Raw genomic sequence first — 122576 nt, forward strand, 5'->3', positions numbered from 1 at the left:
GAAGATCAAGTTGTCGACCAATTGGTTTTGACACTTGTGTAGCATATTTATTGGTAGCGTGTTATGGACATGTTTTAACACTACAGCTTTGGGAATTTTGAACTGACGCGATGCTGCATAGGTGAGATGACTGGTCCAAATTACACATTGTCATGCACTGTTAAAAATTACCAACTATGACTTCCACACTTGGTTACAAGTCTTGTAATTGAGCACAACATCTCCTTATAGGTTAAAGATAATACCAACATCATATCAGACTCAAACGTCATGCCAATAACGTCTCAGCACTTAGCAACCAACTCCCCAAAATAACATCAGCATACCCAAAACCACAAATTCCAATCTCCCGTCCACGTTTCTAAACCTAATGAGCTGAGTTTTTCACATCCGGGCTATTATTATTTTTTCTTTCAAGCTGTTTAAAAATACTGACAAAACGATTTTTATTTTTTGAGTTAGGGGACTGGTCCAAATTACACACTGGTCCACGTTACACCACTTTCCCCTACAAACTTTTACCAAAATATGTAAATGAGACAGAAATCTCGTGGAAAAAAAATTTTGCGACCGGGCCTACGTCAGTGATTCAAAGCCAGTGCTGGATTAACCATTAGGCAAAGTAGGCACGGGCCTACCACAGGCCAGTCAAAAATCCAGGCCACTTTAAAATCAGTTGAAATTTAGTCATGTTTTCAAAATAATTATTGTAGCGGCTGTGTCTCGGTCAGCCCCGATAGCTCAATTGGTTAGCGCGTCACTTCTAGAACGAAGAAACTTCAAGATCAAGCGGCGCTGGTTCGACTCTCGGGTGTGCGCTTGAGCAACGCACGTTAAGGACTGCTCTCCATTCAGCGGCATCTAATGGATGGAATAGTTCCCGGGCAACAAGACTTCAACAATCGGAAACTTCACTCTGTCAATCTCGGTGACCGGGCCTGCGTCAGTGATCCGAAACCTCTACAAGTATGCGAAACTGCCAGGATTAAGCTCTGCAAGAAGCTTTCTCAGTCCGAGGATAAAGATTCAATCAATCAACCAAAGACATTTAATGGCAAGCCAAAATAAAGGAAGCAGCTGACTGGAAGACTATAATATGTCACTTTGCTGCTTCCGGTTGTCTGTTGTATCGCATCTGTGACCGCAGTATATCTTATCGCAATAGGCGCAAATAAAAACACGATTATTATAACAGATGAGTTAACTTATTCGCTAATACCTAGCTGTAATACTAAGTTTACAGCGACATTTCGGGCGCAACAATGCGGCGGAAATGATCCGAGAACGAGGTCTGGGCTTCTTTATTACATATTAACTTATATTATACGAATTTATTGTCACCACGTAACTTAAAAGATTGCAATCGTCTTTCCACAACAGAACATAATTCAAATCATAAGTTCAACCCAGGAAACTGAACGTTGACTGACGGAGCCACAACCCACAAGTAATATCACTACTGTACCAAAATCAAATAGGAGCTGCACCAAAATCATACCGTACTCTGACATACTCTCTACACCAAAAATAATACTCTGTGTGTCAAATTGAAGGCCAGAACGCGATATACTGTACATAGTCCCTGAGTCATCAAGCATCTGTACGCTATAACGTTGAAGAGACGAAAAACTACGTATATGTGATTGAAACTGCTGGTTGCAAGAATGCGTTTAGCTTATTGGCATGCGAATTCTTGAGGCATGCAAATTCATGATCACGCTTCAGAATCCTGAAGCACAACTGTACAACAGGGCCGGTTTTAGGCCGATTAGATCAAATTGGGCCCCGCACCTTGAAGGGGCCCCGCGCTAGCGGGGGTCTTTCTGTATTACGAGGTTTAAAATACTACTGAAACGTAAAATAAAAATTGAAATAATATTCTTTTCTCATAACTTAATATTGATACGTAAGTTATGAAGGTGAAAAAGCACTGCTGTGCTTGCAACACCATTATTATTATTATTATTATAACATCAATTTGTTATGCATCGTAACTAAATCAAAGTTACATTTCTGTGTCTGCCTGTTACGTCATAATGAATATGGTTGCTTGCTTGCAATCATTCGCAAAGTTGCCAGATTGGGCTACTTATCAAGCCATTTTGCTACTTTTTGTGTCAAAAATCTGGCAGCTCTGATCATTCGTTCTTTTAAAGTGTGTCGTATTGAGACTTGAAGCAAGCTTAATCTTGAATGTAGTTCTTTTGTATGCTTAATCGTTTAACTAAGTTATAGTAGCAGGTCTAGTTGTATGTATGTATTTTATGATATATAAACACCCATAAATTTTGCTATGAAGAGTAGGGGCCCCGTCATCACATTTCTAATTGGGCCCCGCGGTTCCTAGCACCGGGCCTGCTGTACAATTACTGGGTAGCGTTACATATATGCAAAAGAACGACAATTTCACGACGGTAACAATCGTTGAAAAGACCTAAGATGAAGCGCAGGGCGCTACATGCTGGTACAAAGAGCAAAGACGCGATGAAATAATTGCAAAAGGAAGTGCCCAGAAGATGTTGAAAATGCTGCACACTACTGGTGTTTACAATGCATTTCCAAACACTGAAGTAGCACTTAGTCTTAGAATGTAGGCTACAATGTCTCTAATAGCTACGAATTGCTCGGGGGAACGCTCGTTTTCACAACTGAAACGAATTAAAGACGTTAAACGATCAACAATGTGTCAACAACGTCTTGGTACACTGGCACTTTTGTGTATTGAAAGCGATCTACTCCGTAAGATTGAAGTCCAAAAACTAGTTAACGCGATTTCAATCGCAAAAACGCGCAAAGTTGTTATTTAGTTAAGCATATGACCAAGTTTTTGCACGGTACCCTGTGTTATAGTTGCAACAACGATCTTTGTGACAATGATTTGGCAACACTGATGATTCTATTTTTCTAGTTGGCAACCCTGATTTTCGGGCCACTTATAAAATGTGCCTACAGGCCAGCATCCCCTTAATCCTGCACTGTTCAAAGCCTCTACAAGTATGCGAAACTGCCAGGATTAAGCTCTTCAAGAAGCTTTCCCAGTCCGAGAATAAACATTCAATCAAAAAAAATACGAAGTTTACTTTAATTAATGAAATGGACACTGTCTCTGTTCTGGTCCCTCGATGTTATTGAGGATGAGAAAGTTATGCAAGAATCCTTCATTTAGGATACAGCCGAACAATTAAACATAAGTAAACAAAACCAGTCAGGTTTGAGAACTTGTATAATTTGTTGATAAAGCCTTCGCCACCGCAAAGGCGGCTTCAATATTTGAAAAATCACAAGCAAAGGAAAACACAAATTAAGGAATGAAACTAAATTTACTGGGAAAACCATTTAAAACAATAACTTCTTAACAAAGATAATCAACAAATAGGCTAGTTATTTTGCTTTATAGGAAGTCCGTATTTTTTGTGTCTTATTTGGCCGAGTATTTTTTTTCAGCTTTTATTATAAGGTTAAGGATTAGAATGTGCAGTTCTCTTGCCTCACTGACGAAGTTCTCACTAGGATAAGTTACCATGACACTTTGTAGTTTCACTGTCAATGGCAATTTGGACTATCTTCCACGAGAACTTGATTAACTAACCAGACGTTTATCTCAACAGGCCGTTTAAAGGATCCGCTTTTGCGTTTTGGTGCGTCTAACCCAAACTCCTATCGCTTAAGTTTTATTCAAATAATTAAGGGCACCTTGACTTTGATGACTACATGGGGTTTTTGGTGCTACCTTGGTGTAACTTTCAACCAGACAAAAATCATTTTCGATACCGTACCGTATATTACTTTTTGTCAAATTTACCTTGTGTGAAGCTACACTGAGATAAACTTTATTGGTTAACTGCATTTCGACGTGTTCACTTTCACTTCGATGTAATAATTGCTTTCACCTGGTGGCGCTAATTAGAGAGCTCAGCTGATGCAAGCCTATCAGCAGCTGACTGTGAATTTAAACTTAAGCGTTATGCATTGTTTTCATTTTTTATTGGCTTTTCTCTTTCAGGCCAACTGAAAAAAGTAATTGTTATGCTATTGAAAGAGGAAGTTAATTAAGCCAGTGCATTGCAGTGTGCACCTGCTACAGTAGCATATTCGACCAGGAGACTTTCTTGACAAAAGTGATTCATCCAAATTGTAAATGATTTTGATGGGAAAATAAATCAGCTGACGTTGCATTTTTGGAAAAACATTTGGCTGCCGCTTTCAAGAAAAAAAAAACAATTAGACCTATGAGCCTTTAGACCCGGCTTTAGACAGGCAGTTTTCTATTTCAAAGGTAGGCTAGTAATGTTGTAGCTTGTCACAAATGTATCTATTGACCATTCAAGCAAAAACACAGAATACCTTCTATTGGTAGAAAGTTTTGAGCTTTGAACCGAAGCAGCCTATAGATCAGGGGTTCTTAAACTGAGGTCCGTGGACCCCCAAGCGGTACGCGAACTAGTTTTAGGGGGTCCATGAAGGCCCAATAGAAATCTTAGTGTATAATTTCAAAAACGAAATAAATTTTTTCAAAAAAAAAGAGATTTAACTTCAAACAACGCTGATGATTTCTAGTTTGGCGTTTCCAGATAATTGTTGTCGCATTGTACTATTTGTTACGTACAGTTTTTTGTTGCGTACATTGATTACGTACTTTCCACATTGTTGTTTTTGCAGCTATTTGAACATTGCAAAATTTTATCAGTTGCAGCTAAGCTAGACGTTAGCTAGGCTAGGTTAAGATTGTGAAAGGTTTATGCATAGACCTACCATACGTCCCGGTTTGGCCGGGACAGTTCCGGTTCAAACGTCTGTCCCGGTGTCCCGTCCCGGTTAGCAAAATGTCCCGGAATTTTACTTTAGTGAAATTTTCAAAATTAACTCCAACCTGATGCAAAATTATGAAATAATTCCGTCCCAAAAGGCATAACTTTGCTTTAACTCGAGGCTTATTTTAATATCTTAATTTTTTAGCTTATTAGGTTGAGTAAAATATCGCGCATAGCTAGAGAAAGCCTTTAGTTAGGGAATAAGGAGTGACGTTTATTGCGTCATTATTCTATTGACTTCAATGAAACGATGAAGCCAATGGTTTCTGAATGCATCCCCCTATAAATGTTTAATTTGTGAGTTAGTGTTATTTCTTTGTTCTCAGTGTTTGTTCTTTCTTTTTTTCTTATAAATGTCTGATTTGTGACTTAGTGTTGCTTAAATTAACATGTATTTTCCTTTAAATAAAGTAATAAAATGTTTTATTCAATCTAAGTAGAATACTTTATTATGCAATATTAAAGCTTATAAATATGAATATGGAATAAAAATTTGCCAAGCTCAGGCCTTCGGCCTTTCGTCCAGTTATTTCATTCATAGTTTTGAGTTTGTCCCGGATTATGCCCAAGAAATTATGGTGTCTATTTATGCATATCCCTTTTTGGTAAAGAGAGCCATGGCTGCTATAATCCCTTTTGCGACTATACACATTTATGAGTCAGGATTTTCATCCTTGGTAACTATCAAAACAAAGAGTCGAAACCGGCTGGACACAAAGGATGGCATGCGTGTTGCCCTATCAAAGATGAAGCCACAATTTCATGTTTTTGTAGAAGACAAACATCAGCATCCTTCACATTAATGAAATTAAATCAAAGATAATGAAAAACAATCTGCATTCGCTATTTCTTAAATTTAATAAAACATAAATTTTGTTACCTCAAATCAAATATAGTTACTACTCTCTAAACCAGTGGTTCTTAACCGGGGGGGCGCGCCCCCCCAGGGGGGCGTGAGGCATCTCTCAGGGGGGGGGCGAGAGCTGTACAACAATTTTAATTCTTTTTAATTACTTTAATGTCCTAGGACCTATGCTGTTCGTCATATTTTGTATTTTATCTTATTTTATATTGTAACTTATTCAGTAATTCTTGCTTTATTAGTTAGACCAGAACTTTACAAAACTATTTTGCGCTGAACTCCTTCAGATTTATCACGAATGTTTGATGGTTGTCCAAAGGTAACATGCTGAAAAGGCTTCATGAATTACAAGAAGAAGTCGCAATATTTTTGGAATCACGACAGAAGGCGGAACTTTTGGCCAAGTTTCAGTCCGAAGGCTTTCAAGTAGCACTAGCGTACCTCGTGGACATCTTCGAATCATTGAATACTCTCAACCTTAAGCTTCAAGGGAAAAAACATCAACATCATTAAGCATCATGACATAATTCGAACTTTTATAGCCAAACTCGACCTCTGGAAGAGTCGAATTGAACAAAGAAATCCAGCGAGCTTCAGTAACTTGGATTCTGCTCTCAAAGATGGTAACTTTGGGTCTGAGTTGAAGAAACAAATAGAAACCCACCTTAATGATTTGAAAGCGGAGTTCATCAAATACTTTCCAGATCTGGATGAGAAGCGTGAAACCTGAAAGTTCATCAGAAACCCGTTTCAATGCAAAGTAGTTGATATTTTTGAAGAAGGACAAGAGGAGTTTCATGAGATGAAGTTCAACTCCACAGCTGAAGAAGACTTCAAAGAACTGGAATTTGAGACATTCTGGGCCAATTATCTTCCTGTTTACCCTCTTATCGCAACTCGGGCTCTTCCAATTCTAACAATGTTTGGATCCACGTATCTTTGTGAAGCTGCATTTTCTGCTCTCGTTGCTATCAAGACCAAGTACAGAAACAGGCTGAGAGTTGAAGGAGACTTACATTGTTCACTCTCTGGAGTTAAACCTCGCATTAAAAATCTAGTCGCTAAGAAGCAGTGTCAAGTATCTCACTGATGTGTACAATAAACAGACAAAAATGCAATTTTTTTGGTATGATACTTATTTAAAATCTAGGGGGGCGCGAGGCACATGACCATTATTGAAGGGGGGCTTGATAGAAAAAAGGTTAAGAACCACTGCTCTAAACCCTTGACAGCCTGTTTCACCTTAAAAGGCGGATTATCAAAAGGTCCTTATTCAAATGGAAATAAATTTTGTTGCCAATTTATTTTAATTTTATTGCATCATGTCCAATTCATGCTGATCAAAAAAGTTTCTCGGACTAAGGCATAAAGGGGGTCCACGCAAACCAAAATTTGTTTTAAGGGGTGCCCGTTAAAAAAAAGTTTAAGAACCCCTGCTATAGATGATGGTGCGTTTCCAATATACAAGCGTGCGTGTTTTGCCCCAAACTAGCCTTCAAATGAAGCTTTCTGGCTTAAATATGAGTCATATGTGAATAGATCGTAGCTCTATCTTCAACATGCATAGAAGAATGTAGGCTAAGCACAACCATAGCCTAGGCCTACTTAGTAGCCTACTCATTACGATTTCTTATGATTGCACAGATTAAATTTCCGTACATGAGCAGTGCTGGATGAATCCGACCTGACTTTCCTCTACATTCCCTAAAATTTTAACGTAATATAAGGCAGAAGTTTTACATTAGGCCTACATGCATTTGGACTAAACTAAGTCATTAATCTAATAGGCCTATTGCCTAAAACTGCATCTGATCTATGTTTAAGTAAACTGCATGTAGTTTGACTTTACTTAGTCATCACAAAGAAAATGGCCAGACAAAATCAAATTGAATCACTTGTCAAGAAGTATGCATATGAAGATTTTTTTATTGAAAAAGAATTGAGAGGATCATACAACTCAGTGTATTTAGCTGCTCACAAGGATTTACGTCGGTGTGTATTAAAGCTTGTCGCGCAAAACTTTTATGCAAAGCCCAGGTAAGTTTCATTTTGCTCTGAAAGTTTATTTAGGTAAAGTTAGATTAAATCTTATTGTCCAACCTAAAAATATTGTAGCTTGACGTTACACAGTAGGCTACAGTGCCGTATGTATTTTTGTCAAAACGGAACATTTAAAACAACAAAGGTTATTTTCCTGCATAGAGTTCTACTGCATGACACTTTCGGTAATTCATTACTTAATGTAAAAAACACCGTAGTGACACCAGGCTACATTTTCTTCTGAAAAAGTTAGGTCACGGTCGAAATCACTCGTTCAACTAGTAGCAATAACTTTTTTAACTTCAATGCCATAAACTATATCGAAATCAAAATTTCTTTATTTAAAAACCACTTTCTTTTTATGTATTACGTACATAGCCTAATGATAATAACTGTAGGCAGCTGTTTTTGGTTTTAACTTAATTCACATTTTGCACACATGGCATAGTTCTTTGATATTTCAGGTATTTAAATGATCAAAAACTGAGCATTGACGATCAAACATCATTTTTTAGATTGCAACAAAAATTGGAAAAAGAAGCCATTGCTATGCTTTCTTTGAGACATGAACACATTATTACTGGTTATGGTTTTGTTATAGAGCCCAAACATGTGTGCCTTGTCTATGAATTTGCCGAGCATGGTAGTTTAAGAGATGCTTTGCGCAATATATCCATAGCAATGGCACTGAAGACTAAAATTGCCTATCAGGTAATCTTGGCTTGTTAAAGAATGAAGTGTTGCGAAAATATTCAGAACTGTCAAAACTGAATTTATGTCCTACTATAAAACATACAGCGAAGTTAGCGAACTACTGAATGTCAATTTTTTTCAATGTACACTAGGTAGGCTATTAATAAATCAAATTGATAAACCGTATTCCTTGTAGTCTTTTTTGACACCTATTATTTCTACAAATCATTTTTTACATTTCTTTTATAGCCTAACGGTTATAAAACCTCGTCTTTAGGCCAAATATTTATTGGTTCGATTTGAATTATATTTTCTAAAGTTGATAGCGTTTTACGGTATTTGATTTATAAGCAATTGAGAAATTTTGTAAGCAATTGACAAAAACTAAAAGTTATCAATGTCAGCTTTTCATAAATGAACATTCTTGCTTGTATTATGGATGAACATGTTGTCGATGTTTAGATAAGTTTGGCGATGAACTTTCTTCACAACTCAGCGGAACATCCAGTGTTGCACTGCAATTTGAAAGCGTCCAACGTGTTTCTCACAAGAGATTTTACTATTAAAGTATGTTGGAAGTTGTTGCACTTGACCGTGCTATTTCTGACTAGGATTGACGGCATAATTACAGTGTCATTCATCATGGAAAAGAATGAGTTTGCAAGTGCTTTAACTGAAAGATGTAAAAACAAAATATAGTTGGATCATATAGCATAGCCTACTATTTCTATAGTTTTTTTTACATGAGATTAAACTTTCAAACTGTTATTTTTCTAAAACGCTTTGCCGCTTTGTTATCATAATGTTATCGTATTTGCCGTTGTATTATTCCAATGTTAATGTATTATGTAAAGTGCTGGTATTGTGCTATATGTGTTAATGTCTTAATTTTGGGTCTTTTGTTTAAATGCTTGGGTGGCAGCTGACTTTGGTGACCTTTTGATCTTTCGCTGCTATCCTTGTTGTGCGAATTATTTGTGTTTTTGTATATTTTTGCTTTTTGTTTCTTTCTTTTTTGCCAACAAAACAAAAAATAAACTGAACTGAACTCATATCACAAGTAGAGTAAAAAACAACTTTGGCTTTAAAGTAAATAAAATAGAACCGTTTGAAAAAGTATCCAAAACCATTGCATACGGCAGGGCTCCCAAACTGGGGTCGCGACCTCCCAAAGGGTCGCGTAACGAACTTCAAGGGTTGCAGAAAGTATACCAATTTGCACAAGGCTCTGCATATTAACACTTCTAGTATTACTTTTATTAAGAGTCGCGCACTCAATATAGGCTGTAGCCTACCCATATTTTTGAAAATTTAAGAGGTGAAATGGAATCGGAGTTAAACACTCTTTTACTGCATCGTGAAGTGAGGGGGCTTTTAAAAGTCAAAGCTTTAAAATGGCTAGCCAATTAACGCTGAAAACCGAAATCGTGATTTTCCAACAGAATAAAATTCAGTCTTGCAATGACATCTAGCTTTTGAAATTGTGTTAAATGTCAGGTTTGCTTGGAAAACTGAACGAATTTAATTTGTCCCTCCAAAGAGAAGACATCAATATTTTGCATTGAAATCAAAAATTGATGCGTTCATCAACAATTTGAACATCTGGAAACAAAAATTTCAAAATGATTTATCTGAAATGTTCTCACTTCACCTACCGTTCCAACCTAAGCAACATTGAAATCGCCTTGAGACCTGCATTAACAAACACTGAAGCACGGCTGGACTTGCTTTGTTGCAGAAATCAGTCATACCCATGCCACTGAATAAATGTGTTTGCTTTTTTGTTTTGTTTTCAGTAGGCTACCGATAGGCTTCGTTGTAGCCTATAATGGTCAGAAATAAATAAAAACAAACTGAACTGAGAAAGGTAAATTGTTTTTGGTTTTCGTTAGATTTAAGCTTTTCAATAAATATCACAAATGTATACTTCGCACTGTTCGTCGTTTTAATCGTAAAGGGCCGCGAAACATTTTAAAAGGTAAAAGGGGTCGCGAGCAAAAATGTTTGGGAAGCCCTGGCATACGGTATTCAATCATGCGCCATTTCCACTAAGGTTTTTATATCGTTTTTAGTTACTTGTTTGTGCAATGTAACTTTTCCCTCAACTACGTTTTGCAGATCGGTGACTTTCTTTCTACGAAGACTGCGTGGATGTCCACAATAACCCAAGAAAAACGCCAAAATGATAAAAATAAAAAGGAAACTCCAAACGAAGACAATGGTACTCGGTTGGCTCACATTCCTCCAGAATCCTTGCAAAACATAAACAGAAAGGCATCTCGGTCTACTGATGTATATGCGTATGTAGGCTTGTTTGTGGAGCTTTATTTATAAAATGATACTTTTTTTTTGAATGACTTTTTGGATAATCACTTAAAGCAAACAATTCAACTTTTATGTTTATAGTTTCGGTTTTCAAAATGATAAGTCGCTTACTAACTGATGCTCTGCTGATAAAAAAAAAGTTTATTTTAATTTATTACATTTCATTAATCCTATAGGCTTTCACACTTATTTTTAGCTTTAGGATAAAATGCTAATTCTTTATTACTTTTTTCACATAACGTTTTTCATGCTAGCTTAAATAGCATCATACACAAAATATAACATTAATAGTTTACATATGTTTTATGTAATAATTCATAGTCCCTATTCAGCTTCTATAGTCTACAGCTACTCGGTTGCAGACTTGGACAACTAGATAATTCCAGTTGTGTAATTCGATAAATTATGTCGGTAATTCTAATTCTAATCTAATTCGGTAAAAACTTGTTTGCTTTAATTGTAGTTCTTATTCAATCTCCAGTTTTGCTAAAAATGTTAGTTTGTCTAACAGTATTTTTTTGGCAAATGGAAGGATACCGCGCTCTTATCAACGTCCTACAAAGAAAATGCAATAAAACGATCAAGCTCAAAGTGTCATTCCATCCCTTTAGCAGCAAAATCATTAAAAATTTGATTAATTCGTCAATTCACTGACGTTACAATGTAGCCTATATAATGACGTAAGTGGTTTTGGCGCTGTGATGATGGAATGACACTTTGATCCCGAGTTGCCACATTGGCGTTTTTTTCCAACTAAAAAATATATATGTGACAACTGCGTCCAACTAATTCTAATCCAATTTAAATTCTACTCTATTTTATGAAAACTTGGGTAGCTCTAATTCCAATCCTTGTCTAATTTGTAAAAGCTTAAATTACTCTAATTATAATTATAATCTAATTTCGAAAGACTACAAAAATTCTAGTTGTCCAAGTCTGCTCGGTTGATCAAATAAATTATATTATTAATTTATTATCTATTTTTCAGATATGGTGTAATTCTGTGGGAGCTTTTAACCAACAAAGTCCCATTTGAAGGTCAGAGAAATTTCATACGAAAATATCTAGAATAGGCTAAACAAAATTTTTAGGCTTTTCGTGAAGCTGTGATCGCTACACTGCGCGTAGAACTTGCACTCAGATTTATTGGAGCATAGCAGTTGGTATGGTAGGCCTCTGTATTTTGTGGCCTCTTCACGATCGATTCCACAGCGTCACTGTGAATTTCAAAACGAAACCAAGCGAACTGAAATTTAAATTGAAACAAGATTTCGATTTAAAACATTTTTGTTTCGAAGAGCCTTGATGCACATGGTGGTGATATCAAGACTATTGTAGTAGACGGCAAATAATCGTGTGACGAAATTAGTGAGCTGCCACGTCATTGCTCAACAGAAGGGTTCTCAACAGGGGATGGAGTTACACCTTGATGATAAATCTCATCTATCAAAAAATCAAATTTACCAAAGACGAAAAGGCAGACTACATGATAAATGGCCAAAAGTTGATCTAAAAATGCTTTATGAGTAAATGTGTCTTTAGACAGTCGGCAAGGGGTAAAAAAGAATCAGACGTTTGAAAGCCTCTGCTTTGCACTTGGCAAGTTAACCAGAACTGGTTTGTTTCAGATCTCTCAGCTTCTCAAGTGACTGGGAACATGCGCATTGGATACACGTTTCCGTATTGTCACATCCAGCGTGACAGGCCATTGTCTATGTTCGAGGTCATGGACAAATCATTGAAGACGGAACCAGAAGCCCGACCTGGCTTTCGGGGTAAAAAGTATTTTTTTCTCGAAAGCAAAAGTTGCTGCAGCTAATTATTATTTTTGCTGTATAGACTTGTTTTAAAACCTTTTACTTTTAATTTGCTCTGCTATGAAACGCAGATTAGAGTTGGGTTGCAGTGTGAATAAATGTCCTATCTTGACTTCACTATCGTCTGTCGACGTTTTTCGGCGCAAAGTCCATAGCCGAGTTGTGAGAGCCCTAGCACAACGCCCGAAAGGTCGCAGGTTCGACACCGTCCATTAGCATGCGGCTGTGTCTTCTGCAGGCCTTTTTTACATTTCTCAGACGTCGGTCGCATGTTTGAAGTGATACTTCTATCAGATATTTGTATCTTGTCTTACAGAAATTTCTTTGCAACTCAAGCCAGTTTATGAAGCAAGCAGTGCAGAAGCAAAATCTGCTGTCTCGACTTGTCAAAAAGATTATGTAAGCTTATTCCCAACAGAAAAATCCATCATTTTTACATTGATTCAACGTTTGTAGACGTTGAATCAATATAAAAATGGTAGATTTTGTTGTCTGGGAATTTTTTGTGTTTTTGTTGATTGTAAAATGAGGGAAATTCTCAAGGGAGACGTAGCGGTGTAAAACAAGTGGTTTCAATTAAAAAAAAGCCTTCAGCCTTCATTGTATTCTTATGTTTGTTTACTTGCAAATTTATAAATACATTATTCTTTGAAAATGCAACGTAGCATTTTGCGCTGACAATGTAGCCAGCCTTGGTGTGTGAATTCATTCATGTTAAAATTTCTATTTCTGCAGGAGCGTTTCAGAGTTAAGATTCGAGATGAAAAGAGGATAAAAGAAATAAAAACTGACCAGGTTTGGAGAAAATATGTCGTCCATTGTTTCTTTTATTATATAATGTAAAACAACAGAACTGAACGCAAGATGATAAAGACTGGATGGTAGGCTACTATATTCAATTCATACTTTGCCAAAAAGGTGTGAGTGGTGTGTTGTGAACTGATTGGCTGAAAATCTTTTGACAAATCATGAGCTAAACGGTTTCTTCAACAAGCAACTTTCTTCAACAAAGTACAAGCAATACAACTATTGTTGTATTGCTTGTACTTTATTACTTTACCATTTTAGCGCATTGAATTGCGACAGGTATGCTATTGATTTTTGGCCACATAGACAATGGTCTCTTTCATGCACAAAATATTCTTCAAAATTTTAATTGTGCTTGGTTTGCTACGTTAACATATTGGAAAGTCCACATAATACTGTAAGGTGCACCGTTTGCGCTACCTATTAACAATAGATCCTAACTCTTTTAGTCGCAAGGTTACCTTCACTTTTAAAAATAGCATTTTTTTTTCTTGTAAGAGTCCACAATGTGATAATTGAATAAAGTATTAAGTCGCAATTTTTTCAGCTTCTTTAACAGATGGATCATTCCTGATCAGCTGTGACTTTCCTAGTGAACTTTCTCTATTTTTTTCTATCTTTGTTTTTTATGACTTAATATAAATTTCAGTCCTATAATAATTTGCTTGATGCTATCAAAATATTGCAAATTTTTCTTGTCTTTTTGTTTGTTTGTTCTTCAGTTAGCGATAAGAAGTATTTTAGAAATTGACTTAAAATGAGAGGTAGATACGAAAATATAAATTTGACTTAGCTTTGTTCATGCTTATCAACTGTTTATGCAGAAGTTGGACGCTGAACTTGTCATTGGTCAGAGTGTGGTCAATACTCTTTCTCAAGTCTTCCAGGAAAAATCAGCAGAGTCACTACCCAACAAATCGATTCCGTTTACCATCCAGGATGCTTCTTTGAGGTGTCCTTCACCTGCACTAAAACAGAAGACGGATAGTGATTCCGTTACCACACAGGAAGCGGTTCATCACTTCTCGCAATTCTCTCTGGAAAAAAGGCGATCTTATTTCGAAAATGGAGAAGCGTTTAGTAACAAAGCAACCCCGTATTGCAATCTAAGTTCGCCTGTAAAGTGCTCTTCGTCAACATCGGCATACTTACCACCTTCCTATCAGGATTCAGTGCCGCGTATCCCCGTCTTGGGTAAGAACTGTTTATTGCCTTACTTCTAACCAGGAACATAGCCACGGGAGCTTGGGAAGTAATCACCTCGTAAAAATTACATCTTCTTCTACCCCACCCTAAAAAAACAAGTGTTTTATACCAGTGGCGGCTCGTGGTCTCAAAACATGGGGGGGCTGCATCAACCAGTATCCTAATATAAATAATTATAAACCTGTACCGGACTGAGTTATAAATGCACTGAGTTAGGGTTAGTAACACAGTAACATGTTCTTTTAATTGGCTATCGTTTAATGTTTTTATCATTTAAAGTAAACTTTTGATAATGGCTTGAATTTGGTCAAGTTTAGGTGGCCACCAGATGGAGCTAGTACTATTATGGGACTTGGTATTAACTTAATTGATTAGATCTCTGCTTGTGCTTTCCAACGATAGCAAATTTGTTAAAATTGAACAACAAATGAATAAATGGGAGACAATTTCCTTCAGGTGTTTTTCAGTACATTTCCACTCCGTACTTCCTCCTTTATAACAGTCCATTCCAACCTGTGTGACGTACAATGACGTCTTCATCCAGTTGAGTTGACCAACAGGGCGAATTGTGAAAGAGCACCAATAATTACAGTAATTGGCTTTACTTCTCATCAAAACTAGTCTGTCTCAGTGACTTCTCAAAACACAAATCAAGTAAAGTAACCTACGATCCCTTCACCTAATCACCGATGGCTTCCACACGCTTACCCTAAAGATTTACGAGAACCAAAGTTGGAATCCCTGACCAGGGTCTGTTCTATTTGCAGTCCCGACAGCGCTTGTTCAGTGATGCTAGAAAACTTTTTTCTGAAAAACCTACGTCATAAAAAAAGAACAAGCAACACCGGACCTGCAAAATTTGCAGACCCAGAGTTGCCAATTAATTTTTGTAATACAAATTTGGTTTTTTTGTTACAAAAAAAAATTAATTTTAAGAGTTTTTTAATTCTTCAAGCGAAATAAATTTTAAAAAGCATGGCAAAACTATCTATATGTAATATAATTCACACATGCACAAAAATGTTGGGGGGGGCTGCAGTCCCGCAGTCCCTTATGACGAGCCGCCACTGTTTTATACTACTACAACGTTTCAATGACATTGTATTACATGTTAACCGACTTTTCATAAATGTTTGGCTGCATTCAATTGCTAGACTGTATTTCTAATCAAACTCTTTTACTTCAACTATTACTGTAAAGTATTTGCCCTCCAATACCGTATTTACTTGATTGTAAGCCGCGCTTGATTGTACGCCGCCCTTGATTGTACGCCGCCCTTGATTGTAAGCCGCATGTGATAGTGTTAAAAATTTAAGGTAAGCCGCCCTTGAATGTAAGCCGCAAATACTGTTTACACGCAAAGCTGAAACTGTTTACTGTTAAGTACCATAAATAAAACTGACAACTCCTTTTTTTTCGAATGCACGTCATAAATGCATGTGACAATTTAAAAGGCACGTCACAACTTCACAATTGTCGGCATCAGACAACGCAGTACGGCAAAACATCTATGGCAAAGTCGACAAGGAAAAAGGCAAAAAGAAAAAATGTAAGCCGCCTTTGATTGTAAGCCGCCCTTGAATTTAAGCCGCAAACATGATGGAAAAAAACTTTATAAGCCGCGGCTTTCAATCAAGTAAATACGGTAGTTGTTTCCTCCTTAAAGGGGTATTAAAGGAAAAACCTGACTTGGCGATTTTCCACGTTCTTTGTGTTTAACATGCTACCATAAAACGATTTTCAATAAAATTTTGCCCCATTGCGGTCTGACCACCATTGTGCGCGTGCTTTTGTCAGAGCTTTCAAAACGAGATTGGCCTGAGCAACGAAGCGTGCGACTGTAAAGAACGTCATAAAGTCTAGCAATCAACCGATCACGCAATAATTGTTACTGCGGGCGATTTGACTGTAGGCTATGTATGTATTTACATCAAAACAGCACATTTTAACATCAAAACAGCAGACAGTTTGCTCAAAACATCAGATTGGTAACGTGGCTTTTGTTATTGCTGGACTTTATGACGTATTCTTGAGCTGTGTTTGCACGTTTTGGTCATTTTGAAAAAAATGAAAATAAATGAAACACTGGACTTTGGGCCTTGCCAGCGCCATTGAAAACAAATTTTTTTGGGTAATTGTTTTTGAAATGTATTCTTGAATGTTCAGTTTACTCATTTTAATGCTTAATTCCGGTTTGAAATTTTCCTTTAGTATGCCTTTAAAATCGTCTTTCTAGCTTCGTAATTGCTTCTAACTCGTATTATTAAAAAACATACTGCCTTTGACGTTTAATTTTACAATTTAACAATAACTAGGCTGCTATTATATTAATACTACAAAAAGTGCTCAATGCCAAGCAAAAAAGCCAAGCAGAGCAAATTACATCAAATATAGTTATTACTTTCTAAAACCTCTACAACCTGTTTCACCCTAAAAGGGAGATCAATAGAAGGTCTTTATTCAAATAGAATCTAATTGAATTCTCTTTAAATTAGATTCTATTTGAATAAGAACCTTCTGATCATCCCCCTGTTTGGGTGAAACAGGTTGTAGAGGTTTCAGAAAGTAATAACCATATTTGATGTAATTTTAAAATTCTATGTTTTGTATTCTTCTGCATGTCGAACAGCATTGAGCCATCACACTTCAAAACACAGATTTCGTTCGGCTATCTTATCCACTGTCTTTTTTAGGTTTGATTTGCAGAGGACTGTTTGCATATGGTAACACAAAAGTTTAGTTGACAATGTTTTTTTTTTTAATAGCAAAAAACTGAATGCAATTACGCGAAAAATTCTGTATGGATCTGTCATTGTTCCCTGATAATATGTGTGAAAAAAATGCGAGCAACAATCGCAACTACAAAGCAAGACGTTTTTTTCAAATTATGCGAAGCAAGGTTTATTTTAGCTTGACTCTATACGCTCTTGTAAACTTTTCTTCAGTAGTTTGTTAACAATTTATGAAAGCTCATTCTCTGCAGAGAGTTAGCACAAGTTGACTGAAACCTGGCGAGCCACTGACTGGAAATTGCGATCAATTGAATATTGTTTTTTTTTTTATGGTTCGTCAGAAATGAGGAGAGCTAAGCTCTTAATTTGATTGTCTTTCTTTTTCTTAAGCATCAACCAGAGATATTAATTTGATCGATCACAATATCTTGTACCTTCACGTGGGAAAAGAATGGAAGCAACTGGCAAGAGTACTGGGCTTGTTCGAAGGCGAAATAGACGGTATTGACCATGATAATCATGTGTTAAATGAAAAGGTATGATGCGTCGTCTCTTCGCTGTTTTAATTTGTAAAGAATATGCTACTAGCTATCTTTTACATTTTATCTTGGTCACTGGCGTACGCCTATGAAAACAAACCAACTGTTATGTGACTCATTGCTTTCAAAATAAAAATGTTAAAGGTACTAGTGAGTAGTACCCAACCCTCTAAATCTGCAATAGATTGGGTTTCGCTTTTAGCAGCATGATCGTTGTTCACTTCACAACTGTAGATGCAAACGACTTGTTTTAGCCTGATGCTGCGGGTTCGCTACGGCAGTGGCGGTTTGCACTAGCTTTCGAAACACAATTCCCTAGTCATGTGCAGTGACGAATGGTGTTGGAGTCAGTGTGTCTTTGTTTTATAAGGTTCAAACCTGAGCTCACAATTCAGAAACAAAAGTGTCATCGTCTTCAAGCTACTGTAAAACTAAATTCTTTTCATTTTTGTCAGTTATTGAATTTTAGCAGCGCATATGAAAACAGTTTAAATTTCAAAACTGAAACACGAGAATCAGAACTGAAGTCGGTGACCACTGACCAGTTAGTTCCTGCATTTTGAGCTCTTCACAGCACAGAGACTGCTCACACACGCTGAGATTCGAACACCCGATCTGCGCGTGCGCTGCGGTACTAGCAGCTCTCACGCTTTAGTCCAAGTGACCCAGTCAAAAAGTCATTTAAACATTTTATTACTTTTTGCATTGATAACTTTTATTGCAGATCGCTCAAGCGATTCGCAAGTGGAAGAACCGACAAATTGGAGCAAACGTTGGCCACCTTGCTCAGGCGCTGATAGACAGTGGCTTGGGCTTTATTGCTGGCCACTTAACACCTTAAATCAGGGGTGTGCAAACTAGCAACACTGCTGGGCCAAATACAAACAACCAGCTTGGTCCGCGGGCCACAAATGTGACAAAAAATGACAGCAAAATACATAAGTAGGTATAACCTCAACGCAGGCAAACTGTGGTAACATACTATCAACACTGCTACAACTACAGTAGGTTATATCCTTGAAAGAAACAATACTACGGTACTGTACTGTCAAGTGCCCTTATACTGTAGATAGTGGCTTTCGTTCTATTGCTGCCCACTTAACACCTTAAATCACCAAGCAAAGTTGCAAAATCATGTTGTTGTTGAAGATTAACGGTAGTGAATATTTCTTTGTCAGTTTTGTAAAGCGTTGAATGGCTTTTCCATCTCTGGTTGGTCTACAATCAAAAGTATTTTAGCTGTTTGCATTGTCCCGAAGATTTACAATTTGGTCTATAGCTGAACACTTTGTCAAAATTAAATCAGTGTGCAACGTTTTTTTTTCGTATGACAATGGCCAAATATACAGTTATTTTCATCAACTCTGACCTTCATAATAAAATTCTTCCACAAACTGTAGCTTTTAGTTGTTTAAAATACTAACCGAAATGACATTTTTAATTAGCCTCCATCCGTCTATTGTGCGCTATGTTATTGATGAATTATTATTTCACAATGATCTTGTCTTCATAAAAGGCCGCTTCTAATCTATTTTGTGAGTTGATACTGTACAATACAATTTGGGTGAAAAGGTAACTTTTTCGACCATAAACAGACGTAACTCAGCAACAACACTACATTTAACATTATAAAAACAAAAAACAATAAGCTAACATTTTCGGCTAGTCATCAGCCCTTTTCAAGCCTGTAAAAGTAATTCTTTTAAAAAATATTTTTCTTATAGGCTTGAAAAGGGCTGTATGACTAGCCGAAAACGTTAGCTTATTGTTTTTTTTTGTTTTTATAATGTTAAATGTAGTGTTGTTGCTGAATTATGTCTGTTTATGATACTGCACATATTGAGAAAAGAAGTGCTTTATATCTTTTGTTGATTCACTATATGTGCCATCATTGAGTTTTTGTATTTTGTTGATTAAAAGTATTCTTTATTGTTTTGAGTGCAAGAAACTTAATTTTTGTACATATGAACATTCCGTGTCGACTTCGTGCAGTGCAATAATTTAGCTGTGCCACATTGGACGATTTTTGAAAATATCATGTGCCTTCATTTCGTAGCGATTTGCAGACTTACGTCACTGTCGGCTACTGTATCCCAGTCACTGGTCGTCTTGGTGATATACAGTATTTAGGCCAGGGGTGGGGAACCTTTTTAGTATTGCGGGCCACATAAAATGAGAAATAACACAGGCGGCCACTAAAAATTTCAAAATTTTATTTACAGATAAAAAAAAATGCAGCGAAGTAGACAATGATTTATTTTACTTTCACAGCTAGTGGGATGGCTAAAAGTTTTTATTTTTGGTGAGGCGTGTGATGTCTGCTCCACGTTTTTATCGGTCAGTCTGGAGCGAAGCCGACTTTTTGTTAGATTCAATTTGGAAACAAAACTGCTCGCAACGGTAGGTGCTTCCAAACAGAGACACATATTTCAAAGCATGTTTCCGCATGACTGGAAAATCATCAGCATTTATGTAGCGTTGATAAAAGTTGAGCAGTGGAATGTTTAGGTACATCGCTTTCAACGTACCGTCACTCTGGAGCTCTACTATTTCATGTTGGAAGTTACTAGGAACATCAGTTGCAACCACATTGAAAGGAGAGGCAAAAATATCTAACTGCATTTCTTTACTCTTTATGTCCAAAAATCTTGCATTAAATGTCTCCATAAGATTGACACATAGGCTACATAGGCGTATTTGGCTGTTGTAGAAGGCTTTTGCTCTTGCAAGGTAGGGAAATGTGCGGTGTTATTGTTTTCAAGTTGTACTTTTCACAGATGTAGTTTAGCTTCGAATGCTTTCACTTTTGCAAACAAGGAGTTCAAAAGCTGATTCGGACCGAAATTTTGACGCGGGCCACATGGAACAGTCACACGAGCCGCATTCGGACCGCGGGCCGCAGGTTCCCTACCCCTGATTTAGGCTATACATAGGCTATTGTGTTCTTCTTGAATGATTTGGGAAATATTATAACGAATATTTTGTAGTTTCTGCTTAAATGTTCTATTGCTTATGTTGTAAGATCATTAAACCCCTATGGTTCAAATTCAACTGGTAGGTTTCAACCTAGGTTTCTTAATTCAAGACAACTCTTGCTCATCTGGTTGACTGTTTGCCCCGTTAGCTCAGTGCTCACGCGTCCGGCTCAAGAGGCACTGGTTAAAGTCTCGGAGAGTGCGTTTGAGCAATGCATTTCAGGATTGCCCTTCATTCAGTGGCACCTAGTGAATGGAATAATTCCCCGGCAACAACACTTCAACAATCTGAAAACTTCACTCTTCTGCCAATCTCCGTAACTTGCCCTGCATCAAGAGCCTCTACAAGTAGGTTATGCGAAACTACCAAGGAATAACTTATTAAAGCTTAATCAGTCCGAGGATAAAGATTCAAAACCAAACTTACTTTCTATTTCTACGGACGAAAAGGGTAGGCCTAGTTCGGACAAGAGCTGGTTGAAATATCCTATGTCATTTTCTTGTTTTTTCACTCCCTGACGCTGTTTTTCAACTTGTGTGTGTATAATGACTTCTGGCGCTATCTTCATGTGTGCATTTCCCAGCTGAGCATCGTGGTTGACTGTTTTTCGTCTACAAGTAAACACTCTGCAACTTCCCACTGCATCGTACCTTCTAGTCGGCTTTGGGTATAAGGATCGCCATTCTTCGTCTGAAATTTTGTCAGCTTTAGTTTCAACACCATCGACTGCACTGACACTGTCTGCTTTGTACAGCGCTGAGAGCAACACATATCTTGCATGAATAATGGATAAAAACATGTTAAGTTTATTACCTTACAGAGCAAAAATTTAGGTTTCTAAAGGTGTCTTATACTTGGCCAACAATTCTCTCCAGTAAATGTTGGGTCGTATGAAGCGAACTGGTAGCCTAAAGTATGATGAAAGAAATGCGAAAAGCTTTAACTGTTGTTGATATCAACGTTGTACTAAATTTTGTATTAAAGTCGCGTAATTTTTAGTGATGAAACAACTTCCGGGTCAAGCCATTTTTCTTTTTTCAACTCCGATTTCGGGCCGTAGGTGATAGTGGTTTCGGCCAGGAGCTGGATGTGTGAGTACCAGTGACGTTCCGTGGCTTAAACCGTTGGGAAAGCAACTTGGAAATATGCTGCAGCAAGGTAGTAGGCACGAAGGGCGTAACCGAAGGCGTGTTGCCGAAGGCAACACTTCCAGCGGGGGGGTCTGGGGGCCTCCCCCAGAAATTTTTGAAAAACACTTCCAATTTGGTGCGCTCTGAGAGCATTTCCAAAACAAATCAAAAATGAAAATCTGTCAAATTGTGCTTCGCCTATGTCGTGATCATACATCCATTTAATGTTTAGAAGTCATGAACAATCTTAATTTTAACGTTGCAGGACCAAAATCCTGTGTTAGACATGGAATAATAGTTGTCTAAATATTTAATTCGTCATGAATGTTCATTCTCAGATATTCAGTTAGGCCTACATTACAAAAACTAACACTTAGGCCTAAACATTACAACCGCAAGCAATTTGTACAAAAAGCTGGATAAGTTTGCCTCCTGCGTATAGAAGCTTAACGAACTAAATATTGCATCCGCACCTGAACGTTCATTGGCGAAGTAACGTTATATCAACGCTGTAAAAAGGGCAAAGGCATGACTATGAAAGCTACATTAGGCTAAAGTACATGGCGAGGAGACGTCAAAAAACAGCATGGGCTCTATCCAAGGGGAGGTGAGGGGGTGATTACCTCCCCACTAATTGGAGTGGGGGGTGATCAATGCAAAATCACCCCCCCCCCCACTTATTTGGCTTTGAAAAGGTTTTGTGATATTTTATTGATCAAATTTTGAAAAATATATTTTCGCTGTTAGCACATTTTGAATTTTTTATCAATATGAATATATATTTCATTTCAATATGATTTTTTGGTTTGGCAACACTGAACTACGAGCCAGGCGTTTACACTGTGTTTTAACTTAGTTAGCTTGGTAGCCACTTTAACAAGACAAAATTCTGCCACTGCAAATGACTAGAATGACACCGCCAACCAATCAGAACATGTTATAAGAGGCTACCGTCCAATTGTGACCTTTCTCGCACTTAGCCAGAGAGCTAATCTTTGTTTTGAATTTTATTTGGTAATTACAGAAGAAAAAAGAGCAACAGCAGTTGTGAGAATCGAACCCACGTCAATGAAATGACTACTTTCTAACCCGAACCCCTAAAAAGCCAACCAGCTGCCAACTTATTCGGCAGCAGTGGCCGAGTGGTTAGCGCGTTTGGCTCGCAGTCGAGAGCCTGCATGTTCGACTCCACCCCCCAGCACTTGCTGTTGTTTCTCTGGGGAAGAAACTTCACTATAAGTATAATTGCCTCTACCCAGTGATCGATTTCGAGTAATGGGTAGTACCAAATGTCATAAGTAGAGTAGACAACCGGAAACAGACATTGTCGTCGGCTGCAGCGTGGGTCAGGTGTACGTCAGAAGGCGTACACCGATGCATAGCGCTCAAGGCCGCTTTCTCGCAATGCAGGGTAAAAATATGAAAAACAAATAAACAAACAAACAGACAGCTGACAGAAAATCCAGCACTTGATTTGCTTTGTACCATCTTCTTTTCGTCCTTTTCACGTCACGGAAAACGTAGTTCATGATTGGTTCGAGTTTTCATTTGCAGTGCCAGAATTATTCCTTGTTAAGTGACTACCAGTTTGCTTACCCAAAAATGCCCTTTCCGAAACATATTTTGTGAAACGACTTGGAAACCCTATGCTTCAATCAGAAAGAAGCTGATGCTGCAATGGAGGGTCTGGGGGGCGCAGCCCCCCAGAAGTTGTAATGACTATGACGATTTTAGCCCACTGTCCAAAAATCACCCCCCCCCAAATTCTAAAAGTGGATAGAGCCCCTGAAAAACAGCAACAATCTTTTCGCATTATGATGCTGTGCTGTGTACCGTGACGAGAGACCATTCTGACGAGTTAGTCTAGCCGCTCTAGCGAATGTACGCATTGACGTCACTGGGAAAGCAACTCTAACACATCTGATTGGCTAAGCAGCTGGTGACGTTTTGCAAAACAAGTGAGGATTGGATAAAACGAAGGCGTTTTTTGACATTTTTAAACCTGGGAAAAGCAATTTTGATAGTTGCTTCCCTGGAGCCTCAGTGGTTGTTTCTGACAGAAGCGTTTGCGTTAATTGGCATTTATAGGCAAGACATGCGGTTTGGTGAGGACTTAGACTACTCACAAGCGTTACGAGTAATTCTAGTCACGAATACAGTAATTTTCAAGTTAAAATAGACCTGATAAAAATAATAAGTTAAACCTAGAATTCAGTCATTATATTTTGCATAGTTTTCGCTCGGGTAAGCACGGCTTTCCTTGCTTTCCCTCACCGATCGTCACTGGTGAGTACACTGTACAAGCTGTGCGTTTGGCTGCAGTCAAATTGACCTAGGGTACATCTAATCTTTTGTATCATTGTAATATTGTAGGCTAGTAATGCGAGAATCCACACGTTGCCTGTAACATTGGTCATGATTATCAACGGGATCAAGAAAGCCAATCAAAAATCTTCAATATTTAAAACAATGCTACATACCAGACGAACAGAACACATTGCCAAGTTTGAAATCTACCCAAAAGTTTATTTGAGAATGGATCCTTTTAAGGATCCTAAGCATTGCCATGAAGCACCTTCTTCAAGAGTGCTTGGTGTAGGGTTATACTACCAACAACCGTTCGGTTGGAACATTGATTACATGAAGTTGATATCGCCAAGACCGGAAGCACCGGCCCTAACTCTCTAGCCGAAACATCCGGCTTCCGGCCAAAATCTTGCTTGTAATTTTGATAGCGCGGCAGATTTGTTTTATGAAATTATTATAACTCAAGCCAAAGTAGTTTAAACTTGTCCATTAACATAGGTCAACTCGTCACGCATCCAGTAACGATTTAAAAAAAGTTGGGGGGAGGGCTAGAGTTTCAAAAAAGCACAACTTCCAAGCAGAATAAGGAATAAAAAATTGATAATAAAATGATTTGTGTTTTGATAAAATAGTCGAAATAGTCTCTTTCTTTATTTCCAAACATTGATGTTTATCCTAAACAGAAGGATTTTAATATTTATATTTTGACAAGTTTGCATAGTTGAGAAATTTCGAAAATCTGTCCGAGGTGCCCTCAGTTCTCGCCTATCCCTATAACGCACAAAGCAAACTTGACCTTATAACTCTATTAACACTGGGTATAGGTTTGTTCAGTTTAGTCGTTAACTTATAACTAGTTGAGTTAGCAGTGTGTTTACTTCGGAATGTTTAATTACTTTTTCAGTTTTTGACCTGCTCAAACATTTCTATTCCGTAGGGCGTAGGCAATGTGCACTGTTAAAAACACTTGTACTCTATGTCACCGGGTAGGATAATGAAATGTAATTGAGCGAGCGAAAAAAAAATGATTGTTTTTTCTCAACTTTGGGGGAATGGGGGAGCATCCTCCCAAGTGCACATCCTCCCTTGGATCTGTCACCGACTCACTGCATGCATCTCACTATCGGCTACTATCCTATTCTCAGTCAGCCATTCAATGCTTTTTCATACTGTTTCAATGGTTGTAGACGTCGAACCAATGAAAACCGACTATTATCAACATTATCCAGGCATCTTGTACATACACGGCCTCAAACCTCGGACACATATAGGTGCATACTTTTCTCATACAAAGGCATTGTTTGGCGTATCAAACGCATTTTTTGCTTAGAAATGCACTTAATAATGGCAAAAGCATAATAAAACTATCAAAATCCGCCAAAATTACATTGGTTCACATAATGGATAGGTACTTGCATCGATGTAAATGCGGTGGATTTTAACATTGTACAAGCACAAACAAATGGCAAGCTGAACACCTGGGAAATGTCATCGGTAGCTTGCTGATGGAAGATAAAGAAATGCTCTTACCATTCACAGCACATCAATGTCTGAACGTTGCAATACACGTTACAGTGTAGCCGGAATAATTGTCATTTTTACATTGATTAAACGTCTGAAGACAAAAAAATGACTGATTTGCTGGTTGGTTACATGGGTAGTGACAATTAGAGCAGGTGGCACAATATCAAAAACAGTAGCAGGAGTTAATTGTAAATTGTATCCAATTCTTGCGTTTTGTCATCAATTATCACCAATAACTCTTCTATCGTCAGTGCAGCACCCCGGTATAAAAACGTGAAATGTCTAGTTCTATTTTTCAACAATCTAATTTCATGAAAAACTTTCCAATTTATTCCCTTCTTTGAAGCTTGCAAATACAAAGCCAACAACCAACGCATATACTGTATCAATACTGAAAGTGGGAAAATTTCCGTTTGATGCTGCGCAAGTAATACGATAGACAATATGATTATGGAGCACTGGTTTTGTGGCTACCGGTGCCGTTACCCTTGTATTCGACATTGCAATCATACACACGATTAGCACCAGTGTAAACTGAAACATCGATAATAATGAAATCACTTCTTTCACCGTTTTATTAGGTTGAACACTGAGAGCACACCAGCAAGCTAAAACGCACAGCGGATGAATTTTAGATTCCAGGTTGACTCTACAAACAAATATTGATCATAGGCTACATAAGGGGGTCATTCAGACGAACATCGCTATGACAGCTATCATTGTATGTTCACTAATGCTAAACTGACGACAATTAGTTGAAAACGTCAGATTTTTATGGACAAGTGGCTTGACCCAGCACTAGAGGCTAAGATTGAGCAGTCAGTGACCGACTTATGTCATCCATCATCCTTTCGTCAATTATACCATCGTTAACGTTAGATTGATTGAAAAACAACTGGGAAGCAAGGGAAATTTCGTGGCAATTTAGCAGGCGGCAAAATAACTGTGTTGTTGCGTATAATAGCGATTTGTTTGATAATACAGCGTTTCAAAACGACAAGCAAAAACCACGGCGTATAGCAAGTAGTGTGTAAAAACCATAAATATTTGCAAAAGAAGTAAAACTGTAGCACAAGTTATTCTAAACGCGTCTTCAACATTTTCAAACATTCCAATCATGAGAAGATGGAGTCAATGGGACTCAGTTTTGTGCAAAACTATTACCTCCATCTCGTACAATAGATATTCTCTAACCATGTGTAGCAGCAGGTGTTTGGTACAATAGCTTGTCAGATCTTCTACGCTGGTAACCGCGCGTTTTTGTGGTTGCTACAAACAGGTTTATCGTTGACTGCAAAGAAGCCAGAGTTTTTCAAATCGCAATGGCAAACCTGCAAAAAAAGAGTAGGCTATTTTTATTTCTCTTTTACACATGGTTGCCAGTTTGGATTTTTTAAAGCCAAATTTGAAAATTTAGGCTTTTTTTAAACCTCTTTGGATTTTTTTTGTGTAAAAAAAAATCCACATAAAATTTGGCTTTTTTAGGCTTTTTTTTGTTTCATTCAAAAAATTCGTGAGTGTTATGTTAAGAAGAGATCCAACTATCACAAAAAGAGAAAAATTGCCTCGAAAACCTTAAAGTGTTAACTCAATAAACAGTGTAACATGTTGTGATGCAATGAGGATGATTTTTCAAGGCTTAAATGCTTTGCACCCATCTAAAGTCCTTTCCCAAACTGCTCGAGTTTTTGATCAGTTGCCAATGAGATTTCTCCAAGGTATTTGCTGGAAAAATCCCAAAAGATACAGCTGATTTTTAGATTGGTGTCAAAACATATATATACAAATTCTGCAGAAACACATGGGTTTACAAAATTGGCCACATATGCTTTGTCTTGTTTAACACTTCAGTTTGTTTTTATTTCTGACCATTAGAACGAAAAAAACAATTATAGGCCTATGCTAAACATAGCAGAGGTCTAGAAAAAGGTTAACCATGCCAATTTTCAATGCAGTTGTAGAACAGATTATTTCCACCGTCACTTTGACCAAAACAAAGAGGAGAAATAGAAAGCGGTTGCAAATGTTGGATTCATTGCTGAGAATAAAAACGCATTTGCATTCCTCAAAGCAATGCTGTAAACACTTCAAAGTAACACCAAGGATGCTATTTTTGTTTACATCAAAGAACATGTATCAAACTGACAAAGTTGACAAAGTTTCAGTAAAACGTAAACGAAGGTCTTTTGTGGCTGCTGCAAAAAGACGATGATCCCATTTAAATTCTTTGACTCGATGACTGCTATGTCTGTCTATTCGCTACAGACCCAGTCGCTTTTGGATATTGTTAAACTGTTATTTTTGTCTAAGTTTAGTTTCTTGTCGCGACTGAGTTTGTTTCATTTAAACTAGTTTATAGATAACTTTGTGATGTATTTTAGGAAATGATTACGCCTCAATGTACCACTACCAGCATAACACTTTTATTGCATTGTTTGCTCTTTTAAGGAAAAACATAGGCTTGTTAGAGTTTGTAGTATATTTGGCTTTTTTTGGCTTTTTTTTAGGTAAGTTTGGCTTTTTCTATTTTGGCTATCTGGCAACCCTGCTTTTACACACAAAATTGAGAGCCTGCTTGACTAAACGCTGTAGAAACTCGCTTTAAATTTAAACCTACTGAAAACCTCTTTTTTCAACTTAAAGAAACTGCTTTGGTCAAAGACATACTGTGGAAAGCTGCCGGCTGCTGGGTAAAAATAATGGAGGCTGATACGATAGTCGAACCCAAGTTTTCGACATTACACCTGGCACGTTAATCTCCATACCTTTCTCCAAACGTAGGTTACCGTCAATGGGCTACAGCCTAGGTCACGGCTACAGCATATACAAAGTCAAGCAAAATGCGTTGATGACTTGAAGCAAACAGTTTTACATGTAGACCATTCACCAGGCGCCAAACCATCCCTTTTTACATGATTACAGCGTCCGCAAACGTTGAATGAATGCATAAAGGGGTGAATTGCCGACTGGGTCACACGTCTTCATAAAATTGTAAAATTCTTACTGCGCAGGTGAAACAGGTTTCATGCCACTGTGCTTTAATAGCTTCGACGTAGTGGTCACCGGCTTCAATCGGATAACCGCAGCCTTTGCACATTGTACTGAACATCCGATTGTAGTCTGCAAGAATACATCGAGTTTAACACATACAGAAAATAAGCCTTTTTTACATTGATTCAACGTCTGAAATGTAAAAAACGGTTGATTTGCTGTTTGGGAAGCTTCACCAAGAATATTCATCATCGTCGGCTGCATATCCGATTGGTGAGCGCACTGGTACGGCACTCGAAAGGGTGCCGGTTCGATACCGCTGAAAAGCATGCAGCTGTGTCTTTGGCAGGACACTTGGGATGCCTGAAGGTGGTGCCTGAAGGTGGACACGAAGATTGGCTTTCTTGCCTTTCCATCCACTTACTTTAAAGGTTCCACCACCGGGTGTAAGCCTTGATACGACTGACCAAAAATAGTCTGGCCTTTTTTAAACTGACAAATCACCATTTAAAATTAAATGCGGTTTCAGTAGCCATATAGACTATGTTAGATGCAGTTAGGTCAAAGACAAATCAAATCGTTTCATGGAGCAGTAAGTTAAATTCAGACGCTATTATACATTATTTTACATGATACTTGAAACTTTGAGACAGGGTCACTAAACAAAACGCTTTAGCTTTCATAATACAAAACGTTGAAAATACTTAAACGGGGCAATGGTTTTAAATTACACATTTCAATTACATGATTGTAAAAATATTCTATGGAGTCTTGTGTTGGAGTAACTGGTGGGCTATGGTCTTCCAAAAGTATGCTAAAATATACCACATTTCAATAACCTTTATACTATCTTTGCAAGATAACAAAGTGGCCCAGACAGCAAATCAGTCGTTTTTTACATTGATACAACGTCTGCAGACGCTAAAAATGTAAAAAACGGCTATTTTGCTGTTTGAGAGTTCACAACAACAGATTCACACAACTACAATATTGCCAAAAAGGACAACGTGTGCTGTTAAGTCGCCGGTCATTGACATGTGAGTTATATCAAACAAGCGAGATTGAGTTTTGCTTTGTGATCGTTGTTTACTTCACAAAATGTAGATACAAACGACCTGTTCTAGCCTGATGCTACTACAACAGCAAACTCGCAGCGTCAGGCTAATACACAGGTCGTTTGTATCTACATTTGTAAAGTAAACTAGAGCTTCGTTGGTACAACGTGCTCCAACAACAAGAAAACCCGTAGATAAGCTATAACGAACTACTGTAACATCCATAAAAATGTTAATTTTCGTGCAATTTGAGCTGTTTATCAAATTGACTCAAACAAGCTACTATTTGTCATTGTGATAAATATAATCTGTTTGAAATCTTTGTTTCCAGTTCATAATAAGTCATTGCCAATACTGTATAAAAACGTGGCCAACCATCACAAAAACGTGCGTCAAAGGTGTTTTTTCCTTTTATTCTTTAAAAATGTTCTTTTCATGTTATTATAAACATACCTGCAACACAATAAGGCTTGTCATGTTCCAAGTGGAAGACGCCGTCTCTGAATGGCTTACTGCATTCCGTGCAAACAAAGCAGTCTACATGCCAGGTCTGATTTAAAGCATGCATAACTTCCTAAAAAATATCAGTAGTTCTTGAGTACTAGTTTAAATTTTGAGCTATTTCTTAATTGTTTGCTGTTGAAACACGTATTAGGCGATCAAAGTGCATTCCAATTTGTTTTTTAGATGTATTCAGCATGGATCAAAAATGTGTTTTTTCCACAACAATGTAACATAAATCGCAAATTAAGCTTCATTGGCAAGCAAAAAACGTTATGGATGCCATTTTGTTCCACACAGGGCGAATATAAGTTGATGAAGGACGGTATCTAAAAAAATCGCTTCAAATGCTACGACGTAAAGTACTAGGCTTGCAAACGTGACTTCCTCAGATTTTCTATTTTTAAACGCTTTGTCGATGTAAATATTATAAAACAACAATTTTTTACGATAGAAAACCTTTGTAATCATTCTATTGCGAGCAATGATCAAACTTAATGCACTAATAAAATTATACTTTGTATAATATGACTAACTTTAGGCCTCTAAATAAAACATCAATAGCTGGTACTAAATTCAGACAAAAGATCCTACTGTTATCAAAAAGTTATAGCCAGTGTGACTTTCGCATTAACCATTGTTTTTCATCAAGCAAATGTCATAAAACTTACTCCTATGATCTTTTTGTGACATTTCCCACATGCGTGAGCAAAATATTTTTCGTAGCAGTCCGAACAATAGCGTTGACCCCTCTCCTCGATAAACCCGCAGTTTTGAAGGGGGCGTCTGCAATTCGCAGAGGAGCACACAAATTCTTCAGGATGCCAGTTCTTGCCTTGCGCCGTTAAATAGGGACCTCTAAAGTAGTTGGTAAAATTTAACATTGATTCTATTTCCTCACACATTACAATGCAAATGCAGTTTAATTTATGTTCACATCCACTTTATATGTTTTGAACTGCAAATAGTGACGTAACTTATCAAAAGCGCTTCATATTCTCGTCTATAAAAGCGATAAATAAACAAAGCGTAAGTTTAAAAACTTTGATATAAAAATGGGCTCTTCTTTGTATTTGCCATTAAAACATTTGTATCGTCATCACCAGCACCTGATTTGCTGCTTGCAGCCTTCGCACATGAGTTCCTGAGTGGACGTGATTTGCTGGGTCGTTACTGGAACAGTGACTGACGGTGGTGCAGGAAAATCCTCTTGCGTGTTCATGGTCATATTCTAAGATTTATAAAAATGTATGTTTATAACTAAAAACGATTCTTCTAATTTCTAAGATATGTTGGTCTGCTTACGTTTGAGAGCTTGCAGTTTCGTTTTTATGCGCACTCCACCTGTCATTATTACATGTTCAAGTTCTGCATTCAGCCTGATTCTTGCACGTTGTTTTATCGACATTTTTGTGGTTCTGATGATATTTTGCCAAGTCTTGTTCAGACCGACTATGCCTGTCAACCATAAGATGTTATTTTTTTCCTCAAAGTCAAAACAGTTTTTGTGGTCGACGACCTGAATGTGGCCTAACTTCAGCTCTATTTCGATGCAAAACGTTTCTTTATCCCATCTGAAACTTCCACGTTTAACTGCAAAAGTGTTGGTCCGTTCCTTACGACACGTAGAAATGCCTGCACTGAAAAGTGCATTTTCTCATGATCAGGATATTGAGTTCCTTTCGTTGGACACCAGGCCGAGGGTTTATCTTTTTATCGCCCCAGGTGCCCTGTGGGTTGCGGTCTCTGGTTGTTGCCATTCGCTTCACAAACAAGAATTACTGGGGCTCACCACGAGAAGGTTGGCAACATCAAACTTAAGTTATAGAATAGGATTCGTTTCCGAATTCGATTTAGTCTACCGTCTCACTGAACAGCAAACAAATTCGTTTTTTCAAACTTTGTCAAAATAGTACAGCCAGTGCGCATTACACTTATCGTTTCATTGCATTGGGGCAAAATAAAGTTGATAACATCCAAAGCGTACAGAACTGGCATAATTCGCACCTGCTGTCGCAATGCATCGTTAGAAGGGGGTGGCGGCAAAAAATCGTTATGATTTACTTGGGGCTTAGGCGCTGGAGCAGGAGCCGGTTTTGGTCGAATAGGCTGCCAAGTCTTTTGCTGTAAACAAGAAAATAACAATTAGTTAAGTTTCACAGAACTGCACATGCAATGAACTTAGAGAGTTTTTACTGAGTCTATTTTCACATGGAGACTTGGTCACCAATCTGGGATTTCTTCTGTTGTTTCCAAATGAATGGGCAGAGCTTAGTGCTCGCTTGTTTTTTCATTACAATAGGCTCTTTACTAAGAGTGATCAGTAAAAACCTATTCACAGCGCTCACCGAGGGTACAGTGGCTGTGGTTGTAAATGTTGATGGTTTAGACGGATAAGAAGTGTTGTTTTGAGGAGCTGGCTTAGGAGCACCCTGATTATTTAACGCCCTTTGTCCACTTCCACCACTAAAACAAAACAAAAACAACTTCAATTCAATTACACAGAAAATAGAAATAATAGATGTTAGATAAGAAGGCAACTCAAACAGCTTTCAAAGCAACTGATTAGAGTTTTTAAATGTCTTGCGTCCACTAAATCTTGACAATTTCAAAAGACTTCTAAATACAATTAGATCAGATATATACTGATTCCCCAAACAATTTAGAACCATGGATTCTTGTAAATGTTTTAATTTGACTTTACTTTCCGTTACTTTTGATGACAGTAAATCAAGCTTTTTTAACATTGAGTCTTTTAACTTTTAACATTCAGTTTAAGATTTAGGTTTGCAGCTTTTGATTTTAATACTGTATTATGTAACCAATAACCATCTATTAGAATAGAATTTTTATGCGTGTTGATCACATAGGTGTTTGGTTTATTTGTTCGTTTTACGCATTTTTCAAGTTTTCTCTTTTACATGTGCTAGCTGAAGATGTTATTACTATAGCGAAATCGAGTCTTAATAAATTACACTAAGAGGTTAGAGATTGTTGCGCAAACGCCAGCATTTGATGAATGCAAAATAGCAGTACCAACATTGAGGTCGATTCAGCTTTTAGATGTTGGATCAATGTAAAGAAGCACCACATGACTAATACAAGACTACGTCTACAGATGTTGATTCAATGTAAAAAGGGTTTGATTTGGCTGGGTATTATTGCTGAAAGTTCGGTCTTAATATAGCACATAAGCGACAAAAATATATTGATTGTTTTAGCAGTTCAGCATTAACAATCCAGCAACTGTGTGCTAAAATACTAATGATAATGACCTCGTATAAACGTCATTGCACATACAAAGAACAATTTTTGACTAATATTCTAGATTGACGCGATTAAGAATACAAAAACTACGAAACAAACACACAAAACGCATTTATTGACGTAAAAACAACCAAAATTACTTCATTTAAGGCGTATGTTTTCTGCTGCATTTTCCGTTCTTTGAAACAACACAAAATCATGTATTGCCAGTATTACCTTTCTACTTTTAACAAAAGGCTGCTTGTCGATAACTTAACGTGGTTTTGTGCGTCCAAATGTGTCAATTGAGCTGTGTCATTGTTGTTTATCTCCAATATGACGTCACCAGGCTTTAAACCAGCAAGATCAGCTTTTCCACCAGGAGTGACCTGTAAGAGAAATCAGACTATTGCACACGTAGACTAAAAGAACTTCCTTCCATGTCACTTGAGTTATGACAATCTATGTTGGTGCATAGTCTACAGATGTAACCATTAGCAAATTTGGGGGTCTTGCATACGTGCCCCCTCCCAAACTAAGACATACAGTACACGATTTTGTGAAAAAAAATTAATCTTTTCAACATTTTGGCAATTGGAGGCGGGCCCCTCATAAATCAAAATCACGAGTTCAAGCTTAACACTTTCCCCCTTTCAGGCAGATTTGCCTCCTTTATCCTTCCATGGAATACCGTACATACGTGACTGAAAATCAGGCTGGGGCCCTTTCCCAAGCCTGTAATCAAGAGGGTCTCGGGAACCAATATCTCCCTGTTCAACATTAGTAAGTTCAACTTTACTGTGAGTTCGGACTCATGGAAAGTATAAGGCAAGACTACACAATGCAATTAATAGGCTGCCATCGAAGCCGTTGAATGCAGGCAATGTAATTATTCTTGGGTCCCTTATCTTGAATTCACCCGAGTAACCGCAACAAAATTAAATAGGTAAACCTGTAAAGCTACGTATAAGTCGAACTTGACTGCTATTGCCCGCAGCATGTCAAAAACTTCTTACGTTGCTATTGAATGTTCAAGACAATTGCGAAAGCAACTCCATTCACACACAATTTGCTGTTCCAGGTCTTTAATAAATGTAGAAATCATAATGAACCAGTGGAAATGAACCCAATTACTGATAGACTCAAACAAAAATATACATCAGTTGAAAGTGCATTTTGTTCTGCATGGTCCATTTTATGTCGTTAAATGGTATGACAAATCAACCTATGGAGCACAGACCATCAAGTTTTTTTCTGAAACGAAATCTGCTGACTTCGATAGCCTCTGACGTAACTTGGTTTTAGAGCAAAGCAATTCGATTCACGGCCATATAAGGCCTTGAAGTCATTCAAGCGAAGCGGACGTAAACGACAATTTTATGATGTCAATAAAACAAGTCAAAGCTTAGAGAATCTCACAGTGCACCATCTACTACCACAGCATTGAAGACTTAAATTTCGCATTTATAAACGTTACTTTTTGTTGAAATAAAACATTGAATAGATTAAAAACAGGTCAAGATTTAACTTTTTAACTAAATATCACATCTCGAGCCATGCGTTTCTAATTTTTACCATATTAGTTCATTGAGAAAACCACACTACCGCGCGAACTGGCAAGGTGAGTATTTAACAATGAATTAACTCAAACAACTTGCCAGCAGTTCTGATAAACTGCCTTTCAGATGGCATATGGGTATGAAACCAATACCCGGCAATTCACATAACTTTTGAGTTGATCAATGTACTTCATGTTTGATCAATGGGATAACAATAACATTGTATCTCTAGTGCTTTTCATTTAGTTCAGCAAAATATCAACACACAGGTCAGATTACTACATAGGAATATTTTATTCCGATGACTGACGATACTGCAGTCAAAATTATTCGTCAAAAAAAGCTACATTTCAAATCTTTTTAATCTATTCAAACCACAACAAGGCAGCTTTGGGTAGACAGAAGCAACAATAACAATATGAGTTTTTTTTTTTTAAACATGCATCATTGTTAAAAAATTGACACAAAAGCTTAAATAACGCTAACAATCTTTTCCCAAATACTTGTACCACCAACTGGGCTAAAAAGAAAGCAAAAATTGTTGCACATTTACATACCTTTGATATTGCCAAACTTGCTCGAAAATCACTACCTCCCACCAGCCTAAATCCCCATGGACTTCCTCCATTTAGCGTTACAATACGTTGCATGGTATTAAATTAGATCAATAAAGTTTTATAATACGTTTGGCAAATAACACAGTAAACGCCTTTTTCTAAATTTCAGCTTGTCTCCACCCTTTTCCAACGGTTCTGTTGCTGTCTGCAATGGAAAGCGTTATTCCACGTTGTTTAGGAATATAACTACAAAATTAAAACCTAACATGGATCAACTCTTCTAATATCCGAATCTCATCAAACATCTCCGAAAATGGTCGTTCAAATGACGTAACCAACAATGACATGTCATACAGCAATCTCTACGACACAACGCTAGCTAAAACCTTGCGAGGTGCGGATACGCCTAGCTTCTCTCAGTTCATACAAACATGAGTGAAAAAAGAAACGCAGGGCTCGAAATGAAATCAGCTTTGCGCTGTCTCCTAAGTTGACAACACTATGTTTTGGATTTGTGTTGCACCTGAAGAACACTGTTGCAGCATTTTTAAAATCAACAAATATACGTTGATTTTATGTCAAACTGGGTTGTTTGTGTTTGCCTTGAATGAAATGATGTTACCATATTAATACAGTATTAGTTATTGTAATTTTGAGGCGAATCAGTTAGGCCAGGGGTGTGCAACGTGCGGCCCGCGGGCCAAATGTGGCCCGCGAAGAAAAATTGTGCGGCCCGCGAAGATGTACCAATTTTGAATTGTGTGCGGCCCGCGAAACGTGTTTATAATTTAGTTTAGTCTGGTACATGTGAACAATTCATTGTGGAGTGGATTATTGTAATTTCGCACCTTCTGTTAACCATTTTAGAAATTTCCCACCGGCCACCGCTAATTCGTTGTATTTAATTATTTGGAACGTCAGAAGATCAGAGGTGGAGCCCTGCTATTGTCTCTGGCTTTGTCGCCTTTTTATTTGATCTCTTGCTTTAGACCATTTGTAGAGCCGGCTTGCGTCAAATTTAGCAGTTGCCTAATGTAGGCCTCGCCTATAGGCCTACAAGCAGTTGGATCAGAACAACTTCAGCCTAGCGGCCCATTCCTTGCCAAATTTGTTGAACCAGTCAAAATAGAAAATTTGTTAAAATTAGAAGTAAAAAAGTAGAGGCATTGGAAGAAAAAAAAATTGAAAAAAAGTGGCAATTGAAAAGGGCAAAACAAAACAATTGAATGAACTCAATGCAAGACTGCAGCAAAAAAACAGTATGCGAATGAGATGTATGGTCACATAAAAGGCTTTATGAACAAATTACGACTTTGGAAAGCCACATACAGACAGGAAATCTTTTCCACTTTCCAACTTTGAGACACCATGGAATGCATCCTGAGAAGAAAACTGAATTTGCAGACCAACTTGAAAAATTGTTGTAGGCCTATGAATTTTTGGCTCGTTTCAAGGACTTTAAATCTCATGAACATTTGTTTGGTATATTCTCTTCGGCATTCAACACAGACATTGACAAAGCACCAGGTGATATCCAACTTGAACTGATTGATCTTCAAGAAAAAACGGATTTGAAAGCAAAGTATTTAGAAATGAATCTTGGCGATTTTTACCGAAAACATCTCAACCAAGATGACTTTCCACATTTGAAAAAGTTCATGGCTTCAAAAATGGCTCTTTTTAGCTCAACGTATTTGTGCGAACAATTTTTTCTAAAATGGGCGTCATAAAATCTCCCTATCGATCGGTTCTGACAGACGAACACTTGGAAAATGGACTTCGAATAATTCGCTTTATTGCTAGCACTTCCATTGAAGTAAATTTGGAAAAATCCGTGGGGAAAAGAAGCCAGCTGCAAACTTCTCACTGAACTCGTTTAAAGACTGTGTGACAATAGATTTAAATAGCAGTTTTCTTCAGAAATTTATACGTCTTAACTTATTATTTCTGCAAGGAGATCCCCTAATAATACCATATGAATAACAAAAAACTACTTTTTTGTGCCTGCAACTACTAGAAATCATATGTCAAATAAACATGCGGCCCGCGGTTTCACCCAGTTGTTTATATCTGACCCTCCTGTAAAAAAGGTTGCACACCCCTGAGTTAGGCTACACTGTTTGTCAACTCAAGACGACATAACCCAATGTCTTCAGGAGTCACCAATCTTTTTTGCAATGCAGATCTGTTTGAGATCGATGCTATGTTCGTGAGTCTGCCATCAAACTGTGGAACATTAATAAAGCAAAAAATGAAATAACAGATGTTAATTGCATGTGAATTTAATGCAACCTTTTGCTAAGTGTTCATAAAAAAATGATTTTTTTCCTGCGAACCGTGGTTGCTGACCTCTGTGTTGTAGAATCAATATGCAGCCAACTTAGCAATGAATCTAGGCTAGATTCTAGAACAAAGTTTTGGAAAGAACATCATTTGTCACGCAAATGCAAGTAGGCCTGCCTTTTAAAAGAACGACCGCCATCAGTGGCGTAGCCAGGGGGGTGGGGTGTTACAACCCCCCCCCCCCCTTTGGCACGCGTGTGACGTCACGATATTGAGAATGATGCTTTCAGTCTCTTTATGCTTGAGAATGATGCTTTCAGTCCAGGGTTGTCAGACAGCCTTTGAGAAAAGAGCCAAGCAATGTCGAAAAAAGGGCCAAACTGGGTAAAAAACAGCCAAATTGTTCAATAACGTTAATAACGTTGTTAATAATACATAATAACGTTAACAACGTCAATAACGTTACAACATTACAACAACACAATCTACATTCTACAAGAACAATTTCAAATCTTCATCTTCTACAGTGTTTCCACTCGAATCTTTGGCATTGGCATAAACATTGTCAGCTAAACACTGTCTAAAAAATCGTAATAACACTTTTCAGTCTCAATTTTCGAAAGACATTTATTTAAATAGTTAGTTTGATAGTATGTGCCAACTGCTTCCAAAAAAAGTCAAATATTGAAAACAAAGGGCCAAGGGGCCAAACAATTTTTTTTTGCGCCAACTACCTCTAAAAAGGGCCAATCTGGCAAACCTGTTTCAGTCTAAAACAAAGTTGCCTAATTTTAAACAAAACTGCATTAAAAGAGCGAGTTTTGCCAATACCAAACATTCAAATATCTCAGCCAAGAATTAGCAACAAGAAAACATAGAGACTTAGCTTTATTTCCAAAAAATGCCGAAGAAAACATGATCTTATCCTTTTGCTATGCCACCTGACAGCACCATTTTACAGGAATATTCATACCCACATTTTTGTTAAAAATGCTCTCAGAATGCACCAAAATCAAAGTAATTTTTCAACATTTTCTGGGAGAGGCCCCCCAGACCCCCCGCCGCTGGGTGTCTTAGGCGAACACGCCATCGGTCTTAGTCCGCTGGTCGTCAAAAACCCCCCTTTCAAAATTCCTGGCTACGCTACTGACCGCCATTGCAGGCCAGATTCGGGCCGTCGGTCGTAATTTGGTGACCCCTGAATTACGCTCTGGGGCTCAACTTTGATTGTGACAAAAATTTATTGAATGCCAGACAGTAAGTAGGCCTACATAACTAAGTATAACTATTACTACAACATCTAACCCACTCTTATATCTACGGTTGATTTTTGCGTACTTCTGTGTGCGAAAGAACCAATGCACACAAAAAGGTTTACTAAATGCTGTCACTACATCAACATATATTACGTTTATACAATGTTTCTGCATATGCAGCAAATATTCAAACATGATAGCACAGGCAGGGCCGGATTTAGCTGATGGGGGGCCGGGGCACTTTTAGATCGGGGGCCCCCCGTGCAAAAATTTTTTGCGCCTACGGCGCGAAAAACCATCTCTGCGTCCAGGGCCGGATTTAGCTGATGGGGGACCTGGGGCACTTTTAGATTGGGGGGGCCCCGTGCAAAAAAAATTTTTGCGCCTACGGCGCGAAAACCCATCTCTACGTCTACAGTAGCATCAGTCCAGTACTGCACACCATTTTGCAGAAACTTTAAAGGCCAAAAGGGAAAAAATAACACAAAATCACATTTTTTTCCGCATAGGGGGACCCTTCAAAAGTCGAGGGGCCCGGGGCAACTGCCCCCTCTGCCCCCCCCCCCCCCTAAATCCGGGCCTGAGCACAGGTGAGGGAGGAAAGGCCATATAAGCTATCACAGGAGCGAACGCTTGAAAACAAAAATCTTACAACTGACATCATCTTTTCTACATCATTTATCTGCAGTAAAATGTCATCAGTTGGTACCTGTCAAGTCAATTGATTTGTTCCAATATATTAACAAACAAGCAGAGTAAATGTAGGGGAAGGTGGGGTAAAGCGGACCAACGGGGTAAAGTGGAACCCCGCCTTTTTTTGCTATTAAAGTTTCACTATTGTGCGGATACCATTAAGTTTAGTAAAGCATGACGAAAAGTAGCTGCACACGCCATTATTCAAGGTTTCATGGTTTATAAGACACAAAAAGCACGGAAATTACTTTTTGCACCCTCTGATCTACTGAAAGGTATGTATGGCAACTTAAATTGTATCTTATGTACATAAGGTAGAAGTTTTTTTGAATGATAAAAATGAGCCTCACTATATCACGTACGCATTACGTAGATTCACTCTTGTTGCTGGCTAGCCTAAATTTGGCCAATAGTTAAATTAGTAGTAATGTAGAGGTGGGGTAAAGTGGACCAGTGGTGGTCCACTTTACCCTGTCATAAATATTTTTCTTGTTTATGATTTTTTGACCGAATTAGGTGCTGTGTTACTTATAATCTTGTAGCTTATTTTACACAACAGCTGTGCAGGCCTAATTAGCACTCAAGTGGATAGGCTATTCCTGGTAGTTTCCCATACTTGTAGAGGCTCTTCACGCAGGGCCGGTTACCGAGATTGGCTGAGTGAAGTTTCCGATTGCTGAGGTGTTGTTGCCTGAAATTATTGCATCCATTAAGTGCCGCAAAATGGAGAGCACTCCTGAAATGCGTTGCTCAAGCGCATACTCCGAGAGTCGAACCAGCGCCGCGTAATCTTGAGCCGGGCTCGTAACCACTGAGCTAACGGGGCGGAATATCCCACCAATCATGATCGAGTAGACGAGCTGGTTCTTAACTTAGTTATATTCTTGTTTTTCAGAATACCTCGTTTTCACCAAAGGACATCCTGTGGGCGCATGAAGCCTGCGCTGGTTGCAATGAAGAGGATGACAACTTTATCTGTGAACTCCGTTTTTAAAAAAATTCTTCAAAGTTTGATTCGTAATGGACTTATGAACTGCAGTTGTGAAGTTTCATAACGTCTTCCCTAATGATGCTAGTTGTAAATAATTTGATTGCGTGGAAAAAAATTACGGAATTTTCTTAAAACTTACAACGGTCCAGTTTACCCCACATATGCGGGGTAAAGTGGACTATTGGAGGTAATTTTAAAATTAAAAAAATTTATACAAAAATGCTGGCAGTCATCAAAAGTGCACTTTAAAGATTGTCGAAATATGTTAGAATTAACGCTCAAATAAAAAAAGTTAAATTTTTTGACAAAATCAGTGAACTGTACTGAATTGACCCATGGCCACCTAAAGATATGGCCTGATTTGTCACATTTTGCAGAAATTTCCAGGTTTTTCTAACTTTGGGCGAACGTTTAAATAAATTTTTCTAAAAATTAGGTTTTTACGTCTTCTTTTCTCTTTTCCCCAGATGACACAATAAGTTTTAAGATTCTCACATGTTGAAAAACAAAGAAAATTTGATTTCGAAGATTTTAGTCAGACTGTTAATTTTCAATAACAGTCTGATTTTGCGTTTTTCAACTTACTTTTTCTCATTTGCTACTGCTTCCCCAAGGCAACAAAAAAGTTTTATGTCATTAGGAAACCGCAAAAAGTAATAATATCTCAAAAAATGTCAGTCAAGCACTAGCAGTAGCTGTAATCAAAATCTGCAAAATGTGACAAATCAGGCCGCATCTCCAGGTGGCCATGATTGACCCTTAGGTATTCCACTTTACCCCACCTTCCCCTAATTGTCAAAACAATGCATTGTAGCCTACATATAGGGTGGGTCGTTTTTGACTTTTTTTCGAAATTCAAAAACGGCTAGTCATAAAAAGTGGCACATGCATGAAAAAATTACGTGTGCAAAATTTCATCTGTTTAGGGGTGCATCTTCTGTATGTGCACTAACGCTGTACGCTCATTTACGCTCATAGTTAACGCTGTACGCTCATTTATGTTCTATCCACTAACTTTGTAGGATGATACGAATTGACAAACTATAAGACGTAGTCTTGCTTAAATTAAAAGCAATAGTACCCTACGTTTGATCAGTTGCAGCTATAAAACGCAACCTATAATTTACTTCAGAATAAAAGCAATATGATCTGCAGGTTCCGTAAATGGAATGTACTGTACAGTTCCACGTGAATTGTTATCGTGATTTTGTTACACAAATTTGTCATTTACAAACATTTACAAATGTTTTCAGGATGGGCATAAAACGCTTTCCTCTATATTACTTTGTTGAGGATATTGGGGGTTTATTCGATAGCTTCTGAGGAGAGTGTGGAATTTTAAAGAATTTTTTTGGCCATTAGTGAAATTGCTTTCCTTTATAATGGCAAACCATACTGGAATATAAACATTCATAATATAGTCCACACGTTCCACCAATACAGCTGACGGTTCGTTAGATGCAACATATAAACGTAGGATTATATTGGCTGTGGTCAACCATCTTGAGTGGTTCATCATACCTGGACTCCTATATGCGAAATGAATTGATATATCTCCAATTTTCACTGCTCTGTGCATGTGTAGAAGATATTTTTGGTCAGTGCTGAGGTCATTTTCATCAATTTCAATCTCTGGTGCAGGAACTGCTTTATATTTTACAACATCTAGTTGTGTAGCCTAACAGTGGCTAGCTGCTTTATAATGGGCCCAGTGAAGCTATCAGGTCTGCTAGTATTGCCATATCTTTTATAAGATGCCTAAAAGGCAATTCATTACTATGGAGTAGGCATATTAACCATTGAAGTGGCTTTTGGAAATGATCTTCCAGGAGCTTTATCACGACGCCTTTTTGACCTGTGTTTATTGCGGTTCCATCGCATCCAATTGGCATTACATTATCGTAGCTAATTTTATTGGATCCAAGATATTCAAGAATCCCGGTAGCTATTGACACATTAGATCAGTTGGCTGCAGTAAAATGACCAATGAAATGATAACTTGGCTCCTCAAGTAAAGTAATGTGTTCTTCAACTGCGAAATGTTTTCGAAGTCGCCCAGCAATTTTATTTTGTTTGATGGTTTAATCTTTTCGGCCAACAAAATATATGCTTTGCAAATTTATGCACAGCATGATAGGCCTACTTTCCATTTGAGTTGTAAACCTCTTTTTTTTTCTCGCTCTTCTCACTTTGCTTTTATCTATGACTGATTGAGATTCGCTATCCGTTACAACTCCGCGCATCTTGTAGAAATGATGAAGCAATAAGTGCTGCAGACCTTTCTGAAATACCTGTACGATCGCATGATTCAGCAAAGACTACTAAACTGGAAGTAACCTTGCTTTTTCTGGGGTTTTCCGAGGCAAAACTGGGTTGATAATCAAAATCTTCGCAGCGTTCTTCATTGGATGACAAAGTTTCTGAGCTTGAATAAGTTAAAAGTGTTTTAACCAAAGCGCTACTTGTGCCTGCTCCTGGGTCTTCACGTAAAGAACGGAATTGTTCTGATCTTGCGACTCTCCTCAGAAAACGTTTAAAATTAGATTTTGTGGCCGATTTATCATGTTTATTAATCACCATTATGCGAGTTATTCTTTGATCAAGAAAGAACTGTTGTTCTGTAACAGGGACACGATTTTCCTGCGGGCAAGTAACCTACATTGCAGAAAATTGGAACACTTAGGCTACAACAACCGATTTCAAATATTTTTGCTTTGCAGATTCTTTCATTTGGTCCAAATTTTACTGAAATTTAGGCCCACCTCTAGAACTTGACTTCAAAAGGTTATTCATTTTTTTGTAACTCTTTATCATAAATATGTACTGATGTTCGTACCTCATTCGTATCATCCTGCAAAGTTAATGGACAGAACATAAATGAGCGTATAGCGTTCACACCATCTCGCCCTTTTGCGACAAGTTTGTTTATTGAGCAATGACAAAATAGCATCTCAAATTGGTGAAAGCTCAGCATTTTGGTCTTGGATGCGGGAGCAATAAGCCGTAAGCTTCGAACATGCCTTTACATAGGAAAGTTCTGGGTACATCCCACTTACAATTTATAACTAGCCAGTAGAAAAATTATAAAAAAAATATGTTAAAACGGAAAGTGAAATTTCCCCATTTTTTTCAAAAAATTGAAAGTTTGACCCCCCCTGCGGGGGCAGAAGATGCACCCCCAAACTGATGAAATTTTGCACAAGTAATTTTTTCATGCATGTGCCACTTTTTATGACTAGCCGCTTTTGAATTTCGAAAAAAAGTCAAAAACGGCTAGTCGTAAAATTGTACAACTGTTGGTCAAAAGCAACTGTGTCCGTTGCTTTTGACACTATCTTTTCATTACACACTCATCTTCTACAATCTACAATTCTACATGAACCTTCAAGTGAAACTTTCCTAGCTACACGTTGTTTCTTACAAAAACCTCCAGACACCAGAAATATGTCTTCGAAACTTTTCTTTGATTGATTAGTTCACTTTTGAGAGTTCAGGTTTGTATCCTGCGTCTCGACAGATTCGACGCTCGACAGTCTACTCTTCTCTCTCTCTTACGCCTTCTGTCTTGCACGTTCTTTATTTCACCTTAACTTATTCTATTTCACTTTAACTCTATTCATTTTATGTATATTGCAGATTTAATTCCTGATGAGGACACACGTACGTTTCGAAAACGTTTGAGTTTATTTTAATTATGTTATATTTTTGTGTGTCAAAAAGTATGTTAAACCCACTAAGGTTACTCTGTTTTATTTCTCTATGGTTTAACTTATTCCTTTGATAAAAAAATATAAAATTTATATCCTTTTCCTTCTTTTACCTTTGTTTTGGGATCAAGTTCCTTCAACAACTGCAAGAGTTTTTCGAACGGAAAAATAACTTTTGTTTTAGTTTTGGACAAACTACAGTATACCCAGAACAAATTAACATATTAATTTTATATGTATCGAACTGCCAACGTAAAGCCATACATAATAATAATTCTAAAGGTGATAATTTCAAAAATACTGTAGGCTAATTGATTTTTTCTCACAAAAGAAAAGCTGGCGTTTTTTGCAAGTTTATTGCACAGTATTTTCTACCGAACTATGACGCTCTTGAGCCTCAAGCCTCAACAGATCACAATCAGGGGCGCCGGAAGCGGGAGGGCAGGGGGGCAGATGCCCCCCTGCCCTCAACTTTTCTACAGATGGAGGGGCAGGGGGGCAATGGTGCCCTTTTAAAGTCATGTAAGCAACTGCACATTTTGCAATATAACAATTTCTGCTATTCGCTTTTAGCCTAATAATAATCTTTCATTTTTGCCTCAAAATAATATTTACGGCAGAAAATTTTGCAACACAGTACAGGCCTTAAAAATCGTTTTTTTTTCGGGAGCTCCTTCTCGGCGGCCAAATCTGTGGGCTTGGAGGCCAAAATATAAAATAAAAATAATGATAGCACAAGTACCGGTAAATAGAATTAAACTTGCAACAATGCCAAAATGATCACTTAGTGTTATTGAAGTCTAGGCCTGGGCGACGTCCTACAATAGAATCGTTGCACCACGCAATAACTGCTTTATCGGGATTGTAATCCAGTACTGCGGGACCATCTAACGACACTCGCACGAGTGTCTCCAATGTGGCTGATTTTAAAGAAGTTCGTCACTCCCCTAGAATTCTTTTTAGCAACGAAAAACAACGCTCGACATGATTGTGTTGACGATGACGGCAAGGTAATAAAATAAGTATTTCAATGATGTGAAGGACATTACTAAAAGAAGCATAATTTTTGCAAAATATGATCAAAAAATGTTTTCCCCTTGGATGTCAACTAACCTAGTTCTCCTTTTTAACAACGATTCAATGTCCGACAACATCGAATTGACATAAAAACGACAATATTGCCAGCCGATGTAAATTAGCACTTCGGATTAAGACTTTGTTAAAATAAACGTCGAGAATTACAAACAAGACTTACAGCGCTGGTGATCGCAGATGGATATATTCCATCAATAACAAATATCCCCGCACAATGCAACAGTGGCGATTGTGACTCGCTGACCTAATTTTGCGTCACTCTTTGATACTACATATTTTCGACAGTTAATCCACGACCATTCTATTGCGAAATTAAATAATTGGTTAGAAGAGACCGGCGGCCAAACTTGGCCGATTGAGGAGGTAGCACCGGCGGTCATTCAAGCACTACTTAGCAGCCATGGCCGCAGGCTGCTTTAAGGCTTGACAGTAGGTTGCATCATTATAACATAGCATGGTGCCCTTCTTTGTATACTGGACACTTGTAGGCTATCATTACTCAATACTGTAGTGAGCTGATAGATTAGCATTATCGCTATATCTTATCTTAAAACTTGACAAAAAATTTACCCTTTTTTCGTAATCTTGCCCCCCCAGTCAAAAATCGTTCCGGCGCCCCTGATCACAATCACTCTTCATAACTTTTCAATGAATCAAACTCGCCTTTTCTCAATTCAGTTTTGTGTTCGGTTTTATTGTATTTTAACGTATTTTATACCATTTTTATACCAGGTTGTACCATTTTTATGTACCGAACTAATCATCGGCATGGAGGCTAGCATTTTGCAGAGATCTACTCTAGTTGGAGAGTAAACTTTGCACGGGCAACCTTTGTGCTGTTTGTTCATTAATAAGGGATATAACAGGGGTGGTATGCCGTACCAAACAATGATTATTAGGTAGGCTTATTTAATGGAAAGACATGTCCCCCTTCCCCGCCTGAAAATATATCCTTGATGTTTTAGATATCCCTTTACTGAAACGTGATTTAAATGCAATTTTTCAACTCAAATATTCAATAAAAAACTGAAAATACTTCCTTTAAAAATCGTCACAAAAACATCTTTGTATACCGACTGAAAAATACTTTAACCAACACTTCGCGAGACCCGAATACCAACTTGGCAGAAAGTACAAAATGTTTGTACAAAGTAGAAAGACTTTGAAGATTTGAATGCCCAGCAACAAAAATGTAAAAAAAAGGTCAGTACAGTTAATCATAAAGTTTTTATTTTTTGCGTTTTTGAATCTTGTGAAAGCTTGCATAAATTTAGACCTGACTGTGCACTGTGCAGTCCATTGTAGTTTATTCATCTTCTCAGCATGCACTGTCTGGTGTTTTCTATTTTGCAATGACAAGTTAAAAACTCTTTTTTGTAAAGTTAGGCTTGTTTTGATAGCACTCGCTTTTATAAAGAAAATACTTCATAACTGTGCCTCATTTGTGGTTTTGTTGGTTTGGATAATGGAAAGTATTGCAAACAAGAATTAACCTTTTTACAGTTCGTCTGATAAAGTCTGTGAAGTTTTTAAAAATAGGAATTACATTAATCAAGAATTTATATAAACAATTGAGCGTTTCTTGGTGAAGCAAAATAAGTCTTTTCACAATACTTAGAGTACCATTAATAACGGGTTAATGTGCACAAAAACGTACTGTATGCTGTCATAACAAACTGCGCTATTGTTTTGGTACTTTCTAGTTCTAGCAAGTTACTGTAGTATTCTTTAGCTGTCATATAACGCCTAGTCATGCTGGAGATTTATTTTAAATAGTTTGCGTTTTTCATGTTAAAACATGAAAAATATCTTGAATTCAAAACTATTTCCAATGCGATCACAACGGTATTCCAATTGCAGCTAACAGGCCACTGACTTCCTGAGAAAGCCTTTATTTGACTCACGTAAAACCTACATTGTATATTTTGTGAGTTTGTTTATAAACTATGCATCCGAAATACAAATTTTCATTTTAAACACTTATTTTTTAAGTATTTAATATAAAATTATCCCCAGACTTATATGTAGGCCTAGGCACGCTTTAGTTCAAACCTAGATCCATCAATAAAGGTTTGTTTTTTGCCTGTATGCTTTAATGCTTATATCATGCTAAACGTGTTCCTCAGATATGTTGTAACTTGTATCACAGAGCATAAACTATTCCAGTGCTTCCCAACCTTTTTCAGTTCACGATCCACTTTCAATGCAAGTTTTATTGTGCGACCCACAATGAGATTTAACATCTTTACTACTGGCGTACGTACTGAAATAGTTAAGCGACACAACGCATCTAATTGTTACATATTTGTAACATTGTTGCATAATTGTTACGTAATCATATGCAATAATTTCCCAATCTAATAGAAAACAGGGTGCACAATTTATGAAAATTGAAAGTCAACAAATGAAGTGAAGATAAAAGTAGCGATGACGAAGGCGCAGTACTGTTCAAGACCAAACTGTGGCTTGTGAGATCCATAGTAATGTCGGTATTTTAAAAAAAAATTAGCATTCAGTAACATTTAGAAATGCTTTGCGACCCACTTGAAATAGCTTCACGACCAACCAATGTGTCGCGACCCACTGGTTGAGAAATACTGCACTATTCGTTCAGCAGTAAATCTTGCACAAATAAAAAGAAGGGGGCCCCCTGACGTGGAAAAAATGTGATTTTGTGTTATTTTTTTTTTAGCCTTTGAAGTTTCTACAAAATGCTGTGCAGTGCAGGATTAATGCTACTGTAGACGTAGAAGTAATTTTTCGCGCCGGAGGCGCGAAAAAAAATTTTGCACCGGGGCCCCCCGATGTAAAAGTGCTCCGGGCCCCCATCAGCTAAATTCGGCCCTGATAAAGAGTGTGGTATTTTGTACCCCTCAAGAACTGAGAAAATAATGCAATTTTCCTGAAATAAAACACATTGCGCAGCCAACTAGTCAGAAATTACATTAACCTATTCCAGCGCTGTTAGACGTAAAAAGTGAAATTTATCTCATGCAGCCTACTTACTAAATCGTAAGGCGGGGACAGTGAAGACCGATATTTGAAAGTTTCCTGTAAGAACATGCGGTACTGTTCAAGACTTAGTAAACATTAAAAAAAAATAAGTTACTGAAATTCTTTTGCAATCATGACAAAAAGAAATACTTGAACTCTTACTTTAGTTTTAAACTAAATCTTGTGGCTCCAACTTCTACAGAGATTTCGTTTTTAATTGCATAAATTTAGTCAAATACAAAGTTGTTTGTTTCAATTCAAAGAAAATGAAGGGATGTACCACCAAACATCTATAGGATTGACCCATGATACAAGAAGAGGATCCACAAAGAAATAATAAATAGTCAAAAGTCATGCAAATTTCACTTTATGTGGAGCTACATGTCCTTGAGAGGTTAATTCACTTGTTCATTTCGTTTAGAATCTTGCGTCATTTTGAGCTAGTTTCGTTCAGCCTAATAGGTCACACTGAGGGTCACTCAGCCATTTCTTTTATGAAAGAACAATAGGCCTATTCCTTTTTTAAATTGTGATTACTTTTGTAATCCTGTACAAAAAATGTTTTTGCTTGTACTACTTATTGGCTTGAACTCTTATTGGTTGCACAAAAGTTTGAACGCCTTTGCTACAAGAGTTTCTTGATTTCAAAAGTTTTATTTTTTCTCTATTATTTTCAAACACCCGCAATAAAATTTATATTTGAATAAAACCATGGGACTTCACTTGAGGATCGCAGCAGCACCTGACTTCTTTTTTTTCTTTCATTTTTACTGAACATCAACCTATCGTGTTTCAACGTAATTTGCCGATGCTTGACATTTGTCGCATTAAGAACAAGAAAGCAGCTGACTCGATGACCTATATAGTCTTTCGCTGCTTCCTGTCTGTTGTGGTCGAACTCATAGATGGCTGTGGTGCTATTTTATTCGTATTGTGTATAATTGTACCGTACCATTCTCGCAACAGACGAAATAAAAGTTCTCTCTCTCAATGAAATTGTGGTGGTCCCGATCTTTTTTTAGATTTGCTGCTGATCCGCTTTGTGGATTTTTAGGTATAAGCCTGCCTCGGAGTCGGCAGATGTTCGGTCAACACTTTGTTGATGCCCACACACCAAAGACCTGATAACAGTGGAGCTAGATTTTGTTCCGTTTAACATTGAATTAATCAATTTAATGTTTCGTAATGACGTACTCGACTGCGCGTCCATACAACTGTGCTATCACTGCCTTGTAAAGTATTGAAATCAACCCACATTTACGATGGATACAGCACAATGCAAAAATTCACATTATAATGTTATGATATTTGTTAATATTAGTGTTATTCGAAGTTTCTTAAATTGCACTAATGCAAAATAAACTTCATCAAAAATTCTTTTGAAAAGTGCTCTCTGCAATCTAGTTTTATAATAGAAATTGCATCAATTTAGAGATGCTGTTTCTTCATGTTAACACAATAAAAAGATGAAATGCTTTACAACTACAATACAGTGCGTTCCTAAACACAATCACCTGAAAACGTAAAACGTTTTTGGATCTTTGTTCAAACGTTATTTTAATCTTAATTTGTCTTCGTCGCCATTCTTGGCATTCTCATGCCCTGTATTGCATGCAGGCCCACTGTTTTGAGCGGGAGGGCACTTGAAAACTTAGAAAGTTTAAATTGCACAATGAGATCAAAGTGTAGGATGGCTAGGGTCACAGATTTTATCATTCTTCAAGTGCTTTAAAGAAAACTTCACAGAAGCATTGTTTTATTAGCCATTGTAAACAACAAAGTAAAGGGGCCACGTCATAATAAGAAAAACTACTCTTGCAAACTTCTGGGAAAGCTGAGTTACGAGCAGATCGCTTGCCAAATCTGCTTTGTCGAGTATTATGCTCAAAGTTGTACGGCTTATGTTCAACAGGCTATTGATGTTTTAGCAAATCAATACAAAGGAAGGTAGGGAATTTGACTGCAACTGAATAGCATTAGCAAGCTATTCAAGTATTTGTGTGTGGTTTAATGTGATACTTTTAACTTGAAAATAGGCTTACTCTTAAGATTAACTGGAGTATTGGCAGCTTGCAAAATTAGCTCGCGAGTGAAGTAATAGTATTGTTGCTGCAGATACTTACTGTAACAAAGGTGTGATAAATGTCAAAAACTTTAAAAATGTAAAGTTGCACTTGAGCACAGTTGAATCTTAGTATCATTATTTTGCAGACAAACCCCAGACAGAATTCCTTGTAAAAAATGAAATGTCAAGGCTACCCTCGCTGTATGTACAAACTGAATGCACTTGTGAAAATATATCTTGGACTATTTTTGCATTTTTTATGTTGCATTACAATAAGCATGCAACAGCTACAACTAAACCTGTTCGAAAATTACCAACAATAAGCTTTGTGACAATTTAGGAGTCGAGTAACTAATAAATATTGCACCAATGCTTGAAGATCTGCAAGGGTGTCGGCTTTTTCACATTGAACCGTCCACCTGTGGAGCCTGACACTTTCCTCTTGTGAATGTGGCGCTGAGCTAAGTGTTGAAGCTGGGGGTGGAGGAGGTTTAACTGCACCCTCAAATTTTGTAGTTTGTCGAGGTTTTTGGCAGGTTTGATGAAAATTTGTGCACAAAATTGTGGACTTTTATTTAGTTTCTAAATTGATAAAACATGTGCTTTTTATTCATAAAAAAAAATCGTGTTTTTATTTGCGCTTGTTGCGACAACACGCAGGGCGATACAGCAGACGACAGGAAGCAGCGAAGTGACATATAATTTTCGAGTCAGCTGCTCCTCTCAAATTGGCTTGCCATTAAAAGTGTCTTTGCGGAGACACAGCTGCGTGCTCTGGAGCGGTGTCGAACCAACGTAATAATAAAAGTAGTCCATTAAATATTTGTGCAAATATGTCAAAGTAAATTTATATGGTACAGTGGAACGGTAGCAGTGGAAAAGTTTTAAGTAGTGAATGGTTAATTGCAAGCATTCCTTGGATACAATTAATTATAGTTAGGTACGAATTTCTTTGAAATCCTGAAAACTAACCTTCTCTTACACCTATGGAGATTTCGAAATCAAAAAAGATAAAAGAATTTTTGGTGAAAATGAAACAAAACATTGTTTTAAAAACGTTTCAACGTAAGATTAAAGTTGCTCATGCTACAACCTAGCAGATGTCCAATCAAACGGTGAAAACTGTTGCTTACTAAAAAATAAGCTAGCCATCAGCAAAAAACAGACCAGTTATTCAAGCTGGTGGTGAGCCTGAGTCGACAAAAACCTATAGTTTAAACTTCAAGCAGCTGTACTAAACTTATAAACAACAAAAGCAAGCGACAAAATTAGAAATTTTGATGCCAGCTACTCAATTTTTCACTTTTTTTTGTTTCGTCGCAGATGGTTTCTTGGCTTTACAATTGCTGTATCACAACACAAACACGTGTTTGCAAAACTTGATTTGCATAACAACTAAGAAAAGTAGAGGATGACTCATTTAAATAAAGCCATGAAACAATACAAAAGTTTGAAATACCCTTGCGTACGCCAATGGTTTCGAACACCCTTAGTTTTAATTAAACGAGGCGAATTGTTCAGTAAGCTAGCCAACAGTTTTCTGGATCGTTTTCTCACGTTTTTACGCAGCAACCACTGATCATAAATCAAAGGAGCGCTCAAAACGAGAAAAAAAAGTTTTCTGAATTGAAAGCCAGACAAACGGCAGCTCAAGACGCTGAAGCCAGTCGTGAATGAGAGTAGCTGAGCTCAGAGCGTAGTAGACTTTGTATCTGAATCATAGCAAACTTGGATTAGTCTGTGGGTGAAGTGCGATGACTTCATCAGCCATTCAAGTTGCATTTGTTAGCCTTGTTGTTTTCCTCTTATTTACTCAGGTAACAAAAGTAATATTACACTTGTTTTAATTCATTTTTTGTCTTGTTACAATGGAACTATTCCATTTTTTTGATGAAACAATGCAGTGGTTGTATGCCGACCAACCACTTTTCGAATGTTGTTATAGTCTTCGCCGTAATCAGAGTAACTTTGATTTGTGAGTTGTTTGTTTGCATTTGTCTGGTTTCTATTGTCAGTTGGTTGAAAATATACTTTGAGAAACTGCCGTTCAAAACAACTGGTTTCGCTCTCAGAAATCACAATCATGGAAGTGGTTTTCGGAGAAATGAAAGACTATCGAGCCGACAACAGCACATGCATGTTATCTCTATTTAACCAGGGGGTGTGTCTACATCCGACTGACAAGCCTTGTTATAAAGGAAAAATAAAATCTATTTGAAAGTCCGGTTTGAAGTTATTATTAATGTTCAAACTAATGAGTCATTTCTTGTGAAATAAAGCTGAAGTTAGCTAAGCTACAAACGGAAACCTACCTTTGACTTCATGACCCAACAACTACTATCTTGTGAACTAGGTACTTTAAATAAAATTGACCTCCGGGTTTTTATGTCTGGACAGCTGGCACAAGTTTATAATTAATTTGGTCTTGCTCCTCTGTAAAAAGCCTTTATTTTGACTTTCTTGCTCGCAAAATTGACCGCTGTAGTAATTAGTGACTTGTTGGATTTTGGAGGCAGTTCAGATGCCTTCAATGTACAGCATACGTTTTCATTGCTGTTCAATGCTGTTTTTTCAATGCATTTTTTAATGATTCTTGAGTAAAATATGCATCACCACTTTAACCAAAATATGCTCTTACTTGAGAAATGTTCGTACAGTATTAGCTAAATTTCTCAACGTTTTATCAACGTAAAACTACTAGTCTTTTTTTCTTGAGGTTACAATTTTGCATGTCGGACCACAACAAAAGTTATCTGCCTTTTCACCATACAACTTGTTAGTAAGAAATTCAGTATGTTTTGCATTGATTCATTCACGCAAGGCAAGATGAGCAAGTAGTGTTTTGAACTGTGAGTTTGTTAGCTACATTATAACAAAACAGACACAAAGCAAATATTATTTTCGCATTTGCATTACTTCAACTCAACAAAATTAAACGTTGCTTTCGCATAAAAAATGCTTTGGTTTTGGAAGCTGGACAATGTCTTTAACATTGACACGACTGGTGCTGTATTTTATTGGTGGTTAATGGCCGTTGAGTGTCCTTCGTCTGCAAACCCTGCTGTTTTTTATGTTCAGTATCTTACGTCGTTTGATGTCTGTTTACTGTGCTGTTGAGTAAACTTACACTTGGGTCACTGCTATTTAATCTTCGTGTCTAGTCAAGCCAAATAGATTGTGAATAGGACAGATGTTCTCTGGGAAATCGGCAATATCAAAAACATAAAGTTTTATGTATGTAATCTTATGCGGCATGGTTCAATTGGTTTATGAAATATCGGTAGGTTTGGCTCGAATCGATTACAATTGAGTCGTTTATCAGTTTCTACTCAATGTGTACTATTATGACACTTAGCTATTATTTGAGTAATAAAGAATAATTTGAAGATGAAGGCTTAGGGCTGTTAAGACAATTATGTTTTATTTTTTAAACTCCAATAAAGGTATGGTGGGCTACGTTTCAATGTTTACAAATTATAAAAAAGTTTCTAGCCGCTTAGATTCGTGATTGTAATTTGGTCAATCTTAAAGAAAAAAGTCTTTAAATACCTGTGTTATTCTTAATCAGTCATTTTGGTCATAGCCGGGTTGAAGAGTCACACACTAAATACTAAACTTCGACTTCTTAATTTTTAAGAACTGACTCCAACTTTGGACAGGTCAAAATCCTCCCCACTCAACTGTCCTTGCTTGCATCAAATTTAATTCGGAGGGGGAAAATTACATCGCACTACTTAGTCTTAGACTATTTGGAAAGTGAATGTTTTCCCACGCTTTATGGACATATTTTGCAACGAAGATGTAAAGCCGTTTTCGAAGTTAAAAACCTGCTGACTTTACGTTCGTAAAACTGCAGTTTATAGTTTGGACAACTTTGCAAAGTTTCAAACTTCCATTGCAAAGATTTTTTTAATATTCGTATGGTTGATTTTATGTGTAATCAGCCCATGTTTGTTGCTCAGTTCGTTTTTAATAAAACTGTTTATAAAAAATTATTATGTGTGTTTGAAACACTGACCCAAAAAGCTAAGGTAACATTCAACAAAAAGGAAATCAATTTAAATTTTCCTAATTTTCGACAATCATGGAGTCTGAGCACCATGCCGAAAAATGAGTTAATAAGAAGCACAAAGAAGCACGTATTGAAGTAATACCACACAAGTCTTGTGCCAATCTTCCAGGAAATATATCACATGAGACGTAAAAAGATAAACAAAATACGCGCCAAATCAAACTAATCAGAAAACACGTAGCTAAAACGATGAGCCGCATGCGTATAATTGCTTATTCAGCGAGAGGTTATTGCTTATGATTTGTGGAACTTGAAAGACTTGCCATGGATGAAATTCTAAACTTTAGTTTACATTTTAAATGCATTGTCGATTATGTCTGCTGTTTACACACACAAAAAATGTTACCTTTTTTAGTGAAATTACGCTTGGACTCACGTTAGCAAAAATTTTTATTGTGAAAATACGTAAAGTTGTATTAATTTGAAATGTTTCATGTGTCACACTTATGACATATCAAGACCCCTTCATTTTGCTTTCAAACGAGATTTTATGCAGTTTACAACTTATAACGTTTACAGTTTTCTTACCTACAACATTTTGAATGAACAAAGCTAGGCTGGGATACTTGTCGCTGTCAAGAAAACTATGCTGCCATTTAATTGAAAAACGCTGCACCGCTGTTTTTATAGAATGACTGGTTCTGTTCATAAGCTGTTTAATCAGCACTGTTAGAAGTTATGTATAGACGTATAAAAGAACTGCTGTGCTGATATATTTTGTACAAACGAGAAACGGATGCGAATACCTCATAATTATAAATTGTCGGGAATGGCAAACCCACTTTTGTTTCTTTTATCCGGAAGAATAAGTCCTCTTTGCCGATTACTGCCACTTATTTTGCAAAAATCCTTGACTCAGATTAGTATTTCTACTTTTCAGGTTCATGGTGTACTGTATGGGACTTCCAACGGTAAGATAATAAGGCAGATTATGGTCGAGATCTGATTGTCCATTGTTGTAGTTTGAAACAGAATGACATCTATTATTGTATTCTGACTCTATTAAAGTATCAAGTTTGTATCAAAAATATCAAGCAGCGTTATTTTTGGGACAGGTTTTTTAAAATTATGTCATTTCAACTTGTTGCTCTCATATTCAAACTGGGGAACAAAGCAGAAGTGTACTTCGTAATTTGATTCTAGTTTGAATTAAACCTACATTATTCTATCTCTTATTGTTACGGAACTGGTCTGTGACCGCCCCAAAACTCGAAAATGCATCTATCAGTAATCTAATCTCCATGTGCTAAATGCAAGCAATGGATGACAAATTAGCCATATTTCGACTTCCTGTTCATCAAAGGAAACACGAAGTCTTAGCAACCGCATGCACTACTTTAACGTTTACCTTGCGTTGGGCCACGACCTTAAACTGATTGTAGAATCATAAAAGTTCAAATAATCTTTTCTTTAGTCGACCGCTAGTAAACAACACGAACAGGAAAATTTTACGATCTTGCTCAATATACTAAAATCTCAGCAAACAAATCTGAGATTCGTAACCTTTTTGCTTGTAACTCAACGCTGTTGAAGTCCATATTTGTAATAAAATGACCTTTATTGTAAACACGTTTGTTTGGATAAGGATCTCTGCATAACCGTTTTATCACTTTCAGATGACTTGAGGAAGCTTTTTCCGGAGCACGAAGTTGTTCAGCCGTTTGTGGTTAGTTACGGCGGAGAATTTATTTCACACGATCTAAAAAATGCCGAAGTGAACACCCACAAACATTATCTGCGAAGGCGAAGACGGTCCTTGCAAGATTTAGAGACAATAGAAGTAGACTTATCTTATAGAAATGTATTCACTTCTAACAGAAGCATTGATGTCCGGAATGACATGTTTTATGAGAATAACACTGACGTATTAGATGAATCAAATATTGAGGATAATCCGCTGGACAGTTATACTGCGTTTCACCAGCGAATTGTTCCTCCACCGTTTCCTAGGAAATATTTTCACTTCAATGTGTCAGCTTTCGGGTCAAGCCTTCAGCTCAGAGTTGAAACCAAGAGGAGACTTCTAGCCCCAGGTGCTAAATCTGTTCTTTTCACTGCGGACGGGGAAAGAATTGAAAAAGATTTAAATTCAGCATGTTTATTATTCGGCAAAGTCCCTCACCATTCTCACTCAAAAGTGGCAATTAGCAACTGCAATGGATTGGTAAGGTCTCAGAAATTTTTACACGGTATTTGTTACTATTTCTTCGCTAGAAATGCATGGTTTCCATTTTTTAAAACACCCTTTTCTGCTTTTGAACAAATGAGTCACATTCGATAAGCTGCATTAAGTTTATCAAGTTGATACGTTCTCTGACCACAAGCTGATTTTTTTACAACAATGTCGCTTCTTTTCTAGCCAGCCTATCATTTTTTTCACGTTGATTCAACGTCTGAATGTAAGAAACGACTGATTTCTTGGCTAGGTTTCCTCTTCTGTGACCTCCCACGTTAAAAGAGGCATTTTTTGTTTAAAGTTAAACTTTTTTTTTCTTGTGTGCCACCCGCTAATGATACGATATCACAACAACGTGGAGAAAGCTACCGTCGAAAACAATGTCGAGGTTCTGGGTCTCATCAGTGCAGTAATAGCTGAACGACTTTCTGGGTCTCATCAGTACAGTGATGACTGGATGACCTTTTGGGTCTCATCAGTACAGTGATGAAGGGCACCGAATACACTCATCAATGAAGAGCATGAGACCCAGAAGGTCGAAATACAGCTCTGTCCGCAGTTATCCTTCTTTATGAGTATTGATCTTTTTATTCAGTTGACTGTAATTTTTAAACAAGCCGCTTTGTTAGTTACGAGAACTAGGAGTATTCATTTTTGCAACCACCTCTTTTTGATGGAAAAACGTCAAATTTTCGCACTTTATTTTGACTTTAACGGCCACGAAAACAACATCACTTTAACGTCATGGGATAATTTTTTTTGTAACTTACACCTTTTTATAAAATCGCTATTCACTTGTGCGTAAAATTTTTGTTATAACGCCGAAGAACCTAATCTAGTTATGGTAGCGTGTAATTTTTACACACCTTCGACCTTGGGTGAAAAAAGGTTGAAGGCCCACACCCTGAATGTTGCAATGCAAGGCAAATTACCGCTTTGCGTTGACCCTACAGTACATTCGAATTTGGTCGCACAAAAAAATATTTGCTAACTGGGTAGTGTCGCCTGTTTTTTGTTATAAACTTGTGGTTTGCCGGCTTACACAACCTCCCCTGATATGGTGATGGGTTTGCATTTGTGAAATTTAAGTAGCACATTTTTTTTATTTGTTGACGGGTAATTACATTAACGCAACGTGTTAATTGAAAGCATGCTAGCCTGAAACCCCAATTGTGATTGATGTTTCGAAATTAAGGCTTCACTGAACACCAGCGACGACGTGTGTTAGCAGGTCTGCTGCTAAGCGCTGCCATTCCTCATCATGAACCTTTTTTTTCTCTTGGACTGGATTTCAGAGTTAATCTTTAAGATGACAATAAAGTCTACCACATCCATACTTGTAGGCTATTTTCGGGTGGGGTTGGGGTCTCTTTTCTACCTGTGGTCAAATTTCTTTGAAAAGTTTTTTTTTTATGAATTAAAATATAATTGGGAGCTATACTTGTTGTCAGTTTAAACTATTGTACTAGAATGCGACTTGGTTTTTGCTTCTTTTGGCTATATCACTTTTTATATTAGCTCATTGTTTAATGGTACTTTAATGTTGCCCAAGTTTTGAGGTTGGTTTTCTGTGCAGGCAGGTCTCATTCAAACTGAAAATGACGAGTTTTTCATCGAACCAATAGAAGAGCAGGAGGATGTTGACGTACCACAGCGTCACGTGATATACCGAAGATCGGTTGTGCGTTCGGAAAGTATCGGAAAACGTAAGTGCCGAAATTATCGGTAAGCGCAAAGTTTCCTTTCCTCATTGAGTAACAAATCTTCAAGTTGCTTTGAAAGCTTTTTAAATGTAATTCTTTCATCCATTAGTGTTGTAAAAAATCCAATTATTTTTTTCTTATTGCTTGGGAGTGAGTTTGCTTAAAAAAGCTAAAAAGTGACTTGTTGACAAAACAGTGATTGGAGTACAACTATTTCAAAGTAGCAATCTAGCAATTGCAAAACTCCTATTTTAGCATCGTTTTCTAATCCACTCCGTCCTTCTTGCATACCTACGCTTTTTTGTTTCATTTACAAATGGCAAAATAAAAAAGATATTTAAAGTTAAAGCGTCGTTAAGTCTTTGGACTTATCTGCTATCCAAAATTTAAACTTGAACAGCCGCATTCAATTTTTTTGGAGTGAACGCCGGTGCGCTCCTACTTTTATTGTCCCCTTTCCTACCTTCCTTGCATGTAGGGATGCAGGCCGAGAAGAAAATACGGAGTTAACTGCTAAATGCTTTACAGCATATAATCATAAACAATCAGTTGATTAAAGCAAAGTTAAATATCTTAAGTGCTTTAGAATCTAAAGTTTAGATCCCTTTCTTCATTAAACCATAAACAAACAATTGTTTATGTCTGTTTATGGTTTAAAAGAGTTACCTCTCTACCCAAATTGTATTCTTCATTAAAGGTAACAAACCGCAAATAATAATGTGGAAGCAAGCAGGTTTCAAAGTTTTAAAAAGCATCAATTTGATGATTGAGTGAGATGTCACATTCGAAAAAATTTGTGGTCTGCTACATTCTCTCTCTTGGTGTATGTTCTCTTAGACACATCAACTTTGGAGTGTTTTTATTGAAAAAAAACTTTGATTGACATCTTCAGTTTATTTGCAATGTTCAGAAACAATTTCTAAACTTGCATTGTGTACTGGTTGCGTTACAACATTCCGAGTGGTGTTATCACAGCAAAAGCCACAATAAGGGTCGCCTGATTACAGACATCTTTTCGTGAGCGACCGGAAAGGGAATCCTTTAGTCATTGTGATGAAGTGATTTGTTTGTTGACGAAATCCTTTTCCAACCTGCCGTTCATAATGTGATATTTAGATGACGCGGTTTTTTGACTTTGCTGCGGTTTTCATGCAGACTACCAATGTGTGTATTGTTGAGAAGCATCATTTTAGTCGGCCCAGGCCTCAGTGTTGACAGCTTGCGGTTTTTGTGATCGAAAGATAACGTAAAGGCCTGCACCGGTCATTAGTCTCGAGATTTTACCGGTTTACGTTCATGTTATGTTTTCATACATAGGCGAACATGATTCGAAAATGGTTCACCTGTCAACGCTGTTAGAAAAAAAAATCAGTTTTTATTTGTTTTCTAACTAATGGCGTTAAAATTTTGTAAAACCCAAATTTGACTTTAACCTGATCTACTGTACTGTTAATGGTGACTGCCATGACTCATTCACACTTATACCCCCAGTGTGGTTATCAGCTGAAGATGCAGGCAACGCTTCAACTTACTTAAAAATTCGTGAACCATTTTGCAGTTGCTAACATTGGAATGCGTTAAATAGTTATTAATTGAGGGATTTGCGTAATACAAGTGAAGCTTGAAAAGTCTTATCAGACTTAATGATCAACTGATGAGAAAAGAAGCCCAGAAAGCCGAAAACTTCTCTTGTGTGTTCCCTGTTTTCCTGGCATTTTATCGACTTACTTTTCACCACTTGACTCAGAAACTTTCAAGTTCATTTCCTCAAAAGCTTCGTCGATGAATCAGACAAGTGCCTTGAATTTTTAGAAAAATATTGAAACTACAGGCGCAGCATCATATTTTCCATTATGTTTGTAAGTTTAACATCGTGGAGCACTTGGAACACAATTAAGATAATTCAGAATTGTTTTGCCATTCTACAATCACACTCATTTCTTGCAGTGAGTAGTTTTACGCTGTTGCAAACACATTTTCGTTCACACGTTTCGATTATTCAGCGATGTTTAGAAGAAAAGGATTGCGGACTTGGTTTGCTGACTGTTAAATATGGTATTGACAAACAAGTTTCAATTTGAATAATTCAGTGATTTGTCAGCATCTATTTTTGAATTCCCACGATGCTTGTTTGGTGACATACGTGTAAGAAATAAAAGTCATGCGAAATTTGTTTTGTTTTTCACCTGTCACACCAGTGATCAATTTAAAAACAACTTGCATTCAAAACTGAATTTCAAGCAATTCTTAAATCTACTTAGCCAGAAAATCAGTACTTTTCATATTGATTTCACGTCTGCATACTTTGAATCAATGTAAAACAGGACTGGTTTGGTGGGGGAGGAAGCAGTTTTTGTTATCATTACGGTATTCCACTGTTTTGGATTGACAGGCGAGCAATTGCTTGAAAGTTCAGTATTGTTCAGTTGTTTGCGTAAGGTGGCAATAAAATAAATGATAAAAAATTCTGTGAAACACTCCCAATCACTTTCTAGTTTAATGATATTGACCACAACGAATAAAACAGCTTGGCAAGCCAACTCAATCGGCTAACAATCTAGTGCAGTTATGAAATTCCTAATACTTTCAATCTACCCAGCTGGCAACATTACTCCTTCTTACATTGGTTTAACGTCTGTAAACGAAAAAAATGCTAGCTGGGTGAACCTGCGGTCAGACTTCACTACCTGAAGTCTGGTGACCAGGATTTGTCACTTTCCAATACAATTATACAAAAATAATTTCTTGAAACTGCGCTTCACTTTTTCATACGATTCGGATATTCCCAATTTTTGAATATTGCTTAAATAGTGCAACCAGTTCCGACGTTGTTTATAGACATTACACATTCATATGCCGATCAACAATTGTAAATATAAGAGGTCAGAAACACGCTTTAAAGTGTTATTCCCACTTTTATCGAAGCAAAAATGTTAAGCTAGAGTGTCTTAGCTGAGAAAAGTTTTTTTGAAGCAGAAAATATTTCTATTCTAAAGATTTTGTCTGATTTAGATCCATTGTCACGAAAGATTTGTAATATTTCAGTTTGTTGTTGTTTTCTATATCTGTTCCTTGTTTTGTAAACAAATTGTACTATTGTCAGCTAATAACAACATAACTTCGTCGATTTGTAATGCACCACCGCTCTAGTTATTTTGTTCCCTCAATAATATTATTATGTTGAAATGCCACAGACAAGCTTGTTATGAATGTACTTCCAATCATAAATCAACTTCCACTCCTCCATAATTTTTCCATACCCCTGGTCCAGAGCCCGATTACCAAAATGACACATTGGCACGTCCTTTATCTGCAACTGTCTGATTTTTTTTTAAAAGCTTTTTGATAAATGTTTCGCAGGACTTACATGAATTGCATGTTGTATTGTACCTAAAACTTGGCATTAACTAACTTCCCAAATGTGTGTTGTGATCATTTCCCCATGCAGTGCCGGTCTTTGGGGTGTGCAAACCGTGCGATCGCACAGGGCCCGCAAATTAGGGGGCCCACAATTTACTCAGAAAATGCAGTAATTTTGTCATTTTCAATGGAAAATTCAACAAAGGAATTAGCAACAAGAAAACATAGAGACTCAACGGGTGCAACCTATTTCGTCCCCTGAACATTTTGTACCCTGAAAAGATCGAGAAAAAAAACAACAGAGCCGAAGTTGCTGATTGGAGTTGCCGCATACATTTCAAAATTTCTCGATCTTTTCAGGGGACGAAATAAGTCGAAATTTGATTTTGTTACTCCGATTTCAGGGTACGAAATAGGTTGCATCCAGACTCAACATAGAGACATAGCTTTATTTCCGAAAATGCCAAAGAAAGCATGATCTTATCCTTTTGCTATGCCACCGGGCAGCACCATTTTACAGTAATATTCATACCCAAATTTTTGTTGAACATGCTCTCGGAATGCCCCAAATTCAAAACAATTGTTCAAAATTTTCTGGGGGAGGCCCCCTTCCCCTTTCAAAATATCTAGCTACGCTACTGAATTGGATCATTGTCATTGGGGCCCTCAAAGCATATTCCGCACAGGGCCCTAAATACCCTAACACCGACACTGCCCTATGGTCAGGTATCCCACATATTAATCATTGTTGAAGGTTTTTGAAACGATAAAGTTTTCTTTTAACTGTCAAAGTTTGAAGCACGAGCAGTAATTTCAGCGTAAAATCTTCTGTATGGCCAAAAAACTTGTCACAATTGAGATTAAATTCAAGTGTTTGGATCGTTGGTACAAGATAATGCTCCGTGGCAGAACGATTTGATGACCTTTTTTAGAAAATATAACGCTCTCTGTATCACAAAGGTCTGTACTTGACCCTTCTTGATCACGTGACGAATGGCCGTGAGAACACACCTGTGCGCGATGACGTCACGATCTTTGTGTGTGGCTGGCCATGGAGTACAGAACGATGCCACCTGTTACGAGCCTTGACAAGGCTATTGACTCTTTGTCTTCCAGAAGGCAATTTATTTGAGTTGCGTGTTTATTAATAAAAAAATGGCATTTTTCTTCGTTGTACTTCAGCTCTTTTACGTTATAAATATTATGCTGGAAAACTATGTTTATGATGGCAACATTTCCAAGTCTTTAGGTCGCTTCACGACTTTCCTACTGGGACCACAAAGGCTGTGTGGCCTCTTAAATTGGCGACTGGGGGGTACAGGTTTTTATTTGAACTGCTTGCCTGTAGTTATTTAAACTTCTGAGAAAGTAGATATTATGAGTTAATTACGGCTCACCTGGTTGGATAGTGCTTTGACCTGAGCATTCAGACAAAAGAGACGATTTAACAAAAGTCGTGTTTTCTATGTATACAGCTTAAAACAGCGGGGAGTAAGTAATGTTTATTTTTTTCTTAATTTTCTTTTTATTGTATTAACTCTGCCACGTTTTTCGTTTCAACGTCTCGGGAAAAAATGCCTTTGCCAAAAAAGATTCTTATCACGAAGTCTTTTCCCTTTAACTGGATATCAGACAAGTAAACTGTAAACTGTTTATGGCACGAATTAACGTTAATTACAGTTGATATTCTATCAATTGAAAGCAAGATCAGATTGCTAATGAGCTTTCGACCCCCCTGACATTAAGAAGTTGTTTATTTAAACTTTTCGGTTTGATTTACACCAAAAACTGAGTTGGGTATTATTCAAAGGGATGGAATTTGTCATGCGTCGAAAAATGCATCAGCGAACGTTGCAATAATGAAACGTAAATGACTTTCGCCTTTAACAGCGTTTTCTGAATGTGTAGGAATGGACAGAGAAAGGGAAAAACGGGATCTCGACCCAAATCAATCTGTTGAGTCATTGGGCAACTCTGTGGAAAAGGTGCTGAGTGAAAATCAAGGTATGCTGCTGCAAGAGAACACTTAAAATATTTTAGCGCTAAGTAACAAATTTTGAGATAAATATAAACGATGACTTTCTTTTTCGTTTATATCCCGTACATTACAAGCCGTGAAGGCTGACGGAGTTTTGGCCGAGTATCGGTTTTAAACCTAGCTTAGGTGCTGTTTTTGACGCATATGGCATTGATGATGTGATCATTTATAGAATGCGGTCTGCGGTACTTGGCATTGGAATGCAAGAACATATTTAAACAAGCTGTAATCGTGTTCCTATTGATATCTACGATTCATGCGATAAATAGTGGTTCTGTCAGTCAAACCTCTCTGTTTAACTACTTCGATAAAACCTCGACGTTTATTTCATGTGAACTTATCGCAAAGTTCACTCCTGGGAACCGTGGTAGAAACACTGCACACACTGGTTTTTGAACGTGTTGTAGAAAAAGGTTTCTTACTGTTATGGTGAATTTATTCCCCACGTTTTAAACGCAAAGTCACGCAAAAGCAATTCTTTTTTATTGCAGAGTGTACATAAATAGACTTGTTCGTGTAGAAATTGCTTCACAATGACGTTGTATAACAAAAACTTAGAGAAAAAAAATTACCTGTTTGCTACAGATCAACGGTCATGGCCTCCAATGCAAACACTGCTAGTTAATTGCGGCAACACAAGGCTACGCGCTTGAAAGATCACACACTAAGATTGGAAAGGGCGGTCCCACCTAAAAATATACTCGCGGAAACTTCAAAGCGATAATCTGTGAACATAGTTTGTCATCGGTGACGATTAATCCCAGATTATGAATGGCCAAAAAAAAACAATTGTCATAAACTTTCTATGATGTCTTCATAATCGACGATTTTGCTTTTGCTTCATCACGAGTTGAATAAAGAAAAAGATGTCGCTTCTGCCCATGTTAACGTTATTTGAATGAGTTCGATTTCAGTGCTGTGCATTTCAAATGGCAGTATGTTTAGCTGAGAATCTTTTTTCGATAGTTTAATCAAAGTATATTTGATGTGATCACGGTTGGCTGGATGTTTGTCTGCTGAAGTTAATTCGCTGAAAGCAAAAAATTTTCGTTATTTAAGCGTAAACGTTTTTTTCACTTTCTGTCATTTCAAATTTCATCTCGAAGTCGATTGTTTCGACACATCATCAACTTAACTACTTAAAACCAATTTTTGTTAAAATGATATTTTTCTGACACTTTGCAGAGCCTACAACATTGTCCATGCGAAAATTGCTCATTATCCATACCCAGCCGCTTTTTCCATTCCATGCTATGTAACTAAAGCAATAATAACGCAAATAAGAGTAAAACGTTGCATAAATACTTTCATATGCATTGCTTTTGACAGGCAGAATCCACAAGCACAAGCGCCATACAAAACGGAGCGAGTACAACATAGAAATCTTGCTAACTGCAGATAGTGAAGTCGTCAATTTTCACGGAAGAAATCATGTCGAAAACTATCTTCTCACTCTGATCAATATCGTGAGTAGAATGTGTCAACAATGTGCTTGCAGACTGCGGATACACAGAATTTAACAAGGGTTCGCTTCAGCAAAAGGCTAATAGGGACAAAAATTTTGACATTGCTTTATTCTTGAGTGTAGTGAGCACCATGTTTCCAATACTTAACCCACTTGTGTTGCTTTGTCTTGTTTGTCTATGCCATGGTACAAAACAAATTGGGCTTAGCATGGCCACCTAATTTTAAGGTTGAAATAATAAAACACATGAATTAGTTGACAGTGTTTACGAGGTATGAGTAAATATGTAACTTTGCCTGTGCGCTATGTCTTGTCATGTCGTGCCCAATTTCATTGAGATGCAATCCGCAAGTAAAAGTGTGTAAAGGATTTTTCACATCAGAAGTGCTAGCCTGAATTGACATCCAGTTTTAATCCGGTGACGTCCCCGTTACCGAGAGTGGCCGGGTCCACTTTGATATGCCGCAATCGCTTTCACACATCAACCTGTCCAAAGCCGACCTTGCTGTTTTCCTCCTCAAGTTGCCTTACGCAGAGAAAAGAGGCTACTACAGAACTGCCAAACTGTGCTGTTTTGTTTCAAGACATGCCGAAAACGTATCCTTTTGGTGGACGAAGAATGATGCCTACGACAGTGTAGTCTCTCGTCCCTTACTGATGTGTACATTTGCAAGAAGTGGATTTTTAAAGACAAAGAATTATTGACGAGGAAGTTTTGTTATTCGTGAAGCAGTTTTATCTCCAAGGGCAATAATATCGTGTGAAAATGGATTGTTTTTGCACCTAGAAACAAATAAACGACTTTTTCCGTTTGGCATTTTGCGTGTCCCAGGCAGCAAAATCAGTCATTTTTACATTGAATTATAGTGTGGAGTGTTGTGCAGATCTATGTACTCATTCGGCAAAATCAATCCTTTTTGCATTGGTTCAACATGTGCAGAAGTTTGATTCAACACAGTCTGCAGACGTCAAATTAATGCAAGAAAGGAGTAATTTTTTGACTGCAATGATATCAAACGTTCTTTATCTCATGACGCTAATCAATCATGATTTGTCTTGTTTCCTTGACGAGAATTTACATTGTTTTTATAGGAAGTAGATCATAAACTGTTTGGTAATCGCATTACACTTGACAGCCCTTTTGCCATTATTGACTCAAAATGAGAGAATTCTAAGAATTTTCCCCCGCCATTCAGCAACCGCATTTTTGCGTTATCTGACGTGCAAATTACGTTCAACTTAGACACTGAGAACTGAAGATATAAGTCAGGAAAGCGATAAAGTCATTATTTTTAAATCAAAACCTAAACAACTTGCGATGTTAAAAGTTTGTAGCAAACCGTGATATTTCTTGGTTGAGTCATTCAAAGCTAGTGCTGAGATTAGTGTGTCTTTAGTTGACAGGCAGGCCCGATATCATATCAGAAACACGTTGGTCCGACATCTCTGGACTACGTCTAGATGAAAAAGATCACAATTTTTGGTTTCCCGGATACCGCTTTTCAAAGATAGCTTACACAAGTCGGTCAACAAACACAAACAAATTCTTGCGTAAATCAAAAACTTTAAAGCGTGCTTTCGTTTTACAAGGCCATTGACGTCAAGACCATTGACGTAATTCGGACTACCTTGCATTTTCGCGGATCATACTAATTGCAGCAAAAGAAAAAAGGTACCAAGTTGCTTGTTGCTACACCAATGGGGAATTCAACCGGTCTTTTGTTCGAATGCAGAAACTCCATTGCATTTTACGTGTTCTTCAGTTTTGGTAAACACTACCGCTGAAAATGGATTTCTATTTTAAGACATAAACATTTTCTTTTTTGGTTACAATACACAAGTGAACTTAAAAATCTTCAGCTGCGTACTCACAGATGAAAGAAAGTTTGTAGGCAATTATTACATCATTGTGGTATTATGCCAAGCGCAATCTAGCATTTACTTGTTTGTAAAACACAATTTTTTCCCAGCATCGCTGCATCGATTGATCTCGCAAAAGATACACGTTCATAGTGCCCAAGCCGAACCATTTGGGCTAGATTTTGCGCCAGGGAACGGTTATAACAGACTTGCATTGTGATATGTGGCAGCCAGCATCCGCTAAAAGCGGATCTAATCGTATAAACACCAAAACATGATCACACTGTAGGATCTGATAAAAAATCAAATCAAACGTTCAATTGAGATTAGTTCAGATAAGAGCTAACACACGTTACAACCAATTTGCGTCTATTTAATGTCATCAAGCGTTTAATCCATATAGTAAGTAGCAACATTACCGAACCCTTCAAGATACCGTCAAACGAAAAAAGTTAGAAAACTTCACTTTGACGTTGCATAACGTTCGCACAGCCTTTTGGATTTTGAGTTGCACCAGTGATGAAGTGTTATCACTTTTCTTTGGATCATTTCAATTTCAGTGTCAAATATTTTGGCTAAGTTTTAGATAAAATCTTTGACCTCAAAGATCAAGAAAAACGAACAAACATTTTGCCATCTATGAATGAAAAGTTCACTTATTGCACATATACTTTTTTAACCGTTTTTCGTCGCCATTATAAATGCTAATTGCTACTATTTTTTAAGTGAAGATTAAGGAAGCAAAAAAAGGTTTCAACTGATATGTTTTTGTTTATGAAAGGAATGGTCAATCTTTTGCCTCTTCTGCCATAGCTTTTTTAAACTTTTTTATTTTTATTCTTGCCGAGTGTTATAATAGTAATTCCTTGGTCATACAAAGATGCTCAGATTGGTTCAGCGGAACAAAATCCGACTGCTTACCCAACCTGTACCGAATTATTCACTCAACGAGACATAATCTTTAACACTAAGCATTCGGCATTGCACGGACGTTTACATGTGTGAAACGTTAATCTGGGAACCAAGCTTCGTTTACTCTCTAGTTTTATAGTACAAACGTGACCATTTTAACACAATTTGCTTGCATTAAAAGCCTAAAATGGCTCAGTTCCATTAGAATATTTGACCTTTTGACCTGTTGTCGCCCATGTGATTTTTGCAGCTGAAACATAGTCATGTCAACAAGAAAAACGTTTTATATTTTTGTTTCGGTTTAGTTAACTGTAGAATCACAACAACATTTTGTTATTGTAATACTTTCTTTATTCATCGCATATTTAAGTTACCGCAAGTTATTTTTTGTGCCACCTTCTGGTGCGGGTCTGCTACTATTCGGTGAGTCCGATTCGGTGAGTCCGATTCGGTGAGTCCGATTCGGTGAGTCTGATTCGGTGAGTTCCTAACCTCTAATCCCTAACCCTAAAACGGCAATGATAATTAGGCCACGGTACCCGATAATTTAAAAAAAAAATTGAAAAAATTAGTTAAGGGATCGGACTCACCGAATCGGACTCACCGAATCGGACTCACCGAATCGAACTCACCGAATTGGACTCACCGAAACGGGCCATTCCGTTCTGGTGCAAACCCCCACCTACGCTACTACAATTCTTTACCTCTCATCTATCATTAGATGTCAATATTTCAAGTTGGGCCGATCAGTTATAATGCTCTACCAGTGTATCTGCAAATTAAAATTTTAGAAAGTGATGATTACATTACCAGCAATACATTTTGCTGTCAAATTTTCAAAACCAATTGACATAGTCAATTTGGTAAGTGATGATTGCTTTTTTGTGTTCTTTAAACCTGCTGACGTATTGTGCAGTGTGATGCTAGTTATAACTTCTAATAATATCAGGAATACTATTAAGACTTCAATGAAAAATGTTTTTTTTTTTCGAAATAGTTTGAAATTAATTTTGTTGGTGTTCCAAAGATCACATTAGCGGATTTTTCCGTTTAAAAGTTCTAAAATCGTCAAGGCTATTTTCATTCTATTAAGCAGAAACCTGGTCGGACAAAACTTGGTTTCATCAAAAGAATCTGGTAGGCCAATCGGAAAACAGGATTAAGGATTGAAACGAGGAAAATGGCATAGGTTTTATTGTATTGGAGTTTGTCTCAAGAACTCTGAGACATTCATAATCTTATAATGATGCATAAAAGTCTACTTAACGTAAATCATAATAATTGATATTGATGCTAATCTGGCCATTCAATTCTCCATCAACAATTATCAAATTTTGATTGACACTCTTCTGTTCGTCGTGTGCTTTTTTAACTTGTAAACACTGTAAAACAACGCTAATAATTGCATTTATTTTTGTAGGTGGATGAAATATACCACGACAGCTCCTTGGGTGAGCACATTAATATTGTTCTGTCAAGACTTTATCAACTCGATGAAGAACGAGTAAGTTATTTTTTTTGCATTTTATCGATTTGGTGATAACTAAAGTTTATGCCAACTCGTTCATTCTTCCTCCGATTTGTGGTGTTTGCTAAAATATGTAAACTTGTTCGTCAAAAGTTCATTTTTATTTCCAACAAGTCTCGCAGCAGCTACCTCACCATTTTTTTTTTTTATAAAAAATGCTAAACGATTGTAATACTGTAGTAATATTTACACATTACTGATTTCCGGTTATTGCAATTTAATATTTTTCATCATCAAAACTGAAAGATTTTATTAGCAAATCAAAACGTGTAAAAATTGTATTAATTACATCATACACTGGAAGTGGTTTGAAGGGTCGTTTCAACTAAGATAGCCACAAGATACCAACATCATCCTTATTTTTATTTCCGTCCATCAAAGCAAAAAAAACAATATCACTTGCCACAACACAGCAGGGATCTGGAGAATGGTAGAAGCGACAAAGCGCGAGCGTTAAATTGTACGCGAGAGAGAAGCAATTTACTAAACACAAGGATTTCGGCACTGTCGCAACACCTTGACGTTACGTGTTTACTAACAGAGGTCTTATTTAGCATACATTGTGTTAAATCCCAGCATTGTGTTAAATCCTTTCGACTTTGCCGCTTAAGACTATTATGCGTTTGAGGATGTTTTGAAAAAAGGGCCGTGTTTCCTCGTGTCAACCACATTGGCTTTTGCCTGTCTAAGTCACCCTGAGCAAACAATAGGATGCGATGTGACTGTCAACAAAAGTAACGTCACCAGAAAGCAAGCAATAACGAGTTCCGAGAAAATGGCGGTAATGCAGAAATGGTGACTTCTTTTTGCACTCCTTTTTTTCTTAAAAATTTCGTTTAGTTTATATTTTGTCGATTTAAAGTTTTATGTTTGTGAAGAACACAATTCTACTAACTCTAAATATGACATCAATTCAGCAAAAAGTTGCTTAAATTGGTATGAACACAACATAATTTCACAAATGATTAGAAATTGTCTTTACAAAAGGTTTGTTTTTTTATTAAAAACATGGCTTTAATTTTCGCTGAATCAATGATTACATCACGATTTTCTTGGAGAACCCGTGAAGTTTAAGACTGACAAAAGATAAACTTTGATTGTGAGAAAACTTGTCATTTCTGATTAACCGAGCGATCTTGTACTGGCCCGGTTACTTGCCACCTCAAGACAAGGTGAAAGGTCTTAGTTGAGTTATAAACCACTTGACCATTTGGCTTTGTATGCTTGTTGGCGTGCATTGTTATTTCCATTGTCATTTTTTAAATTAGGGTAACACTTATAGAGTTATATCAATTTGTGTAGACTTTTAAACAAATATAACACTTTCTAAAACAGAAAACCTGTTCAATTTCACGTTTATTAAATGTTGTTTGCCATCATAAAAACAACTATTCTTGCAGGATGAGTTCAGATATCGCAAATTGTCAAATAATAATCGCAAATTGATAGCTCTGGTTCAAATTATAGGCATTTGTAAAGATTTTGGGTGGAGCAACTTCCTACTGCTACACGCCATGTTGAACCGTCTTCTAATGTTCCAAAAGCAACTTTGCTTTGTCATTGTTATAGACCCTGTGATTGATATAAGAATAATTTGAATGTGGGTGACCTGGTTACGTGTAGGCTACTGTTGTGTTTTTGGTGTTCATCGCAGCAGTATACGTTGTTTTATGTAATTTTTGTGTTGATATTTTTTATATCTTTCTCTTCAACAAAGCTACTTCTTGCGTCGGCTGAAGTGATAAACAGTAACAAGAGCCATTTGTTGTCCATTGTGACGACACAGAGTGCAATTGCAGATGCAACACAATAGACAACTAGACGCAGCGATAGATAAAGCCTATATCATATAGTCATCGAGACAATTGTCTCCACTTCGGCATGTCATCAAGTGTTTTGCGAAGATGCAACCACTTGCTCGCGGGCGGTTTTGAACCGTTGTCCTTTCGAGCATTGTGCAAGCGCTCACACCACTCGGCTACGACTTTTACACCATGATTCCAATTAGCAAAGCAATCCTTTTTGATTGATTTACCATCTGGAGGCGCACAAACAATATGAAAAAGGTTGGTTTTCTTGCTGGTATCATGTCTAACTTTATAAATCTCTTCCTTCTACTAGTCCTTTTTTTCTTCTATGCGACCTTCTAGGATTCTACTGAGATGCACTGCGATTTACATATACAGTGCTAGCAAAACTAACTGATTTATTTGTGGACACGTAGATAGGCTTTTTTGCTTTCCCATCCACAATATTATCTTCTTTTCAGCCATAGAGATAGGTCTCAGCACGAAAAAGAACATCAGATTACATTGCAACAACACCTTTATATTGGATTTGCTTCCAAATTCAACTCTATTGTGTGCTGCACACAGCTTATTCTGTATGTGCATTGTGCAATGTCAGGGCTGGACCGGCAAACTACGGGAATTCCCCTTTCAGATTACCGGGTTTAAACTCAAATGATTTTGCTCCTTTGCCATGTCATGGGAAGATAGTGCAATCATGCCCAACTGACAACGTCACAATTTTTAAGTTTGCTTGACATAGTAAAACCTTGAGTCAACGTAAAACTTGAAATACTTTTCTCGGATAACAATGTGTAAACTGCGGTGCCACTTTTGCAATGCCCTATTTGTTATGTCTGCTACCAAATATTCTGGTTTGAGAAAGTGCATTGGGAAGACGAAAGCTCTTACAACCGTTGATAAGCTAGCTTATTTTTCCATTAAGTTTTCCGAAAAACAAGCGCAATTAAAATTGAGCTCGCCACCCCATTGGTCACAGGCGCATAAGCACTTCACAATTTTTGGTTGAATTCTTACGCCAGTCCAACTTCCACTTTCATATCTTATCAATCTTTGTTAGTTATTTGGTTTGTTTAACATCGTTCTAACATCTTTGTAAATTAAAGTAGAGTTTCGTAATTGTTACAAGTCATTGTCAGGATTAAGTCTTATCTCGAACGCCTGTGAGAACACTGGCTGCCATGATTGGGAGATGGTTACGTTTTTCTCTGATGTACTTCAGATCGGTTGGGATGGCGCAATGTGCGGTGCGGTTTGATGGCGCAACGGATAAGGCGTTGACTTTCCAATTATGTAAACCTGGTTCGACTCCCGGCTTCAGCTGGTTGTTGAAAACACCGCTTACCTCTACCTAGGGTGTAATAAATTGAGTGGGCATAATTGCTGCAGGAAAGGCAGCCGATGGAAAGGAACTGGCCACCCTACTCCCCTTAGTGCCGAAGGCTTAGTACAATAAGAACCTTATCTTCTCATACCCGACACTTGAATTAAGTATGGGACCCCCTTTACCTTACTTTAGATCTCCACAAAGTTTTTATTAGGCTTGTGTTTGAGGCTCTCGAAAAATATCTATCCATCTTGTTAAACGTTTGTAATTGTACCGTAGTTCACGATTTACGATTTTTAATGTAAGGAATCTGTAGCTTGATTGAGAGAATTTATTGTTTTATGAGCATTAGCATCGAAAAGCAAATCAAGTCACTGACTATATTCTGTAGACGTAGTTGAAAAATGCTAAAAAATCTTTTTCTTTTGTGCCAATATAAGGTTGATATAAGTGCATAGCCAACTGGTGGTCCAGCAAAAGGTACAAAGGATTATACGAAAGCGCTTGAGATCTTTTCAAAGAAGTTCTCATGATATGTTTTGTGGTTAATTTTTGACGGTTTGTTTTCAACTGTTATTTTTAGAACAAAGCTGTTTAAAATTTCTTCGTGTTTTTGTGGATTATTTCGATGTTGTTAATACCAAAACCTACTAATGACTCAATTTTGTCAAATTCTCCACTGCTTCGAAATTCTGATGAATCTGTACTTGACTGCAAATTTTAAGAATCTAGATTATCAAAGGCACCGCCATGTTGTCTTCAAATAATAAGACGAAAATCATGAGTTTAAATTTGTATTAAGCGGTCGCTTATTTCTTGTATTCTGTTGGAAATTTATCACTTCAGCCATAAAACCTTTTGGATGTTGTGTTTTTTTTTGTGCCATATTTGTCGTTTGCAAGAAATGTCGCCCGGCAGTGTTTACTTTTAACTGGCAATGCGATGTTTTTCGAATCGGAGAAAGTATTTCAGAAATAAACAAAAATTCAAATCATTCAAACAATTCGTGATTAATTTGTACAAAATCGGAGTAAACAAGCTCAAGCCTGATTGGGTTGGCTCAAAAATAGGGTGGCCAGTCGTATGTAACTTTTAAACAGCTGTCAAATAATACATGCTCTTCAATTCAATCATCCTTTTGTTTTGAAATGCAACCAAGAAAGGATGTTCCTCATCTACAAAGCTGTCAGTTTTGTATAAGTTATCGTCGTGTTTTTAGTGGAAACTAGCGAACTTCTGTGTTCGTATAAGGAGAAATATCTAATCTCGTAAAAAACGTTTCACCCAACTGGCCTGGCATTGTTGTTCTTTAATTTCCAGGATGGACTTTGCATTGATTTCAATAAAGATAACATTGTCGATTGGCTGGTTGCACGTCTCGAAATTCGACTTTATAGAAATAGATGATGAGAAAGCTTAACCTATAAAATTATTATATAGAATACTAAGCAATAAAAGCTATTAATACTACGAAAAGTGCTCAATGCCAAGCAAAAAGACAAGATCCCAAACAAGTTTGAAACAGACTGTAGAAATGATTAGAGAATAGTAACTAAATTTGATGTAATTCATACTGTATAATTCAACATGATCATTGGTCATAACGACGATAAATGTACCAATAGAGATTACAGACACATTTCGTCACTTGTATTGTGTGGCCCAACAGTGAGAGCGTTTAACGGATGCTCCAAAAGTCATTGGTTCGACGCCCACTGGCTGCAGGTAGTTGTGGTAAAGTGGTAGCAAAACAATGGCGTGTCAAAAAGTGGTCTTAAAATTGGCATTGTTGCTTTTCTATGAAATTAGTACAACTTTTTAACTACTAAACGTGGGTAAGGCTGGGCAAGGACAATTATGGTAAATGTACCGAATAAATATTGCTTTTAGTTAGGTTTTGTGGCAATGTAAATTTATCATTACACAACAGAATCCATACATTCACAGCATGTTCAAATTATTTTCAGGTGCTTTTAATAATAAAGTCATGTTTTGCTTGCGCAAGATTTATATAGTTTCTTTGTAAAAATATTTTACATTTTGGGGTAAGCGGTGGTACGATTTGCCTTTCATCGAGATTGGGTTAAAAAATTTCGACATTCCTCTGTTTCGCCACATTTTAAACGTCGTCCACTTGAGTTTATTAACAATCATGCCGCGAAGCCATATCAATGTCGATCTGATATTTTTGCGATATTGAACGTCGTTTTAATCACGATAATTTAATCATAACTTTCAAAAAATTAGTGAATGACGATGTGAGTACATTGTTGGTGGAAATTATTCTCATTGCTTGAACCAAGGAAACACACAATCGGTGCTTTTCAGTTGTTGGTTTCATACAACCTGGAACCGAACCCAGGCTCACAGAAAGCAGGGGCGTGGCACTTACCACTAAGTTGGTTCTAAGCTTCCATTCCAACTCTCGCTGGCTGAAATTGATGATTTGTAATGCAGACTGTTGCCTTAACAATGATAGAACTGATCGGTATGAACTGGTAAAGATGCTCAATCTCAGATGACAGTTTTTTATGCGAGCAATTAAAGAATATCTTAAAATCATGACATTGTTAGCGTTACGTTGCTGCCTTTGATTCTCTCGTTCGCAAGTGAATGCGGTGATGTCATTTCAACAGGGATTAGCTCTGAAAGGTTGAGAAGTTGCGGTTTGCTAATCCTCTTGATGTTCCTCTCTTCGGCAACGAAAATCGCTTCAGGTTTAAACCCGCTGAGCTAAAAAAAAAACTGAAATGCTTGCTGCTGAGTACTTAGATTTTCAGACTGGGTGTCTGCTTTATCAATGAAGTTGAGTTTTTGTTTTCATGTTATCGATACGGAATCAGAGAGCGCACATATAAAGGGCACAGTCTCAGATCTATCCTTTTTTGCAGTCTACATCTCTGATTATTGATGACAACGCTTCGACAAGTTTAAAAAATGTTTGCAAGTGGGCTCACACAATGCACCAAACAGATCCCGCTCCCCACGGTCGGTCCCCTGACCACGCGATATTTCTTACAAGAAGAAGATTCGGCCCGGCAGGTTAATCATATTCATTTTATATGAGTATTGATTTTTTTTATCGATTATATCAATTCTTCATCAAACTGTATTTTGGAACTAATCTTACTGGAGTAAGGTTATGAGAACAGAAATTATTAGGCTACTTGCTTAGTTACAAAGCTGTTCAACATAAATTTTGTGATTTTTTTTAAACGTTTGTGCTTAATTGTTTATAAAGGTGCGTTTTTTAACCATTCAAGTTGCCGTTTATCACATTTTGTGTCAATGTCTCACATTTTATAGACCCTTTTTTGCAATATTTGTAAAACAATTTTACGTCTTTCTATCACGAAGTAACAATTACCTCTCCCAATAGGTTACGCTCACGTGTCAGGAATGTGCCATCCATTGAGAAGTTGCTCACTGAATCACGAAGATGGCTTTTCTTCATCTTTTGTTGTCGCTCACGAAACTGGTCACGTGTAAGTAGACATCACGCATGATTGATTTTACAAGCATGCGTGGACCATAACCGCATTTTCAAAGCGACTTGCATGATAATCATTTGCAACATTAGATGCAGCTAAAACCGGCTGCATCTTTCTAATCTTTTTTTTTAATGCAACTCCAGAAAAAAAAGGTTTGTTTAAAATCTCATCACACAAAAAAAGGCTTGTTGAGGGCCCAAGACCACACCTTCATAAACCCATCTTTGAAGACGTTATATGCTTGCAATGTTTACTGAGATGTTTTAAGAGCGATTACGATGACAGCTTGGGTGTCTTTCATGTTTTGTTATTGGATTTCAATTTGTGCTCCTACAACATACACCAGGTATGGGCTGTGAAGCGGCTACAAATTGCATTACTTGCTTGTCTGCTTCATCTGGTGTTAAAATAACTTGCAGCAAGACCTATGATCGAAATTCCCTCGCTTATATAGTTCAATTCTTTATTTCTGGAATTCTCATATTATTGTAAAATTTTGGATAAATTGAGTTTTTACAACGCAGTTGTCATCATAGTTGTCAATATACAATTTATTGGGTTCGTGATTTTTCGTCATCGAATTTATGTCAACATTGTTTTATGTTATAGCCTTGGAATGGAGCACGATGGTGAAGGAAATAAATGTGGAGACGAGACAAGTATGGGCTCAATCATGGCACCCCTGGTTCAAGCTGCTTTCCATCGGTACCACTGGTCAAGATGCAGCCAGCAAGAACTTAAACGTAACTTGAGGTGGCTTTGTTTCCAGGTTTTATGCATTTATATTGGCGCTATTTAAAAATCTACATTTGTTTTTATCTTTATTAAAATAAATTTTATTTTTATCTGATACCATCAAGATATAAACACTTTTATAGACCGAATGGTAAGAGTAACTGCTTGACGCTCCAACGCACATAGGTTCAATATTTCCATTTTAAGTTTCTTCTGGACAAAATATGACAGATGTTTGTACGGAAAAAATAATGTGTAAAGGTGGCTGCTGTTGCCTACTTATGCATTGAGTTTTCATTTCTTTCAATAAATTTTAATAGAAAAGCATTCCACCACTTGTATAGCATCTCCCAATTAGTAGAATATGCACGTTTTACTCCACCTGAAATATGTTTTTTTTTGTAAAGTGCTCGTTTCATAGTCATAGGACCACTCGCTTGTTTGGACCAATTTGGCATGATCACGATGTGGTCCGATTAAGCGGGTTGAACTGTCATAATATTTTTTTAATTTAAATAAACAAGTACTAAAATACCTTCGATATAACAAAATCTCCCCACAGAGTACAACTATAGGCTGAGAAGCTACTTGTATTTTTTTTAATTCATTGCTTTCTCGAAGTTATTGTGTTGTCAATGCGTGACTATCTGTAACGTTAACATAGTTTGAAAACTCTCTTAATTGTATTCGTCGAAACTGAATATTCCAACGTCCGTTCAACTAACCTTTTTCAATCATAAACATTCCAGAAAATTCACTTGCCTGCGCGACGACCCTCATTCTCCAGACTGGGGCCCGACCCCCGCTTACCCTGGTGTAACTTATTCAATGGATGACCAGTGCAGATTTGATTTCGGACAAGGGTACAGGCGGTGTACAGCTGTAAGTACATGTCCTGCGTGTTCTGACTCTGCAATTATTGGAAAAGGCTTACTTTGTTTGTTATAGAAAGATGGTAAAAATTATCTGCATTGCGGCTTCCTGAAGGTTGTAATTTGTTTTGATTGCCACCCTGTTCAAGGTTTGCAAAGGAAGTAGTATAATTTTCAATGTATGACAGTGTTTTTTTTCATAAAGAGTTTCTACGGGTAGTTTTCTATTGGAAACGGTTTTGGTGGCCGCCGCCCTTTTCCAGACAGCAAAATCTGTCATTTTTACATTGATTCAATGTTTGCAGACGTTAAATCAACGTAAAAATGACAGATTTTGCAGTCCGTTGCATCCTCGTAAAGACATGTTATTTTCTTTCGTTTTCATATAATTAAAAAGTAATTTCATGTAATTTTCCAAAAGTTACAAGTACAAACACACCACTGACTATCGAGAGACAGCTCTGCACTCGACTAACTTTGTTGAATGCACCGTTTTATGAAATTGCCGGCCCGCTTCAACGTTAAGACCTGGGGATGTTGATTTATTAAAGTTAATTACTTTAGGTTTCATTGTATCAAGTTTTGATCAGTTTTCTCATTCAATTGGTTTAATTGATGCGGTCACGTAGATTTTGTTTGGTCATAGGCAGTTTTCGAAACAATAATATAATTAATATCACGCAAAAGGCAGTTTTACATTGTTGTATATTGAAAATACACTTTAGTCACTGAGTGTGTTCATGACCGGATGCATGGTAAGTGATACTTCCATTACGTAAGTTGTACAAGCATAAAAGGATATAGCAGAACAAAGCGAATGTAAATGTGATATTACGGTACCCTACTATTTTATATTATTTTAATTATTACTATTGAGTTTCTGTGGAGCATGGGAATTGTAAGCGAAACTCAGTTTGTTTGGGCACTTAGTTTCACATACCTACAACAAAATCAACTCTCTATTTATTGCCCCCAGAAGAAAGTATATGTTTGAACCATCAAACATGAAACAAACGTGACTGACTGCTGTTTTAAATGTCAAATTTCGCAAAGATTAGTGAAGAGAAACTGAACAAAGTTTTTCTGCAACAATTGCTGCAAGCATCATTTCTTGCCCATTGCGTGTAACACCGTCCTCGCCACGGCCACCCTCGATCTGTGTGTGAGGCATTTTTTTCCAATAACTTAGCCATGTTTTACATTGATTTAGCGTTTACAGACGTTGACTGGTTTGAATGTCTTTTTATCTTCTCACTTGTTTTGAGCTACCCAACATTTTTTCAAAGCTTGGGAGCACCGGAGCAATTTTTTGGTGACCATCCTGTGAAATTTTTGACATTTTTGTCTGTGCAACATTGTTGAAAGATGTGGGTGTAGCTAAGGGCGGCGTATGACAGAAGGCTAACGCCTGTACCTCTATCCAAGTCTTAAAATCGCCAAATTTGTAAGATCTTATTTGTGTGAGCTCTGTCGATCTGCAAATGTAACCAATATGCTCTTGTATTTGCATCAGCAAACAACCAAGAAAATGTGAAGACACCGTGTAATAGTGAAGATCACCTTCTGTCGTCCTTCTTTAGAGGAAGCTTCCGAAACCAGACGAAACATTAAACGCTCCCAAGGGAAAACAGGGTGTTCATTACAGCATCACTGTAGGACACTCACTCCAACTTTTACAAAGCCCAACAGTTCCTACCAATTCAGTCTTTTTTTGCAAGGCAGTTCAACGTTTGTAGGCGTTGATTCAATGTAAAAAAAAAACTGAAGTTATTGTTCAAGTTCGTGTCGTTCGCTTGTTTGTTTCATTGTCTTGCGCTTTTTGACATTTGATGACGTTGAAATTACGTTTTATCAATCGGTTTCTCTGTTGGGCCATTGCAAACAACATGGACAGTTGATTACGCGCAAACTAAATATAATGCAATGCTTGAAGTCTTGTATATTTAGTAAGTGCAATTGATCCAAGTTAATTGAATTAAATTCATTTAATTGATTGACTAAGCGTGTTGTTTCATCGTGTATCTTGCGGCTACATCTGCATTAAACTTGTCTCAATGTTATTGCGCAATCAATTGCCAGCGCCAGTTTCATGAACAGAGTTTGAACTTTGGCTCAATTTGCTTTGGTGACCCTCTCTGACTGTACCAATTACGTTACGGAATACGTTAGTAGATACATGGTTTTGCGTAGATGTTATGTCAGAGGAAGAGTGAGGCCATAGCGGTTGCAACATCTCGTTTGACTGGGAAGCGGTTGCAACATCTCGTTTGACTGGGAATAAAACTTTCAAAGAACAATATAGTTTGTTTCAAGACTTCGATCACAGCCAATGCGCCGAACGCTCTTTGACAGATCTCCTTTTGACTGTTCCAAAACTTTTTGTAGTGTCGTATGTGACTTACTACCTTCATGCTGAAAGTGATAATCAAATGGAAATGTCGAAAGTTGAGATGTGAAGTCTCAATTTTCGAGAAAAATGACATGTTACCTTTTTGTACCAAGGACTTCAATTTCCCGTAAATTGCTGTTTTTAGTGAATTGCAACAAATGAAGTAATTTTGCAATAGGCTAAAGTTGTCGAGAATTTAAAGCTAAGTAAATCGGTTGATTTTGTCAATGCTTTTTAACATTTTATTGTGTGGAAAACAACAAGTATCAGTTTTATAATCTTAGTTCCGAAACTTGGACGTCTGCAAAACCCTGTGGTGTAGTCATGACGACAATCCACTCTTCTGCAAGACGAAGAAAGGTCCTCCAGTGGACGGGACGGAATGTGGTGAAAATATGGTAAGCGGATCTTTATCTTAGGATCAAAATGGTTGGAACGCCTGGTTAATCTATTTAAAAAATATAGAGCCCAAAATGTAGATACCAAACTCATGTTCAGCAAACAAACGTTTCGAAAACTATACTGTCTTCATCTTCAGTGGTATAGTTTTCGAAACGTTTGTTTGCTGAACATGAGTTTGGTATCTACATTTTGGGCTCTTTATTTTTTGATTAGATCTTCATTTCTTTGCTTGTTCTTCAATATCGCACCAGAAGAAAACAGTTTGATGCTGCCAAACATTTCAACAAAGCTAAAGTCCAATATTCTATCCACAATGATCAGCCTAATGTATTTTGCTGGCGAAGCAATGATTTTTTATAACTGGAAAATTTGGTGTGGATGTTATTACATCAATTTGAATGTCCGAATTTTTAGACTCTAATTCTCCAATTAGAAAATATAGTTAAAACTAAAAATATTCCTCAGTTTCTTTAGCAAATTTTCTTTTATTATTTTTTCAGTAGTGAAAAGCGTCTTTTTTGTCATTTTTTTTTATGAATTTTTTTCTTTTTACTTTCACATTCTTCTCGTAGTCATTAACGTAGAGTTGACCCAACATGATCGAAAAGATTAAAATATATGGTAAGATTCTAAAATCCGACTGTCTTGCAGTGGTGCTTCAAAAGCCATTGCGTATGGCGTGACCAACGCCAAGCCCCAATCAATGGCAACTGGAGTGCCTGGAGTCCGTATAGTGAATGTTCGAGATCTTGTGGCACTGGAGTGATGTACAGGAGCCGTATGTGTGACAACCCTGCGTAAGTCCAGCTGTACGTCAGTTTGATAAAAGCTTGAACTTGCTTTAATTGGTAAAGAGACGACGATGGTGCAGATACGAAATTAATGCCGAGTTTTGTTCATGCAGGATTTGCAGGGAGACAGATTGCTTAATATTTCGTAATAACTTAATTTTTTTGTCAAGTATGTTTTATTCTTTATGCCCTATGAATATTTGATATTTTCAATTTTTTAAATACACAGCCAAACAATCAACAACGTGTCATCAGTACCACCACCGCATGTTAAACAATAGCAGTAAATGCAACAATTTAAGTCCTTTCAGGTGCAAGATGTGTATTTTGCAAATAACGGCTTTACTGTTTTAGGTAATTGCCAATGTTTTGACTGGCTGATCTGAAATTGCGATTTCATATCCAATTCATATTCAATTGCTCTTTCGAGAATAAGGAAATCACTTCAAAAGATTTTTTTTTGTTTATTTTATTTGCATTCTGCAAAACGTTTTCTTCAATGACCCCATTACAAATGAGTCATTTCTGAAGTGACATGATTTTTGTCATCTCTTTTCGTTTTACCACCAGTAATCAACGTTGAAATGACGTTTTTAGTTCACGTATTACCAGTCTCGTCGGGGTTCAGGTGACTTTTTTCATCTTCAAAGTGCAAAAAGTGCGTTGATAAAAAGTAAACGGTGTATAATGGAAAAGTGTAACATCACATTTACTTCCATTAAAAGCAAGTTTTGAATTGTATCATTGCATCATACTTTTGTCATCAGTCCAAATGCACAATGGGAGGTTTCATACAGAAGCATGAAGAGAACGGGCACTGACATTTGAGACACCTGTGCTGCATCGTTATCTTAATTTCACTTCCAAGGTGTTTAGATTTTTTCTAACCACCGTTTTTTTAAAACGAGCTGCGTTGGTTTCAAGGCTAAGAATTGATGTCAATTTGTTCTTTAAGGGACAAATTGCATTGTTACTTTGTATAGTATTTATAACGTTGAAAGAAAGTAATACTTTCACAACCCGAAACAAAAGCAAATGCCCAACGAGTAACATTTAAAAGACGTAGGAACTTTTCACATGTCTTACTCCGCAGCTATCTGCAGCTGACTTACAATACATCAGATTTGACATCGGTTTAGCAAAATTCTTGAACAGCTAAGCGTTGTCAGATCTTGTTTTGTTTCACATAAGAACAGTGATGATGACAACATTTTCTATTAGTTGTCATATTCTTTAGAAAATCTCTTGGGGATAATATGGGCAATCAAAATTTTTCTCCAATCGATTTCCTTGTCTTTTTTAATTTTTCCTTTTTTGAAGAGTTGTTTAAAAAATGTCTGCAAAAAAGCAGAAGGTGTGCTTATGTTTTTGATGTATCAAGAAGCGCTTTTTATAACAATTCTGGACAACCATGAAATTTTAACGTTACCTAAATGTGTACAGACCATCGCACGGAGGAAGCGAGTGTGTAGGTAAAAACGTGGATTACGATTTGTGCAACAAACGTGCGTGTTCTGCAAGGACCGATTTTCGGGCCGATCAATGCTCATACAGAAACGACCTTGTAGAATACAAAGGACAGCGTCACAAGTGGTTGCCTTATGAACCTTTGGACGGTGAGTTGAATTACAAATATCCGAAATGATGCAATTTTTATTTTGCTAACGAGACTCACAAGACTAAAATCTAAGGTTCTAAACTACAGTGTTTCATTAGGTAATTAATCTTACGTAAGAAAAAAAAAAAACATGCCAAATTTAAGCTTCAAAAAAGCCTTAAAACTTGTGTAAGTTTGATATAAAACGAATGCTATGAACAACGCTGTGGATATGTTTTGTGAAATCCAACTAAGCGTATAACTGATGAAACACCATACCTTCATCTCGTTATAGCAGATGAATCGGACATAATAACAACATAATTTTATGTTTTTAAAGCTCTTATCAAATCTTTTGAATTTCTTTTTAGGCGACCTTAAATGTGATCTCTTTTGCGTCTCAAAGAAGACGAACGATGTTGTGACGATGGGAGACATTGTGGCAGATGGAACTCAATGCAGTTATGATGATCCTCACTCGATTTGCATCAGAGGAGAATGCGTGGTGAGCGATTGTTCAGTGAAGGAACTGTTGCTGTTCTTTTTTGGTCATTGATTTGTTGATTTGATTTGAAATTACAAATTTCACTATGCGATACGCTGCACTGTCACTATAATTAAGTAAAAAATCCTCAAAAAGGTCAAAGCGTGCATGTTGTTTAGATAAAAAAAAGTACATATCTATAGCTAATAAGGCCACGACCGCTTCACATGTTAATTGACCGTCTCAACGGTTGCTTTAAATTTTCAGCAATAGATACTCACTACTTTACACAGTTTAACGTCTCTGCATTTGAAATTAGAACACGATGAAACAGATAATTCACTTTACCATGACCAACAATAATAAAACTGTTTTAGTGAACAAAAACGTTTGCAAGTTTTAAAACGTTCAAGTACAATGAAGCAACATTACGGTAAAACAAAACATGCATTATTTCCAAACGTTCTTTCAACCCTATTTTCTTCTGTGGCACGAACTTGGCGGCTTTCACTAACCGCAACCCTTTGAAGTCCAGTAAAGTTGGCGTTGAACTTGGCACGACCGTTATCACCGAAATCGAGCGCTTTACTTGGAGGCTGATCACAGTTTGTCTGTAGGAGATCGGATGCGATAAAGTGATAGGATCGACTCGCCGTGAAGATGATTGCGGGGTTTGCGGAGGCGACGGCCGGCAGTGCAGGAACATACACGGCCAAGTGAAGAAAAGAGTCAACCGCAAACTGAACAGTGAGCGTTGAAAAAAAGCTATTTTTAGTTTTAACGCTAATTTAATGTATTTTAATAACAAATCGTAGCAGTGTACAGCTGTTAGGTGTATATTCCATATCCTGACGTATTCCGTATTGTGATAAATAACAATGCACTTCTGTGTTCAGAAAACGTGTCTTTTAATGTATATTTTGGTATTACTTTATTTATGTATTAGTTTGCTTGATTTTTAAACAACACCTGTCACAGTGTCACACCACAGTCGTTAAATGTAAATTTATGTAAAAACATCAAAAAATCCAATAAATACGTAACGTATCCAGCCTAACAATCTACATTTGATAATTTTGCACATAATAACGTTATATGCAGTATTCACTGCGTAGATACTTGGGCCACACCTACCAGTGTCTAATTTAGGACCACTCATTAACAACTCCGAGCATGGTCTATAAAATTGAGGGCTTTTGTTTATTGTCTGAATGAATTGAATAGATGCTTTTGGGTGCGTCACTCTTTAATGTGTGACGTCAGTCCTTTGTGCTGAAAAGGAGTGTAGATCCAAGAAGAATTTGATAAATTATAATTAGGGCCTTAAAACAGGTCAAATATATTTAGCCATAGGATTTGACTCTGAGGGATGACCACTGGAATTAAGTTTCCACTTGAGTTAAAAATACTTTACAAAGCACAACAACTTAATATTGACAAGCATGGAAGAAAATATATAGCTTGCTGAGTATGTTTACTTAGCGTTCACTTTAAATTCTTTTGCGTTACTCATAAAACGTATCCTTGATGTTTTAAAGACGATCAAGTTTTTGACACCAAATTAATTCGCTCAGCCCAAGGGTTGCCAGCTTATGTGAATTTGCGCTACACCAATCCAATGCATGACCTGAAAGCGACTCACGTTAGAACACATAGGCACCGAGTTGGTGACGCCTTTGCCTCCTTTTTGCGCCATGACAAGTGAACAAGACGGACATGGCTACTTGCATAATAATAATATCAACTGAAAATGTTTTTAAAACTTGGCAACGCTACTGTTGTTTATGTCTCCGCATCTTGGCAAATGTACGCTTATGACACCAGTTTAACTCTAAACCGACGCACCAGGATGTCACCCCGCCCTGGTTAGTTTAGGTCTGAGCTTATCGTTTTCCTTCAGCCTTTGGGGGCATACCTATGTCATCTTACTATGCCGTAATTTCTAATCTCGTGTTTTAATTTATTGATATAGAAAAATAGTTCAAATCCAAAGTTAAAATTGAAACTCGATTTAGACCAGGATATGGTTGCGCGGCTGCGCCAGTGTTTTAATCGTGTTCTTTCTTTTAGATTACATCAAGTTGTATAAAATACCTTCTGGAGCTCGACACATCAGAATTCAAGAAGTATCTCCGGTTGACAATACCAATCTTTTGGGTAAGCAATTTCTAAAACAATAGATTGAGTTTCGCTTTTAGCAGCATGGTTGCTGGTAAAAGCACGATCTGTTTTAGCCTGATCCACAGCGAACCCGCAGCATCAGGCTTAAACAGGTCGTTTAAATCTACATTAATGAAGCAAATTTCGAAAACTATCTCCAAAACTTTAGTTGTTTTCAAGATAAGTGACGTAAAATCGACGAAAGAAATTAGAATGTGTAATCAGTCATGTAAAACCATGAGATGACTTTATCTCCTGGGAAATTAAACTAAAGTCGCGTTGACCCAATATAAAGTTATACCAGTTTTTAAAATATCAGTCATTGAATGGCTTTGTACTTGATTTTGAAAATCATGTTATTTTGTTTTTTGGTCTTGTTTCGATATGAAGCTTCTTCCTTCGTTTATAAATTTTTCGTATACTCCTATGACCGCGAATGTTGTTGCCAAGTCTCATCATGTGATTGCGTGTTAACGCGAACCACAAATCTTCGGAGAATTGGGGGCAATCTTCCACCCTTCGCAGACGACTATACAAGTACACGTTGGCCTCACGTTGCGACGGGCAATATTGTATTTCTATTAAATGATTTTTGCGCCAGTCAGTCGCTATTGATTGATTGATCTTGCGCATGTGAGCAAGCCATTTGCATAATGTCTCTTGTAATTCAATTTTCTTTCACCTTTTTCATCCAGTGCTTGCGCAAATGTACTATCATTGTTACTGTATTGGCAATGCTTCACTTAACGTACGTTTAATTTGATGTAACTTAACATCTTTCTAGCACTCAAGTCTCGGGCAGACAAGAGATATTTTTTGAATGCCAAAGCCCGAAGAATTCCTGAAAGCGAAACCCCAAGAAAGGTCATCCACTCAGGATCCATGTGGACTTATGACAGTCAGCAAGGCAAAGAAACGATCACTTGTCTTGGTCCTATCAATTCGGACGTGATATTATTGGTGAGGCTGTTTTCTAGTATGAAACGGTAGGCCTACCATCCTAACTAAACAACAAAATCTGTAATTTTTACTATCTGCAGACGTTGAATCAATGTAAAAATGACTAATTTTGTTGTTGACCTTGTCATTTAGTGGCTGGTAACGTACTGAAAATAGTTTTTTTTTAGATATAGTGAAAAAAAAACTATGTTCTGGTCAAAACTATAGCATAACTTAAAGTCAGCATTAAACGCGTTTTATTTTTTATGAGGATTAGAAGTGTAACTTCAAAAGCGAAATAGGACTGTTTAACATCATCGGTTAGTTGTCATTTTGCGAAACGTCAATTTTTACGTTTTAGTTGTTGATCCAGCGGCGTAACGTGAAAGCGATTGTTCGCTACAGCTACGTCGCTCACGTCAACGACGTTCCTAAACCACGAGACACGTATCGGTGGGAGATAAAGCGATGGAGTCCTTGTTCCGGGAGCTGCGGTTCCGGCCACAAGTACGGATGTCAAGTTCTTATGAAAAACGTTTTTTTTTTTTCTGATTAAGTTTATTAGTTTTCCTCCTCTTGCCAACTTTGCTGCGCTGTTTTCTTTTATTTCTATCTTCCGGTTTCCTCTTCAGTCTACAAGGAAAATTCCCATTTATTGCGGAATCGAGCGTTGTTTTTTTTGCTTTTTGTTTTGGATTTCTATGCGGCCTTTAAACATATTCGTTTCAATATTACACAAAGTGTGTCCGATTTCATAGACGTCGTCTTCCTAATGGTCCTATCAAACATCTTCATCATTTACTTGGTTGTGGGATGTTATTTCCAGTTATTATTATTCTTAACTTTTTATGATTTCAGTTTAATTGACATCAAACGTTTCCTATTTGTTCACTGTATAATTTCCACCCAGGAGAGCCAAGTACGGGTGCAGGAGTCAAACTGGGAAAAAGTGGGTCAGCAAGAGGAATTGCAGAGGAAAACCACCAAGATCGAATCGACAGACTTGCCGGGTGGAATGCAGAACCATCTCAAGGTAGGTCGTCTCTTCACTGTAGCGGTGTGAAAAGTGACTGCTGGTTTTGTTTCCAATGGTTCTGTGTCTTAAAACTAGTAATTTGATGACAATTTTATTCTTTATAAAACTTTTGTTGTTGTGAGTAGCAATTCTGTGTTTTGTATCGTATTTTTGTCGTATCCAAGGTTACACCCGATAGTTGAAGGTTTAAGTTAAGTGAACGGGAGAAGGCAAGAAAGCCAATCTTCGTGTCCACCTTCAAGCATGTCTTTAAGTGCCTTGCCAAAGACACAGTCACATGCTCTTGAGCGGTGTCGAACCTCCACTTGCCTATGCAGTTGACTCCTAAAATTGTAAATTTAAGATTAAATACATAATATTTTGTGTTGGTAATGGTTGGAGAATAACGCATTGCAAATTCTTTGGATTTTTTAACGTTTAGTCAGAATTTAACTAATTCTAACATTACTAGTTTTAATTTTACCAGATGGGAAACAGGAGACTGGGGCCCCTGCTCGAAAACATGTGGGGCAGAGGGTTTTCAGCGTCGTGACGTCACTTGCCATCAAGTTAATCACCAGGGAGTTTCTCGGGTCACTAACGACAACTCCTGTCAAAATAACCAGCGTCCCATTCCTCGGAAGATCTGCTATCCCCATCCTTGTCCTCCTAGATGGCGAAAAGGTGCTTGGTCTGATGTAAGTTTTCCTCACGCTTTCTGTTCATCAATTCAAGCTCTCGACCAGTTGTCTTGTTTTTTTTGTACTTTTTGGTTAGTTGGCGCAGTGCAAAAATGGCATCTAGCATGCTGCTGCGGCAAAAAAACCCACTTTGAGATCAATAGCGTAACCTACCCTTTAATGTCAGCTGTCTTTAACAATTTCAGAGCTGCTTTAAATGCACTATGTATCGAAAAGAAAACACGAAATCAAAGATGACAACTTTCTGTTTCTTTCAGTGTTCTGCCACATGTGGACCAGGCACCCAGCGTCGCCAAGTGATATGTCGGGCTTTGGGGATACCAAGAGCTTTCAACCCGTCAGCCTGCACAGATGAAAGGCCTATTAATGTACAAAGTTGCGAAAGTGCATCTTGTATAGGTAAAGGCATTTTGAATAAATAATATTCTACATCAGCTTATTTGCAGGCGTTCTGTTGCCTTGGCACTATCACAGTATTGCTGCACAAAAATTTTAGCTTTTAATTTTTACGTTGATGCAACGTAAAAGTATTGATGTTTTTTTTGCATTATGCTGATGAGAAACACATACAAACGTAGACGTTTACCTGCTATCTCGTTTGATACTGAAATGCGAAGAAAGCTCCGTAGCTGCTTCAATGTATCAAACTTCAAGTATTTCTAAATTATCTACTCTGAGTTATCTTACGAACTTATCTACCCTACACTGTAGAGTGTAAGTAGATGGACGAATAGAGTTGCAAAAGTGTTATGTTGAAGTACCGTTGTCTAATATTGCATGGAAAGTTAGACCTGGCAAATATCCGAATAATGCTAACAACTGTTTAATCTTGCATGTTGTCCACTTTGCTTTTAAGGGCCGTTTGCACTGCATCAATCTACACGCAAAGAACATTTTAGCGTTTTTTTTGTTTTATTTTTGGTAACAGGATCTGTCATTCAATAGATGAGAATTTTGCTGCTTGGTTTCGAGTAAGTGTAAACGGTCCTTCCCATAAACATCACAGCATTGCTGTCACTTGTGCATTATTAACAAACCCTTTAATGTCTCAGCTGAAGTCGCAGTTACACTAAGCACCACTACGACGAGCACTACCACTTCAAACCCAACCACAGCGATAGGTATAAGACAGCATTTCAGTATTTCGTCTTATTACAGCTTCCAATTTGGGCTTTTTGATTTAACATCATTGCGTATCTTTGCTGATAAATGGTAAAGCTGCTTTACATTTGTCGGCGTAGAATTGGAAATTCTTAAAATTTCTGATTTATATTGTGTTTCTGGTAGCATAAATTGGTTTATTTGAATTTTAATTTATAGGCTAATGGTTTCATTCAGAATTATTTTATTTTTAGTTAGATAATTCTGCATCAGCTTTACGCATGCTCTACCAAGCTGCTATGCACATGGTTAGAAATTGGGAGCGATTTCTAATGAGTAGTTTCTAAAACTCAATTTTTTTCCTGCTGATATTGTTTTAATCGTCTGTTTTATCAGTTCAATGTGTTTCTCCACAGTAAATGCTTATGACCTTTTTTTTGCTACAGCGGACGATTGCGTCAGAGACCAATCCATTTTCTGCAGTGTGGACAATTTGGCCCAGTATTGCGCAATCGGAAGTTACAGAAAGCTTTGCTGCAAATCGTGCAGGAAAGTTTTGTCGAAGCAAAGCAGCAAGGGGACTTCTGGAAAATCTGTTCACAAAAAGCCGCCTAACGTTGCAATAGAATCAGCTTTTGCAAACATCACTGGCAACTCCAACCACGAACTTAAAGAAACGGTCAGTTTGTGATGACAAATGTCACGTTTTTGTCAATCGTACGCCATCCTATAAAAACGATTTGATGACATTTATGCAAGCATTTCATCTATGAAGATGTCTCTATTTTTTATTTTCACCAGCTTAAATTAAAAACACCTTTCTATACAAGGAGGTCTAAGAAACGGTTGGATTTAATTGCCTTTGCATGCGTTGAAAAGGAAATGTTTGATCAGATGTTGATGACGCGAAACTTTTTAACTCCAGCTGTGCTCACTGCTCAGCCACAAAGTATTGTTTTGAGACAAACAATCAATATCTACCTTTAATCACGAAATGTAAATGAGAAATTTTCAATTTTCTACCTGGCATGCCCTTTAAGTCTTCCCAACACACAGACTTGTGTTTGTAATGCAAAAGCTGGCTTCCGGAACTTAATTTGCAATTCTACAACCTTACAAAACGTAAAACTTTTATGCCCCCTTTGTTTTTTGTTACGTTTTGCAGTTACATGTTTTCGGTGATTTCTTTTACAGATTTTGGCAATTCAAAGTGACCTTAAAATTACGTCATCGACCGATGATGATATCATCATCAATCCCCCAATCAATGTGACTTCGGGCGAGGTCAGCGACGCAACCGATCAAGACGGCAGCATGCCCAACGATGACGTCATAGTGGAGGAAGTCGACGACGTGATAGATGTCGCGACCAGTGATGCGGAACACGATGATTATGACCAGTCCATAAACAACGAATATTTGGACGGTGACGATGACTTGCAAGAATTCATTTTGACTTTGCCGCCACCTAACAACAACGGTATCGAGGAACCGACATCGGTCACCGATCATCACGTCATGCTTGCTAACAAGAGGAAAAGTTCCGCTACGATTCCCGTTCCGACGGATGATTCCGCTCCATCCAGAAGAAGACGTTCTGTCACCCACTCATCCCTGGTATTGCAAGGCTGGAGCGAATGCCTCGTCAAGGAATGCGGAGCTGGCATCAGGTAAAGAGTCATTTCCAACGCGTTTGTGTTTTTTAATCTGTGATAAAAGTTTCTTTTTCTTAGGCGTGATTTCAGCTTTACAAGGTCGTATGCATGTCCAGGCTTCAACAGACTGAAGTTAGCATTTTTCTTATTGAATTTTGACATAGGCATTCCATATACCAATGTTGGAACAACGTAAACCAAGCTTGGACAGAAATGGAACATTGCCCTGAAGCAACAACACTGATGACTGTTTGCTTTGTACCATGCTATTCCTTGTCAGGGTGAGCGTAATTTAAATTGGATTATTGTCATAGAAAGTGCAGACGACAAAGCTTTTTCGCACACTTGTAGATACCACTGCAACTATCAGCATGTGAATACGGATATTTTTGCTGGGTGTTGTTTTGTTCTAAGACCGAAAATTATGCGCTTGTATAAACGAAAATTGTACAACCATCTTGATTTTTCATATGGTGTAGCCTACGATAAAAAAAATTGCAAACACCCGCAGTCTCCGTAAAGCCAAAAGAAGGTGACAGTTTTCATATTGTGTTGAAGACCAGCATAAGTATCTCGAAGAAGTCAGTCATACAATTGTATTCAACTTATAAAACGTTGATAATGTTGGGCTTGTTGCTTTGCTCCAACAACTGATGATATCCTGGAGACGCTGCAACCATCCAGCAAAAATCCTATCTCAGCTACAATAGAATATTTATCAATTCTAAATATTGTTTTGACTTTTTAGCTGAGACAATTGACATATTATTGTAAATGGTTAGACTTGTTCTGTCAAGTTAGCTTTTTCTTTCAACATATTAGATTTCTATACGTTTTTCAGAGTTCCCGGGGACAAAAGAGCCGATTTACAAAGTAATGCTGCTCGAGCGGTGTGTAGAGAATTTAAAAAGAATGGACTTGGCCCCCGTACCAATCATATAAAGTGCCGTGGGTTGCGTCCCAGAAAAGCGCATTCACAATTCCGCTCTGCCCAAAGACATCATTTGATCAACAGAACTTCATCTCGAAAAATGCGTGGGTCGTTGCGTGAGAATTGGGAACGTAACGTAGATGGAAGTTGATGAGAAAGTCATTGAGAGGCGTCATGCTTGGACGCGTTTAAAGCGTCACACTTTGGCTCACATGTCAAAGACGAGTTCGAGTCCACAAAACTCAGTGTTCGGATTTACTCTTGAATGTGGCTGTAAGCGGGACTACTCCTATCCCATGGCATTCATGCTGCTTAGTTATGTAGTTTGCAAAGATTTTTTGCAATGAAGCAAACCGATAGTCGTTCTTGCCACTTCACTTCGAACATGCGCTTTTTTCTGCAAAAAACGTATTTTATCGTTACATCATTACAACGAAAATAATCGTTGCCTTGCTGGACCTTGGACAAGTGTTTCTCATGTTGAGAAACAAGAATACTTTTCTTGCTGTGGCAAACTATTTTAGTAACGAACCGTAGGCCTATTCATCTTTCTATTATCGATTTTGTAAACCTTTTGAAACCTCATGCATCTACTGAGGCCTTATATCGACTTACCCTTGCATCAAAGACACTCGTACAGTTAAAGCTGGATTTAAGGTGATTCCAGTACTTGATTCCAGTCATTATAGTTTGCTTGCCTTTCATATCGAAATGGAGGATTGCACTGCACAAGTCGTTTTCTCAAATTTCTGTCGCTATATTTCAGAAACAATTTGTAGTAGCAAAAATCTGTGACAAGAATCTTGTTCGTAGCTTTCATGACAATGCTTGTGCCTTTATTTTTAAGCAAAATTTGAAAAAAAATAACGTCTGATTGCACGCAGTTTCTGTGCGTCAAATGTGGTCGACAATAGAAAAAAAATTAGACTACATGACTGTGATGTTTTGAAATGATTGATCGGTCCCTATTTATCACTGCGATGATTTTGGTTGGCATTTTATAGTTTCTAGCTCATTTGTTTTTATTTTATTTCAACTTGGCAGCTTTCAAATGATGAAGTAGGTAAGGCCTACCATGTTTTGAAATTCAGCCTCATAGTTGCTAGCTGCTTTCGTTTTGATTGTTTCAAAATAGGTCTCATCGCGCAATGCATCGCTTTTATGTTGTTCTTTTCACTTGTTTACTTTGCTGGATGTTTATCTTTATTTATTGTTTGTTTGTTTTCGCGTAATTTCCCAATTGGTAAATCAGCCTTTTTACGTTGATTCAACGTCTGTAAACGTTGAATCGATCTGATTTGGTGACGGGGTTAATACGGCAGTCAGTATTATGATGTTTCTGTATATTTTTTTGCAAATTTGTTGACTATTATTCTACGATGGGGTGATACAGAGAATAAGGGTTGCCAGATGGAAATTTGACAAACGCCACAAAAGAATGCACGATGCAAATAACCTTTCTGTAAATGAAAAAGAAGGAAAAAGCTCAAATAAGTGCAAACTAAAATTGTGTTAAAATTAAAGGGTATTTTGAAAACACAATTCATTTTTGTGGTGCTGATATCTTTTGGTGCGTGGGATCTAGTGGGTGTAAACAAACCATTTTTTATTTCTTGTTTTTGTGGGTTTTTGTAATTTTTTTAGGAATTTAAAAAGTGGGCTTTCTAAAAGCATGACAGCATCTTTAAAAGGACTTAACCGTGTACTTAAAATTATTATCTCTTTAAACAATATTTATGCCAAGAACTATTTTTTCCATATTAAAAGCACGGGGTAGACCGTTAGCTGCTACGCTGAAAGGCAGGTAGCCTATATCTTTACAAGAAAAAGGTGATCACCACTTTTTAAAGCAGCTTGATTATACTGCGAAGCTCGAAAAGTTTTGCTTCCAGTTCACATTCTTATTTGTAGTTGTGACAGATCATTAATATTTTTGACTGTGTACGTATGTTGTAAAATACAGCATTTTTAGTCGATTCAAAACGTTTCAACATATTAATTAAGTTGAAGATATTTTTGTTTTTCAAGAAGCTGCTTTTTTGTGTTTGCTTTGACTGCAAATTTCAAAGTGTCTACATTTGTGCTGTGGTGTATCTGATATGTCTCACAACAAACTCATAACAGATTTTATAACAGTGGCTCATTGCCTGTCCTCAATTGTGTCCTTCCCTTGCTTTTACAAAGAAAAAAATGTTTCATCTTGATTTTATGGACCGGTACACGGACATGCATTATCAGGTTATTCAAATCTTAAATTGCATTCAATTACCTTTTTATCAGTTCAGGGTTAGCTTAAAACACATGTTGACTTGAAAGATAATGTTACTTGATTGAGAATATTGATTGACGTTTGTTGATGTCTTATCGAGGGCTGTTCAAAGTATTTTTTCAGCCAAACGAAACCAAAATTGTTACAAAGAGTTTTGTGTCGAAACGAAATGTTTCAAACTATTTTGCTGAACACTCGTCAGCCTGAACAATTGTGAAATCTTTTGGAATTTAGAACAAAGCGAAATTTCATTTCCTTTGAAACAAAACCAGAACAAAAGATTTTAAACTGAAAGAAATAATATTTTTGAACAGCCTATCCTGGCCACTCCTAGTCATCACTTTTTCTACTCCCAACTTCAGACCCTAACAATGCAATAACTGTCCCTGGCTTAGCTCGTCTTTTCAACACAAATGCCATGAACGTATTTGATAAGTTTTAGCAACATTGCTTTCTTGTTTGCATTTTGACTGGCATTGTTATGTTGGCGTAAATGACTAAACGATACATCTACCCAAAACCAACACAACTTTTAAGAAAACATTTGTCAGTCACAGAATGAAAGCCTATTGATCAATAAAGCAGTGAGCTTCAAAATGCTTTACATTTTTGTATCATTGTAAATTTAACCTTACTTTTGTCGATGATTTGGTTTTTTTCAGCCGCTATACTCTTGCTGTTCTTCCATTAATTCAATGTAATTATGAAACAAACAAAAGAATCTGTGTCGCGCTGTCTCTTCTGTCACATAGTCCCATCCTATGTATTGTATGCAGCATAATATCAGTTTTGGTGTTTTGGTTACTATTGCGTTTTCAGCTCGAAATATAACTTATTTTTCTACGTTTTCTTCGGTTGTGCATTTGTGCAATGTGTATGAAGTATAGAGTCAAACCGACAATAGTATGCAAGACCAACCGACCGACCACATGTGAAGCCTTTGCCACAATGACCAAAAAGTATATTTAGGATTGTTTGCAAGAGAGGGGACAATTGCTTTTGATTGATTGATTGGTTGAATCTTTTATCCTCGGACTGGGAAAGCTTCTTGCAGAGCTTAATCCTGGCAGTTTCGCATAGGCTACTTGTAGAGCAGTGGTTCCCAACCTTTTTGTCTTGGTGACCCCCTTTAAAAATTTTCGTAGATACCGCGACCCCCACTTATTAACTTTCCTAAATGCAAGTATACTATTAACAAATAATAGCCTACAACAAAAGGCAGCACTAAAAATGTTTTCTTGCATTTTGACAAATCAATGCGATGGTTGACCTTGTAGGTCTGCAGCTAACCGTGAAATTCGAGGTTGCGTGCTAGACAGAGCCAGTCTCTGTAGTCTTCCACATCCATTCTATTTCTTTCCTTCGTTTTCATATGCAGAAGAGCTGAAAAATCACTCTCACTTAGATACGTCGTAGCGAAGGGCAGTAATACTTGAAAAGCCAGCTTAGAAATCTGTGGGTATGAATCATACATTTCACACCAAAATTGAGAGAGTGACTTTGTATTGCTGGTTCGCAATTGCTAATTGCTCACTTAAATTAAACAACCAGCATTCCAGTCCCAGTTGAAAATATCTATCATTATGATTTCAAAAACACAAAGCTATTGCACTGATGCAATGTTCAAGTTCTCTCTTTCTCTTACACTATAAATAAATACTTAAATAGACCACAAACTACTAGCACTAAGGCTAATCTTGTTGCTAGGATCTCATTGCGGTGTGTTTACATCACCCGCAACCGCTTCATTTCGGTTGAAACTACCGACATGAAATCCAGACAGCCACGAATCTCATTTCGGTCATCGCATGCAAACAGACTACGAGTCTGGCAGACTAACCAAAACGGAAAATTTTCATTTCGGGCGCAATGAAACGTCATGTAAACGTAGCCTTGCACATAGGCTACTACTAGCGGACCGGTACCTCGTCCTACTTACATTCACTTTGGTTGTTGCATTAGCAACAGCTTCGCGACCCCCTATAAAATGCTCTGCGACCCCCTTGGGGGTCGCGACCCCCAGGTTGGGAACCACTGTTGTAGAGGCTTTGAATCACTAACGCAGGCCCGGTCACCGAGATTGACAGAGTGAAGTTTCCGATTGTTGAAGCCTTGTTGCCGGGGAATTATTCCATCCATTAGATGCCGCTGAATGGAGAGCAGTCCTTAACGTGCGTTGCTCAAGCGCACACCCCGAGAGTCGAACCAGCGCCGCTATTGATCTTGAAGTTTCTTCATTCCAGAAGTGACGTGCTAACCCAGGGGTTCCCAAACTTTCTGTTTATCGGTACCCTTTGGTCAGTTTATAGATTTGCTCGTGTACCCCCAAAATTTTCTCATATTTTTGGCTTTAGAAAGTCTAGATATTGCAACAAATTAACAGTAGAGCTGCATTAGAAGATTGCATACATGATATTTTGTACCAATCAAAGCACACAAAGTTATTCATAACAATGTAATCCAAGGTTAAACAAACACTACAATCAATCAAACAAACAATCTATCGGCTGAATAAGCCCAGCAATCCTAGCTAATGTGATGGATGAGCCTGCTTTTTAGCAACAAGCTCATTAGTACGAGGTAAAACATTAGCAACAGCACAACGAAGATCATGTTCAGGTGTTTTGAGCTGTGATCTGTTTTTTGATTTGATTTCAAGCAGCACTGAAAATGTTGACTCACACAACCATGTTGATGGAAACAACAACAATGCAAGAATAGCAGGTTCCGCAATCTTTTGGTAGTTACTGTAGTTGTAGTTAAAGCTTCTACTGGGGTGAAAATGTGACTTACTAAGAAGTTCTTAATCTCAGGTCTTCAAATTATTAACATCATCAGGTGATAAAAAATATTTTAAGGCAGATTAGAAGTTATGGAAAGAATATCCTTATACTTAATCTAATGTACCCCTTGAAAAGTCGAAATGTACCCCTGGGGGTACATGTACCTCAGTTTGGGAACCCCTGTGCTAACCAATTGAGCTATCGGGGCGCTATCAATTGAGCTATCGGAAAATTTAGAATGAGTTTTACCAAGTTATCTGTGGTTTTAGCCTACACAAACAACTAGATCAATTTTTCAGAAAGAGAAAGGGCTAAGTTTTTTCATTCTTATTTCAAATTAAGTCAGAGATGTACTTTTGCCATTACTGTCAGTTACTGGTATGAATTTGTAGAGTTGTTTAATTGCTACCATTTTTGGGGTCAAAGTGAACTTTATTACCAAGAAATAATTCAAAATGGAATGAAATCGAACCTAGGCTACGAAGAATCAAGCTAAAGAATTTAAAGTCGAAACACAATATTGCAAAGCTTGAATAAAATTTACAGATCATTGATGTGTGTTTTGAGTACACATCGAAACGAAATTGCATTTATTTCTTCGGAACGAAACCAAGTAACTTTGTTCAGAAACCAGCTAGTTTTTGTTTCGAACAGTTGTAGGCCTACTAAAAAGTACGTCACACTTTTCGTTTACTGTCGCGACTGTGGGTCATAAGTAGTAAAGACATTCATTTATTTATTAAGGTGATGGAAAAAGCGGTTCAGTGACAAGATGAAAATCGTGTGCAAACAATCATGAGAAATCAACAATACACAAATGAAAAGAAAAATAGCAATTAAAAATACAAAGTTAATCATATTAACACTGAAATGTTATGGCTGTCAAAAGTCTAATCATCTCTCGCAAGCATGCAAACAAAGATTTAAGAATTATGAAAAATTATATACAAAAATCCTGCGGAGAATGACAATTTCTGCAGTATTTACACGAGCCTAACAAAGTCACATTCAACCAAGTTTAAACTCAGCAAAAGATTTAAGCAAGAAGAGACAGTTTTATATTAGCTGAATTGGTTTTTGGTTAGTAGGCTACTTGTGGTAGTTAAACTAGGCTATACTCTAATGTTTAGCCGAGCCGATGATTTTGAACATAATTGCTTGCTTAGTAGCCTACTATTCGATCACTATAAAAACTTGCCTGCTCAAATCACTTGCTGAAACTACACGCAATATAGTATAATAAATTCAAGCTCTACGAATACGTAACACTAGTAGCACAGCTTCAAACATTGGAAAAATCTTGCGAAAGCTTTACAAGATGATTAAACCTGGCACAACTACAGATGTGCGCCTCAGGAAATACTGGTCTGAAATGGCATTGATTGTGTGGTGCTAAACAATTAATTTAATGCAATACTTTTTTACGAAAACTGCTAGCAAAATTTGGCCGATTGTCAGTTACCATCTTAAATACTTGACTTGCTCTTCTACTTTGTGGTGTGACGAACGTGTTCAACTTCAAAAAAGATAACAACACAGTTGCAGGAGGCAGGGAGGCTCATTTTGTGACCAAATAATTTATCAAATTTTTTTTTACTTCTTTAGAGCTTAGTGGAGGCAAATATATTGTGATCTGGTACGTTTAATTGATGACACAGCTGCAAAATGTAGGTCATTATTAAATTTGTTTCTTTAAAGTTCATCTTTTTAAATAATGTAACGTGAGCTACCCCAGATGATGAAGCTAAAACTTTCATTCTCAATAGAGAATTCTTCCACCAAACATTAATTTGTGGTATCCAAGTATCCTCCTGTCAAACTTGCATTAGAGCTTCGGCTTCTGTTTAAGTCCACATTTGGTTTGATCAATATGCAATTTCCCTGAAAATAAATCATTGTTGGTCATTGCATAAGCTTTAGATTATTATCAAAAATACAATAAAGAAATACACTGCATGGCCCAACAAGTTATCTACAGGCAGTGCAGTACGCTAGGGGGGGGGGGTTAAAACGCCCCTATTGATCTTGATATTTAAAATATTTGTATCGTTTTATGGCTTGTCATGGCTTTATATGCGTCATTCTCTATTTTTCTTAGTTTCAATGTAAATCAAGTTTTGTAGACACGTGTTTGTGTTGTGATACAGCAATTATAGTCAAGAACCTATTTGCGACAAAACAAAAAAGTGAAAAAATGAGTAGCTGGTATGGAAATTTCTAAATTTTTGCTTGCTTTTGTTGTTTATAAGTTTAGTACAGCTGCTTGAAGCTAAAGTATAGGTTATTGGGAACTCAGGCTCACCACCAGCTTGAATAACTGGTCTGTTTTTCGCTGATGGCTAGCTTATTTTTTAATAGGCAACAGTTTTCATCGTTTGATTGGACATCTGCTAGGTTGTAGCATGAGCAACTTTAATCTTACGTTGAAACGTTTTTAAAACAATGTTTTGTTTCATTTTGACTGAAAATTCTTTTATCTTCTTTGATTTCGAGATCTCAGTAATTTGGTTTCGTTATGCGCTGAAAAGAAATATGAAATGTCAATGCATGAGAATTGTAGGCTACAAGGTAGAAAGCGTCAAGACAAAAATGCGTAAGATTACAAAGAAAGTGTTTATTTTAAGATAAACTGACTGCTTTCACTCAGGGGTGTTTCAAACAAGACACAACCTATTTCAAATTTTGTTTTGTTTGATAAAATACATAATAATTAATCCCAGGGTTTGCAGAAATTTTTATCATCTTTAACCCACCTTTTTCTGTCCCAAAGTAAAAACAAAGCACTGCAACAAACATTTTAAATTATTTTTTGCTACAAAATGCAATTTTAACGTAACTTAAAGAAAAAAACGTCTTCTTGCTCTACAGGAAACACCGGACAAATTCTGAATCGACAGTGGATTGCATTCACGATTTACATTGCATATTTGCATTAACCAGCAAATTTTTAACAAAAAAAAAGAGTACGCTAATGTTTGTCAAGCTTTCTCGACCATATTGTAGCCCTAATCATCAGCACAATGACAAGTGTACGTTTAGTGACCTGTCATAGGTCCACTTTTGTTTCAGCCGTAAACTAAATGTTAGGTACGATTAGAATGGTCTCAAGAATTTTTTTTCAAATCCCACCCCCATGAAAAATTCCTGCGTACGCTACTGTCTACACGGCTATTCATTGCTGAGATCAAGAGGTCACACAAACAGGTTTTGTGTTATTAGGTACCAATTCAAAGAAGTTACTTCAGAATGTAGATACTAACGACCTGTTTTAGCCTGATGCTGCGAGTTCGTTGTGATAATAGCTGTTTGCACTATAGCTTTCGGAACAAAGTTCCCTATTGTCATGTGCTATGACGAAAATAACTAAATGATAACAACCTATCCTGTCAAGACAATTTGTGGTATTAGCTTGAATGGTTGTAAGTGCAGATTTGGACAACTGGCTAAATACCATTATTGTTTTTATAGCAGAGGAATAAATAATTAACTGATTTTTTTCATCCTTATCGCACTGTTTTGTGACAAACAATTTTCAGTCAAATCTTCAAAAACAAACACTTGTGACATGGATTGCACTTCGTACATTATTTTAATGGGGGATTGTGTGCAAAAGTTAAAAGGATGTCATTGACCGACTAAAATGCTTTTTATTTTACAAAAAAATAAAGGACATCAAGTACACACAAAGAAATTGAAAGCGTACCTCAAGATTTTCCTGCTCACATTTCAAATGAACCTGATATCACATTTAAAAATTTTCAAACCAACGGTTAAAATAAAATATTCACTCGATCAATTGCTAAATCTTACTATGTCCCCTGATGTTGGACGCCTCATGGAGAGGCGTCGGAAAAAAAAGATAAGAGGACCAAATATTGCCATCAAGATGCTTCCACAACAGGACCCTTTTTGTGAAGGAGTTGGAGGTCTTCTTGGTGTTGGTTTGTGATCTACTGCAACCTCTTTTGCCACAAACCCGACTTCTTTCGCATCTTTTGTTCTTTCTAAGTGCATGGCTCCTTCAGTACAGCCCCTGTCGCCCCATTTTACCTGTTTCACAACAACCCACTCGGTTTAAATAAACGTTAGACTAATATATTTCAATTAATGTGACTATAATTTCTTTTCTTTGCACTATTTTACCAACTGGTCAAAAAACAAGCGGGAGATAAGCATTACCGTCTTTTACGTTTCGACAAGCGACGTTTGCTGACTTCCTCAAAGTAAATATAAATGAAAGAAATAAGCTTAGCAGTAGGACTTCAATATTAACGTCTAATACAACACAACCTAACCAATAGTTAGTGCAGCAGCAACAACAACAAAAAGTGTCGGACTAAAGTAAAGACTAAAAACAAATTACAGATCCACTGTTTGATTGCAATGAAATGATAAAAAATAACGTTGCTTAAACGTTATGTTAATCTGATTAAAATCAATCCTCACCTTCATGGGATGAACGCCTCCTGCGCCACGGCCACCATAGAAAGATGCGTCTACTGTAGGCCACTGCTGTGTTTCCAGTACAGTCTGAAAAGTTGAGTTTGGTCGATGAAGAACAGGCTATATTGCAAAGTTTTTTATTTTTTATTTTGGGTTCATGCCTATTCACCATTACGGAAAAGTCACTCCTTTAAGGAAAATTTAAAGACCTTCAAATCTGTTTTGTTTCGTTGAACCATAGGCATACGAAGCCGAGCAACGTGATCAAGTTTAACATCTTCAAGTTTATTACATTTACATAAACATAAAACTACGCAACAAATTAAGTATCGAACGTTTTCGACATCACAAGATGTCCTCTTCAGGAATAATATACATACAAATTAACTACATCTGAAAAAAATACAATGGTTAACTAAATCTATAAACAGAAAAAGACAAAAACTGCACAGTACTTCTGACTAGCTCAAACTCAACGACATAGGCTCCACGAGAATCAAAGGTAACTGCATCAAAAGGTGTTAAACAGATCACATGATATGGTAGAAAGGCAAGGTGCAAAAAAACTAATTTTAAAATACAGAGAGCAAGAAAGACGAGCCGCAAGCATACAATTGTCTGTTCAAAAGTGGATTGTGACGTTTTATGTACAAGGCTTCCAAGATCTTAGTTTGATACTCAGACCTGCCCCTAGACATGATCTCAAACTGCTTGATAGAAACGTTATTTTGGCATTCTGTACATGAAAAAATGTGATCTTTAATTGCGCTTTTCTGTATACAATTCAAATTGAGGTGTTCCCCAGCTCTAGTCGATAAATGTCTTGTTGACATACCGATGTATGTCGGGCTTGCATCACGCAAACAACTGAATTTATAAACGACATTAGAACATAGAGCAAATGGCGTAGGCGACTTCAGCTGAAAATATCTGCCTACTTTGAACGTTCTATATACAGGGTAAATGTCACAATCAAATTTCTTTTTGACAATTTTAGCTACATTTTGTTTTTGAAAATCTTACCGTTTTGTTTGTTTCGTTGTTTTGTTTCATAAAAAGGGTGTGAAGTAATGTCTATAAATAGCACAGAGAAACGCCTCATTTAGCTGAATGTCGTGCTGAGGGCCCATAATTTTTAATTGGTGATACGCAATTAGAAGCAATCCACCACGTGGTGTAAATAATCTTGCCAAAAGGGAAGAACTGGCAAACTATATCTGCTTGTTGACCAGTAAGCAAAGTATTGCGATAAAACAATTCACTGAATTCTTTTTACAACAAACACCTTTTGAGAACGATTGACTACATCTCAACACGTTTGCAGACCTTACACTGCGTTGCACCGCAAATTTGGAAACCAAAAGTAAACAAGGCACACTGACACAGTAAAAACCAACCACAGTTGAAACCTGCTCTGGCTAGATTTTGGTTCAATGACCATTTCTCGCAAAGACTTTTATTTTTGAGTCCCAGAAAAATGAAAAACGAGCCATGTATTTTTTTTAGACCCAAAATGAAACAAAGTAGTTCCCCATTGCTGTTTTATGCAACCAAAAATACTAAAAACGCTGAGGCATTTTTAAAATATAAAACACATCACAACTGCTCGAACACATTTAATTACATTTCAAAAAGGTGAACTCGTTTGAAGCAAGATGGTTGGAACGCCTGGTAAATTAATGAAAAAATAAATAGCCCAAAATGTAGATAGTAAACTTATGTTTAGAAAATGTTTCGGAAACTAAACTAGAAAGTTTGGATATAGCAACATTTGCTGAACATGGGTTTGGTACCTACATTTTGGACTCTCCTTTTTTATTATATTAAACTCGTTCGGTTGGTTAAACTTACCACAGGTGGAGGTGGGGGCGGAGGTGGCATTGGCCTTTGAGGTTTGGGTTTGGGATCAACCACCTGCAACAACATCAATGCAGAATAGCAAATAAACCTGTAATTTGTGATAATTTAAAGATTAAAAAATCCAATTTTCTGGCAAGAAGCGTTAATTTCCTTTTCAATCATGAACTTTAGGTATAATAAACCGTTTTTAAACTTTGTCTACCATTTGACTTAACGTCTGCAGACTTAACGTCTTGCAGAAAAGTACCGTTTTTTGTTTTTTCAGGAAGTCACAAACTCCGTCACAGTTGTAAGAGACAAAGTCAAAGCTATCGCAAAAACATTATAGAGATAGAAACCGAGAAGTAGAATCTGTCAATTGCATTGAATGAACAATGACACTTTCATTTTATTTCATGAAGTTGGAAAAGAACAATAAATACTGAAAGTTGCATCATGGCCACCTAAAGATACGGCCTGATTTGTCACATTTTGCAGAAATTTCCAGGTTTTGCTAACTTTTAGCGAATGTTTAAATGAATTTTTTTAAAAATTATATTTTTACGCTTTCTTTACTGCTTTCCCCAAATGACACAATAGGTTTTAATATCCTCACATGTTGAAAAACAAAGAAAATTTGATTTTGAAGATTTTAGTCAGACTGTTAATTTTTCAATAACAGTCTGATTCAGCGTTTTTCAACTTACTTTTTCTCATTTGCTATTGCTTCCCCAAGGCAACAATAAGCTTTTATATCATTAGGAGACAGCAAAAAGTAAAAATATCTCAAAAAATGTCAGTCCAACACCAGCAGTTGCTGTAATCATAATCTGCAAAATGTGACAAATCAGGCCGCATTTCCAGGTGGCCATGGTTGCACCAAGAGAAATAAAAAGGGGAAATGGACCCACTGGCTCGCCATTGTCAGTCATCCAGTTTATTTTAATCAACACACATACAAACACAGGCGCTTGGTGTTGTCGAACAGCAATTTAATGTCAATTTTAGCAACCGCTGGCCGCAATACCTTGTTAAAGCTACAGTCAGGCGCGAATCTAAGAGTTTTTTTCGGGGGGGGCCAGAAAATTTGAAAATCAATTAAAAAAAAGAAAAAGCTAAACAGATATGAACAATGATACTACGACATATACGATATGCTAGAAAATAGACATTAAAACAACCATTTTCATCAATTGTGATGCCGAGGGACTAATATCAGCTGTTTAGAAGCATATCAAACCATTTGATGCGGAAACATATAATTTTTCACAAAATTTCGGGGGGCGGGCCCGGGCCCCCTGGGCCCGCCCCATAAATCCGCGCCTGGCTACAGTATACTGCATTTGAAATGTGGATATATAGAAGAATGCTTAAAATTTCATGGAAGGATAAAATCACAAACAAAGATGTACTATACGGAATACAAACCAACATGGAAGTTCTACAAACAATTAAATCAAGAAAATTGAAATATTTTGGCCACATGATTCGCAATAATTCTATTCGAAGACAACTATACTAGAAGGAAAAATGAACGGCAAACGAAATAAGGGCAGACCACCAAGAATTTGGACTAATGATATTGAAGACTGGTCAGGACTTAACTACAAAACTGCAGTAGAAAAATCTTACAACAGAGAAACTTGGCGTCTCATTGCCTCCAACCCTCGACGAGAGGAAGGAACTTAATGATGATGATGATACTGCACCGCATTGCATCAACTCTTTGTCAAACAAACATTCAAACTGCATTAAATAACCGTATTACAATTCAGTAGCAAATTTGAATGGCTTTCGAGTCTACCATGCCAACTTTAGACATCAGCATATATACACATATACAGCACGGGATAACCCATGATCGGCAGCCCAGTACAAGTCCAAATTTTCAAACACGAGTTATCGCGATTTTGGCATTCAACGTTGATCCATAGCAAAAATAAAAGAAAGAATAAAATATGAGATTAAAGTAGGCTACTTGGCGAAAAATAGTAATTCTGCTATCATATTTAGAACCGTCCCTCAAAGAGTGAAATATTGTGACGAAGTACCCTAAAAGCTAGTAATGGTTGTGAATATAACCTACTAAAACACCCATGGCCACCTAAAGATACGGCCTGATTTGTCACATTTTGCAGAAATTTCAAGGATTTTCTAACTTTGGGTGAATGTTTAATAAAAATTTTCTGAAATTTATAATTTTAAGCTTTCTTTACTGTTTTCCTCAGATGACACAATAGGTTTTAACATCCTCAATAGGTTTTAACATCCTCACATGTTGAAAAACAAAAAAAAATTGATTTCGAAGATTTTAGTCAGACTGTTAATTTTTCAATAACAGTCTGATTCAGCGATTTTCAACTTACTTTCATTTGCTACTACTTCTTCAAGGCAACAAAAAGCATTTATATCATTAGGAGACAGCAAAAAGGAACAAAATCTCAGAAAATGTCAGTCAAACACTAGCAGTAGCTATAATCATAATCTGCAAAATGTGACAAATCAGGCCGCATCTTCAGGTGGCCATGAAACGCCTAAATTTAAAAATTCGTTTCTTCTTTTGGAATTAGAAGCCATTGTTACGTAACAAGCAGAGATTATGATACCCAGTAGTCAAGCAGGAAATGGCCAATCAAATTATTGTTGATTTACGTCACAAAACGGAACAATTAAAGTATTAGGTAACGTTGCGTCATTCTTTGCTTAAAAATTGCATTTTCATTACTGCAGCGTGCACCAATGATCAATTTAGCCAACCTCTACAAATTTTATAAATACATATTTGCGTTACACCCCCAGTGAACACAACCAACTACGTTTATTTTTTCAACTTATTATTATTATTGTTGTATCTGGTTTATTTATTATAATTTAGCACTTGACGTTCAAAATAAGTATTTTACGCACCATAGGCTTGAAATAATATGACTTGAAAAAAAATTTTTTTCTTTAAATGGCTTATTACGTTATAAAAAAAACAAGATAACTGTAAATTACATGATGGCTTCTTGACAGACCCATTTCTGACCCATGAAGAGGTTGTATAATAACATTAACAATCAAGATCTAAGTCTAAATATTTTGCCTTCATTCTGTCTAAGGCTTTTTTACAGATTGAACAATGGTGAGTCAGCTGTTAGACTGCAAAAAAAGACATTAATTTCTTACCATATTTTTTAGTTTTTGGATCTTTAAAAGGGGTCTGTACACTGGATGGCAGCACAAAGTTGAGCTCACTACCACAGCAACCATAATATGCAAACCACCAGTATGCGGCTTCTTTTCAAACACTACATTTTTTATTTGAACTTTTACACATTATTTTGTCACTGGTATCAATGTATGAGGAAAATGAACAGAGAAAACTTGGTCCAACTGAGTGACAAAATTATATGTAGGCTAGCTTTGGCTTACTCAGTTGCAAACAAACTAACATGTTCAAGTGCATAATTGGATTTATCACTAAAGGTGATAAAAAATTAATTTTTGAAATATTTGCCGAACCTTGATAATTTTAAAAGTAGGTGCTTCGTTTTGCTACTTGTTTTCAAGTTGATAGATAATTATGACATTAATTTATCTTCAACATGTGAGCAGCGTAAATGGTGCTGTTTCTCGGCAGTCGAGTGTAGCAGAAACTCAGCGATAGACAAGTGCTGTTAAGTTAAAATGTAATTCTCACCACAACACAGCATAGAACATTCCAGAACCACCAGAGAGCCGCAATAAACAACAGTCCAAGAAATAAGAATATCGCCCAAGTCACTCCGCTGGAGTCCGACTGAAAAGCAATATAACAAATAAATGGATACGTCGCCATTTCAATTTTGTGCAGTGTTTGTTTAATGCAATCTAAAGTTTTAAAAAGATTTGTTAGTTTAACACAAGCTAGTTACATGTATTTTGAATGCACGATCTGTATAGAGTAGATTGAATGTTTGTGGATCGGACATATTGAAAGTTGCAATCGATGTAATGTACGATCTTACAAAAACCTTGAATTTTTTCGGAGTTATGTAAATTATTTGAGCTATCAATGAGCACTGTTAAATAGAAGTTGTTTCTCTGCTTTAAGCTTGTTTGTTTTCACGGTGTTTTTCTGCCATTAACTTTCAAGCTTTCCGAACAACTCTCTTATCTAGATTGTTACATCTCTTCTCATATAATTGGCGTGGGCTACCCAACTAGCAAAATCGGTCATCTTCAAGATATTGTCTCTTTAAAACGTGTCAAGACGATGTAAACAAAGAATTTCTATCATTAATGACATTTTTAACGGTATCGGGCATTAGTTATAGCCTATCAGTATAAAAGAAAGCTTTAAAAGTAATCATCAGGCTGAAATCATTTCATTTCTGCAGGCTATTTTGTGGGTTGTCTGATAGACCTACTTGTTACACTTGCCTCAGCCACGTTTATGCCTCCAGAACTATTATATAAAAATACAGTGATTTTATAATGAAATTGACTGATGGAGTATTTTCAACTCACACATTCGCCCGCTGTGATTGTGACGTTACTTGATATAAAACTGACTCCTCCATTTAGCGTCACTTGGAGGACCACAGAGTCTCCGGGAGCAAAAATGACGTTATCAGGAGAGGAGCAAGTGAGATGAGTGGCTCCAAACGAGGAAGGGGTAACCACTGTAATAACAACGCTTCCGTTTAAAACAGTGTAAAATAGGTAAAGGTGAGTCCCATACTTGAATCCAAGCATCGGGGGATGAAACATAAAGTTCTCATTGTACTAAGCCTTCGGCACTAACGAGAGTAGGGTGGCCAGTTTTCTTTCTCTCGGCCGCCTTTACTTCAGCAACTACGCCCACCCAATTTATTATAGCTTGGGTAGAGGTGAGCGGTGTTTGTTAAAACAGTGAAAGTTCAGAAAATAAAAGATGAATGCTATTGGTTCTTCATCGAATGAAAAGATTGTGATCGAAAATTTGCATAGCAACTTGGAACGATATTATGTGAGGTCGTCTGCTGTCAACAAAGAACACATGAAAGAAAGAAAAAGCAAATATTTTAATTTTTAAACTTTCTATTTTTTGAGGTAGTGCAAAACCACCGACTTACGGAAACTTATTTCATCATTCATCAAATAATTGCACATCACAAGATCAAAGTTCCCGCTTTTGTTAAATCCTTTTCCAGTGATTTCCAATTCAAAACTTTCTAAAAAAAAATTGTACTGTAATTTTAAATATCACAAGCTGCAAAAGCCAATGCATTAGGCCTGAGCTACTACGATAAAATTATTTTAATAATATTTACGTAAGCTAATACTGCAAAAAGCAGATTTTTCTGAAGAAAAAATTTAGCAGCTGTTTTTATCACCTGCAGCTTCATGAAAAAATACTTGTCTCAAAATCCAAAAGTGCTTGATGTCAATTTAAGAGTTGGCATTTCATAAACCTGTTGCCCAGTGAAAGATGTCAATCATTTAATTTAGTTGATAACGCAATGGACGGTCACTCACCGTTCGCGCAAACTGCCCCAGGATGAGCTGAAACGATCTCCACACACGATCCGTCTATGACTCTTCGAACAATGTGGTTCAGCCCGTGAAAGCTCGCCGCCTTGTCAACAGCAGTAATTTTAAAATACAACGTCATACCACAACGGTAAAGCTAAAATCGAACAAAGTAAATAAATTGAGCATTGTTTTGCAGTAGCGGTTCTTTGCCTAATTATGGACCTGATTGACTGGTTGGCACACATTACACGCATAAGAAGTAGCATTTTTTTAAGAGAGTGGAGCCGTGTAGTGATGTTGACATCTGAGAGTGAAAAATGTAGTTTTAAAGACTTAAGGCTTCTTTGAAAAAAACTAAACTAATTTTTAGGGGCTCCAGTTCTCTTTTCCTTGTAGTTCTGGCGATCTAGTAGCATGCAAGCGTTTTACTGCTTTTCATTCGTGCAACAACAACACAAGAAAGGATTAATAAAGAAATTCAGTATAGATCTTCAGATAAAGAAAGCTTTTGTAAACCTTGCATTCTTGCAGGTTTGTATATTTGTATAATCTTTTAAACCATTGATGTAAGTCAAGCCAATTTATCGGTTTCGATAGCGCCAAACGACAAACTTTCAGAGTGAATGGAATTTTTTAAACAAAACATTGTATATTCAAGCCCAATCACTAGTCACCTTTGACCAAAAGAGCGAGTCATTTCAGATAAAAAACTCTACTTGTACAAATATTTTTTTTTTGCATTTATTGCCTTGTTTCTTTAACATTTTGACATAATTCATACAAATACTTAGGGTTTATATAGTTTTGATTGATTCCAAAAACATGATGCTCTAATAGTAGCCTTATTTCCACTGACATTTGACAACCATTCTTATGATGAATAGGGGAAGCCTTATCCTAAGGCTACACCTATTCCTCACAAGAATGGTTGTCAAAGAAGATCGCTTTACAATGAAGTGACAAAACTTAAGAAACTTTCTTAATACTCCCCACGATGCATTCCGTTTAACTAGTGATAGAATTGTCATTTACCTGGAACAAAAATTGTTTAGATCCCCCGACTATTTCTAGAAGTTGGCTTGGGTCAAAATCTCCTACGCCGACAGCGATAATGGTTGCGCCTAAAAGTCTTGCCTTGTCAGACTGAAAAAAAAAAAAAAACAATAATGTTATTTCTGCTTCTGACAACGCAGTAATGAAAAACTCTGAAAAACGTCAGGGAACATATTTGACATGTGTATGTGATATCAAAAAAATTAGCAAATATACGAGATTTTTATACTGAATTGTATTAGACTCATTGTTTCATCGCTTTATCATTCGTCTAATCCATTTCTTATCTTACAGTTAACAACTTTTAGGCTTACAATGCTTTAGAAAAGTAATAATTCATTTGACTTTATGAAAAAAATTCAGGGAGCTGCAATGAAAGTTATTATCAGCAGACTTACTAACTGACATGTGCAATTTTGCAGCAAGTTTGCTGACTATCTCAGTGACTTTTACAGCGTTGCTGTATTTACAACATTCTGATGACAAAAAGAATGTGCGGAGTAGCAACTGTGTTTGGATGAAAAAAAAAAAAAAAACTGCAAAGCGTATTCACGACTTTTCTTTAAAATGAATTTAATTACGCTGCAAGAATTAAAGTCAGCCTAAACAAAGTTGAAGGACTTGAATCGTCATAAAAACATCAAATAAAAATGTTCAAATTTACTTCTTCCACAGCCCTGATCTTTGAATGGTACTCCAAGATACCATCAGTTAAAACGATGACCATACTAGCTCGTTTTTCTCCGTATCTTCTGATTTGGTCATTAACTTTGCCCAAACCCAAGCCAAGTTTTGTCATGCCGTCTGGAATTGCATGACGAAGTTCGTGTAATTTTTCTTCCACCACCGACCTACACGAAAATCAAAAAGTCAGACATAATAGCAAACGCTTTGAAAAAGCAGCTGCATCAAAACTTGAGAGAGAAAACAAGATTATTTGGTGTGTAGAATGAAAAACGTTTTGATGTCATAGGTTGGCTGTGAGCTATATTAAGTTGCGCGACGTAGGCTAGCTTACAAAATATAAAAAAAGTTGTTTTTAATCTTTTTTTACAATACTTATGGCATTAAATTTGACCTAAATGTCTTTGAACTATGTAGGCTACCGTATGCATAAAAAGTGCACTGGTAACCCACTTAATTCAATAGCAGTCGTGCTGAGTTGTAATTGACATCAGATGAAAAAATATGAAGACCCCTGAGTTAGGAAACTACGTAATTCACAATTTTGAGTTGATGCTAAACTTGTAGCCTAACAATCGAAGCATCTTTTTACATAAACAGTTTGTTTTTTAAACAAATTGATTTTGTCACACTAACCCGTGCGTTGACCTAGTGAAACTCCTTTTTCTTAAAAACTTTTCTTTGTGACTAAGCTAAGTAGTTTACAAACTCAAGTCGTCAAATGTGAAGTCAAAAACTACCTGTCGTTGGTAAGGTCCATTACAACTGTGGCAAAGTTGTTAAAAGTGATGAATGATAGACGAAGAAGTGGGCTTGTGAATTTATCCACCAGCACTTTCACAAATGACACAGTTTCCTCTTTGAAATGATTTCTGCTTCCCTTTAAAAGGCTTGACGACCTGTGAAAGGCATTTTGATGGTAACTTCCCTTGGAAACTGAAATGCTTAGTGTAAAACTGTAGTCTTGTCATATTGCTACATTGTCACATGACATCTGTTCACACTAAAGTATTGTACTAAAATAAGACAGTTCATGCTTACAAATCAAGGACAAAGTAAACATCAAAGGCTCCATTGCAACTTGAAACTCCTTGAGGAACAGCTAGTCCAACTCCTGACCCTGTGCATGCCAACAACACAGCCGAACAAACAAAGAATTTAAACGCAGCCATAAAGTATCAGCCTTACCACGTCAGGATCAACTTGCTCTGCATGAGAACACAGTACGTTATAGTTTGTCAAAAATAAATTAGAGAAACGATTTGTTTGTTGCTTAATTGCTGAAAACATGTGATCACTTGAATAATAAACAATGTAATCTCGCCAAGGACACAGCGGGCCAATAGCGGGTGTAACAAATCACAATCAAATTTTAGTGAGGGTGCAATTGACTCGATGAGTTTCCTGAGTTACAAGTTGCGTCATCAATCAGTAGAGGGCATTGTCATTAACGTTTTCATCAATTACAATACAACGTAGGTAGTGAGCAACTACAATCACTGAAAAATATCGGTTTGGAAGCGCTGTTGTCTGCTTTTAAAATCATAATTGTTTTTTGTTTGTGATTTTAAATAGCCTACACTGGCTGTGTTAAGATGTGTTCTCGGAATTATTACCCATTCAATGGTGAAACTTTGTAGGCTGATAAAAAATGCACCACGCTCCTCTTATAGGCTACAAGTGGACTACCAAATATTTCTTTTGTAAAAGTCTATTAGAAACGAAATTAGGCAAACATTTTTTCATAAATATTTGTTTAATTTATTTCCAAAACTAGAGCAGTTTAGAAATTTGAATTCACAACTTAAATTTTTAATGTCAACTTCATTTTAATTTCGGATATTTATTATAGGCATTGCAGCCTTTCTTTCTTCTCACGCAATCCACCGCTTTTGAGCACATTTTTATTTATTTGATTGGTTAATTTTTGAAGACTTTCAGTAAGGTATAACCTACTGTATGCCTTTCAAGGAAAGCTTTCAAAAAGCCGACTCATTAGCAGTCACTGTTGATAATTAACCTAAGCTTACATCGCTCACCTACTCCAAGTGAAACGCTAAAAATAAAAAAATTAGATGCTTGCAAAGTTTGAAGAGAAAAATTGTAAACTGAAAAAAATACTAGGCTATAACCGTCGATAACTTGATAACATTCAGCAAGGGCTTTCTAGGCAATCCAAAGCTCCATTAAACATGCCTTTAAACTAGGGGTCGGGAACCCATGGCTCGATAGCCATATAATGATATATGGCTCTTCGTGACGGCTGCTGAGTCATAGAAATTTTCACTTTAACTTGGCATACAATTTAAACCTGAAAATACGCTCAGAATGCACCAAATTAAATGCATTTTTTCAAAATTGTGCGAGGGAAGTCCCCAGATCCCCCGCTGTTTTTTCCAATTAAAGTAAACACATGGTCCCACTTTTACAACTCATCACCTGTCACTACATGTTGGTTGTATTAAGTGTTAAAGCACTGTTAAAGCACCGGCTGCATAGCCGAGTGGTGAGAGCCCTGGAACGGCATCGAAAGGGCGCCGGTTCGACACCGCTCAAGAGCATGCAGCTGTGTCTTTGGCAGGACACTTAAAGGCATGCCTGGAGGTGGACACGAAGATTGGCTTTCTTGCTTTCCCGCCCACTTAATCTAAATCTTCAACCACCGGGTGTAAACCTGGATACGACAAACAAACAGCGTTAAAGCAATATATGGCTCTCACAGAAATACATTTCCAAAAATAAAGCTTCATGGCTCTCTAACCTAAAATGGTTCCCGATCCCTGCTTTAAATAAATAATTTTGATCTGAAAGAAACAAAACTGCCTTTTCAGTCTTTCGCAGTCACTTTCATGAGTAGGATCGTTTTCTACAAAACTCAATTACTAACGTATGATTTCATGAAATGTTTAGTCAATTTTTCAACCGAAACTGTGCAAACCGTTGACTCTAAATTCTAAACTTCGGTAAACCATTACTGTACTTGTAAACCATAGTAAGCTTCAGCTTTATCAACACCCCGGCAAAAACCTTCTGGTGCAGCTAAGAGTTTTTTAAATGGCATGCGTTAAATGACATGCAAAACATTCAACTGCCCTTGCGTAAACGAAGTGAATGTCACACTTTTGAACAAACCTTCACTAAGTAAGCCTACTTTGCACAAAAAAATGAAACTTTTTCCAATTCAGCATGAAACAAAAAAATTGCGACACTGCATAAAATGAAAAAGTAATAATTTGTCTTTGAGTCATAATTGAACTTGAGGCAAGGTTGCCATTTCTTTGCAGGAAACCTACTTTAGTTGCGTAACTTCCTATTGACAGAACCACGATAATAAAATGGATTTTAAGGAACTCTGAAGCTAATGATTAAGTGTGCAGCAGAACCAACCATAGCTTACAGCTTACCAATGGCAGAATTCAACAAGTAGTAAAACTGCGCTGGTAAATAGCTGAGTAATCTTTGGAATAATTACACCAATGAAAGGGCATTCCTCAATACTACCTCCTTCTGAAAACTTCTTGTTCAGCAACCTGCAATATTTTTACTATGATTGCATTGAATCAATAGTCTTTTATTGAAAAATGTCACACAATATGTGCTTTTCAATCAAAATCATAATATGTCGCTATGTCTAGTTTTGGGCATGCAGAGAGTGTCACAACTGTCACATGCTGTCTTAAAGCTTAATTGGTTGATGACAAACCTTTTGCATTCGCTGACAACAAGGTAATGGAGTTCATATACAATCAATTCAGCAATTTGTCATTTCAAGCTTTAATTCTTTTACAATGACTTGCTTACAAACACAGTCTCCTTGTCACCAGGGTCTCCGAGAGGGGGGGAAGTCGGGCACCTTTTCCCCTAGCATAACGTTGTAAAGAAAAAACGTGTACTTTTTTGTTTTGTCACTTTTGAGGGGGGCCCATTTTTAATACTAGGCCTACAATAAAAATGTAACAACTTAAAAATAAACAAATTTTTGAATGAAATGCGTAGTTCCAAGTATTTTTCGATTAATGTAGGTGCTACTTCAAATCAAGAACAAATCAATCTCGTATTAATTAAGGAAGGTTATGTTAAACTGCTTCAAGACATAAGATCTGATTAAGCTTACTGACTTCTGTATCACTGAACCGTTTCTGTTGTTTTACCTTGAAAACTGGTGCTGCTTTGGCTAAGCGTGTAGCCTGCTATTTTTGCTTGACCAACTTAACCTTGATTTCAAAAACTGCTTTGGCCAGGTAGCCTATATGATAATGGTTCCAACATGTCTGGAAGGGGATAGATGTTCATGCAAGATTAAAGGAAGTAAAACCTTCCTGCCTATTTTCTGCTTATGGATGTCACTGCGAAAATCTAGTTGGAGTTCAGGGTATGCAGTTGGGACTCGTGGAACAAATTTAGACAAGTTGTAGCCCACAATAATGACATTTTGGATGAGTTGGTACTTTTAAAAGAAACCTAGACAGCAAACTTGAGCTGCAAACGGGAACGCACCATCTCATGATCTCTACTAAAAAAAATCATTGATTGCAACTTTCGAAACAATTTTCTAAAATATTTTCGTTGCTTTGAGAATTGTTTACTTAAACCGGTAGGTCTATCTCGAACGGATGCAGGTTGAAAACGTGGTTTTAGCACATAGAAATTTGTAAAGAATTGTTTACGCTCCACCCAGGGGCGGATTTACCTATGGCGCCGGGGCGCCGCGGCGCCCCCTGAAATTCCAATTTATTTTTTTATGTCTGCATGCAAATTTCATTTTTATGCTATACTTTAACTTGTAAATTTCCATTTTACTAACGTAAAACAATGCGTGATGTTTAGTCTCGGCAAGTAGACCTACTAACCGCTGATAACGGTACAAGTACAAGAGACAATGGACATTATCAGAGGTGGGCAAAGTTACTTTCAAAAGTAACTGAGTTACAGTTACAGTCACTTGGCTAAAACGGTAACTGAGTTACCGTTACAGTTACCGATTTTAAAAATATAACTAGTTACAGTTACTAGTTACAGTTATTAGTTACTTTCAGTTACTCATAAATCTCAACATAAACGCTGTAATCCAAATTTAAACAAACAATTATTTGCGGGAGGCGCATCCATTCTCCTCAACATTTATTAGATGTAGCCTATCACGCACCCTGTGGTGCAAATTCTTTTCTAGTTACGCAGTTGCCTTTTCCTAATGTAATTTGTTTTCCGTCTGTCTGTTTTCCACACTATCGCTGTCAATTCTTGCTACAAATCGGCTGCCGAGAAACATATCGTTGATTGGAAAGTCTGAAGGGCTTGCGTGGAAGCTACACCGTTATGGTTAGCGAATCGCAGCTGCTCGCTGTACTAGCGAGTGCTCAGCCTTGTGCTGATAGCCGGGAAGAACGCCCCTCTCTTCACATGTCCTCTGCCCTGGCGCCTGCTGGTTTTGTTGGCTCTTTCTTTGTTTCCACAAAGATAAGAGTTAAACTGACTGGTAAAGCGGTGGTCGAATAAATTTGTGGCAGAATACGGTGCGATACTGATGAGCCCAGCCATGGGCGAAACACGTGTCTATCGCTGTCAATTCTTGCTACAAATCGGCTGCCGAGAAACATATCGTTGATTGGAAAGTCTGAAGGGCTTGCGTGGAAGCTACACCGTTATGGTTAGCGAATCGCAGCTGCTCGCTGTACTAGCGAGTGCTCAGCCTTGTGCTGATAGCCGGGAAGAACGCCCCTCTCTTCACATGTCCTCTGCCCTGGCGCCTGCTGGTTTTGTTGGCTCTTTCTTTGTTTCCACAAAGATAAGAGTTAAACTGACTGGTAAAGCGGTGGTCGAATAAATTTGTGGCAGAATACGGTGCGATACTGATGAGCCCAGCCATGGGCGAAACACGTGTCTATCGCTGTCAATTCTTGCTACAAATCGGCTGCCGAGAAACATATTGCTTATAATCGTTGCGTGTTTCTTAATGCTTATAGTCAGTTAGTTATAGTTACTTTCAAAAAGTTTAAATTTATTGCAATTTATACATATTTTTAGATTGCTGATGAGGGCTTAAGTTAAGCCGAAAACGTTTGACTGTTAAACCACTTGTAAATATGTAAAATATATTGTTGTAATGCTCAACCCTGTGGTATTGTTGTGTTTTGCCTGTCTTTGGTACAAAACAGCAAACTCTCTCCCGAAACTATATTCTCTTTAAATGCTCGAAACAAAGGAAATAATTTGTTTTCCCTGCTATGACTCGAAGTTACTTAGACATCGACTTCCGATTTTGAATCGAGAAAACAATGATGTAATAAGGTTGCGAACAGTGAACGTAACACCGAGACTCCGGGTCCTAAATACTCCAAAACTACGCTCCTGTAGCCTACACAACACCTCTGGCAGCTATACGACAAGCATGAACTGAGCTATCAAGTGTTGCCAAACACTTTTGCTAAACATTGCATAGAAAGTCACATATGATATTGATCAATCACCAAAAGCAATTAATTTAGCCAAATCAGTTCTCAAAAAGCGCTAAAAAAGAGCCAAATCGCCAAGCCATAAATATGTAGCCAAACGTCTTAAAAAATCGCCAGATTTCTGGATTTTGGCGATGAATTCGCCAATATGGCAATCCTGCTCCATAAGATCACAAAACAAGAGCGCCGCGCATGGGCACTGCTGCTCCGATACAGCTGCGAGAAGAATGTATTATTGCACAATGCGCAGCAAACACGCATAAAGCATGACACAAACATGTGCAGAGAAATGGACGGCAATTAGAAACAGAAATTTCAATACAAAAGTAACTGTAACTGTTGAAAAAGTGCTAAAATAGGAACTAATTACCGCGTTTCGTTACTTTTGGAAAATAGTAACGAAGTTAGGCCTACCGTTACAGTTACTCAAAAAGTAACTAGTTACTTTTGTAACTAGTTACTGCCCACCTCTGGACATTATATAAAATACCGTACTAATAACCAATAAAGAAACTTTTTTTTAACTCAAGTTTAAATAATATAATGCATGGTAGCAATCCAGATTTTATGGCAGTTTAGGCAGAGAGATAGGATGGAATGCCATACATCAACCTTTTGGACAGTAAAGCTGGGTCTGGTCTTGAACAGTGTTCAAGACCAGATCCAGATCCTATTAAAGAGTTTAAATCATAAAAAAGTGCGGGTGAAAATGTTGCATTTGAAAGATTAGAAGAAGTAACAAGGGTCCAAGGATTGACGATTGTGTCACACCACGAGTAACAACAGAGAAATTTGATTTCTTGCCATTGATTTTTGTACTTTGCATTCTATTTGTTAGATAAGATGCTAAACTTTTAAAACCTTGCCTCTAAAGCCATAATAGTGAAGTTTTGTCATGGTTAACCATCTCAAAGGCTTTTCTTAGATCAATAATTACAAGCATGTAACTTACATATTAAAACTTATCATCTTTTTTTTTATAGAAACAACACCTTCAAATGCACTAATTGTGATTGTTTATTTAGTAAATTTGAACTAAAAACTTATTCCGTTTCACTCTAGTAAGACTACATAAATTGACAAAACATTTCCAGACTAAATTCAAGAAGCACAAAAGTTGCTAATTTAAAAAATAAATTATTTTCTTAGCAGAAACTGAATTCTTCAGTAGGCCTAACAATAACATAAGGATGGCTAACGGTACCGATATCACGTTTATAAACAATCAGTAGCGGCCTCGAAATTGGCCACTTCTTGTTTAATCATCTCATTCTTTTGCTTCTTTCTCTAAGAAAAAATGCATTCACATTCCACATGTCTTTCAAACACAAATGATGTAATGTCAAAATATGAAAATCAATAATAAAATGGAAAAGTGAGTCAGTGGTTTCCTAACGTCCAGTCTCAATGGCCGCAGTCTGCATTAATGACGTCACGGTGTTCAGCAGGGGAATGCCAGCATGTCTCTGTTTGCCGCATTTTCAAGCAACAAAGGTAATAAAAAGCCTATTCGGATGATCATCGGATCGGAGGTGCAAGTTCAGCTTTGTATTGAGACAGCAAAAATGGAGACAGGAAACAGCAAAAATGGAACCCATTTTGACATATAGTTTTTCCATATCAGGGCACGTTTTGCTGCCACTGACTTCTTGAAAATAACCAACATTGAAACATTAAACATCTTCTCACAAACGTTCTCTGTAAACTACATTGCTTATTAGGGGCGTAGGGAGCACAAACTGTTTGGGGTGGGGGGGGGGAATGAGTATTATTTGCACATGTCTTTGAGCCTGGCGGTAGACTTAGAGGTGCATCCAAGGGGTCTCCCCCAAAATTTTTGAAACAATATATATTAAGTTGGCATTCTGAGAGTACTTTTAGAATAAATCAGTAGTAAAACTCTGTCAAATGATGCTGTTACAAAGGGCGAACATTTTTTCTTAGTTATTTAAACCCAAAACAGTTGTTAGAATAAATGGAGTAGTTTCACTGTCTTCTGTCGAAACTGCAACATTGCATTCTGTTTTCAAGCATTCTGTAACATCTAGTTACGCTTTGAAAATTATGATACGTGGGTTTATACGAAATATATTCATTGCAGATATGCGTTGTCAGCACTTTGCAATGTTAGCAGCTTTAGCGCAGTCACATGGAAGCGTCGAATACATTCATCAATTATTTCTGAAAGTTCCTTGGTTTCATATTATCTGAATTGTTATTATTATTTTAAGTTGAGTTCCTCAATGCTATTTCCATAAGGCCTTGAGCCGATGTTTACCAGACGGAATTAAATGGGAAGAAGTTAAAAAAAAATTCAAAAGTTTGCAAAGAAAGCTATTCAAAACTTTTACGTTAAATATTACGAACCATCTATCCAAGAGGAAAAAAATATTTTGATTTTTGTTTCCACTTTGAATGTGCCGTATTTTAGTGATGTATAAATTGTCTGTGACTACGTAATATGAATTCAGGGATTTATAAAACTACGGGATGACAAGTTGCGCCATGTTATCTGACAAGTGAAGGGTAAATTACTGCCTGGGATTTTTTAACTTTTTAAAAACAGCTTTTGAAATATTTCTTTCACATTTTTAGAGTAGAAGTCTTTCAAAGCACTTCTTTTATGCAACTTTAAACTTCGGGTTAGTTTTAAATAAGCAAGCTTTTGATGTGTAGGCCTACTGCTTTAAGTGAAAAAAATATTTTTTAAGTTTGTCTAATTATTTAAAAAATATCTGGCAGTACTTTTTCCTCCACTTGTGAGATCCAGTAATTTTATGAATCCATGTAGCCTATGAATTACTGATGAACTACGTTGAATCGTATTTCATGAATTGAATTGAAAGTTTCGTCACCAAAGTGGCCGAGTCAACCGTTACACAACTCATGGCCCAGAGAGCCAACCTCTGTTTAAAAAACCATGTTTTTTTGGTTTGTCCAGTATTTTTTGCCTATTTGAAGTAAAAAAAAGTACAAAACTGCTATAAAAGCTCGATATTAAGAGGCTTACATCACGACATGAAGACTTGTGTGGTTGGTATTTGGTATGACTCTTTCAAGTCAACGAAACTATGACAGCTGTTTTATTTTGTTAGACTTATAGAAGAAATAATGCTTTAGACTACTTTTGCTTTCTTGGAAAGTTTTATTGGTTTGAATCTTTATTCTCGAACTGAGAAAACCTCTGAGAAAGTTTCTTCTGGCAGTTTCACAAACTTTTAGAGGCTTTGAACCACTGACGCAAGCCCGTTTATCGAGATTGGCGGATTGAAGTTTCTGATTGCAGACGTCTATTGGCTGTGAATTATTCCATCCACTACGTGCCTCTAAATAGAAAGCAATTTATTTCAATAGTAGGTAGAATAGACCGTTTACGTCTTTAAACACTTGCTTAATGTAGAGGTTTCCAGACGTCGTGATGCGAAAGTCGCTTCTCAGAGTCGGGTGCTTTTAATAGTGTTGCCAATTCAGTTATTATGCGTGCTGCTGCGCTTAAACTCTATAGCTCTTGGCATTGTTATGAAGCCAAAGACGGTGTCGGCTCTTAAAGATTGTTAAATCAAAATCGGATGTTTGCGATCCTAATTCACAATGATAAATGTGACAGAGAGTTTATTCTTTGCTGAATTGACGAAAGTTAATTTTTTATTTTTCTAACATTAAAAGAGTTTGCGGCTCAAATCAAGTTCTCTCGTTCCACGTTTGAACAGGCTATGATTTGAGAGACAAGATCGCGAAACGTTTTAGGTGCAGTCATTCAAAATAGCAGGCCAGAGGCAGGCCCGGATTAAGGTCAAATGGGGCCCCTGTGCTAATGAATTTTATGGGGCCCTTACCAGCTTACGTGGAGCGTAATGGAAGTAAGCTGGTTTCGCTTGCACAGGAAACCGAGCCTTGCTTGGGTAAGTTAGATAACTTTGAAATAGCTTGTGATCGATGATTAAATAAGCATAGGCAAATTAAGTCAACAATGTTTACGTTATAATGGATGCAAAATCACACACATTAAATCAATGAAACCGTGCAAGGGAAAACATTGTAGCAAGGGACCACTGTTAGTACGGTACTGCACACTACACTGCAAATTGCAATGAAAGGTTATTCTGAATTTCTATTCTAAACTGCTCTTTCGGTCACTATTAGCTACCAATAGGATTTAGAAAACTAACATGAAATTCAGCCGAACGACTTTTTTCTGTCTTTCTTTGCTGCAAAGTCTGTAAGGATGGCATCCAAATTGAGAAGTCGCAGTTTATCACACTCTATGCTGAGAAGGCTCAGATTAGCCCACCGCTCTTGTGTCATTGTAGACCGAAGTACGTTTTTGATTCTTTTCAGCTTAGAGAATGATCTTTCTCCAGAACAGTTAGTGACCATCATACAAAGAAACAATCTAAGAATTGTTTCTACATTAGGGAAAGCAGCTTCAACTTTGTCATTCTTTATTATCTGGTATATGTTTTCATGACTAAAACTTGCTTTATTTCCATAAGCCTTTTTAAGATAATAATTTAAAAGTATAATATTTTTAGATTAATGTTCTATTTATTTCATTTTTAGGAAAAGTGGGGCCCTCTGTCTGCGGGGCCCCTGTGCTTTAGCACACCCTAGCACAATGGTTAATCCAGGCCTGGCCAGAGGACTTGGGGAGAGAGGGAGACGTGCTCATACGTGCTCATACGGCACAGCTTACCAAATCATTCATAGTTGGCGAAACATGTTGTTGTATTTTTCCAAACTTGAAGAGTTATTTGTTAAACATATGAAAACCAACTGTAAACAAAAAACACTCAGCTGCTGTGATTTCAATCACCACTCTATTTGAAACACAATTGAACTCTTAAGCCTCTTGAAAAATTGATTTTTTGACATATTCTTTGTTTTGAAAGCTTTATATCTCACACAAGGTCAGGTTGTTGGGATGTTGCAGTCTGATTGAAAACATCGTTGTTTGTTATTTTCAATTTTTTTTACTATGTAACTTAGCGGGCACAAGAAAAACCTCAAAATTGTGACTATAGCTAAATAAGGGGCCACTGATCATAACCGTTCAGAGACAAATAATTTCAACTTAACAGCATACTTTTGACAAAAAATGATGAAGGAAAAGTGATCCAGTTCATTACGAAGGAAGGAAGGAAGGAAGGAAGAAGGGTCTAATAAGGTCTAACTTACGAAAAGGAAAGTTTCTCTCGTTGCCCTGTTAATTATACGGTACCCTTGCATCAACAGCGACATGAACTTGCTGAACAATGCGTCAGTTAGTAGAAAATGATCAGAAAGATAAATCAAACTTTGCCA

The 122576-nt window shown here is 37.1% G+C and overlaps 4 protein-coding genes and 1 long non-coding RNA gene across 5 annotated transcripts; 3 read left to right on the top strand and 2 right to left on the bottom strand.

Annotated features, from left to right (window-relative positions):
- The first annotated feature begins 8346 nt into the window (after positions 1-8346).
- On the top strand, positions 8347-11804 carry LOC145764342 (receptor-interacting serine/threonine-protein kinase 1-like). The gene is made up of 4 exons (XM_082575959.1): positions 8347-8424; positions 8869-8973; positions 10525-10706; positions 11720-11804. The coding sequence occupies exons 1-4, from the start codon at positions 8395-8397 to the stop codon at positions 11802-11804; spliced, it is 402 nt and encodes a 133-aa protein (XP_082432085.1). The 5' UTR covers positions 8347-8394.
- Positions 11805-12460: 656 nt separating this feature from the next.
- On the top strand, positions 12461-13319 carry LOC145764872 (uncharacterized). Its single transcript, XR_014288531.1, has 3 exons — positions 12461-12506; positions 12865-12947; positions 13284-13319. It is a non-coding gene; the product is annotated as an uncharacterized LOC145764872 (long non-coding RNA).
- A 12139-nt stretch (positions 13320-25458) lies between these two features.
- LOC145764522 (PDZ and LIM domain protein 7-like) lies at positions 25459-36017 on the bottom strand. Its single transcript, XM_082576139.1, has 9 exons — positions 35679-36017; positions 33800-33951; positions 32665-32782; positions 32324-32440; positions 31426-31547; positions 30988-31174; positions 30269-30389; positions 28774-28889; positions 25459-27100 (listed from the first exon to the last, which is right to left on the bottom strand). Exons 1-9 carry the CDS (start codon positions 35769-35771, stop codon positions 27008-27010), a joined length of 1119 nt encoding a protein of 372 aa, XP_082432265.1. The 5' UTR covers positions 35772-36017; the 3' UTR covers positions 25459-27007.
- Positions 36018-55603: 19586 nt separating this feature from the next.
- Positions 55604-95391, top strand: LOC145764343 (A disintegrin and metalloproteinase with thrombospondin motifs 3-like). The gene is made up of 25 exons (XM_082575960.1): positions 55604-55745; positions 56451-56998; positions 58587-58716; positions 63964-64077; positions 65441-65577; positions 69769-69852; positions 75903-76053; positions 76391-76496; positions 77112-77255; positions 77987-78119; positions 80783-80896; positions 81552-81697; positions 83135-83307; positions 83660-83793; positions 84390-84519; positions 85843-85929; positions 86717-86892; positions 87233-87378; positions 87782-87904; positions 88374-88584; positions 88845-88986; positions 90135-90367; positions 90883-91358; positions 91508-91624; positions 92185-95391. Exons 1-25 carry the CDS (start codon positions 55604-55606, stop codon positions 92423-92425), a joined length of 4338 nt encoding a protein of 1445 aa, XP_082432086.1. The 3' UTR covers positions 92426-95391.
- Positions 95392-97860: 2469 nt separating this feature from the next.
- On the bottom strand, positions 97861-111995 carry LOC145764344 (anthrax toxin receptor 2-like). Its single transcript, XM_082575961.1, has 12 exons — positions 111865-111995; positions 111564-111722; positions 110804-110990; positions 110119-110229; positions 109090-109189; positions 108687-108785; positions 108100-108254; positions 107291-107389; positions 103621-103683; positions 101773-101856; positions 101137-101376; positions 97861-99207 (listed from the first exon to the last, which is right to left on the bottom strand). Exons 1-12 carry the CDS (start codon positions 111993-111995, stop codon positions 99112-99114), a joined length of 1524 nt encoding a protein of 507 aa, XP_082432087.1. The 3' UTR covers positions 97861-99111.
- Between the last annotated feature and the right edge of the window lie 10581 nt (positions 111996-122576).

The sequence above is a fragment of the Aplidium turbinatum genome, chromosome 2, assembly GCF_918807975.1.
Source record: "Aplidium turbinatum chromosome 2, kaAplTurb1.1, whole genome shotgun sequence".
Lineage (NCBI taxonomy): Eukaryota > Metazoa > Chordata > Ascidiacea > Aplousobranchia > Polyclinidae > Aplidium > Aplidium turbinatum.

Coding starts and splice junctions, on each gene's coding strand:
- LOC145764342 (XM_082575959.1), top strand. CDS start 8,395: ATGGCACTGAAGACTAAAATTGCCTATCAG. Junction 8,974..10,524: donor CAAGAGATTTTACTATTAAA/GTATGTTGGAAG, acceptor TACGTTTTGCAG/ATCGGTGACTTTCTTTCTAC. Junction 10,707..11,719: donor CGGTCTACTGATGTATATGC/GTATGTAGGCTT, acceptor TCTATTTTTCAG/ATATGGTGTAATTCTGTGGG.
- LOC145764522 (XM_082576139.1), bottom strand. CDS start 35,771: ATGCAACGTATTGTAACGCTAAATGGAGGAAGTCCATGGGGATTTAGG. Junction 33,952..35,678: donor CAAGTTTGGCAATATCAAAG/GTATGTAAATGT, acceptor TTTCTCTTACAG/GTCACTCCTGGTGGAAAAGC. Junction 31,175..31,425: donor GGCTGCAAGCAGCAAATCAG/GTGCTGGTGATG, acceptor CAACTACTTTAG/AGGTCCCTATTTAACGGCGC.
- LOC145764343 (XM_082575960.1), top strand. CDS start 55,604: ATGGCAAACCCACTTTTGTTTCTTTTATCCGGAAGAATAAGTCCTCTT. Junction 76,054..76,390: donor AAGAAGATTCGGCCCGGCAG/GTTAATCATATT, acceptor CTCTCCCAATAG/GTTACGCTCACGTGTCAGGA. Junction 88,987..90,134: donor CGAAAGTGCATCTTGTATAG/GTAAAGGCATTT, acceptor TTTTTGCTACAG/CGGACGATTGCGTCAGAGAC.
- LOC145764344 (XM_082575961.1), bottom strand. CDS start 111,995: ATGGCTGCGTTTAAATTCTTTGTTTGTTCGGCTGTGTTGTTGGCATGC. Junction 111,723..111,864: donor GTTTACTTTGTCCTTGATTT/GTAAGCATGAAC, acceptor TGCCTTTCACAG/GTCGTCAAGCCTTTTAAAGG. Junction 103,684..107,290: donor ATGTTCTATGCTGTGTTGTG/GTGAGAATTACA, acceptor ATGTTGTTGCAG/GTGGTTGATCCCAAACCCAA.